The 115,519-nt window shown below is 46.1% G+C and overlaps 1 protein-coding gene across 2 annotated transcripts; it reads left to right on the top strand.

The window, feature by feature from the left end:
• Positions 1–38,856: 38,856 nt before the first annotated feature.
• On the top strand, positions 38,857–114,232 carry SPSB4 (splA/ryanodine receptor domain and SOCS box containing 4). 2 transcript variants are annotated; one of them, XM_090282973.1, is made up of 3 exons: positions 38,857–39,476; positions 52,860–53,709; positions 112,841–114,232. In XM_090282973.1, the coding sequence occupies exons 2-3, from the start codon at positions 53,016–53,018 to the stop codon at positions 112,966–112,968; spliced, it is 822 nt and encodes a 273-aa protein (XP_090139099.1). In that variant the 5' UTR covers positions 38,857–39,476; positions 52,860–53,015; the 3' UTR covers positions 112,969–114,232. The 2 variants fall into 2 exon arrangements, with proteins under 2 accessions (XP_090139099.1, XP_090139100.1); XM_090282974.1 differs by lacking the exon at positions 112,841–114,232 and adding an exon at positions 73,733–73,794.
• The last annotated feature ends 1,287 nt before the right edge of the window (positions 114,233–115,519 follow it).

Here is a 115,519-nt window from a genome sequence, read left to right as displayed (position 1 = left end):
TGTGCAAGCCTGTGACAGTTTAGGTGGGGCTTTGAAGCCAAAGGGATTGTGAAAAAATAGTTTTCAGAGCTTTCAAATTTCAGATAAGGGATTGTGCATTTGTGTTGCTTAAAATATCCAGCACTATTGTAAGGCGGGCTTTTTTTTTAACTTTCTATTTTGAAACTTTTTCTAACCCACAAAATGTTACAAGAATATTACAATTAACGTCTATATACTTTTCAAGTATTGTTAACTTATTAACATCTTTAACACATTTGCTTTCTTTTTCTTTCGCGCGCATGCATGGGTGCGTGTGTGTGTGTTAGGAAGAATAATGGCCCCAGAGAGGTTCACATCCTAATCCCTGGTGCCTATACATATAATATAGTACATGGCAAGGGGAAATGAAGGTTGCAGACAAAATTAAGTTCGCAGATCAACTGACTTTAAAGTAAAGAGATTATCCTGGATTATCCAAGGGGGTCCAATGTAATCACCAGAGTCCCTATAAATAGAAAAAATATATAGGCAAAAGAGTCAGAACCAAAGAGATGGTATTGTAACAAAGGCTCATCTGGCCATTGTGGGCTTTGAAGATGCAAAGGCACCATGAGCCAAGGAATGCAGGTGCTTCCCAAAACTGGAAAAGGCAAAAAACCATGTTCTGCCCCAAATCCTCAAGAAAGAAACAGTCCTGCAGACACCTTGATGCACAGAGAGCAACCCCAAAGTTCATCGCATGAGCATTTTTTAGGAAAATCTGGGAGATGTTCAAGGGCCTGATGAATTACAGACATTAAAACATGGACAGAAAAAAAGAATGGTTTGACACAGGGCAAATTAAATGTAATTTGAATAAATATATTCACCATTAGGTACTTGTTCTCTAAGATACTATTTGATACTATTGTATATGTGCAAATGGGGGCTGCATATTAGTAATTTTATGATTTAATGGTATAATATAACCAGAATAAAATTATGAAGTTAAAAACAGCAGTTGGGCGCTCCCAGATTTTCTACCCCACAGAGGAATAGTCTGCAAAATATTGACATTGTAGCTTTAAAACAATTTGATTCTGATTCTGATTCTAATTGCAGTTGCTGTAAATGCCCTCTTTTTTTATCTCCCTCTTGCCCCCTCTCTTTTTGGGAGATGAGATTTCATGCTCACTTGAGTAGGCATTGGAGTAAAGGGTTTGCTATGTCACACAGGAAATCAGGGATTTAAAGTAATATTGTGTTTATTGGTGGAATTTCCTCTCTGTGCCTGGAGGGTTTCACTTTAAAGCAGTTGGGATGAGGAGCAGAACCAATGAGGGCGGCAGGCCTGTACCAGCCGCTCCCTCCCTCCCCATCACTGAAAATGTCTTCTCGGTCCATGGAAGCACAGAGCAAGTGTTTATTCACTTATTAAGATCCAGCAAATGTTTACTGAATTACAGAGAACTCACGGCAGAGCTCACTGGAATTGAGAACTTCCTTCAACAGTTCTTCATTGTTCATAGTGAAAGACCTACAGAATCGCACACCCTTGTATTTGTGAGAGAAAGAACTCGAAGTAGTGAGAGCTACTTTCCAAAGGACTTTGTAGGTTGAATCTGCATTTACAATCATGGCCCTGGAGTCCAGATTTGGGGACTGAGACAGATTCCACAGGCAGGAAGTCCATACAGCTCATTGTGCCACACAAAGAATGAGGTCTGATGGGCAGTGAACACCTGGTCCTATGTGCAGTGGCGAGGAGGGCACAGTTGCTCAAACAGGTAATTATGGAAGGGTGAGATAGAATCACGATGGTTTCCTAGTTCAGACAGATCTGGGTTCAAAGCCTGACTCTGGCACCTGCTCTGGGAACTTGAGCAAGTCATCTTCTGTTATGTTTCCCATCTACAGAATGAGAATTATGATACCTACCCCAGCAGGACTACTCAGAGCATTAGATTTGATAATCACTTGTGAGGAGGCTGGTAAGTGCAGGGTCTTTAGGGGCCCTCCCTTTGCCCAGTCAGAGAACAGTAGTCAACAGCGCTTGCCCTGTAACCTTTACCTGCCTGACTTGTGCTTTGAGAAACTTCTGCCAGCCTCACTCTTTGCAGTTTCAAAAATACATCAAAAACTTGTGTTGGAAAGGGCAGAATTGGGTAAAGAAAGCATTTTTCTTTATTTTAAAGTGACAAATGCATATGAAAACAATGAGAGGGGCATGTCAGTAAGTTGCGTTCCCACCCCGTTCCTACAAAGGGAAGGAGAGAAATCACCATATAATTCACCATGTCCAAAGTTCTGCAAAGCCAAACTGGTGTCTGTAAAAGAAAACGTTGGTCAGAGTTTTTTGTTTTGTTTTGTAGAAGAAATGTTTTTTTGTTTGTTTTTTGCATATTTCGTATTGATTCCTCTCGTGTCACTGTCCTTGGAAACTCCCATAATAAGTTCCCTCTTGCCACTGAATATCTGCCAAGGGCTGCCTGCAGGACTGAGAGTCTGAAGAGAGTTCCCGCTCACTCCTGTCGTATTTGGGCTGAGTGGGTGTTAGCAGAAATGTGCCACAAAGGTGTTTTGTCTCTTTTACTACAAGCATCATCAGATTATAATTTCATATTATCCAAGGGTCAATTAGCCAACCCAAGGTAATGCACGTGTCTTCTGAGAAAAATGTGCAGCATTGGCTCGGTGTTTGCATATAAACCAGAGTTGTGTTGATTGATATTCTCCCTCATTCTTTGTCAGATCTCTTAGAGATTTGGAATTGAAGTCATTGAGGGGGTCAAGGCAAGGCTCTGTTAGCATCATTGATTTCCCAGTGTCTTCTGCTTTTTCTGGCAAATGGGGAGAAGCACACCCAAATGAGGACAAGGACACTTGACCCCAGAGTAGCCCTTGGTATCCAGAAGCATGAAGTAGAAGCACTACTCTCATTTTGGCAACTTTGCTCTCATTCTGGAACTGCACAGTTAATGTCTGCATTTCGGGTTTTTTAAAATTAATTGTTTATGGTATTACAGTTGTTCCTACTTTTTCTCCTTTTCCCCACCTCTACCCAGCCCACCCTCTGCCTTCCCTAAGTCAATGCATTTCCAGAAAGTTGCAGGCGGCTAGCAATTTTCAGTGAGGACAGCACCTCCCACTAGGGGGCGCTTGGTAGTTTCACCAGTGCTCTTGGTGCTCAGGTTGCCTGGAGAGGAGTACCGGCAGGTGTGGGGTCCAAATGTGAGACAACCTCATCCAACAAAGCCGAACTGCACCCCACGTGAATTCTCAGTGTCCGACCAGGAATGCGTGTAGATAGAAAACCTGTTTATAACTAGCTCCTCCTACAACTTTCTGTTTTATATATAAACACAAGGTGTTTTTGTGTAGTTTTAATGTCGTGTGCTCTAGAAATACATCTACTGTGTAAATAAAGGTAAGGTTATGTTTTGTTTCATTACGATTGAAACTTTACTGAGAGTTGTCTGTTTGCCATTTCAGCACGTCACGTGACTAATGACAATACCTCTCCTTTATTAGAGTACCTCATAAAACACGCCTGTTAGCCTGCATTGAAAGTTGTCACACACAGTGATTTTATGTATAGGTGTTGGCATCTGAGTACTTTATTGTGTCTGCTGGTGTAATTGTGCCCAAGCATTTATATATTGAAGTACATATTTTTACCTTTTTTTTACTTCCATTTTTCCTTTATATTAGCATTTGGATGGTGCATTGACTTGGATATATTATGTGTGAATTTGTTTCAAGATGATAAAGAGGGCCTTGCAACATATTTATCATACAAAGAGAAAGTATTATAAGGAAGACCGATAGCCTCCAGACTAGGGCATCACTGAAGATGCAGATTTCTGTACTACTTCTGCATTTGAGGTTGTTGTTTATATCTGTTTAGATTAGACTCATCTGCCCTGAACAAAATACCCAAATAAATGACTTAAACAAGTTCCTCTTTCCCATTAATAAAGTCCAAAGATAGGTGTCAAACAAACAACAACCATATTTATGACAAGTTAAAGATGGTGGTAAGAAAGGCTCTATTCGGGCAGGGGTGGGGGCTATAATGGAGTTTTGTCGCTGGGGAGAGAGATCAGGCTCCACATTGAACAAGAACAAGTGGGAATTTACAGCAAAGAATCTGGGTGGAGTAGTGGATAAAAAGTTACTAAGAGCAAACATCAGGAGTAAGGAAGGATTCTGGTTAATTGACCTAACAGGGCTCTTGCGGAGGTCCAGCTGGGGTGATCTGACATCACCTGGAGAATGGTGGAGAATGAGGCAGCCGATCCTATATCCAGGGTGATCAGATATTGAGGATGGGGGAGGGGATTCTGGCTAAATTGGCTTAGCAGGATTCTTGCTAAAATTAGAGAATGCAAAGATAAATGTGGAAACTCCAAAGTCGGGGTCTAGTTGAAGAGAGAGTTCATGGGAGTTTGGTTAAGTTTGATCAAGGAGAGAATCTTGGTCATAGGCAGTCCAGCCTGGCACAACATTCCTCCACCATCAGGTACCTAGGCTCCTTCTTTCTGTTCCCTTATCCTTAGTGCCTTCCATGTTCAAAGCTGTTTTTATAATTCAAGATGACAGTGAAGCTCCAGACATCTTGGCTACAATGTAAGTGGGAAGCTAGGAATGGAGGAGGGCAATGGGGGTACCCTGCTGCTGTCTTTCCCATTTTTAGCAGCTTGCCCAGGAGTCCCATCCAGCAACTTCTCCTTACATCTCATTGGCTGCCCCTAACTGCAAGGGAGGCTGGGAAATGAAGTTTTTCAGCCATGCTCATTGTCCTCCAGAATAAAGTCAGAATTCAGATATGAAAAGGAGAATGGATATTGGGGTGGCAACTTCAGTTGCTGCTGCTGCTAGCATTTTAGATATTGTAGAAGAATGTCTGTCCCCAGGCTTAGAGAGTTACAGTATTGGGAAGTCCAGGAGACTCAGGTCACACTGTAGCCTATCCTCTTACTTATATGATGACCTTAACCAAGTGACTTAATCTCTTTAAGCCTCGTTTTCCTTATCTGTACAATGGGGAGAGAAATGATAGTTAGCCTCTAGGTTGGTTGTGAAGTTTAAGTTGTTTGTAAAGTCCCTACCAAAAGCCCTTAGGAACATTATCTCCTACACACACACACACACACACACACACACAATTACACACTAGCAATAACACCACTGGGTCTGCAGGGAGGAAGCCCAGCACACTTTGTTTCAGATATCATCTTGGTTTGAAGAGGAAGCAGGTTTCCAGGAAACCACCACCTCACACCTGTCAGCTCTTGGCCAGTTGCTCTGCGGGAAGGATGCGAAGACAGCTGGGCTTGGTTTTTCTGGGTTTTCTCCATGGTCCTTTCTGGCAAGACCAGCCAGAGGCCAAAATCTTGAATACAGTGAGGCTGCTTTGCAGTGTCTGTTCCCCTGGCTGCACAGAAAAGATCTGACCAGTGATTGTGGGCACTGCTTGTCTGCTTCACTTCCATAGGGGAAGGGGTTGTAAGACGATCATGTTCTTTTAAGCATCATTTACCACCAAAAGGAACCAAGGCTCCTTGGAGAAATGACGATTCCAGGGCTGGGGCCGGATATGGATGAGATAAGCCTGGAACACCTTGTGTCCGAGGCAAGGAAGCTCTCAGGGTTGGGGGGTCCTGTGCAAAGGACACAGAATCCAGTAGCATGGGCTCTCAGTGGCCAAAGATGAAGAGACACTTTGAGCACCAAGAAGAAAAATGGTTAAATAATACTCTTGTAAAACTTACTGTGGGTTTTTTGATAGGAAACGTTATTATCCTGAAAACAGGTAAATAAAAGGAAATAAATAAACATTCATTCTGTCTTTACTAGATGGAGTATATTTCAGAGTTATCAGATAATTGAAGGGGAAAAGCGTATCTTTATAAAAGAATTATGGTTAATGAAAGCAAGATCATAACCATTAGAAAACCACCATTTGCAACCCCTAATGAAATAATGGATCTCAGCTACAATCATCAATGCTATTAAAACAATAAGGTGAAAGGGAGGGTGCTTTATGGTGGATAAACCAGGTTGAGACCTGAACCCTGATCAATTTTAACATCACCAAAAACGCAGACCCATATGTGATATGCCTCCAGGTGTGACGCCATAGAAAACACAGCACCATAATGAAATATTCTTGCCAAAGAAAAAGAAATCAAACCACACCTCTAGATCTTCCTCTACTTTATAGAAAATCCAAGGGATAGAGAAACATAGTAAGGACACTGTGAGGATACAATCCTCCAAGGCCAGAATGCTGGAAATTCTACTAAATAAATGACTATTTCTCCAAGAAATAAATAACGTGGGGTTAAGAATGAAAGAGGCTATTATTATAGAGAGAAATAAACATAGAAGACATTAAGGCCCATAAGCCATATACAAAAGGAATATAATTGGATTCTGATTGGAACAAACTGACTACATAAAGACATTTAAAAACAATTAGGGAAATATGGATTGGGTAGTAAATGATTTTAAGAAATTTACCCCAGTTTTGTTGGCTATGATAATGGTATTGTGGTAGTGTTTTGTTTTGTTTTGTTTTTAGTCCTTACCTGAAAGTGAAATTATAAGATGTCTAGAATTTACTTGAGCATCATCCAGGAGATAAAAAGGATCGAGTGGAGAATAAATAGAATAGTTGAAGAAGGGCGAGACCTCTTGTCACCTGACCCACAAACTACAAGAGAGTAGGGGAAGTATAGTCTCCCCATGTGCCCAGTCTCTGCCCCCGAGGCCTTCCAGTGACTAATGAGGATAGAACATGACTAAGGGAGATGATTCGCGCCCCACTGCCACCCCCATCCAGCTGTATAGGGAAGTAAAGGGAAATCAGCAGAAAAGAAACACCAATGGGTTTCATCAACACTGGGCATTGCAGACTTCCGGCCAAGATGGAGGCCTATACAGACACGCTGCATCTCCCTCCAAGGCTAAAAAGGAATACAACTAGTACCTCAAAACTAGAGACAACCAGAAGTTCCAGAAAGTTGAGCTGCATGAAGTCCAACAAACAAAGATATAAAGAAGAAATACTCATCCAGACAGGTAGGAGGGGTGGAGCTGGGCAGAGAGGATGTGGTGTGGTGGTGCCAGCAGTGGCAACAACAGCAGGCTGGTGGAAAATGCAGTCACATTTTTTAAAAAGTGGGGAGGGACATCTGGGGAGCACTCCCAGCACCAGACCAGACCGCGCAGCTCATGGTCCCAGCACTGGGGAAAATAAAGCCTCATTGCTTTTGACTGTGCAAACCAGTGCGGGTTGGGGCGGAAAAAGAAACTGCTGGTCTCTCAGCAGAGTCCACTTGTTTAGAGGGCCCGCATGGTCCTTGAACGTCCACAGACCCACCCATTCTGGGAACAACATCCAGGGCAACAGCTAGAGAGGTGCCAGTCCCATACAAAGTGGAAGAAGTACCTGGAACAGGGGCGAGTGCTGAGAAAATGTCATTGTGCCCTCTCCAACCCTCCCAAACACACAGCGCCACAACGTGGTGAAATGGGTCACCCTATATTGATGAATACCTAAGGCTCCGTGCCTTACAATGTAACAGGCACAACAGCTCTACCTAAGACACAGAGGCAAACAATCACAGGAGCCTGTCAAGATGAGGAGACAGAGAAGTATGGTCCAAAAGGGGGAACGGATCAAGGTTCCAGTGGGAGAACTAAGCGACGAGGAAATAGCCAACCTAACAGATGCAGACTTCAAAACACTGGTGATAAAGATGCTCACGGGCTTGACAGATATGCTTGAGTATGGCAAATGCATAAGGGAAGAAGTAAAGGCTATGTTAAATGAAATGAAGGAAAATCCACATGAAACCAATGGTGAAGGGAAGGAAACCAGGGTTCAAATCAACGATTTGGAACATAAGGAAGAACAAAACAGTCAATCAGTACAGAATGAGGAAACAAGAATTGAAAAAAATGAGGAGAGGTTTAGGAATCTCTGGGACAACTTTAAACAGGCCAGCATCCAAACCATAGGGGTGTCAGAAGGAGAAGAGGAAGAGCAAGAAATCGAAAACTTATGTGAGAAAATAACGAAGGAAAACTCCCCAAATTTGGTGAAGGAAATAGACATTCAACTCCAGGAAGCACAGAGAGTCCCAAACAAGCTAGACTCCAAAAGGACCACACGAAGACACATCATAATTAAAATGCCAAAGGTTCAAGATAAAGAGAGACTCTTAAAAGCAACAAGAGAAAAGCAGAGAGTTACCTACAAAGGAGTGCCTATAAGACTATCAGTTAATTTCTCAAAAGAAACTTTGCAGGCAAGAAGGGACTGGCAAGAAGTATTCAATGTAATGAAAAGCAAGGACTTACAACCAAGATTACTCTATCCAGCAATTCTATCATTTAGAATGGAAGGGCAGATAAAGTGCTTCCCAGACAAGGTAAAGCTAAAGGACTTCATCATCACCAAGCTATTGTTATACAAAATGTCAAAGGGACTTACTTAAGAAAAAGAAGATCAAAGTTATGAACATTAAAATGACAACAAACTCACAACTATCAACAACTGAATCTAAAAAATAAAAACAAAATCCAACTAAGCAAACCAGAATAGGAACAGAATCATAGGTATGGGGATCATTTGGAGGGTTATCAGCTGGGATAGGGAAGGGAGAAATGGGAAAATGGTGCAGGGACTAGGAAGCATAATTAGTTAGTACAAAATAGAGGAAAATTAAGAATAATATAGGAATGGGTGAAGCCAAAAAACTTATATGCACGACCCATGGACATGAACTAAGGGGGATAGGATTGCTGGAGGGAAGGGGTGGGTACTGGGCAGAGGGGAGCAAAGGAAAAAATTGGGATTACTATAACAACATAATCAATAAAATATACTTTTAAAAAAACTGGGCATTGCTTTGCGCACATACCTGAAAGGCTTCAAGCAATGCAGGACTCAGAGAACTCCAGGACTAAGTCACTCCTCTCCTGATCCAGATCTGTATGGTTCAGTCTTAGGGGGGCTCTTACTCCACACAAAGTCCCTAACCTCTTGAGGCCAACTACCACCTGTCTTTTCTGCCACTCCAGGGGACAGTGGGCTCCTCTCTCCCAGAAGGCCAGTTGAAGCCCCAGGATTAAATCTCTCTGGCTGACTTGAGTCACCTGCTCACTCCTGATCCCATCACTCTGTCCTAGGGATTGAAGATGGTGAGAGGACTGTCTGGGTCTCAAGCAGCCTCACCTGAACCAGAGTAGACCGTGAGTGGGGCAAGGGAAAATGCATTGCTGTTGCCAAAAGAGGAGGGACTCAACCCTTAGCAGGGAAGTCACACAGATACCCTCTTTATCAGTTCACCATCTCCAGCTTCCATTTCCTCATCTTTAAAATGGAGGTGATGCTGCCTACTTGAGGAATCAATGGGAACTGTAAAATTCTGGCCCTCAGCCATAACAAATGTAGTTGTTGTTACCTCCCCTCTCTCTAATGGTTCGTTACCTATTCTTTTTCACGGAGACAGAGCTTGTGCTCTGCATGACAGCCACCTTACGTCGCCACCCTTTCTCCTCAGGGATACCTGGGAGCCCTAGAATTGGCAAAAACCCGGGGGAGGAGTGAGACACAGCAGTTGCGTAGGCCACCTCCAGATGTTGGCCAGATGTGCTCATTGGAGCCCGCAGTCATTCAGATTGGTTGTGCTTCAGCACAGCTGTGTGTGGTCCAAAACTCTCTTTTAAAAACAATTATTTTAAACATCTGAAAGCACATTTTATTGTGATATGAATGTCTCTAGTCAAGTTATTTGGCATCTTGATTCATTTGTCCCCATTGAGAATGTCCTGGCTCTGGATAACACAGGTTGAGGAAATTTTAGTGTTTTGTCTTTCTGACCTCAGCTGGAAGTCACGTGTGAGAGGCTAAGAGCTCAATATTTATCACATAGAAAGAATCGGTGAAGTGGGTCAAGACTACAGGCTTTGGAAACAGATTGCTTGGTTTAAATTTTGACGTGTGACCTTGGATAAGCATTTCTTAGCCCCAGTTTCCTTGTCTGTAAAATGGGAGTTAGAACTTGGCTGTGACATTGAAATGAAGAAACTCGTTGGGTCCCGGCTGTCGCTGGCAAGCACGCACGGTGGCCCCCTTTCTCCGTGCCATGATGCTCTGAGGTGCGGCTTGTGTTTGAGGCAGCGGTCGGGCCCTCCGTGGGTACTGCTCTGGTGACTTTGCCGCCTTTGTGTGCCCTTTTGTTCACCATCTGTCTGGCTGGAGGGTGCCGCCTGCCATCTGAGCCCCACCTGCTCCCCTCCCCTGGCCTGGGGGCTGCCCAGGGCCTCCCTCAGAACAATGTGGGGCTGCCTTCTGGGGCTGGGGTCAGGCCTCTGCTTTGTGTCTGCCTGGCTGCCTCTCCCTCACAGCCAAGCCCAGATGCGCCCCAGCCAAGGCCCTCGCGGAGGATGTTAAATTGGGGCTTTGTGGACAGGAATGTAGGGGACCGAGGACAGGGGTCACCCCCAGACTCTCTCACTGTTCACCTCAGGCCTTGGTTCTGAACCTGTGTGGGAATGATCAGGCTTAGAGGCAGAAGTGTGTCTGAATTGAGGAGAACTTTATGCAAAGTTAGTTCTGCCTCCTGTGAAGTATTCTCCTTTCTCCTTTTTGGATATCAGCCCCACAATGTGCTTAGGTGGCATTCATTAGGAAGTTCTCATATATTTTTCTTTCAGTGACTGGATTTTTTTCTTGTTTCTTATCAAGCTTTACTGAGATATCAACCTATAACTTATGTAAATTTAAGATATACAATGTGATGACTTGATACACATAGATACTGCAAAACATTTGCCACAATCAGGTTAATTAACACCTCCATCCTCTCACATAATTACATTTTTGTATGAACTATCAGTCATACAATACAGTGTTATTAATTATAGTCGCCATGCTATATATTAGATTTCCCAGAATTTATTCATCTTATAGCTGGAATTTGTACCCTTTGACCAACATCCTCCCCATTACTCCTACAACCCCCCCCCCCAACACACACAGCCCCTGGTAACCACAATTCTACTCACTATTTCTGTGAGTTTAGCTTTTTAGGTTCCACAAATAAGGGATATCATAACGTATTTGTATTTCTCTGTTCTGACTTATTTCACTTAGCATACGTCCTCAAGGTTCATCCATGTTGTTGCAAATAGCAAGATTTCCTTCTTTCTTATGGCTGAATAATATTCACATATATATACATATATGTACCATTTTCTTTATCTATTCGTTGATGGACATTTAGGTTGTTTCCATATGTTGGCCATTGTAAATAATGCTAGAATGACCATGGCTGTGCAAATAGCTCTTTGAGATAGTGATTTCATATATTTCAGATATATTTCCAGAGGTGGAACTGCTACATCTTATGGTAGTTCTGCACCAATTTACTTTTCCTCTACTAGTGTATAAGGGTTCCCTTTTCTTCTGTAGATTTTTTCCAATTAAGACTCAAGCACTGGGAGAACTCATGGACTAAGGATATGTGATTATGTTTAGGGGGGATGAGGGAGGGAATAAAAGAAGGAAAGTAGGAAAATGGCAAGAAGGAAAAGAATAGTTTCAAATAATTGAGAGGAAATAGTTCCATTTTTATTTATATAATAACAAGCCTTCCGCTGTTTAGGTTTTAATATTTCAAAATAAAATGAGAAAGGAAGACACAAAGGAAAACCACAAATGAACAAATTTGTCTTCATTGAAAAAGAAATTAAAAGAGTTTCTTATAGAAGAATTTTATCTTCCTGTATATTTGATCACCACTGACAGCTGAGGGGCAGGTAAGTATTATCACAGCAGAGCACAGGGAATGAAAGCTCAGAGAAGGTAAATGACTTGCCTGAAGTCACACAGCTTGGCAAGTGGGAGACCAATCAGACCCGCGTTTCTCTGGTTCCAAAGCCTGCGTTCAGTTACGCACTCACCAGTCTCCTGTGAGACATTGGGCATTCTGTGAGCATGTGCTGTCCTTGCTCACTCACTTTGATGGCAGGGGGAAGCCCTGAGTCTCCTCCCTGTAAAGTAAGGACATTATTCATTCCATTGCCCAAGGCCATCCTAAGGCTTATGTGAGATACCAGGGAGGAACTTGTAAAAGCATAAAGAGCAGCTGTTCCCTGTACAGGTGCTGCTTTTTATCCAGAGCCCATGTGCCCTGTTGTTTCCTTTAATTGGCTACATTTGCAGTCCAGCATGCTTCATGGTGGCTCAGGGATCCCCCGATAGAGAAGGGGAGAAAGACCGTAGCTGTGGCCAGAGAGCAAGTGGCTGGCTGTGATGGCTCCAAAGAGGAAGGCATGAAGATGAGGAGGAGGCAGAACCAGCCACAGGCAAGGGCAGGATGGATAATGTGCATCCTAGAGGCAGAGCCAGGGAGGAGGTCGGAGGACAGAAGGGGAAAATACATACACAAACAAAAGAAAGGAAGCCACAGAAAGGAAGCCATCTTAGCATCTTTGACCTTCCAGTGACTATGAATGCCCACAGCCAAATGTACACATAAGTCACTGGGTATCTGAATCTGGCCTCTGGTCTGATGCTTTCCCAGCCCACACCCCCTAAGAGTGAGGGAAACTGCCAAGACCCCACTTAAGTATAAAATAGGGTAATTTATCCTTCTATTAACATTCTATATTTTTCTACATATACAAATTTTATTATCCATATTTTAAACTGACTTATTTGCTTTCTTATTATTGAACTGTGAGAGTTCTTTATAAATTCTGAATACAAATTCCCTATTAGATATGTGTTTTGCACTTATTTCTTCCCACTGTGGCTTGTCTTTTTATGATTTTAACAGTCTTTCAAACAAAAGAAAACTTGTCATTTGAGAGTCCAATTCACCAACTTTTCTTTTAAGGTGCATGTTTTTTGTGTCTTTCTAAGAAATCTTTGCCTAAATCTAAAGTCAGAAACATTTTACATTACCTCTATGATTCATTTTGAGTTAATTTTTTATATGTGGTACAAGTTTAAGATCAAGTTTCTTCTTTTGAAAAGACCGTTTTCTCCATTGAGTTACCTTTGCACCTTTGTTGAAAATAGTTGACTATATATGTGTGAGTCTGTTTCTGGTCTCTATTCTGTTCCATTGATCTATATGTCTACTCTATTGATTATTGACTATTATAGCTTTAAAAGTCACTAAGTCAGGTAATTTGAATCTTTTACTTTTTTCTTTTCAAATGGTTTGCTTATTATAGATCTTGTTTTTCCATATTAATTTTAGAATCAGCTTGTCAATGTCAAAAAGCCTCCTAGAATATTGATTGGGATTGTGTTGAGTCTATGCATCATTTGGGGGGAACTGACATCTTAATAATAGGTCTTGTGATTTATGAACATGGTGTACCTGTCCATTTATTTATATATAATTCCCATTTGATTTCTCTCATACAGATCTTGCACATACTTAAAAAATTATTGCTATATATTTTGGTTCTTATGATCTTATAAATGACACTGTTTTACATATTTCAATTTACAGTTGCTCATTGAAAGTATATTAAAAACACAATTGATTTTTGTATGTTGACTTTTTGTCCTCTGATATCACTAAACTCAGTGTTCTGAATAGCTTTTTTTGTTGATTCTTTAAAATCTTTTGCCTAGATGATCATATTGTTGACGAATAAAGGCAGTTTTATTTCTTTCTTTCCTATTTAAATGCCTTTCATTTCTGTTTCCTACCTCATTGTTCTTGCTAGAATCTCCAGTATGATGTTGGATAAGAATGATGAAAGAGAACATTCTTGTTTCCATTTTGGGGAGAAAACCTTCAGTCTTTCACCAGTGAGTATGAGTTCAGCTGTGGGTGTTTAGTAGATATCCTTTATCAGGTTGAGAAATTTCCCTTTATTCCCTTCTATTCCTAGTTTGCTGAAAGTTCTCATAGGTTAGAACTGAATTTTGTCGAAAGCTTTTTGTGTGTGTGTGTCTATTAACATGATCCCATAGTCTGTTGATATTGTGATTTACACTGATTGACTTTACTATGTTGAGCCAATTTTGCATTCCTGGGATAAACCCCATTTGGTCATAATGCATTACTTTCTTTACTATATTGTTAAATTAAATTTACTACATTTTTAAAGGAATATTTGCACCCATGTTCACATTGGTTTGTGATATCCTTTTCTTGCCATGCCTTCGGCTTTGGTACCAGAGTAATGCTGGCCTAATAGAACAAGTTTGGAAGTATTTCCTTCTCTTCTAGTCTCTGGAAGAGTTTGTGTAGAATTATAGTATACAGTTATAATTACAACAGCTGCCTTAAAATCCTTATATGATCATTTGAACATCTGAGTTATCTCAAGGTTGATTTGTTGATTTCTTTTTTCTTGATGATGGGACAAATTTTCCCAATCTTCACATGCCAAACAATATTAGATTGTATCTCAGCAGTATGACGATTATGTGGTGGAGATTCAAGATTCGGCTTTGTATGTTCGTTTTTCTTAGTAGGCAGTTACTTTTGTTGGATTGCAACTCTTTCTCTTGGGCAGCATCTCAAATCTCAGCTCGCTCTTTTGTTCCGAGGCTGCTCACACCCTGCCTAAGGCGTGCGTAGATGAAGGGTTACACAGAGGTTGGAGCACAGATCTTGCACAAATTTGGGACTTTCTCTGGCTTGCTCCTTTACAGGATTCCCCTTCACTTTTCAGTGGCCACAGTTGCCCTGAACTCTGTCCTTTACTTTTTCAGGTGAAAACATACAGGTTTTCTAGCACAGGTTTAGCTGCCTTTGTGGTTCTGACTTAGGTTTAGTCTAAGGCTAAAAACCATAGATTTGAGTAACTCACCTGTGTGATTCATTCTTTTCACATGCTGACTCCTGTTGGGAATCTGCCATTGTTCATTCTTCAGTGTGATTAGTCATTTGAGGATGGGGGTCAGTTTATCCAAAGTCTATATTGTTTTCTCTGGGAGAGTGAGGTCTGTCGGCCAGATTGTCAGTGGAAATTTCCTTTTACCTTTGTTTTATCTACATAGTTGCTCCTTTTAAATTTATTTTAACCCTGTTTGGCATCTGTGACAAAATACTGGTCAATATGAAATAGATATTTATTTTGTCGAGTTTTAACAACCATGACATCCACAAAAACCTAAAATTACTAACACAAAGCCCATTGACACCCTTCCACTTCTCCACAAGAAAGTGTTCATTCTTGTGTGTTCGAACAGTGCTGGGGAAGCCCTTTGCAGATTATTTTTCTGCGATGAAGGCAACATTGTTAGCTCAAGTTATAAAGCTGTTGGACGGGAAGAACTTAACCCATGCTGGAGAAACAATGCCCTGCCCTTCCATGATTGGCAACTGTTTCTCCTTTCTCTCTAGTTGATTCACTGACTCATTAAATATTCATGGAGCACCTCATATGTATTAAACCAGGTGCTGGATGTCAGGGATGTGATTATCAGCAATTTGTTAAAGGAGCCAGACATGAAACAGCAACCTACAGGTTAGAATTTTAAACTGTGATTAGTGTTATGCATAAAAGGCATAGGGCGCTATGAGAGTGCAAAACAGGGAGCTTGGCCCAGCCTGAGTGGTCAGGGGAGGCTGTCCTCAGGAGCAAGACATCATTGGAAAGAGGAGTAAAAGTTAACTAGGTGTGTGTGCTGGGGTCGGGGGGCGGGGGGGGGGTGTCGTTCCAGGCAGAAGGAACAGCATGTGCAAAGAGCCAGAGATGGGAGGAAGGACTGGAAATGTGAAGAACCAAGAGCAGATGGGTGGGCTAGAGCATTAACAGTGAGGGCAAGGAGCACAAGATAAAGCCCAAGAGGGCAGGGTCCTGATCATGCAACTTTGCAGTCCAGTTTAGGAATTTGTTTTAGCTTCTCCTTTTTTGTATCTTCCTCTTCTTACCCCTTTGTTAAATTGTTATGAAAAATAACTCATGGATCGTATTTGAAGAAAACTCAGTGCCCTCCCCCATCCCTGTCCCACTCCATAGAGATAAGCACTGTCAGAGTTTCTCATATATGCTTCCAGAACTATTTCATAAATGCACACACATGTAAGAATGTACAGCTTCTTCTAAAAAAAAAAAAAAAAGGTGTCCACAACTGTCATTGCTCTGTAACACCAGTGCCTCCTCCAGCTCGCCATACTCCAGCTGAAGGAAAAGGAGGATAAGTAATGAGGTTTCTATACCATGGCTCGTACAAAGGAGACTGCTCACAAATTGACCAGTGGTAAAGCGCCAAAACGATGTGGCCAGGAACACCCCCATAAAGACACATTTGAGCACACAAGTGAGTAGATGTGTAAGTGGAATTCCCTGGTGAAAAAATATGCACATGTGTAACTTTGAGAGACATGGCCCAAGTGTCCTCCAGAGATGTTTATCCAAGGCCCTTTCACCATGAAAATGTTCTATAGGCACAACTTAGCCCCAAGGGCCTGGGAATTGCTGGAGCACTGAACAGTATGGATTAACTTCCTGGCACAAAGGGAAACTGCTCATCTGAGATCAATACATATTTAATTAAATATCTCTACAATGTATTACTTGCAATGTCCTTATCCATAAAAAAGTTGATTATATTTGAAAAACAATTAGTAGGTTATATATTTTGCTCATTTTGCAAGAAGTCACAAGTATGTCTAATGACTGTTGAGAAATAGCCTATCATAAATTAAATAGCCTATCATAAGAATTACTTATAGCCAAGTAATTTCAAAAGCAAAAATTATAAAAACCCTATCAATACTCCAATATCAGCAAAAATTAGACTTACCATAGTATGCACATGTATTTTAATATATTTCATATGATGCATGGCTTCCAAAAGTCAGAGTACCTAAGATCTGTAATAAAATGGCCTTGATTGTACAAACCATGTAGGAGGTGGCTTGTATCCTTACACCTTCAACATGTGTAGCTTCAGGACTTTTAATCTCTGCAACCCTTTTGCTGGTTTCTTAGTTTTATTCAGTTAATTATGAGAGTAGTGAAGCATCTTTCTTTTGTGAATTTCATGTCATTTTTCTCTTTTACTATGAACTGAAATTTTGTGATTTTGCTATTGGCCGTTGATCTTTTTTTGTTGTTGTTGATTTGTTAGGTCTTTTTATATAATGAGGACTAAAACCCTTTGTTAGTTCTGTAGTTTTATAAATTTTGATTTGAAAAAAAAAAAATTTTGATTTGGCCAAAAAGTTTGTTTGGTTTTATTGAACAACATAGTCACTATTTTGTTCTCCTACCTCCTGCCATCTTTTAGGCAACTTCATAATTCCATTTTCCCAAAACTTTTTAAAGAATTGTTCCAGTTACCTTTTGAAGTCTTCCAGGGAATTGAAATTTTTTTCATTAAGAGAATTTTGTAAAGACCAAAATAAAGGGAATTCAAAGGTGCAATGTCTGGTGAATACAGCAGATGAATCAGAACTTCCCAACCAAGCTGTAACAGTTCTTGCCTGATCATCAAAGACACATGAGTCTTGGTGTTATCCTGATGGAAAATTATGTGTTTTCTGTCGACTAATTCTGAGTGTTTTTCTTTCTTTTAAAAAAAAATAATTTATTTATTTATTTGTTTATTTATTATTTTTTTTTAGAGAGAGGGGAAAGGAGAAAGAGAGGGAGAAAAACATCACTATGTGGTTGCCTCTCACTTGCGCTGCCAACTGGGGACCTGACATGCAACCTAGTCATGTGCCCTGACTGTGTTTTTCTTTGAGTGCTGCTTTCAGTTGGTCTAATTGGGAGCAGTACTTATTGGAATTAATTGTTCAGTTTTCCAGAAGGAGCTCATAATAGAGGACTTCTTTCCAATCCCACGATATACAAAACATTGCCTTCTTTTAATGAAGACCAGCCTCTGGTCTGGTTGTTGGTGGTTCATTTCACTTGCCCTACAACCTCTTCCATTCCACATTATTATAAAGTATACACTGTTCATCACCCATCACAACTTGTTCTAAAAATGGAGTGTTCACTTTAAGTTTAAGTAAAGAATGACATGCAGAAATATGGTAAAGAAGGTTTTCTTTGCTTAATTTATGTGGAATCCAAACATCAAAGCAATTAACATAACCAAACTGGTGCAAATGATTTTCAACATTGATTTGGATATTTTGAGTATGTCTGCTATCTCCTGCTGGGTAGAATGTTGATGTTCTCAGTTAATGCTGTAACTTGATCACTATCAGCTTCAACTAGTCTACCCAACCATGGAGCATTTGCCAGTGATAAATCTCCAGCATGAAACTTCACACATCACTTTTGACATGTTCAGTCAATCACTGCACCTTCTTCATACACTGCACAAATCTTTTTTGCATTTCAGTTGTGTTTTTACCTTTCTTGAAATAATAAAGCATAATACACTGAAAATGTTATTTTCTCCCATCTTCACTATTAAACTAGCTATAGAAAAATGCACCAATTCTGATAAGTTTTTTAAATGCATGCTGATACAACAGTTGTCACAATACAATCTAACAAAATTGTTTCTTTTTTTTAAGCATATTTTATTGATTATGCTGTTACTGTTGTCCAAATTTCCCCCCTATACCCCCTTATGCCTGGTACCCCCCCTTTCCCCCAGCAATCCCCTACCTTAGTTCATGTCCATGGGTCATATGTGTAAGTTAATTTGGCTTCTCCTTTTCCTATACTATTCTTAACTTCCCCCTGTCTATTTTGTTCTTACCAATTATGCTTCTTAATCCCTGCACCATTTTGTCCATTCTCTCCCTTCTCCCTCCCATTTGATGACCCTCCAAATGATTTCCATACCTATGATTCTGTTCCTGTTCTGATTGTCTGCTTAGTTTGTTTTTGTTTTTTGCATTTTAGATTCAGTTGTTGATAGTTGTGAGTTTGTTGTCAGTTTAATGTTCATAGTTTTGATATTCTTTTCCTTAAATAAGCCCCTTTAACACTTCATGTAATAATGGCTTGGTGATGATGAAGTCCTTTAGCTTTACCTTGTCTGGGAAGCACTTTATCTGCCCTGCCATTCTAAATGATAGCTTTTCTGGATAGAGTTATCTAATTTGTAGGTCCTTGCTTTTCATCACTTTGAATACTTCTTTCCAGTCCCTTCTTGCCTGCAAAGTTTCTTTTGAGAAATCAGTTGATAGTCTTATGGGAACTCCTTTGTAGGTAGCACTCTGTTTTTCTCTTGTTGCTTTTAAGATTCTCTCTTCCTCTTTAACCTTTGTCATTTTAATTCTGATGTGTCTTGGTGTGGTCCTCTTTGGGTCCTACTTGTTTGGGACTCTGTACTTTCTGGACTTGTATGTCTATTTCCTTTGCCAAATTAGGGAAGTTTTCTTTCATTATTTTTTTCACATGATTTTTCAATTTCTTGCTCTTCTTCTCTTTCTGAAACCCCTATGATTCAGATGTTGCTAGGTTTAAAGTTGTCCCAGAGATTCCTAAGCCTCTCCTTGTATTTTTGGTTTTTGTTTTGTTTTGTTTTGCATTTTGTTTCTTCTTTTTGTTCTGGTTGAATGTTTACTTCTTCCTTTTTTTCCAAATTGTTGATTTGAATTGCAGCTTCCTTCCCTTCACTATTGGTTCCCTGTATATTTTTCTTTATTTCACTTTGTATAATCTTCATTTCTTCCTTTATACTGTTTCCATACTCTCTGAGTTTTCTTATCACCAGAGTTTTGAACTCTGCATCTGACAGGTTGGCCATCTCTGTTTTACTTAGTTCTCTCTCTGGGGTTTTGTTCTGTTCTTTCATTTGGGCCATACTTCTTTGCCTCCTCAATTAGGCAACCTCTCCGTGTTTGTTTCTGTATATTAGGTAAAGCTGTTTTTACTCCATGTCTTAATAGCGTGGCCTATGTAACAAAAGTACCTGCAAATTGTGTAGGGCAGAGCCTTAAGTAATTGCCATGGCAGGGCAACCTGCTTCACGACTTTTGGGCTCTGTTTCTGATGGGGGGCTTGGAGAGGGAACAGTGTCATTGCTGAGCTTCTGGAAACTTGCCTGGCACTCGCCCCATTTCTAGTCACTTCACTCACTTCCCATATGCGATTGGCACCCTTCCGGGTGCTTCCCTGGGGTTTGCATATGTTCTAAGACCATGCAGACCCTTTAAGTAGCAAAAATCCAGCAATTTATACCACCATCCCAACCCCCGCTGCTTTTTACAACCAAAGGTAATGGGGGTTTATATTCCTGGAGCGGGAACCCTGGGCTGTGTGGTGGGGCCTGGGGCTTGGATCGCTCACTCCCAGGGTATCCCTCCCAATTTTTATCCAGCACATGTGAGTGTGGGACCTTCCACTTTGCTGCCACTTGTCCGAGCCACACCATTTCTCTGCCCCATCTCCATGACTCCACCCCTCCTACCCATCTGGATGAATGTGGCTTCTTGAAATCCTTGGTTGTCAGACTTCCATATAGCTTGATTTTTGACAGTTCTGGTTATTTATTTTTGAGATCTGGTTGTAATTCTAAGGCTGTATGAGGAAGCAAAGTATATCTACCTATGCCTCCATCTTGACTGGAACAAAACTGTTTCAAATGAAGTTAAAGACAACTAAGCACTACTGCTGTTACCAAGGAAAATGGGGTTCATTCACATGTCATTTTGGTGTAAAACCCAACAACTAGTGTTGAGGAAAACAGGTCTTTATTTACAATAGTCCAACCTGGGGAGGACAGTGAGCACTTCAGCTCAGAGCTCTGTTCTCCCATGGAACCCAGCACTTCCCTTGCTCCCCAAAAGGCTATAAACCAAAACCAAGCCCAATCGTTCCCCATCCTTACCTGTCAGATGTCTCCTTCAGGACCTGGAGTACCATGTCATCAGCCTCCATATAATAGTCCAGGGAAACATATACTGTGTTGCACTGGATCATGCATGGTTCTCTCTTTCTCCTTTCAAAGCCACATGGATCTCTCTTTCCTTCTAAAACTGCATAGTGCTCTCTCTACAAAATGGCTGCTGCCTTATTTTTAAATCCCTGCCTGTGACCTGTGATACAGTGGGTAGGGTAACCAGTCCTGACCATTCGCAGAACATTGCACAGGCCCAGTATGCTCTTTCCTCACCATTCTATAGTCAAAACCCCTCCCATCTTCTTGCGGCCTTGGAAGAACCAAAACTATTTGCAAAACTAAGACCCTAGCTATCAGCCATAGATATGCAAAGGCATCTTGAAAGCTGTCCCCTTCCCCCATCCCCCACCCACGGGCATTGGGGAATTCTGGAGACTCCATTCTGTCACACTAGAACCATTGTACAAAAAACAAGTGACCTTTTTGGCCAACCCAATATTTCCTTCCAGTTTGTTATTTTTCAGCTTGCTTTATTGTAATTTATATGTAATACTTTTTGCTTCCAAGAGTTTTATTGATTTTTCCTAGTTAAACTGAAATTTTTTCTTTATAGCTTTCTGAAAGAAGTCTAAGAACAAAAGGAATCCTTGAATGGTTTTAAGCATGGAAGTCATATGGTCTGATTTGTGTCTCAAATGGGGCTGCTGTGTGTGGAACTAGAAGCAACCCAGGGGGTGAGGGGCAAGATAAGTACAGGGAGAATGGTTAGAACGTGAGAAGCCAAAGCCTGGCTTGAAGGGAACAAACAGAAGAGCTGTCAGGAGGCCAAACCAATAGGACTGGTCATGGAGAATAAGAGAGAGAGAGAGGTGCTAAGGGTGACTCCCAGATTGCTGGCTTTGATAACGAAATGGAATGGAGCAGCCACTCTCTGACACAGCAAACACTAAAGGAGGGCTAGATTAATTATCTATTGTTTGTTCACTTGCTTTGGTGAGGGTTGGAGCTCAAGTTGGTGAGATAGGGAGTTAGCTTAGGACATGTGGAGCTGAAGTACCTCTGAGAGATCCGGGGGAGAGGAAGTAATTTAGTCCAGGGCAATGGAGCACAGAGGCCAGTCGTTCTGAGCTGTGTGTTCCCTCTTCACGTGTCTTGGCTTCTACATTGATGATTAAAGCTCAGCAAGCCCCTTCATAGTCTCAACCCACAATGTTTCACTCAACTTGTGTTCAGAGGTCGGCACAGATTGAAGGAATTGCTAAGTGGCATTCCTGGTGAGAAAAACAGCTTTTGATTTAAGCAGAAATATCCTTCTGGCCCTAAATTTATTCTTTTAACTTGAAATAATATAAACCTGTCCTGGCCGCTGTGCTCAGTTGGTTGAAACATTGTCCATAGAAGGTCACAGGTTTGATTCCCATCAGGGCACATGCCTAGGTTGCAGGTTCCATCCCCAGTGCCAGCATGTATGAGAGGCAGCCAATCAATATTTCTCTCTCATGTCAATGTTTCTCTCCCTCTCACTCTGCCTCCCTTCCACTCTCTCTAAAATCAATAAACAAATTCTTGGGTAAGAATTAAAATAAAAATAACAACAACAACAATAATAATAACGTCAACCTTACAGGAAAGTTGCAAGAACACTACAAAAAAAATGTCCTTTTTATGTATTATCTACTGCTTGTTATCTATTTTTGTATGAAAATTACCCCAATACTTAATGGCTTAAAACTACAACCATTATATTCTATATCATGGTTTTCCGTGTTGAGAATTTGGGCAGAGCTCAGTTCGGTGGTTTCTGTTCCATGTGACATTGACAGAGGTCATAGGATGGTATTCAGCTAGTGAATGGACTGATCTGGAGAATCCGAGAGCACTTTATCTCACATGTCTGGCACCTTGGTGAGGATGGCTGGAAGTGTTGACAGACAGGAGCACCTATCCAGGGTTTCTTCAGAGTCGTGGTCTCAGGGCACTGGACATCTTATAGTAGCCGAAGACCCCAGAAAAGGCTTTCCAAGAGGCTTACTCAGGTTGAAGGTGCAAACCTTCTCATGATGTAGCCTTGGAAGTCTCAGAGCATCACTCCCTGCATCCTAGAGGTCAAACAAGTCAGGAAGGCCTGCTCAGATTTAGAGATGAGAACTCATTTTTATCTCCAAATCAGAAGGGTAGCAAAATATTTGTGGCCATCTTCATAGTACCACACTTCAGCAATTGTTAACATTTTGCCACATGTGCTTTATCATTCTTCTCTCTGAACTAGTTGAGAGTAACTTGCATGCATCATGCTCCTTTACCCATAAATACTTTTTAATATTAAAAACAAAGAATTCTTTTACATATCCACAGTATGGCAGGGATTTTAACATTGACAATGAATATTATCATATTTCAATTGTCCAAATAATATCAGTTATAGCAAATTTTTTTCTGGTCCAGTATCCAATCAAAGGTCATATGTTATATTAGTTCTCAGGTCTCTTTAGTTGAGTCTTTATCTTTTCTTTTTCTTTCGTAACTTGGACATTTTAAAGAATTACAATCATGCCAATTGTTTCGTAAAATCTCCTGAATATGGGTTTGTCTGATATTTTCTCATTGTTAGCTTTAGGTTATGTACTTTTGGCCAGAATAGTACAGAAATGATGTTGTGTTCTTCTCCGTGCAAGAAGTCAGGAAACACATGATGCTGATTTGTCCCATGACTGGTAACGGTAATGTCAATCATGTTGTTAAAATAGTGCCTGTTAAGTTTCTATTTTTTCCTTTTCTAATTAATAATTATTTTTGAGGAGAGATTTATTGAGTCTGCCAATAGCCTGTTCCTCAGTAGACTTTAACCCACATGTTTGAGCACCCCTTGGTGATTCCCACCTGGCTCTCTTACTAGGATGGTAGGAAAATAGTGATCTTATAATATCATCATTTCTTCTGCATTTTTTAGTTGGCATTCTACAGTAGGGAAGAGCTGTCCTTTATGGATATATGGACTTATGGATTTCTATTATATTCAATTGATTATGATTCATTACTACCATGCGTTTGAATGTTTAGTGCCTTCAGGTGTCTCCCATGCACTTTTAATATATTGCTATTATTTCTTACCTTTTGTCACAGATGCTATTCCAGACTCCTCTTGTACTTTCCCTAAGTTCTTGAATCAGCCATTTTTTCAAGCACCCTTGGTTCTTTTTAGCAAAGAATGCTTTTTTGAAACACAGAATCATGTGCTAAAGTGTCAGTGCTCCAGGGCCCTTTCACTGGACAAAGCTAGAAATGCCAGTGTCTCTATTCCAATCCAGCTCTGGAAGGTTTTGCTTGCTTTGCCACATTTTATGGTTATATCTCCTCTCTTCCACAGTGAGAACTTTAGTTCCTGGCAACATTATTATATTCACTTATTTGTTCAAACCTAAAAACATAGAAAGTGGTTTTAGAATTCTTATGCTCATACTACTATAGAAAACCAAATCAATTAAGTCAAATACAAGACTTACTCATTTCTTCATTCAATTGTCAGGAGTGGCTGAAACTTGTCAGGATTTGTCCGCAAGGCAGGGTATATTGATTCTGGCCTAAAGTGATCATTCTGTTAACATAAAAGGGATGAGGGAGCCATTGAGGTTTTTTGGTGGGCACCAGTAGTGGTTGCTAGTCTTTCCGGGTGTTATCTGGAGGATGCTGTGGGAAGGGAATGAAGTGAGGAAGAGGAGCCTGGACAACCAAGGTCCAGGGGAGAGATGATAAAGGCCTGAACCAGGGAAGCCTGCTAGGGGTGTGTTGCCCATGAAATCATCTGAGCCCTTTTAGAATCTTGCACTCTAGTCTGCACCAGTTCCCTGGATAATGTATTTCAAATGTGCATCCTCCAGTGTCAGGAGAACACTGGCCATGTGACCTTGGATGTGTTATTAGCCTCTCTGAGCCTCACACAGGCCACTTTGGCTCTAGCAGAAAGGATATGAGCCTGTTAATGATGTAGCTCAGAGAATTTTTCCAAATATACTTCTAATCAATGGTTTGGCCAATAACATGCTTTTCTTTAACTGGCAATTACATATTCCTTTTAATGCTACAGGAATCCCAGATCTTTTTAATCGATGGCATTGTAATAGCAGTTTTTGTCTAAACCACTTTATTTTCCTAAAGAATTAGAGACTATGTCAAGGATATAATGAGATAATTCAATGAGAAAATGAAATACTTGACTACCACACAGGTAATAGCTGACAAAAAAATCCCAAGTGGCAATAGATCAGGTAATGGGAAGTGGGTAACTTCCATTTGTGTGAATGAAATATATTCCAAGTTATTAATTTCCCATGTGCTGAGGCCTGCTGTTCCCAGTGATGGCTTGGCCTGGCTGCCTCTCCACAGAGGGGTGCTACCATGTCAGTAGTGAGGTGTAGTGGGCAGAAATCAGGGCTTTGGAGTCACCCAGACATGTATTCAAACTCAACCCTGTTATTTATTGCTATATGATGCTGCACTGTTAAATAGGGGTAAGAAATCCTGACCCTGTAAGATATTATGTGACTTTCATGAGATAATGAATGAGGAAAGCCAAGTACACAGACACACAGTAAATAAAAGTTTCCTTCTCCCTCTGCAACTTCCGTGGATTTACTTCTGTGTCCTGACAAAGTGCTACTTACCTGTATATTCCCTCAGCCCTGCAGTGGCCTCAGCCTCATACACCATCAGCCAACTCTGAGGAAAAGACCACCAGAGGAATGAGAGCCAAGAGGGATAATACTTCTTCCAACACCACATCCGATATTTACTTCTTTCAGGACTCAAGGAACAATAAGTCACCTGCTTCTCTCTTTATAAAAAAAACTTAATAAATGTTTTAAAACACCTGTCCAGTGCCCGGTCTCTGTATTGGATTTTATGGATGATACAACGAAGCATAAGATGCAGTCTCTGTCCTCTGGGAACATAAAATTCCACTAAGGCCCCAAGAGAAGCACAATGCAAAGCAGACAGACCTGGGTTCAAATCCCAGCTCTGCCACTTACTAACTATGTGACCTTGAACAGCTCCTTAACCTCTCTGCGCCTCTATTTCCACATCTGTAAAACAGAGCCACCAGTAGCTATGTCATCAGGTCATTGTGAGATTTAGAATAGCCATTATATGTAAGGGACCTGGCACAGAGGAGGTGCTTGGAAAATCTGAGTTCCTTCAACCTTGAACCACATGGTAGTTAATTAATGTAACAGAAAATCTATTACACGTCAGCCTGTAATTCGTTGACAAGTGAAATATCCTGAAATAAAGGCTCTTTGAATTCAGTGGAGGGCAGAACCATTCAGGCTGAGGTAGGTAGGGTAGATTCCTGGATTAAGAAGGGAAATGACTAGCATACTCCAAGGATGGGCTGATTTTCTCAAATGCTTCATGGGAGCTTTGGCCTCAAGACCTCGTCTACTGCACAAATGGTAAAGAATAAAGACTTGAGCGCCTAAAATAGAAGTGGCTCATTGAAGACTGAACAAAGTCATTCAGTTATCCACCCAAAGCCCAGATCAGAGATACTGTGTTCACTCTAACTGCCAGTTCTCACCATCAACCTGTCTCAATGGCCTTCCAGCCCACTAGGAATGAATTGTCCTTCCTCCTGCAGTAATCAAAGTTCATGGGCAGTAACAAACCAAATGAGGACAGATATATGTCTAGGATTTTAAAAATGCTAACAGCCAGACATTTGTTTGCCTCAATAATCCTAAAGCATTGCTTTAAACAAAAATGTACAAGGAAATTTACTTGTAGAAGAGGATTGCTTTAAACAAAAATGTACAAGGAAATTTACTTGTAGAAGAGGATGTTAATAACAATTACCAGCTTTGGTAAATTATGTTATTGTTTCCAGTTATCAACTTCCTCTTCTGTAAAAGAATCATGAATTCCTCCTCTGCTGGGACTCTCTGTGGGCAGAGCATGGCAGCAGCACATTGATTCTCAGGAGGGCCATCTGACCTGCTTTGTCCAATGGAGTATGAGAGGATGTCATAGGCACCACATCAGAACAAAAACATTAAATGCATTTCAATGGTTTATTGGGCCTCATGCTCTTGTCTTCTTAGATGATGCGACTGTCAACCTAGGTCCCAGAATAAGAACGTTTGGTGCTCTAGGTAAGCCAGCCTCTGCTGAGTCATGACAGAGTTAAGCAGACCAAATAGACCAGCAGACCCATAAGCTAGAAATGTTTGTTATTGTAAGTCACCAAGATGTGGAGGGTTTTTTTTGTTGTTGCTGCAGCAAAAGCTGACTTGTACATCAGCATTAATTGAACACTTGCTCTGTGTTGGCACTGTCCTGAGCATTTACATGTGTTCTCCCATTTAATCCTCACATTAGGTATGTAAGGTAGTGTTCCAGCTAGGCTTTTCCATTATAAACATCAGAAAATTACTCTGTGTACAAAAGGAAGTGCAAAAGGAAGGCTTTGCTTCCAGCCAACACAGAACAATAAAATCTGGATGTTTCCTCCCACCTGAAAGAACTCAAATATCAGACAAAATATATGAAACAATGGTTCTCAAGACATTAGACATTAGGCAGTGAAGGACAGTGATGTCTAAGAGATGAGAAACAAACAATTGACCCAGCTTTAAGCCTAGAGAGAGTTTCCAGGAGGTGGCACAAAAAAAAGGGGGAAGCCAGACAGAGCATGGTGACCTCCTTGATTTAGGAATACAGAGCTAGGAGTGGGAGGCCAAGGTGACAAAAATTTACAGGGCCAAATACTGAAAAGAAAGCTACATAGAAAGGAGGCTGTGGAGATTTGCCGAGGGTCCCCCTGAAGTATTCAGCTGAGTCAAGATCAGGGTGTGCATAAGAGAAAAGTATCCAGGGCATGGAAAATAACTAACAAAAAGTCTAGAGGGAACCATCCTGGAGCTCACCTAGAACGAGAAACAGCGCCTGTTCTCACCAGCCGGTTGGACACCAAACAGAAAACTCAAAAGGCTATTGCTCCATGGTGGGAAAAGATTACCAGGCATGCCAAGAAGCAGGTACATGCAACCCAAAGTGAGGAGAAAAATCAATCCATTGAAACTAACCAGGAAATGACACAGATGATAGAATTAGTAGACAAGGACATTTTAAAAGTACTATGGCTGTATTCCATATATTCCAGCTACTAGAGGAAAGACTGCATATGTTAAATAAAGACATGGGAGATGTAAAAAAGTCCCCAAGTTAAATCTATAGAGACAAAAACTACAGTATCTGAGATGAAAATACACTGTATGGGATTAATTGCAGATTAGATATAGCAAAGGAAAGATTAGTAAAGTTGAAGACATAAAAATAGAGACTGTTGAAAATGAAGCACAGAGAGAAAACAGATGAAAAAAAATGAAGAGAATAGTAGTTGTAGGACAACTTCATGTGGCCTATGTATGTGTAATTGAAGTCTTTGAAGGAAATGGAAGGGGCAGAAAAAGTATTTGAAGAAATAATGGCCAAAATAATTCTCACTATGATGAAAACTGTAAACCACAGATCTAAAAAGCTCAACAAAACCCAAGCACAAAAAACATAAAGAAAACTACAGCAAGGACCATCGTAATCAAATTGATTAAAACCAATTTGGGAAGAGGGGACAAATAGTCTACAGAATAACAAAAATGAGGATGACAGTGGATTTTTGGTCAGAAACTAAGCTAAAAGGCAAGCAGCAACATCTCTAAAGTGCTGAAATAAAAAATAAATCCATCAACCTAGAATCCTTCACAAAGAGAAAAAATTTTAAAGATTTTATTTATTTATTTTTAGGGAGAGGAGAAAGGAGGGAGAGAAACATCGATCAGTTGCCTCTCACACGCCCCCAACTGGGGACCTAGCCCACAACCCAGGCATGTGCTCTGACCAGGAATAAAACCTGCAACCCTTCCATTCACAGGCTGGCGCTCAGTCCGTTGAGCCACACCAGCCAGGGCCCAAGAGAACATCTTTCAAAAGTGAAGGCAAATAACATTTTTTCACACATACAAAAGCTGAATAACTCATCATCATCAGATCTGCACTATAAGAAATGTTTCAAGGAAATCCTTCAGGCAGAAGGAATGAAAAGTATGTGAAATGGTCACTGTATGGGTAAATATAATGACTTAAATTATTATTTAAATATCTTTAAAAGATAATCAACTGTGTAGAGCAAAAATAAAAGTGTAGTAACAGGTTTATAACATATGTAAAATGTATGACAGGAGTAAAATGTATGATAGCCATACACAAAGGCCAAGAGAGAGACATGAAAAATGCTGTTAGCAAATTCTTACCCTATATGTGAAATGGTATCATACTACTTACAGGTGAACTGTGACAAGTTAAAGACGTGGCCTCTAAACCCCAAAGTAAGCACTAAAATAACAGAACAATGTTATACAGCCAAAAACCAACAAAGGAAATGAAATGAACTTAAAAAAAAATAAAAATAAAAAAGAAGACACAAAAAGAGGGAGAGAGAACAAATGGAACAAATACAAAGCAAACAGCAAAAGAGTAGGTTTAAACCCAACCATATGAATGATCACATTAAGTGTAATATAAATACCCCAATCAAAAGGCAGAGATTGCCCAATCAGATAATAGAACAAGGTCTCAACTCTATACTACCTAGATGCAACTCATTTTATTTTTTCATTTTTTGGTGAACAATTTATCTTTATTCTTTAAATTATATTTATTGATTATGCTATTACAGTTGTCCTGATTTTTCCCCCTTTGCCCCCTCCACCCAGCACCCACTATACCCTCAGGCAATCCTCACACCATTGTTCATGTCCATGGGTCATGTGTATAAGTTCTTTAGCTACTCCATTTCCTATATTGTACTTACATCCCCATGGCTATTCTGTGACTACCTATTTGTACTTCTTAATCCCCTCTCCTCTTCACCCATCCCCCACAACCTCCTCCCCTCTGGTAACCATCAAAATGCTCTCCATATCCATGATTCTGTCTCTGTTCTTGTTGTTTGCTTAGTTTGTTTTTTAGGTTCAATTGTTGATAGATTTGTATTTCTTTAATTCAGTAGCTGTCAGACTTCCATTCAACTCGATTTCTGGTGGTTCAGAGTGATGGTTGTTTATGTTTTAGTTGTAATTTTGATGTGCTTGTGCAAAGAGGTGAGCCACGCCTGCCTACATCACCATCTTGACCAGAAGAAAACCCATTTTAAATAAAAAGACACATATTGGTTACAAACAAAATGATAGGGAAAGATACATAATGGTAACAGATTTTAAAACAAAGCTAGAATGAATATAATAATAGCAAACAAAAGAGATTTCAGAGAGGTGAGTATTAGCAGGAACACAGAAGGTCATTTCATAAAGGGACTTAGCAACTCAACAGTGAATGTACCTAAAGCATGTGGAACAAATACTAATAGAACTGCAAGGAACAGCAGCAAATTCACAAGAAGAGTAATAGATTTCAACATTCTTCTCTTAATAATTGACGGAACAGGTAAACAGAAAATCCGTAAGACTATGGAAGACTTGACTAACATAACCAATTTGACCTCATTGCTGTTTCCAGAACACTCCATCCAACAACAAGAGAATACACATTCTTTATAAGTCGTCGGCAGTCGTCCGTCTCGAGAGACGATGGTGTAGCTTCTTAAGAGTCTATCTGCACCGCCGAGAATGGCTGTGCAGTCCGACTCGGGAGTGACACGGTATCTGTCTCCTCCCGTGTTGAATCGACATCTTGCGATGATGCTGGAGTGTCCTCTCCAGTGAAGCTGAAGCTACAGAGCCTGGGCAGGGTGATATGGAGGGTCTGCTGTTGCCCATGCAGCAGACCCCCCCTCTCTTCGCAGCTGAAGGATCCAAGGGAAAGACAGAGTCAATACAGCTTGGCTTCAGGTGCGCCGCAGGAGTTGCCGGTGTTGACTACAACGTCAAACCGCCTTAGGGACTCCGGCTCCGGATTTTCTGTCGGGGTTTACTCCCTTAGCCTTTCCCCTGAAGAGGTCTGCCGCAAGGCAGCGGAGGTTTTTTGGAATCAGAGTTTTCCTTCTCTGATGTGCCCTGACTGGAAGATCGAACCAGCGACACTTAGCTCGCAGGCCGACGCTCAATCCACTGAGCCAAACCAGCCAGGGCAATTCTTTATAAGTACACTGAAAACAATTACAAAGATCAACTATATTCTGAGCAATAAACTAAATTTCAGTAAATTTAAAACTTTACATCATACAAAGAATATTCTCTGACCACCATAGAATTAAATTAGAAATCAATACCAGAATGATATCTGAAAAATCTCCAAATATTATTTAGAAAAAAAAAACACAATTCTAAGTAACCTATGAGTCAAAGAAGAATTTTAAGTCACAAAGTATTTTGAAGTGAATGAAAATGAAATGCAACATAGCAAAATTTGTGGGATGCAGCTAAAACAGTCCTTAGAAAGAAATTTATAGCACTAAATGCCTATGTTAGACAAGAAAAATAGTCTCAAATCAATAATCTCAGCTTTCACCTTAAGAAACTAGGAAAGGAAGAGCAAATGTCTGCCTAAGTAAGCAGGAAAAGAGCAGTAAAGATCAGAGCAAATCTCAATAAAATAGAAAGGAAAAAACAAAAAGCTTATTCTTTGAGATCAATAAAACTGATAAACTGCTCACCAGCTGAACAGGCAGAGAGAGAGACCCAAATTACCAATATTAGAAATCAGAGAGAAGACTTCACTACAGATTCTACATATTGTAAAATGATAACAAGGAAATATTATGGACAACCTAATGCTAACATATCCAATAATTAAATGAAATGGATAAGTTTCTTAAAAGATAAAAGTTAACCCAAGCTCACTAAGAAACAGATGACCAGAATAGCTCTGTATCTATTAAGGAAATTGAATTTCTATTAAAAAATTTCCCACAAAGAAAATTCCAGACCCAGATTACTCCACTGGTGAACTCTGTGAAACATTTAAGGAGGAAATAATACTGATTCCACACAAACTCTTCCAGAAAATAGAAAAAGAAAAGATACACTTCTTAATTCATTCTTGAAGACCAGCATTAGCTTGTTGCTAAACCCTGGCAAAGCTATTACAAGAAGAGTACAGACCAGTAACCCTTATGAACATAGATGCATATGGAATCCAACAACGTATGAAAAGAATACATCAAGACCAATTAAAACTTATCCCAGAAATGCAAAGCTAGCTCCACATTGAAAACTCAATCAGTGTAATTCATAGTATGAACAAAAAGAAAGGAAATTGGGAAGTCACAGAATGACTGGGGAGGCTGGAGAACTAGATCCAGAAAAAAGGAGGCAGCAACAACAGAATCAACAACAAATTCAGTGCTGCAGAACCACAGCTGGAATCACGCCCAAACCCAATCTGTGGAGGACACCCACGCCCCTCCCAGCTGAGCACTGGACATGGGGGTGGGCACCACTGCTAATGCTGTCCCTGGGGTCTGGAGGTTGCTGTGGCCAACCCAGCTTCCATCAGAATAAATTCATGATCCTTGCTTTTTTGAATGCCTGCTTCTAGCTTTGAAGATGCAAGAGGGGGTTTCTGATTGGTCAGGAAGACTAGTAAAGGGACCAGGACAGAAAGGATGCCTAGTTGCCAACAACAGATCCACTCCATCTCCTTCATGCATGTGAGGACACAGTAAAACATTAAATAACTCACAGAATCATTGGGATTGCAGGAAACTAGGCTCTGGACTGAGTTTTCAGAAACATATCTGTAACTACACTGCAGAGCTAGCCTGGGCAGGAAGCTTCTGCCACAATTGAGATCAGAAAGCTGCCACTCTTGTCCCAATTACAGAAAAGAGCTGCTGCCTCTGTTGCCCCAGAAGTACCAGCCAGAATGGACTGCCTAGGCCCAGGGCATTTCCCCACGGAGCTCCCTTCTGAATCAGACTGGTGTGTCTGTTTGGCAGAATCCAGATCACATCCACATCCAGAGGCAAGGGAAGCTGGGAAATGAAGGGGGGTTGTTTGTTTGATTTTACCCAAAACAAAATGTGAAGACGGTTTGCAAGCAAGTTGAGAGCCAGGACCAAGCGCTGGGCTTTTTGCCCATCAGCGGGAAGTGACTCTGCTTCCTACCCAGAGTTCTTCACGCTTAGGAAGGCAGTTCAGCTGCTCGAAATCCAAAAGTGACAAATCCACCAGAGAAGGCACTTTGTTAATTCCCTTTCACAGACTGGAAGCTCAGCTCCCAGACACTTGATAACTTGTGCAAGATCACAACTTGAGGAACCAGCCTTTACAGACATCACCTCCTTTAATCCTCACAACTCCATGTGGTAGATATTATCATCCCATTTTATATAAGAGAAAAATGAGGATTATAGAAATTAATTAAAATCTAAAAATCCTGTGGTGTGGCTCCACCATGATCTGCCCCTCCCATCTCACCACTTCATCACCATGTGCCAAGGCATTTTATGAAAATATAACTCTTCAGACCTCTGGATATAGGTATACATGTTTATGTGCATGGGTGTGCAGGTACATGTGCATGTGTGTGTGTGTCCTTAATATCTTGTCCTGCACCAAGTTCAGTATTCACTAGATGAATTTGAGAGTCCTTGTCACTGACTCTCGCCTGTCTTCTTTCTTGCAGACTAACTTAGGTGTATTTCAGAGATTCCTGGGCCCTATTGACTCTATATAGTTTAAGATGTAAAGAGCAGTAGGATGGGGAATGTTTAGAGTGATTTCATTGCCCTAAAAATCTTGTTTCCTATTCATCCCTCCCTGCCCTCAACCTTGGGGAAACCCCTGATCTTTCTACTGTCTCCATAGTTTTGCCTTTTCCAGAATGTCATATAGTTGTGCTAATACAGTATGTAGCCTTTTCAGATTAGCTTTTTCTCTTAGTAATATACATTTAGGTTCCTCTGTGTCTTTTTATAACTTGATAGTTCATTTCTTTTTAGTGCTGAATAATATTCCATTGTCGGGATAGGCCATAGTTCATTTATCCATTTGTCTGTTAAAGGGCATTTTGGTTGCTTCCAGTTTTAACAATTATGAATAAAGCTGCCATAAACACCCAGATGCAGGTTTTTGTGTAGACATCAGTTTTCAGCTCCTCTGGATAAACACCAAGGAGTATTGATTGCTGAATCATATGGTAAGAGTATTTTAGTTTTGTAAGACACCACCAAACTGTCTTCCCAAGTAGCTGTGCTATTTTGCAAACCCACCAGCAATGAGTGAGAGTTCCTGTTGCTTCACATATTTGCCATTATGTGATGCTGCCAGTGTTCTGGATTGCAGCTGTCCTAACAGGTATGTGTGGTTTCTCATAGTTGTTTTAATTTGCATTTCCTTGATGACATAGAATGTGGAGGAGTGAAGCAATTTTTAGCATTTCATTTTGATGGGCTGACCCATGCTAGACAGGGAACCAACAATTCCACTCCAAAGAACAGACTTAAGAAAACATTAGCACAGATACACTCAGGGACCTGTTCAAGAGTGTTCATAGCAGCTCTGTCTACAACAGTCCCAAGCTAGAACCAATCCAAATGCCCCTTGAGAGGAGCATGGAAAATAAATTACTGATGAAGACTCTCTCTTTTGACCAAATTTTAATCAGCCTCCTGTTTTGACCAGACCTGACTTTGAACTTCCCTCTGTCCTTGCAGAATCCAGTTTGAACAAGAAACCTGCTAAGTCAGTTTAGTGAAAATTTGCCACCCTTTGGTATTGGACCACCCTCAATAGCTAATCAAATTCCTCATCTGTGACCCTAGCCTTCCTTTAGCAAGAACCCTGTTAGGTCAGTAGCCAGAATCCTCCCTTTTCCCTGATGTTTGCTCTTAGTAATTTTCTATCAACTGACCCTCACCCTGCTCCTTGGCTAGAAATCCACACTTGTCCTTATTGTGTTCAACGTGGAGCCTGAGCTCTCTCTCAGCTACAAAACCCCATTGTAGTAGCCCCCTTGAATAGAGCCTTCCTATTGTTTCTAACAGAGTCATAAATAAGTTATTAACATTGTTTGTCACCTAATGAACTACTATTATAGGCCATGACAACGAATAGGCTACAGTTACATACATCAACATGGATGAGTCTTGTTAATCCAAAAAAGCAAGTCCCAGAAAATATGTAGTGTAGCATGTTTTAATAAAGTTAAAAAAATAAGTACAAGTAAATAAAATAATTTTTAGGCATATATACATATACATATATGTGTCTAATTTATATATATATATTTTAAACAATCCAAGGAAGTGGTAAACCTTAACAGCCAGGATAGTGGTTTTATGTGAGGGGAAGGCAAAAAAAAATGGGCTAGGTAAGGAGCACATATGGGGATGTAGGAGCCTTGGGTTGGATGGTGGGTTCATGGGTGTTTATTATATTATGAATAAATATTAAAATAAATAAGGGGCATGCGTGGGCTAATGATGACAGTGTGTAATGAACCCAGGACTATGACTAATCCAATTATCAGCATTCAATGTATTAAATTAGAAGGAGAAAAGGAAGGAAGGAAGGAAGGAAGGAAAGGTCTTTTCTTCCTTCTGTTCATCTTCAATCATTTATTACATAAACATTTATTAGATGTCTACTGTGTACCTGGCCCTGGGTTAGGTGCCATCCCAGAGCACTGGGACGAATCACACACAGTCCTGTTCTAAAAGAGTCACTGTCTGCTGCAGGAGTCTGACAATTCCCAAAGGCTTTGCGAAGTGTCATGATGGAGGTGAGGCAACAAAGTTCTGTAGTTTCAGCAAAGGAGCCCCTAACCCACCCAGGGCTACTTGGGAGGACTGTAGAGCTTTGTATTTTTGAGAAATTATTAAGATGAAAATGTAAGTGGGAGTGCAAAGGCTATAAAGATGAAAAAAGACAGCTCTGCCCTAGAAATGCTTACATCTTGGGGGCAAGGGGGTGGCCGGGAAAGAGGCAAGAGCAACAGTGGGACTGGACCCCTGAGGGAGGGAAACACACTGAGCCAGGGTGTCAGGGGGCATGCAGACCACAAGCGTACAGGCAGAGAGCTGACAGGTGGCTCAGAGTTCCCTGGGGAGTCTGTACCAGGCAGAAAGTTTACTGTGTGCAAATGCCTGTTTCAGGGAGAAAGAGCTTGGCTCATTGGGGTTGCTTAGAGGATCTCAGCGTGGCCTGGCCCAGAGCACAGATGTGGGGAATGTGACTAGTAACAGAAGCCAGATTCAACTAAGAAGTGGGAAGACCATCCCGTGGGCCATGGTGTACCTCTGAAGGAAGTGTCAGGGGAGATTTTACTTTATGAAGACAGCTATGGCAGTAGGGCAGAGGTGAGGGGACTGTGCAGCTGTGGACCTGGTGGTGTCTGAGCTGTTGAGAGGAACAAGATCAGGGAGATGAGCACCTTAAGGGCAACACCACACTATAGGTTGGGCTCCAAAGGAAAAAAGGAGGGAAGGGGCACGCAGACCTCACACACCACTGTTCTCCATGGCATGCACATCCTCAGAGCAGCTTCAAGCTCAAAAATTTCTCAGAACTGAGGATTTTTCCCTTGATTTCTGTTAAGCTGCAGTTGATCCTTGTGGAAGACAGAGGAGACCGAGGAAACCGAGGTTGCAATATCTAAAACCTGGTACGTAGATTTTAAACTATGCCCTGTTGGGAGAAGAAGCAAGAAGTGGCAGGGTTCACAGCTTTGCATTAGAAATAGCAGTTCTCCACCATCCGCATGGCCCCAATGAACCTCCTGAAGTCATGCCTTTAGGCATGACTTTGCCTCAGCTCAAGAATTTCAAGAGTGCTGCAGATCTTCCTGAGAAGTAGAAGAACATTTATTGAACACACTACAATGACTCACCAAACTCAGGAATGCTCAAACAGAAGCCACAGTTTTTTAATAACTTAATCTTGGGAAGGACATCCCATCACTTGTTGACTTCAAGTCAACAAGGCCAGCCCACACCTTAGGGGAGTGTTGCACCAGGGTGTGAAACCAGGTGTCGGGATCCCTGGGAGCCCTTTCAGAGGCTACACACCTTAATCAATCTGAAGAGTTTTCGCAGGATATCCTGGCTTCTCCCCAAATGGCAAGTTCTTTCCCCTGATAGCCAGGGGCTGGTGTACTTGGGGGCCTACAGGGACACCTGAGGTGCTGTTGTCAACACTCCTTCGTGCCTGAGTCACAGTTACAGTTGCAGGGGCCAGTGTGGTGAGCCCACCTACAGCCCCCAAGAGAGACAGAAGGTAGCTTCTCCAATTGTGGCCATTGCTCCCACCCCATCTTGTGCTTGAAGCTGCTGTCATGTTTTCTGGGGAGGAGTGGAAGCGTGGGCACACCCTCATCAACCACGTCAGCCAGGTTGGGTTGGGTCCGGGTGGAGAAACTATTAGCTTTAAAGTCCTCTTTAAACTCCTCTTTGCTTCTCTTCTTCCTTCAGTTTCTTTCCTTGCTCCCCAGCCATGTCTATTGCCCCCACAGTAGCTAGCCACGTGGGTGCTCCAGGAGCTTCCTGACAGGGGTGGGGAAAGACTGCTGTGGAGATCCCTGGCAATACAGTAAGTGTGAGGGAGGTCTGACCTGCCACTCAGGTCAGTTCAACTACATTTACTCAACATGTGTTCTCGACTGGGTACAGGGGATCCAGAGATGTATAAAATACAGATGCTTGCCCTCCTGGGGGTTCACAGTATTAGGAGGGAGACAGATGTGCAAATGCAACAACAAAACAGTAAAATAATTGCAATAATTACTTGATCAGAACATCCTTTTGTCACCCCCACCACAACTGCCCTGATTCATGAAGCATCATCTTTGCTTGGGCTATTTCAGTAGCTTTCAAGCTAGTTTCCTCTGTCCATCCACTCTGATGCTGAGAGATCTTTCTAGGATGGAAATCTGACAATGTCACTACCCTGGTTAAAGGCTTCCCCAAATGATCTTGGGAAAAGGCTAAACTCTTGGGACAGCCCCCAAGACCCTAGCCACTATCTATATCCCTCCAGCTTCATACTCCAGTATCATACTCCACCTTCTACTCCAGTCATACCATAAGCTCTGTGCTGTGGTAGTTGACCCAAGTGACCATCCTGTTCGCCTGTCTCAGGAGCTAATTTCTGTAGCCACTTCCACTAGGAAGCATTCCCAGATTGCCCTTCCCAGTCTGGGAAAGGAGCCCCACAGCCTCCGTCAAAGTATTTCCCTCACGGAGTTGTATTGTCTTGACTTGTCTGTGTCCCGGATGAAATGGGAGCTCTATAGCTAGACTTTTTGGTGCTTGGCCCAGAGAAGGCTGGCCGTTGTGGTGGTGGGGCAGGGGATCAGACCAACCAACTGTGGAATGGAACTGAAGTAAAGTCTGGGAACAAAGAGGAGGGCCTCCAGAATAGAAACTTTCGATTTACCCAAGGAAGCACAGATGCTAGAAGCACCCTTTTGGCCTCCACTCTGGCCACGCCCTCTCCCTTATCACTCAGCTCAAACTCACCAAGCAGTGCACCATCAGCGCTGGTAACCGGCAAGGAAGAGACCCATTTCCCTTCACCTCGGGTGGGCTAGAAGGCCCTGTGAAGCAAGTGCCGTATGAAATTGGACTTCGAAAGATTATTTGGAGCTTGATCATTAAAAATAAAGTGCGGACCTGTGTCTGAGTAAGAGGATACTAAACCAACCTCTCTTCCTGGCTTCTATTTCCCACGTGCTTTTTGGGTAAAGACACCAAAGCTTCGGAATGACTGTGGGTGTCTCCTCCCCCGTCAGGGGTACCCACCGTGGTGCTCCAGGCGCACTTGAATGAATGGGGGAGGACTCGCGCTCATGAATGAGTGCGTGAGTGAGGGAGTGAGCAGGCGAGCGTGAGGGTGAATGGCGACCGTGCCACCGACTCTGCACAGGGGAGCAGGCGCGGGCTCCACTTCCCTCTCTCGCCAGCTGGTGGCCTCGGGAAGGTGGCGGCGCCAGCAACGGCCGGAGCTGGGACGGGCCGGGGCGCGGGATGGTGGGGGAAGGGGCGTTCCCGGCGGCCGCGCCTTCCTCGGCTATTGGATTAGTGGCCTTCAGGGATGAGCTCAGCCGGATCGGCTTTCAGCTGCAGCCTCCGGGCTGCCCGGGAAGGCGGGGAGCAGGCGGCGGCAGAGGAGGGGGAGGCGGCAGCTGCAGCATCCAGTGCTGGCCGCGACGGCCAGCGCGCCCCGCGCACAAAGGCTCCCAGCCCCTGGGGAGGGCGATGAGTGCACCGCAGCCCGGGCCCGGGCCCCAGCTCCCGCCACTGCTGCCTGCGCCCATGGCACGGGAGAAGACGCAGGGCGTGCCAGGGGTCAGCGGCCGAGGTGCGGCCCATGAGCCCTGAGCTCGGGACTAGCTGCCCTCCGTGTAGGGCGCAGAGCTTCGGAGCGGCTACAGTGAGGGCCTCGCCGGGTCCCTGGGATCCGCGCAGAAGGGGGCTTCCCCACTCCTACCAGACCTCTCGCACCTTCCCGCGGCTCCCAAGCGCCAACTTCCCCAAGAACGCTCCAACTCCAGGCCTCCCCACAGGGCAGAGGGGGTGCTGCTGCTGGGCACCAGCCGTGAGGACGAACCCCCTGGCCCCGGGCAGCTAGCCGGCATCTTCAGGGAAGCTCGGGCGCCCCTGAGTGGGCGGAGGCGGCAGACGCCTCTCCCGGGAGTCCAGGACCTGCCAGTACTGGCGATTCCTCCCGGGCAGGCGCTCGCCCTTTCTTTTATGGTGAGTATTCTCCAGCTTCTGGTGAGGGGCGCCCTGAGGCGCGCGGGAGCATTGACCTGAGAGCCGAGAGCCGGCCGTGTGGACAGCGTGCAGGCCAGCACTCGCGACAGACAGGCGGTCCTGGCTTGGGTCGCGTCCGGGTCCCCGGGTATTCCTCTCTGGTGGCTGTAGCAGTCGCGGCTGGGTGATTTGCGCGCAGCTTTGGGGACGTTTGGGGCCGGCCCCTGGAACCGCAGGTTCGAAGCCTGCTACTTCTCTTAGTAATGGAAACATTAAAAAATTGCTCTTCCCCAACCCCCTACCCCCGCTCCCCTCCAATCACCCTACCTTAGTTTGGGTCCAAGATCAGTCGTTATCAGTCATTCACTGGCTGGGTGACCTTGGGCGAGTCGCCAAACCTCGATTTTCTCATCGTAGAATGGGAATGATAATGGTACGGGTTTTTAGGAGTATTGGCAGGATGTATGCTTGTAACATGTGTAGACCTGTGCCTGGCACATAAGAAGAGCTCAGTCAAATGTTAACTAGCATTATTATCAGTGGTGTGAGCCCAAGCGTGCCACCCAACTTTCTGGAGCTTCAGCATCTTTCTCATCTATGTAAATGGGGACCGTAAGTTCTGGGGGCCTGTTCGTCAGGGTTGGGGGGTTCGGAGCGATGGAAGTCAAGTGCCTGTACGCACGCAGCAGGCGCTGATGAAATGGTAGCTGTCATTTACCCCCTTTTTCCTTGACGCTGGGGTGGTGGGATAGTGTGCCTGGTTGCCCGGCCAGAGCGCTGTTCCTGGCCAGTTCCTGGCCTTGCTTGGAGACCAACTTGGCGGTGCTCAGGAAGGGAGGGGGTCGCTGGCTCCTGGAGTCAAGGGCAGGGTGTTGGGGTCTGGGAAGAAGGGAGGAGGCCAGAGACCGGAGGGCGGCAAATCTGTCAGTCTGGGTAACTCAGGACACGCCACGGGCTCCAAGCCAGAAGGGGGCCTAGAACCTGTCCCTAGCGGGAGAACCCCGGCCAGGGCTTGGGGGTGGAGGGAAAGTGGCTGCCCCCCGCCTGGGGGCTGTCGGAGCTTGGAGCTTGTGCTGTTGCAGCCTGGGAGAGGAGAGCACTGTGTACTGCCTGCATTAGAAGGTGGAGTGCTCCCAGCTCTGGAGTCCGGCTTGAGTTCAAATTCCACCTCTACCACCCACACGCGCGCGGTGTGACCTTGGGCAAGTACTCTGATCGCTCCCAGCTTAGTTTCCTCGTTTTTCCCATCTTCCTCCTGGGGGAGGGTGGGAGAGGGGTGAAAGTAGGAGTTCTCCCCTCTTTAGGATTCTTTGCCCCCATCCTCCCAACACCGCCCTGCCCCCCATCTAATTAGCCTGAATCGGGAAGACTTGAAATGTCTTGCATGAACCTGGAATAAACGCTGCTAAAAGGAGAATGCAGTATCTGCCCAACCTCTTCCCTGCTAGTCACTGCACCCTGCTCCCTTGGAAGAGGAGACCAAGGCACTCAGTTTTCCCACCTGGAGCCTCTACCCTCTAACCAAATCCTGCAGTTTCTGTCACTCAGGCTGCTGGAGAATCCCTCTTCATCCCCCAAACCCTTCATTTATTTTAAGTCCCGCTGATTAATGGAGTTCTTAGAAGGACAAAGCATCAGTAGTATGGTATGAACATGCTTTACGCAAGGGCATAGCCCTCTGATTGATTCCACTCTTCTAAAAAATTTCCTTAAAAAATGGTAGTAAATGAAATTTAAGCTACCTTTGGCAAACAACAAACAAAATTCAACTTGCTGGCCTTTCCAGTCAAATATCTCTCCAGTTTGTGTTTCTCTTTTATTTCAAAGACAGATGCAGGAGGATGGAAGGCTGCCATGGAGGCTGCTGGGCCTGCTTGGGTGTGGGATAGGGATTAATGAGCATCAGCCAGACGTGGATTGGGGTGGGGGAGGGGTGTGAAGGATCCCAGGACACCAAGGTATGTGGTGCCCAGGGGACTCTGCAGTGGGCTATGCTGGGAGATTTGGTGCAGGAGAAAGAAATAAGCCAGAGCTGGTTTGCAGGATTCGTGTGTGCTAAGCTAACGGGTGCAACTTCTCCCTGGAGAAACCACCTAGAGCGCTGAAAGAGAAGGTAGGTGGGCAGATTGGTCAGATTTACCCCTTGGAAGAGGGGCAGGTGGGTTAGGAGGCATAGACTGGGGTCCCAGAGTCCCATAAAAAGACCATTGTAGTAATCCAAGCAAGGGAAGTTGAAGGCATTGAGTGAGAGAGCTGAGAGATGGGGGATCCATGGCAGAAAGAGGGGTGTGCAGAGAGGAACCTGTGGGTGCCTGCACGTCTGACATGGGGGGGGGGTGCTTACAGGGGGAGGCTCGTAGTGGGAAGAAGCCAGCTGGCTTTACAAGGTCGTTTGAAGGAGTCCTAGTCTGGGGTGGCCAGAGGCTTCTAGGTAGGTGGGTTTGGTGCTGAAGAGAGAAGACAGGGCTAGATACCCAGTTTGGGAGAATCTGCAAGGACTGGAAATGCCAGTCATAAGAGAAGACACATGGAGAGGGAGAGGAACAGACACTGAAAATGTGACCTAAGGGGCATCCCATTTATGGGACAGGCAAGGTGGACCCTGGAGCCAGGAGGTAGCAGGAAACTGCTGTGAGCCTACACTTTCATGTGCTGCTATGTTCAGAGGAAGAGGCTCAGAGCTGCTCCAAAGTGACCCACCTGGCTCTGCTTTCTCCAGGAAAAAGTGACGCTTAATCCAGTTAGTGGGGCTATAGAGACATCTCACCTGTCAGCCACAAACTGTGAGATATGCAAGTCACACAGGTTCCTGGGGCCGAGTGGCTCCCTCCCACCTGGTGCTGCCTCTCTCGTCTGTCTCTGGGTCTCCTGTCTCCTGCTTCCTCACCAACCTCTCTTCCTCTCTCATTTCCCCGCTAGTGTCTCAAAAATGACCCCAGAGACGCCTCAGGCTTAATAGAGGGACCTTTACAAATGCCAGCACGTTCCTATTATGATACCCTAGATCACGTCTGAGGCATGAATAGGTTCGCTTTTCTTTCAGCATCCCGAGTTTTCAGACAACCAGTTATACCTACTGGACAGAGTTCAGCTTGGGAGAGAAATTGTTTTCTTCATAGGAGTCTTCCCAAGAGGGTCCCATTATGCAACACACACACACCCATCCCCTTTCCTCCAGGTTTGCTCCAGCACAAGCCATGCTGGGCTTCACAGAGGCCAGTTGTCCTGCACATGTGCCTGGGGCAACCCTCTGGGCATAGGGGCAGCTGCAGTGTTGACCAGGCCTGCCAGGAAGGTGTGTCTCTTTCAAATGACCTTGCAGAGCATGCTGGCCTGCAAACCTCCTTCATCCCATCCCCTGCTCTTGGCTGACAGCCTGAGCTTCTGCCTTGGGGGCTCCCTGCTCAGTCACGCGTGGGAGGATTCCCATGGAAACCTCACAAGAAGGAGGGGCTGGGGAAGCCTCATTGATTCATGCTCCAGGAAGACAGGCGTGAGACGGTTTCACCTGAAACTGGACAGATGGCTCCCTTTGTAAGCTCTTGGGAAGAAAGGGCTTGCCCAGCCAGTTGTAGTGTGAGCTCTTTGCCTGTGTATAAAGGGGAAAAACTAATGGATGCCTATGAATAAAACCTGGGGGGTTCTTTAGTTCATTCATCATTTGACAGGTTCATTCTGAATGAGCATCTTTTAATAAAACAACCCCTCGACTTAACATTTGTACTAAGAAAATCTTTACAAATCCCTGTCAAGCCAGTCCACGTGGGTAACAGTGTCTGTACAAATGTACAGGGATGAAAACTGAGGAATGAGGACCCAGCTCACGATGGAGTGCTTTCTAAGGCAGCAGCTTGCTTTTATTCATTTGCTCATGTTTGTACAGTGTGTAGACATTCGCCCACCACTTTCCCTGAACCAGAGCCATGCGGAGTCCTGGGGACTCCAGTGAGGAGACCCAATCCTGCTCTTGTCCCGCAGCTGGTGGGAGGGAGACAGCTAAGAAGACATCATGGCCCCTTGAGATGTCTGTGGTAGAGACAGGTACGGGGGCTCTGAGAGCAGGGGAAGGGGTGGGGAGTCCCCAGAGGCGTTTGATACTCCAGGTGAATGAATTATCCAGGTGTGTGCATGTGGGGGTTTGCAGGGAGAGAGAAGGGGCGATATAGCAGCAACGTGTCAGGACATGGATGTGGGAGCCTACGTGTGCCTGTGGGGAAATTCAGGCAGGTCGGTGGAAAGACAGTGAAGGGGTTCACAGAGGAAGGTGGGTCGCGGAAGCATGGTGGAGCATTTTGAGAGGGTTTAAGGTTAGGAGTCTGTACTTGATCCTGAAGGCTGTGGAAAGACTGGAGAAGCTTAAGCAGGGAGCATGATTAGATCCGCTTTGTGTTTCACAAGTGCTGTACTATGCAGTCTATTAAAGGAATTCAAGTGATTTCAAATTGCACTGCTTTTTAGTCCCTGTCATTATTCAGACCTGTAAGTGGGTCTGACCTCTTTGATATCAGCTCTCCCTAGAGGGAAATGATAGGGTCTTAGCCTTCAATGAAGCCTCAGATCCCAGTGAGGCATCATTTTGTTGCTTAAAAGAAAGAATGACCCTGGCCGGGTAGCACAGTTGGTTAGAACGTCTTTCCAATATGCCAAGGTTGCAGGTTCGGTCCCTGGCCTGGCTTGTGCACTCTCCCTCCCTAACCCCCTGCTTCTTCTTTCTCTCAAATCAATAAATACATTTTTTTAAAAAAAAAGAATGAATCAAATTCACACCCACCCACTACCCCAGCAAGTCTGAAGACAAATGCCACACTGACGGGAGGGCATTTCATTCTATCTTTACCACTTGTGCCAGCAGTCACGTTGCCCGCCAAACCCCCTGCCTGGGTTAGCCCAGTCAGGCAGGCCTCCAAGAATGGGATTTTGAGTCCTGGGCCCGTGAATACTGAGTGTCACGTTTTGCAAACCACTGAGGCTCCTTAAGCAGTATGACCTCAACGCTTCATGGTTCCTCATTTCCCCGTTGAATTGCAACTCTTGCCAGGGTCCTGGGAAGGGGCAATTGGGAATCTGAGTTTTTGTTTTCTTAATCTGCTGTTATTGAAGTCCAGGCATGACCTCAGACATTGAGTTTGGTTGGGGGGATGTGGTGGAGGCGCCCTTAGGCATTGCTCAGTATGCCCTGTCCTTACTGGGCTGAGAAATCATGTTATTGCTATAAGGAGGTTAACTCTTGTACCTGCCATGTGCCTGGCCTGGTGCTATGGGCTGTGGGGGAGACAAAAAGAGAAATGTTTCTACTCCCCTTAGCTGGAGAGAGAATGAGGACTGAGTCTGACTTGGCCACTACTGGGTCCCTAGTTCTTCGCAGTACCGAGCCTGGTACATGGCAGGCTTTCACTAAGTGTTGAACAAACAAATGAGGACTGGAAGCTGGAAGGATGCAGAGCAGTTTCTAACAAAGGGGCAGCCTGGGTACAGCTGAGAGTCAGCTGCTCAGAGGCTGTGACCACGTTAGTGGCAGAACTGAGCCCTGTGTCCCCACCTCCTGACTCCAGGCCTGGCCCTTTTCCTGCCGCATCCTTTAAGGAGAGCAGAAAATGAGACTCCCTGAAAGCCCAGCATCTCCTCTCCACACCCGTATGTGTTCTCTGCCCCGTCCTTAAAGCACAGTGCTTGTGTCTGTGAGTGAGGGGAGCGAGGAAGCCAGGTGAAAGCTTCCTGTCCTCAAAGGAATACCCCTCAATGTAGAAAAATGCAGGTGAGCAGGAACAGAAAGTCCTGTCTGGCTCAGGGCTGACAGAGGTGTGGGGCAGGCACCTAGAGGCCCAGGGAACAGGGCAGGCTTCCTGAAAAAGGAAGAGTTCTCAGACAGGATAAAGGGGGTGAAGAAGGATGGACACAGGGCCCCATCCACCTAGACAAAGACATGAAGACTGACCTGTGACCCCAGTTTAGGAGTTGGGACTCTGCATTTGTAAATTCCTATCTTCCAGCTCTGGCCTTGACCGTCTTCAGCTGGTCATTCAGTTGCTTGATTCTGATCCTGACTGTTGCCCTTGAGAGGTTCTTCTGTAGCTGAATCCTAGTGCACACCCATGGCTGATTTTTTAGGATGCATTCGGATGGAGAAATGGCAATGTTGGAGTATACACACAATTTAAAGTGGCACTTAACATTCCCTGGGTGCCTCTTGGGTGCCCTGTATCATTCCAGACTTTACAGATGTCTACTCTGATCCTTGCCAAGGCAGGCAAGGTTAGCACATGGTTAGCAGCAATTTTCAGATGAGTCTCAGAGAGGTTAAATCCTTGCCCAGGGCCCAATGGACAGGCAGGACTTCAAACCCTGCCCTTCCTTATATTGTGATGTCACTAGTTTTCCTTAGTGAATGGTCATCCGTGAACATTCTATTCTGGTCCCTGTCTTGGGGGGTGGGGTGGGGGGAACAGCAAAGGGGTTGTCTGTTATATATCACCTTGCCATGTCCTCAGTGTGGGCAGCCTTCAGGATCCCTGCCTGACACTGATGGTGGCAGAGACTCTGAGGCCCTGAGACTGCAGCCAAGGAGGGAGAGTGCCTTGCCCTCCATGACCCAGCATGGGTCTCCTCTGAAGCTGCCGCTTGCCTATTGCTTTCAAACGCATTCAAGTTGTCTCTTCAACAACAACAACAAAGGTAGCATGGCTGTGGCCATTTCCCTTAGAGGTGTCCTGCATGGGCGTCATGGAAAGGCTCTGTTCTAAAAAGTTTGGAGGAAGATGATAAAGCATGGGCTTGTCCTACTGCGGCCCTGGAGTCCATCCCGGCCCTGCTAATTACTGGGAATCTCTCCCTGGGAGCCTCTCTTTTCTTTTGAATAAAAGGGCGCATGCCTCCTTATGTGTTCCTGTGAAACACATATCATGCAGCCTGGCACAGAGTGGGTGCATCTGTTGAAAGTTAGTGATGGAGAAAGCACAGGGGAGTGGAGGCAGTTGGGACTTTGGGTTCAGGCTACTCAGGGTGGGATCAGCCCTGCTGGCGTTCAAATAGGTGGTTTTGGTCAGGATGCTTCCTCCGGGAGCCTAGTTTCCTGTCCTGTTAGAATGAGAGCATAGGGGCCTTTACGTGAATTACAGAAATGGCAGGTTCTATTCCCCTGACCTCCAAGTCAGATGCCCATGGGCAGTCTGTGCAAATTTCCAGAGAGGACCCTGGGCAAGTGCATTGGTTCTACTGATTGAATCCCCACTACTCACCCTGCACCTCTCGCATGTTATCTTGCTTATTTCTCATAACCTGGTTGAAGCTCAAGGGCTGGATGAAGCCCTTTGGGTTAAATACTCTACCTCCTCCCATTCTCTTCTCCCTCTTCCTTCCCCCTTCCTCTCCCTTCACAGTAATGGCAGCACATTGAACACAGCACCTTGTTCGTTTGACTTCATCTATCTGTTGGATCTTCCATATCGGTACATTCTTTTCTCCAGCTGCATAGTTTCCTATTATATGGATTTATCATAATTTATAGTCTTATAATTTGCAGTCTTTAATGCAATAAAAGCATAACTTCTTGCAAAAAAATTATTCTGTCTTCATTTGGACTCTTTCCCAATATTTTGTTATTATAAATAATGCTGCATATTTATATATGTAATACATATGATAATTTATATATATATGTATTACATATTATACATTTGAGAGCATAGCTGAATAAATACTGGAGGTGGACTTGCTAGGTGAAAGGATATGTGCCTTTGTAATTCTGAGAGGTGATGCTAATTTGCGATTCACTGAGGTTATACCATTTAACTTTCCATTTAGCATTGTAGGAACATATCTGCTTCTCCAAGAAGAGTTATCCAACTTTTTGAACTTCACTAACCTGATATACCAAAATGGCGTTACATTGTAGTTCTAACTAGTTTCTCTTTTATTGAGTTGGTCAAAAAGTCCATTATGTTTTTTTTCCATACAATGTCTCTAGTAGAGTGCTTAGTTGTCTTGAACTTCATCTGAAACAATTTTGTTAGACTGTATTATGACAGCTATCATATCAGCGTGCATTAAGAAAAAAACTTATCAAAACTGATGAGTTTTTGTGCAGCCATTTTAATATTGAAGATGGAATAAAATATGCATCATTTTTGGTGTATTATGCTTTATTATTTAAAGAGAAGTAAAAATGCAATTGAAACACACAAAAAAGAAGGTGTCATGGCTGCATGTGTCAAAGTGGTTTGCAAAGTTTCTTGGTACTACTGTCATTTTGGTAAAATAATTATTTGTTGTGGGGCTATCTTATGCATTGGAGATGTTTAGCAGCACCCCTGGCCTCTGCCCACTAGAAGCCAATAGTGGGAGATAGCCGGCATACTCAGAATATCCAAATCAATATAGTTATTGGTGAAAATGGAAAAAATGTAGCAGATTTTTTTGCCAACCCAATATTATGCATTTGGTAGATAGATCATCTTTTCAAAGCTGTTCTTTTTTGTGTGAGCTGTTTGTTGTATTCTGTCATATTTTGTATTTGAGTTGGTCTTTCTCATTTGTAGGAGTTTGTCATATTTACGATTTGTGTTGCATATACCTCCTTATTTTAAAACACCAAACAAACCTAACTTCTTTTATGAGTGTTTTTTGCTGTTCCACTTGGTTATTTCTCATTTTCATTTCATATTTTCCACATTTGTGTCTTCTGCTCCTCTTTTTTAAATGATCAGATTAAGTGTTTTATTATTTTTTTAGTGATGAAGTCATGCTTCTAAAGTTATATTTAGTAACATATGAAAATGTTAATTATTAAAGTTTAGGTGAGATAACCTGAATAAAGGCCCATGGCCAATTTTTAAAAAGAAAATTCATTAATATTTTATAGACAAAAAAGAATAAAATGAAATACATCCAAATACTAACAATGTTTATATCTGATTAATGAGATAGAAGGTGATTTTAAGCTTTTGTACATTTTTTGTATTATCTAAAATTTAGAAATTAATTTAATGTTTTAAATTAAGACTTTATTTTTTAGAATAGTTTCCAATTTATAGAAAAACTAAGCAGACAGTACAGAGAGTTCCATATGCTCACACCCAGTTTCCCTTATTATGGTACGTTTATCACAACTAATGAACAAATATTAATTATTGTTATGAACTAAAAACCATCCTTCCTTCAGATTTCCTTAGTTTTTACCTCATGTCCTTCTTTTTGTTCCAGGACCTTATCCAGGACACCACATTACATTTAGTAGTTAAGTCTCCTTAGGCTCCTTTTGGCTGTGACAGTTTCTCAGACTTGTCTTTAATGGCCTTGACAGTGTGGAGGAGTACAGGTCAGGTATTTTGACAGAAATTGTCCCATGTTTTTCTTCTGACTAGACTTAGGGTTTTGGAGGAGGATGACCATAGAGGTAATGTGTTATTTCATTATATCATATCAAGGGTACATACTATCAACACGATAGATTAATATAATAGATAATAATGTAATAATAACAATGTGATAATATAATATAGACTAAATTATTGGATTAAATGGTTTATATGCTTTATTGGTTTGGTTTTTGAGGTATTTTTTCCTCCAAAGAACCAGTGCTTAGATTATTTTATTATTAGTTCTATTATTTTTCTATTTTATTATGCTTAATTCATGTATTTCCATTCTTTTTTATTTACTAGGATAAGTAAAACAGTTATGATTTCCTTTGAGCACTATTTTAGTGGGGTCCCACAGATTCTAATACATGGAATATTTCTTCTTATTCTTATTTTCTGGGTATTATACAATTTATAGATATATCTCTTCTTAAATCTGGGTTGTTTAAAAGAGAGTTTACTTTTTATTTATTTTTAGTTATCTTACTGTTTATACATAGTCACATTTAAATTGGAAAAATTGCTCCATGACAGACAGGACAGAGACCCGTCATGCAAAGAAAAATAAGTGAAGGTTTGCATAAAGCTGGAGGAGAGAAGTGCCACAGTAACACAAGGCTGGCTGGCTGCAGCAATCTGACCACAGCACTGAGGTGTGCGAGTGGTTGGGAATAAAGTGCACTCCAGCAGGTTGGCCTACTTATGTTGGCCCAAGACTGCTGCTGTTTCCTAAGGGGCATTTCCTATCATGCTTGGTAAGACAATCACTTGTAACACGGATGTAAATAGAGTGGGGTGACTAAAAGAGTTTTTAAAAAGGTTCAAGTGGTAAGGTTTTGTGACTCAAAATTTTATGATTAGAATTCTATGTTATTAGTTTTTGTATTATTTCAGCTTTTTTTGGTGAGGTTTTATTTGTGGCCTAATATATGGGAAATTTTTTGAAATATATGTCAATTAAAATTGTCTTATTCATTATGCAATTTTGGTTTTTCTGTCTTTACCTAAGTTGGTCCCTTGATCTGTCATGAACTGAAAGAGGTGAGTTAAAAATCACCTGCCTCTACTGTGCGTCTCTCTCCTTTCTGTGTTTCTTGTAGCTTTTGCTCTGAATTTTGGTGCTGTTATTTAATGTCTTAGATCTTCAATCATGGGTCATATTGTTTATTATTATAAAGTGTTCTTCTTTGTCTCATTTAAAACCATTTACCCTGAATTCACCCTTACTTGACTATATTAAGGTGATAGTGCCTGTTTAATTTGAAGTAGCACTTACCTGGTTATATATTTGCCCTTTATTTTCATTTTGTCGAATCGCTTTGCTTTGGGGATGTCTCTTGTAGGAAGCACACGGTTGGGGGTTTTGTCCTATTCTCCAGTCTTAAAAATCCTTTCTTTTTAGTAGTTTTTCTGTAGTCATTCATCAACACTGCTGGTATTTCGGTCTTAGTTTTCCTATCATACTTTATGTTTTTGTTTGCTTCTGTTGCTTCTTAAAACAAAATCTTTCATGGTACAGTCTGTTTTGTGTTGTGTTCCCTCTGACAACTGGAAAATTTGTATATTTCTCCTGGAGGTAGCCTTTAGAACTATGTAAAATGCATTAATTTTTTTTTTTTAAGACTCTACTAGCTGTCTCTCTTCTGAAGGATCATAAAATTAGTTTACAAATTTGGTCAATATTTTTATCTGCTTTGTGACAGCTTTTTTTTCTGGTAAGTTTTCTTGGTTTGTCAATTTTTTTCTGGTCTTTTCCTTCTTTATTTCTCCTCTAGTATCTTTGACTACACTGTGTGCTGGTGACTCTTTGAAAGAGGCCAACCTTCTCAGATCAGCATTTGGCAGGGGGTGCATGTAGGGGAGGTTCACAGAAGTATTCTAGGAGAGCAGGATCGCTCCTAGGCTCATGGTAATTTTGTTCACAGGGCTGTGGCAGTGATTTCTTTTAGCTTCTACCCAGACAGCAGAGACCTGCAGCTACAGCCTTCTCCCAGTTCAGGTCCTTCTCCTGCTCTGCCTCACCAACACACTGCTCCCGATGAAGATGGCTGGCCTGTGGTTTTCTTTGTTAGCCTTGTCCTCCTCTTTCATCCCCTGCCTCCCATTCACCTTCCCATGGAGACCACACCCCACCCTCAGATAGTTACCTTATGTTCATGTCCATGTCCCTGGGTGATCTGGGTGTCACAGGCAGCTCCCACTGCCAGACCACATACCCTGTTCCCATCGTTCCTGATTAGGAATCATGGTTTTATTTCCTTCAGGAAGTGCCAGCTGATAGACATCTCCCAGCTTTATCAGAGCTTTGGGACCACAGGTGTCTTCTGTAGGTGCGTTCTCACACCCCGCTTTATCTTCACTGCTTTTGGCAGCCTTTCCTTATAAGTTGTGGTTCAGGTTACAAATGTGTTCTAGTTTTGCTGAAGATAGAATGTCTCCTTTATTTTGGGTGATTTGGGATCTGAGAAGGCATAATTTTATTCTGCTATCTTAGAACTGTCTAGTGTTGTGAATTTTCCTTTTAATATGTTCTGATATTCCTCCAGGTTAAACATTAGCCAGAGCTCTCTGGATGGAATTGGCATGAGCTAAAGCTGGAGTCTAACCATAGAAAGGAAAGAAAATGAGAATTGAGAATAAAATAGGAGGGTTAAAAAAGGAAATCACCACAACCCCGCCTATGCTGTGTGGCAGCGGGGTTCTTTCCCTCTCCACCTGCACTCTGGCTGGGAGCCTGCCACTGTTTAAGTGGGAGGTCATGGCCAGGCTGAGCAGGGGGTGAAAGACGCCTGTCTCCTGATCTGCCTTGGGAAGTTGTTCTGAGGCCAGCACCACTCAGGCCAGCAGGGAAGGGCACATGCCTCTGTTCTGGATAGAGCAGGACTCAGCACTCCATCTCAACCCGCACCAGGGCCATCCAAGCACCCTGGGCTCTGGCTGGTCTCCTGGTGCTGGTGGCCAAGTCCTCCTCCCTGAAAACTAGGATCCTGCCTCAGAGGAGGATTCCAGAGTTACTGCTACTAACAGTGTTCTATGTGCCCATAGGAAGAGCTTACCCCTCCAAAGGGAAAGATTTCACTTGGGATGCTTGGAGGATAGAGCCAGAGGGGAAAACCAGCCCACAGAGTCTCAGGCCAGCCCTTTATATTGTCTCAGATTCCCACACCACCTAGAGGGAGCGTTTTATCTCCATTTTACAAATGAGGAAACTGGAGTCTCGGAAAGGCTGAGACCAAGAGACCTTCCTGTGGACACACAGCTAAGAGATGCAGAGAGGGGTTTGGATATAGTTCTGTTTGGTTCCAAAGCCTGGATACCAGCTCCCTTATCTCTTTGCTTCCAACTCTTCCTCCCATGGAGACCCCACCCCATCCTTAGATGGTTGTCTATGTCCAAGTTCACGTCCCTGGCTGATCTTGCTGGATCCTCCCTCTGTGTCTTGCTTCTTAACCTTCGCTGTACTTTAGGTGCTGTTTAAGCTCCCCAGGGCAGCCAGGGAAAGGAGACAATGGGCCATATCCTACATGTTTTAGACAACTGTGTCCTCTGAGCCTTGGCACAGGGCTTGTCCTCTGGAATCAAATGCATCTGGCTTTCTCTCCAGCCTCTGGGATCTCAGACAAGTCATTTCACTTCTCTGAGTTCAGTCCATATTTCTAAACTAAAATTACCTATGGTTGCTCCTAGTACAGAACACGGATGCCGAAACCAGATGGGCTCAGTTTGAATCTTGGCTCAGGCCCTTATTAGCTGTAAGACTTCGATTAATTACTTACCCTCTCTTTTTTAGTTTTCTCATCTATAAAATGGGAATAATGTGTATGTCTTATAGGGAGGTTTAAGGATGGAATGAATTAATAAATAAATCATTTAGAACAGTGTCTGGCATATGGCAAGTTCTAGGTAAGTGCCAGATATTATTATGTCAATTAGTTATTATCAATGCATGGTAAGAGCTCAGCCAAAGCATGGGCATAAATGACCCTTGATGCTGCTGTTATAACCTGTGCCCTTTGCTTCCTTCCAGGAGCTTGGGCCCCTGCCCCAGCCCAGTAGAGGCTGTGGAGGTATACTGTCCAAAAGCCTGGTTCCCAGGCCCCTGGCCCATCCCCGGCTGCGGGGAGTGACACTTCCCACAAGGTAGCAGTGGCCTGCAGCGGTGGCCCCCTCCTGGCAGTGAGCCATGGGCCAGAAACTCTCGGGAAGCCTCAAGTCCGTGGAGGTTCGAGAGCCGGCGCTACGGCCGGCCAAGAGGGAGCTGCGGAGCGCAGAGCCAGGGCAGCCAGCGCGGCTGGACCAGCTCCTGGACATGCCCGCGGCGGGGCTGGCTGTGCAGCTGCGGCACGCGTGGAACCCTGAGGACCGTTCGCTCAATGTCTTCGTCAAAGATGATGACCGGCTCACCTTCCACCGGCACCCAGTGGCCCAGAGCACTGACGGCATCCGCGGCAAGGTGGGCCACGCCCGCGGCCTGCATGCCTGGCAGATCCACTGGCCAGCTCGGCAGCGGGGAACCCACGCAGTAGTGGGCGTGGCCACGGCTCGGGCACCCCTGCACTCGGTAGGCTACACGGCGCTGGTGGGCAGTGACGCCGAGTCGTGGGGCTGGGACCTGGGCCGCAGTCGCCTCTACCATGATGGCAAGAACTGGCCCGGAGTGGCCTACCCGGCTTTCCTGGGGCCCGATGAGGCCTTCGCACTGCCGGACTCGCTGCTTGTGGTGCTGGACATGGATGAGGGCACGCTCAGCTTCGTTGTGGATGGCCAGTACCTAGGTGTGGCCTTTCGTGGTCTCAAGGGCAAGAAGTTGTACCCGGTGGTGAGTGCTGTGTGGGGCCACTGTGAAGTGACTATGCGCTACATCAACGGCCTTGACCGTAAGTGCACCCGCTGGGTGGGGAGTGGGGGAGTTCCAGAGTCTGCCTGTCCCTAGGGTTGTTGGGGAGGGAGGCCAGAGACAGGTGAGGCCCCGCCCTCACTCTGCACTTGGGATAACCCCGCCATGTGTAGAGCGTAATTAGAACGTGGACTCTGGGGCCAGGCTCTTGATTTTGATTCTTAACTCTCCTTTGCTGGCTTAGTGATCTTGGACCATGCATGCCTCAATTTCCTTACCTGAAAATGTGACACAATGTAATTTTGGTAAGGGTCGTGTTGGATCGAATAAGATAACAATGTATGTGAAGTGATTAGAACAGTGACTGGCACCCAGGAAGGGCTCCGAGTGTTGACGCTAATTTTGAATCTTTCAGTCTGTATAAGAGTTATGCAAAATGATGTTTCCTGTGTGTGCCCAACCCCTTGCTCACAACAGTAGAAGGCACAGTCCCTGTCTTGAATGCCACACACTCAAGTTACTGATAAATAATAAGTAATGATAACAACAGCTATCATTTATTGACCATCTACTGTATGCAGAGCTGAACGCCCAAATTCCAGCTCTTCCTGGTGAACTGTCTATTAAAGGGGCAGCTGCCTCTCTTCTCTAGGGGAATGAGAGCTGCAAGTTGTGCAATCTTTTGGTTTTTCCAAGAGGACCCAGAAATCTAGGTCCAGTGTGAACTATCCCAGTTTTAAACTTGGCCGCTATGGAAAACGCCATGTAGGCCAACAAAATACCTGTGCAGGCTGCAGGCAAGCCCATAGGCTGCTGGGCTTGACCCCTAACAATTATAAGGTCTCGTCTCATTTAATATAAACAATCATCCTGTGAGGCAGCAATAACAGAAGTGGCTATTAGTTTTAGGATGGGGTCACTCCGAGGGGCAGAGTGGCCTCTAGAGAGAGGATAGGCACATGGATGCCTATCCCACAACAATGGGCGGAACCTTGTGGGCTCGCACACTCCTAGTCCAAACAGATGTCCTGCCACACCCCTGACGAAGCTCACAGAGGAGGGCACTAAAAGCCAGAATTTCTGTTTATTCATTTTAAGTGAGATATATAATCACTCCCACTTCAGAGGTGAGAAAGCTGAAGAGTGGGGCCACAGAGAGCCAGTACCAGGCCTCCCCAGATCTGTCAGCCTCTGAAGCCCATGCTCTTTTCATGCTTTGCCTTTAAGTTGAGGGACTGAGAATAACACTCAAGAAAAAGAAGTCAAGAACAAGATTTACTCAAGTAAGATTTACAGTTATTCAAGCGCAGGGTGGGTTAACTTTTCAAGGGTGTTAGGTCAACTTTTCAAGGGTGCCAGTATGCTCAATTCTCTGCTATAATTGGTGACATACTTGCTCATGTTGGTTGTTGGACTAAGATTGCCATTGAATGGCACAGTGTTGTTCTGTTTACTCTAATTAACTGGTTGAATCTAGGGGCAGATGAGCATGTCCTGAGAAGGCTAGTTTAGTCCTCCCAGTGCCTGTGGAGAATGTCTGGCTTCCTCATAGACATGGTGACCAGGCCAACTTCAGTGCTGGCAAAACCAACACCAACAACACTCTCTTAAAACAGAATTGGAAACTTTACTTGCTGGAATTGATCACTGGATTCGACAGGTAGACTTGGTGTACAGCTCTCAAATCTGATACTCCTGATTTTCAGCTACATCCCTAACGCTCAGTGGTTTTGTGTCTTTGGTGAATCAGTCACTCTAATGCCTTATGACTCATTTTACTTATCTGTAAATTGGAACAGTATCAGATCCCTTTTATAGCTACTTGTAAGATCTTGTGTGGTGGCACAAATAATATGGGAGCTGGGATTAAAGGCTAATGTTGATACCCTGTGGGGGCTACCTGAGCCAACAGTTGGGCCTCCAAGGTGGGATTCTTCTTGGGTATTGATTCACACTTGGGTATTATCTGTTGCTTAATTTTTAGGTACAAAGCTCAGGTGCTAACAAGGTTGCAGCCAGTGGCTTTTCCATATATAATAGGATTAGAAGCAATCAAGCCTGGTGTCCTCCTTGGTGTGCTGCTAAGGGTGGGGGTCTGGGCAGAAAAGGACAGTTGTGTTTGGGGCATTTTGAGCTCTTCAGTCCTTTAGATGGCTACAGACTAGATGAGACTGAAACTTGGAGTGTTCCATGTTCCCCACTGGTGGTGATTTTTTTCAGGTTGGCTGAAGCTGGATTGCCCATTCAGGACTCAAGGGGAGTCCAGGATGTTATGTGATACAAGCCTATGGCATCTTCCATTCGGTGACAGGATTGACTTGTCTGCTGTGACACTGGCCCGTTCCCCAGATAGGAATAATATTCTTTATTTTGGGCAGGGTACGCTTTCAGAAAGGGGGAGCTCAGCTTCTCTGGGCTTCCAAAGGCCCATGATCAGTGGGACAAGCCCTGACAATAGAGTGGGCCATAGCACAGGCTGCAGTGGAGTCTGACAGGGGTTGGTTTGGGAAGGGACTCTGTGACGCCTATACCTGGTGACCTGGGCTAAAGTCCACCAGTGGATCCCTGGGCACTGTGAAAGATTGGCCCTAAGGAGTCTGTCTGGGCAGGGGAGGTGACCCATGGTGGTGTTCTGTGCATGAGAAGAACTCTGAGCCACACTGATTGTGGAATGAGCACAGGTCCCCAAACTCAGACCCTACTGAGATGTGGCCTCAGTTAGACACAGGTTCAAGAGCAGAAAGGTGGGGCTGCCCTCTGGGGTTGCTTCCCCACAAGATCATGGGGGCAGATCTCTGCCCAGGGCCCCTCACAGACCCTAGCGCTCTCCAGGAGGCCATGGATGATGATGACTTCCTCGCACTGAACCTCACAGTTCTCCTTTATAATATGGGCATGATAAAGCCTGCCAGCACAGAGCAGACACACAGAAAATGGTGTTCACTTCTTTGATTAACTAGGTGAGCTGGGTCGGGTCCTGGGGTTCACCTATGGATTAAAACAAAAATGGCCTTAATAGAGGCTTCTCTTCTAATGTGATTAAAGTAAGTTAATGGATACCATATTCTCAATTTTTTAATTTTTATGACTGTGAAAGTAAAACTTAGAAAGTGCTAACCACATTTAACTCTGAAACATGTGTTTGTTGAGGGCAAGAGCTCCTGGAAGTGCTCTTTCCTTTGCAAATGCATTTCTTCAGCTATGCCATGAAGTGAAACAGCTCAGTATCCTGAGTTCACTGTAAAGAGCTGCAAGACACCCAGGGGCTCTGCCTCCAGGGTGAGCTGAGGAACATGGAACTGAGGCCAGACAAATGGGCAAGCTGTCTCCAGATGACAGGATCCAGGGCCCAAATAATAACAACAGTAATAACTAACATAATAACAGCAGAAACTAATAGAGTGCTTAGTTTGTGCTGGGCTCTGTTCTAAGCACTTTACAAATTCTAACTCAATCCTTGTAACAACTCTTTGAGCTAATACCTCTATTATTAGCTTTATTTTACGATGAAGAATTGAGGCACAGAGAGCTTGAGTAAGTTACTCAAGGTCACACAGCTAGTAGCTGGGGAAACTAGGATTCACATTAGCATACTGGTCCAATGAGCCCCTTGTGGAGATGTCTGCAGACAAGGGAGGAAGAGAATGGACAGGTGAGGCTGCTTTACCTGGCCAGGTACAGCAAGGGGCGGGACCCTTCAGCCATGAGTTTGTGTGAGGCCCTGAGATGCTGTCCCTGTTTCTCCTCCTCCCATCAGTTTCATCTCTGGCCCTCAAAGCTATTGACTCAGCACAGAACTCCTCAGGGTGTTCCAGGAAGCTAGTTGCATAAAGGCAGTCCCAGCAGTGGCTGTGAATCAGGCATGTTTTGATTGCTAACGGAATAATGTCACTGAAAATGTCCCAACTGCTGTGAGGTTTGGGCCTCTGGCGTGGGCCAGGCCTTTTGAATCAGTTCTGGGCTGGTTTCAGGAGTCGCTCCTGGGCTCAAGCTCCTGGCTCCTCCTCCATGCTGGCTGCCAGGAGAGCTGACAGACTGATTTTGTCTCCTGTCTTGGAGTTCTTGGGTGGTGAGTGGAATGTGAGTGACACAGGAAGTGGAAAGGAGCCACAGCCTGAGAAAAGCAGGCGTGGAGTCCGGAGCAGCTTTGATTTGGGGCTCATAATAATCATACTTTTTTAAAGATACCACCCATGTTTTGTGCCTTGGGCCAAGTGTTGTACTCATTTTATTCTTTTTTTGTTGTTGTTCACACAATAAACCTTGAGGCACTATGACTATTATTGTCCCTATTTTATAAAAGAGGAAACTAATTCTTAGAAGGTGAAGAATTTGCCCAAAGCCACACAGCTAGGAGGTAGCAGAGCTGTACTTAAATCCAGGTCAGAACTACTCTGTGCCCTGCCTGCATTCTGCCCACCGAGCAGGACCTGATTCTACAGAGCAGGCGTTGGTGTCCTGGGCTGACTTTCTGGGGGGTGGAGAGTGGGAACCATAGGATCTCAGGCCAAACTGGCAGAGAGGGCTTGTCTGCCTTCATCAAGTCGGGGAAATTGTATTTCCAGACGTAGTTCCTAGATGGTTTAATTGATCTGCCAACAACTATTTATTGGCGTAATGGCTCAGCAGAAGAGGTTGGGGGCCAGCCAAGTTTTCTGGTATTGATGAAGACCAAAGGGAGTTTTCTACCAGGATGACTGCAAAGACACATCCCCTTGCCAGAGCTGTCCTCCTAGTCTGCACTGAACTCACGACCTTCCTGCTCAACTCCTGGGTGGCGTGATCCCCACAGCTTTGCTGACATTTGGACTCAGCTCCTCTTCCCTCCTGACCAAGTCCAGGCCTGGTCTCCCCTTCACCCCCCTATCATTCTGCCCTCACTCTGGCTCCCCACCGCCACCCCCACCCCAACTCTTAGCCCAGGGCTCTGTCCCTTGCATCCTTGATTCAGCACTGAGTTCTCCCCCTGTCCATCCCACTCACTCACTTCCTACGTGGGTCTGCCTCCTTTCCCCAGATGGATATGAAGTTCCTCGGGGCACAGAGGTGACTCAGAAGACAAACATGGGAAGTGGACAAGAGGGATTTAAAAGTAGAATGCATTTACTTCTCAAAGGTAAACTGTGCACATGGGCAGCAAATTTAAACACTACCAAAGGGTGTCCAGTGAAATACCTCACCCAGAGCTCCCCAGCTTCTCCCAGCTAACAGCCACCCTTAGCAGTCAGGCTCTCATTGTGTTCTTCCAGAATTTCATGACAGACGTTTTACACAAATGTGATCACACTGCAAACATTGCTCTGCATCTCAACCCCCCACCTTACTCTGTCTTCTGTGATTGTTTAATATGATTAACAAAGAGCTGCCTCTGTCTTTATTAGCAGCTACATGGGTTTCCATGGCATGACTGTATTATAATAGTAATAGAAATTTACTTGGCCACAAGGCATCCAGTTTATGGATAATATATACAAAGTGACTGGGCTAGTGCCTGATACATAATAGATACTAAAGAAGGTAGGTTTAAAATGGCCAGTTATGACTTTTTAAAAATTTCTATTTTATTTTATTTTTAAAGTATATTTTATTGACTATGCTCTTATAGTAGTCCCAATTTCTTTTGCCTGTGCTCTCCTCCACTCAGGACCCTGCTTCCCTCCAGCAATCCCACCCCCCTTAGTTCATGTCCATGGGTCATGCATATAAGTTCTTAGGCTTCACCCTTTCCTATATTATTCTTAGTTTCCTTCTGTCTATTTTGTACAAACCAATTATGCTTCTTAATCCCTGCACCATTGCCCCATTTCTCCCTCTTCCCCCTCCCAGCTGACAACCCTCCAAATGATCCCCATACCTGTGATTTTGTTCCTATTCTGGTTGTTTGCTTAGTTAGTTAGTTTGTTTTTAGGTTCTATTGTTGATAGATGTGAGTTTGTTGTCATTTTGATGTTTATAGTTTTGATATTATTCTTTTTTTTTTTTTTTAGAAAAGCCCCTTTAACATTTTATATAATAAGGGCTTGGTGATGATGAACTCCTTTAGCTTTACCTTCTCTGGGAAGCACTTTATCTGCCCTTCATTCTAAATGATAGCTTTTCCGGATAGAGTAATCTTGGTTGTAGGCCCTTGCCTTTCATCACTTTGAATACTTCTTGCCAGTCTCGTCTTGCCTGCAAAGTTTCTTTTGAGAAATCAGCTGAGAGTCTTACAGACACCCCATTTGTAGGTAACTCTCTTCTTTCCTCTTGCTACTTTTAAGATTCTCTCTTTATCTTTAACCTTTGTCATTTTAATTATGATGTGTCTTGATGTGGTCCTCTTTGGGTCTAGCTTGTTTGGGTTGGACTTATATGTCTATTTCCTTCACCAAATCTGGGAAGCTTTCCTTCATTATTTTTTCATGTAAGTTTTTAATTTCTTTTTTTTTAAATAATTTATTTACTTATTCGTTTGCTTGCTTATTTATTTATTTATTTATTTATTTATTTATTTATTTTTAGAGAGAGGGGAAAGGAGAAAGAGAGGGAGAGAAACATCACTGTGTGGTTGCCTCTCACTCACACCCCCACCTGAGGACCTGACATGCAACCTAGTCATGTGCTCTGACTGGGAATTGAACCAGCGACATTTGGCTCGCAGGCCGACGCTCAATCCACTGAGCCACAGCAGCCAGGTTTAGTTTTTAATTTCTTGCTTTTCCTCTTCTTCTTCTGGTACCCTTATTATTTGGATGTTAGCACATTTAAAGTTTTCCCAGAGGTTCCTAAGCCTCTCCTCATTTTTTTTCAAGTCTTCTTTCTTCATTCTGTACTGGTTGACTATTTATTTCTTCCCTATGTTCCAAATCATTGAGTTGAACCCTGGTTTCTTTCCCTTCACCATTGGTTTTGTGTGAATTTTCCTTCATTTCACTTAGCATATCCTTCACTTCTTCTCTTATGCATTTGCCTTACTTAAGCATATCTGTCAAGTCTGTGAGCATCTTTATCACCAGTGTTTTGAACTCTGCATCTGTTAGGTTGTCTATCCCTTCATCACTTAGTTCTCCCACTGGAACCTTGATCTGTTCCCTCTTTTGGGCCATACTTCTCTGTCTACGCAACTTGACAGGCTCCTGTGTTTGCCTCTATCTTAGAGCTGTCACACCTGTTATGTTGTAAGAGGCAGAGCCTTATGTATTTGTCAGTACTGGGTGACCCGTATCACCAAGTTGTGGCACTGTGTGTGGGGGAGGGGTCTGAGAGGGAACAGTGCTGCTTGTTCAGCACTCACCCCTTTTCCAGGCACTTCTCCTGCTTCCCATATGGGACTGGCACCTGTCTAGCTGTTGCCCTGGCCGTGGTTCCCAGAGTGGGTGGGTCTGCACATGTTCTAGGACCGTGGGGACCCCTCTAAACAAGTGGACTCTGCTGAGAGACTGGCAGTTTCTTCCTCCGCCCCTACCCCCACTGGTTTGCACAGTCAGAAGCAATGAGGCTTTATATTTCCCGGCACTGGAACCATGAGCCATGCGGTCTGGTCTGGGACAGGGGGTGCTCCCCAGGTGTCCCTCTCTACTTTTTAAAATGTGTGACTGCACTTTCTGCCAGTCTCCCACTCCCCTGTCACCACTGCTGCTGCCACCACACCATGTCCTCTCCGCGTTGCCTCTGCCTCTCCTACTTGTCTGGATGAGTATTTCTTCTTTATATCTTTGTTTGCTGGACTTCTAGGCAGCTCGATTTTCTGGAACTTCTGGTTGTCTCCAGTTTTGAGGTAATTATATTCCTTCTTAGTTGTGGAGGGTGATGCAGCGTATCTACCTATGCCTCCATCTGGGCTGGAAGTCCCAGCTGTGGCTTTTACAGCCCCCATAGATTGGTCCAATTATTTATTGTTGTTAAATGTGGAAATAATTATTGTTACCTAATTTGGGTCCACATTGTGAAATCTGAGGGACTTCACACCATGGAATATGTTGCTTTGGGAGGTTTTTTAGTTTCTTCTCTTTAATATACATGATGGAAATGTCATTTGAAGTTCAAAGGCCACTGTGAGTTTGTTACAAATGAACTGACAGTGTTTAACCTTCACTATGAGAAGTTTTAAAGGTTTCCAGCTAAATGTCTGGTTCAAGTGTTTTGTAGCTCCCAGTGGTGAGTTGCCTGGTGAGCATGTCAGCAATGATGTCCAAACAGGCAGTGTACCCACCAGCTGTGCCCATGTGGGCATTAGTGAGAGGAGCTGCTGTTGTGGTAGGCATGAGGTCAGCATCTGCCTCTGAACAGATGTCACTGGGCCTTTGGAGGAAAGGGAAATGGAAAGTGGTGGCTGAGCCCCGCTTTTCAGGGTCTGACAGGAGGGTGAGGGCAGCCCCAGGCATTGGGGCTGGAACAGATGTCATTTGACAGCTGGTGCAAGACGTCCTTTTACAGGCGGGAGCTGAATGGACCAGGGAGTTGGGAGGACTTGTCCAAAGTCGCCTGCTAATGAAAACCCAGGTCTCGGATCCCCCTTGAAAACACACCTTGCCGGAAATGAGAGAGTGAGAATTCAATGCAATTTATGGGTCTGTCTTAAAGAACCCTGACACAGATGATGGAAGGCATGGAGTTCAGGAGGAGAATCATGGGTGGGGTGGGGGGACCTGAAGGGCTTCCCAGGCATTGGTTTGGAGCTTGGGCAGAATTCAGATAGGTACTTCCCCAGTTCCACATAAACACATGAAGACCGTCCTTGGCTTCTCCCCACAAGCCCAAGACCAATGGTCTCAGCACATCAGAGACCAGAGAGAACTGATCCCTCCACTTACTACCTGGATAACCTGGACCTAAGTTTCCTGACTTCCCGTACCTATAAAGTGAGTGGGACTTAACCCTGTAGACCTGTTGTCACCAATGCGTCTCAAACCTTAATGTGCCTTCAATTAGCTGGGGGTCTTGTTAAATGCAGATTCTGACTTCATAGAGCTGGGCGGGGCCCCAGATTGTGCAGTTCTGACAAGCTCCTGGGTGATGCTCGTGATACTGCCCATTGAACGTGTGGCAGAGGACAAGGCCCGGGGTGTCCCCTAGCCCCCACCGTCCACCTGCCTAACGCCACTCTGATCCTGCAGCCACATTAATCTGCTTATGCCTCCAGGCCTTGGTCTGTGCTGACCTCTTTATTGGAATTGGCCCACTTCCCCCATTCCAGCAAGGCCCAGTGTTGCCTAGCCTGGCTCTACCCCCACTCTCTGGGCTGGCTTTGAGGGTGGTTCCTATGCCGTCTGCATCCCCTCCCTTTCCTGTCCAGCCCACTGCCCTGCTGTTCCCATCCTCCCCTCCCACCATGTGACTCAGTTTATGTGTCCTGGAACCCAAGTTCTCGCAGTTGCCAGCAAGGTCAAGACAAGTAAATTCATACTATTATCCATGATTTACCCGAGAGGGCCACTTTGTTTGGGAAGGGATTACCACAAATAGAAATAGCTCTTGGTTAAATAGTCATTGATTGAGCGCTTACAAAAGGTCAGACACTGCTCACCCTGCTCGTGCCTCATCTTATTGAAACCTCCACAGCCTGGTGCGAATGCTAGGAAGCGCCCTGTGCACACTGGCTCATTTAACCCCTATGGATGAGGAACTGCCCCCCTCCGCCCCCCACTTCACAGGCAAGGAGACAGAGTCTAAGGGGGGTGGAGAGGCCACTCACAGCCCATGCTGGGGAGGCAGCCCCAGTGCCTACATCTGTAACCCCACGCCACACATAGTGCTGTGAGTGTTTACCAAAGCTGGCATTGTCAGGCCCAACTTAAACACCCTAAAATACAGTACAGCCAAGCTACATGCTTTCTCACCCCAGCCGATTGGAACTGGTGCTGATGCTGAGCAGGTGCTACTTGGGTAAACCATGGCTACAGTCAGCAGCTCTTCAGAAGGGTGTTTTAAACGCCTGGAAGGACAAATGACCTGTGAGGCCTGCAGCAGAATTTGTTTGCCTAAGGCCAGGAAGCAATGATCCCCCTAGTCTTGTTCCTTGGTTGAAGTGAGGGGGTGGTTAGCGTGAGTTACGGCCTAGCCCAGACACTAATAAGGCTGCTTGTCTGCGGCCTTCCATAATTCAAGTTAAGGCTGTGCCATTTAATAGCCCTTCTTCATCAGACCTTCCAGGACTCAGTGCCTCCTTAATGATTTATTTGCTTGGGATGAAATTAAGCCGAGACAGCGTGAGCTTGGAAAATAATGCCGTGCTGGCTTCCCACTTTTTTATCTTTGCTGGAGCCCGCTTCTATAAATAGAGGTGCCAGCCCCACTTTGTGACTTGACTGCTGGGAGCTCCGAGGGGCACAAGCTTCCCCTCATTGGCCGCTGGGCCCCCTTTTGATGGGGCACCCACTGACTGTCCCTCATGTCTCACCCCCAAGGTCACTGACCACATCGGGGTGCAACAAGGGACCAGAGCTGCCAACAAAGACGTTGTCACCGGGGCTCAGAATTATTTAAGTGGAAGCGTTTTACTTGATCCACTTGTAACCACAGCCATGTTCCAGATCATGTCTTATTTATTGATGTTTCTTCCCCAAAATCCATTTCATGAAGACGTCCCAGGGTGAGAGCCGGTGAGGTTCTGGTGTTTAGGTAGGTGGGTGACGGCTCTCTGCCTGCTGTTTGAGTCTCACTAGGATGTACATGTGGGATCCTGTTCTTCTCCTTAAGGGGGGGGCTGCCTCTGAAGTGAGGGGCCAGAGTCACAGCTGAGGGCCACTCACAGCACTCAGCCAGAGACCAAGTGCCAAGAACTGGGTTGGGGTGCTTAACTGGGGCTCCCCTGGAAGTCCAGAACCCAGAAGACTCAAGTTGCCTCGGGAAAGGGGGTGAGCGTTAGGCTGCATGAGGACGGGGGTCCAGGCAGCACATTGCTGCCTCAGCTGCATGGCTGTTCCAGAGACATCCCGCCCAAGTGTTCCTGACATCGCCCATGTTTTTCTGTTCCCTCATAATTTGGGCACCACTTGGCATAAGCTCACTGTGGCCTTGACCCCACCCTTGCACTCTGAAAGCCTCCACCTCACTGTTAACTGGCATGTTATTGTCCCAGGTCTTGTTATTGGGCCCAGTGCTTCTCGGGGCAGGCAGAGGTTCCCATTGGTCCTCTGATGGGCAGCCTCTGGGTTGGGTCCTACCTGCTGGTTCCCTTAGCTGTAGGGAGTCCTGGAGCTGGCCACTCAGCACACCTGTCTGGATATCAGAGTCCCTCAGGGAGAGTGAAGAACACAGATTTTTGCTGTGTCTCACCTGTTAAATCACTGGGCCTTGGTGTGCATGCATGCATGGATGTGTGTGTTACAAGCTTCCCAGTTGATCACGTCATCAGCCCAACACTGGCCGGAAGTCAGCTGTTTGGCATGCCTGAAGGAGGCTGCTGGGGTGGGTGGAGAAGGGATGCAGGTGCATGAGCAGTGATGTCCCAGATTCACAGGAACTGCTTGTGGGGAAGTGCAGCCAGGACCGGGCTCCCAGTCTTTACTGGGTCAGGCCTGGGGGACCTGATGACCGTGCTTACAGCTCCAGTACCAAGGAAATAGATGTTTGGTCCATGTGGCCCCAGTAGCAGAGTTGGGTGCTGAGTTTGGAAAGACTACCTTAACCCCTCGTGTTCTCCTGGGGAATCCCAAGGGGCCTCACAGTTGACTTGTGAGTGTCAAAGCAATGCCCAAAGTCTGTGCCTCAGCCAGGCTTCTGGGAGATGTATGTTCCCGTGTGTCCACCTCTGCGCCCTCAGACGAGATGGGGTAGGTAGGTTGTCAGGAGTCCTAAGTGGCTGCGTTTCTCTCCACCAGCGCGGGCCAGGCTGTGCCCTTTGCCCTTGTGTCCCAGCACCTGCACGTGGCGAGTTCTCAGCCAGCGTCTATTGTGACTGATGGATGGACAACTCGAGCCCACACAGCATGATGACAGAGCACTGCATGTTTGGGTGGAGGCAAGGCCCGACGTAGAGCACCCTCTTCCCACAGCCTCAGCACAGTTAGCATGCACGGTTAGCTAGGAATAGTACCTTGAAATGAGTCGCATCCCTGCCCACAGCCTCTAATTGGACCTGCGTGTAAAGAAGCCACTGCTCCTTCCATGGCCACACACGCTCTTGTGTAGGCCAGTCTGCCCACTGGTGTGAGAAGGGACAGTGACATGGGCCATGTATCCTTTCACTCGGTATTTGTGAAGGGCCTGCCCCATGCATGCCTGGGCCAGGAGCTGGACGGCAATGGTGAGCCAGACAGGCCTGCTTTCCACTCCCTGGGCCCACAGTCTGCTGGGGAGCCATGGTCACAATAGGCGAGGCTTTTTATCAGTCAGCCAATCACTTGGTGGCTATTTTTTGAACATCTCCTATGTGCCAGGCACTGGGGATACTGTGATGACAATTCAGGCAGAGACAGACGGAAACAGAAAGAGCCTAAGCAAATGCTGTGGTAAATTTAGATACAGTTCAATGTGATTTAAGAAAACAGAACTAGAGGAAATGATGGGGGGCAGTGTCTTCAAGCTGTTGCCTTGGCCCCCTTTTTAGGGAGGGGACATGTGAGTGAGACCTACATGACGAGGCGAGGCAGCCATGGAACAACCTGGGGTAAGAGTGAGTCAGTGGGGACAAGCCTGGGCGTCTGTGGCCAACAGGGCCGCCAGCAGGTTGGGTGTGATGCAGGGGGAGTCACAGCATGGGGCTCAGGGGTCAGCAGGGGTGCACGTGGGGTCTGCGGGCCGCCGCACTGCCTTCCATCCATCAAACTCAGCCATTTCACTGTTTCATAAATGACCTTATTTTAAAGAAGCAATATTTGAAGTTTCTTTTCCACTGGGACATGCTCCTGGTTTTACAAAATGACATGTTATTGGGACTTTGGTGAAGGTGGCCTGTAATGGAGATAGATATTGCCATTTCCATTTTGCAGATGGACTTGACTGAGGCCCAGAAAGTCTGGAAGCCTTACCCAGGTCACACTGTGAGTGGGAGAGCTGATCTGAACCCCATCTGTGGTCTTCACACCTTGTCACTCTCTGGAAGCAGAATTCTAGGTGTGCGTCTGTTTAAGCATAGAGTTCCGCAGGTCTACCAAGCCCCACCTGGCAGCCCAGCCTAGAGCCGGGGTCTCTACAGAGCGGGAGCCCCATATGGCCTTGGTGGGTCCCCATCCCGCGCTGTTCTTCTGTGTTTTCAGGCTGCTGAACTGGGTGGGAGGCGCATGGTGGCTGGGGTCTCATGGCTCACACTCTCCCCTAGCTGGGTGATGGGCAGGTGAACCAGGGCTTGGAGCACATGCCACACCTATAGCAGAGGCCAGGGCCACCCACTGTCCACTCTGCTGTGGTGTCTCCATGTTCTGGCTGTCCCCTGGGAAGGCAACACCAGAGCTGTTTCTGCTGAGGGGGGCGCTGCCTTCCCCGCTATTCCCTGACCTGGCAGAGCCCTAATGCTTTGACAGGTCTCTGCTGGCCTGGATGCTGGCCACCTCCAAGCTGGGTAAGCCACCCAGGAGGAACATGGTGGGTTGAGGGCTTTTGTTTCCTTTTTGACTGGCATGGGCAGCCTTCCTTGGCTTTTAAAGGTGTTTTGCCAAAATGGGTTTTCAGATATGTGAGAGTTAAAAGAGTGTTCTTTACCTTGAACTAAGTTGATTTACCCAGAGTCTGATTTGGGGTGGGAAAAAGAAAGGAGAAGGGATGAGTTCTAGGAAGAACACTGGTCTGGGAGCCAGAAACCCTGGCTAAGCCCAGTCCTGCTTGGCCACCACCTACATGACCTTGGATAAGTCACTTTTCCTCTCTGTGCCTCTGTTTCTCCATTGAAAGAAGGAGGGAACTGGACAAGATGCCCTTGAAGGGTCTTCATTATGCATTGGTACCAAATATTGATAAAACTGCACCTCTAATTTTTTGGAATGATAACTTCTTTAGACAGCTGCGTTGTCCAATACTTAGCCACTAGCCACATGTGGCTACTTACATTTAAGTTTAAATTAATTAAAATTAAGTTAAAATTTTCAGTTTTTCAGTTGCACTAGACACATTCAAGTGCACCATAGCCACAGGTCCCCAGCTTGAGAAGGGTGGGTGCAAGAAGAAGATTCAGTGCAGATATCCAGGAAACTCAGAGAATGTCAAAGTTCCTGGGTGGGGAGAGCCAGAAGGAGGACAATGACAAGAGGTATGCCAGGAATTCAGAGGAGGAGGACCTGGGGGACAGCAGGGGTCAGGAGCTCTGCTCTGGGGAGAGGCAGCCTCAGTGGTGGAGACAACAGCCCAGAACACCCCAGTTCAAGACGGGGAGCAGCAACACTCTGCTAGGTCCTTGGGCGAGGCCCTGAGCCCACTGGACCTCCATCCACTCCGGTGAGAGGGAGGAAGAAGAAAGAAGACGGGGATGGGGATGGAATAAAACCAGACCCTTGCAAACCGTTTGTATGTGGCCGACTCTGGACCATAGCACTGTGGCTTATTCATTTTGACTTGCCATCATAGGCTGTCCTCTGTGTGATCTGAAGGTACTGGGGTTCCCTCCCTTCTCTCCAAGTGGGCAGTAGGGTCTTTGGGGAAGGAGACGAGCGTGTTCTCGCTCTGTCGCCCACAGCCCTGAGCATGCGGGCTGCTTTCCGTCCATGCTGCCCGAACGCAGTGGAACAGGACCGCACGGAGGCCGCCTGCGGGGCCTGCTGGCTCCTCTCTCCTCCTGGCCTGGCTGCCTTTCATCAGCAGGTCGTCCTGCTCCCAGATTGATAAATACTTTCCTTGTCCCTGACACATATGTGCATCTGGCTGGGTCTGGTTGTCATTTTCTGAACCCATGGCCCATCTCAGGCTCTGACCCCAGCCCCGCTATGTATAAATAAATCAAGGGCAGAGGTCAAAGGCCAGAGCTGGGTTTTGCCAGCATCTCACATGGGTGTGCACTTGGCAGGAAGTATCCTGGAGTCCAGTTTCATGATGCTGGTCCCTCTCCGGGCTGAAATCAGCTTTCATCTGCATTCCTAGGTGACATTTTGGGCTGACTTGATGATGGATGGCCAGCTGCACACCAGCCTTGGATGGGTTCATTGCTTAGGTCTGGCTCTGGTTTTCCATGAAGTCCCCTCCATGGACATGCAGAACACAGAGAGGGAGTTTGAATCCCTCCAGAGCCATCTTTTCTGCCACAAAATTGGTGTGCTTCCCAGCAAAACTGTTGGTGAAGATAAGTCGGAGTAAGCATCTGATGAACATCTCCATGCCCCACGCTAAGTGCTATATGTATATATGTAACTCCACTGAATCCTTTTGAGTGGTTCGTGTTAACATCCCCATTTCATGGATGAAGGAATTGAGGCTCTGAGAAGCTAAAAAGTTGCAGGGCCAAAACTGTAACTGGGACCTAAGTCTGTTTGATCCCCAGGTTCAAAGGCTCCCTTCCAGGATGTCCGAAAGGCCTCCTTTCTCACCCCTGGTATCTTCCCTCTGATCATGATGAGCTGCAACAAGGTTTTAGGCACCTGAAATGCAATGTGGTGTCCCTGCTTTCCTTGCTTGGTCTCAGCAGGATGATCTGAACTTCTCTAGATGTGGGCTTTAAGGCCAGGTTTTGCTGAGCTGTGTGACCTGGGCCAGCCACAGAACCCCCTTGAGGCCCAGGAAACTTCGATAGACAGTAAGGCCACCTTAAATATCCAAGGGGCTTGGTGGAATGCCAGGTACAGGGTAGCATCCCTCAGCTTCCTTGGAGGGCCCATGGGAACTGTGTTCTGTGGTTTCTCAGAGGAGACGCTGCTGTCCCCATGCTACCATCCCTCCCCCTCCCAGTAGAACCCTCCCCTGTCCCAGGTCACGTACAGCGGAAGACACAAGAAAGGCATCAGCCCTACCTGAGGCCCACATTCTCAGCCTTCTGCCAGGAGAAATGCCGCCGCTGGCTCTGCCCCGGGGTGTAGGGTCTTGGCTGCACCCCTTCCTCTAGGCAGACCCAGGGAGACGTGCCCCATGTGTGTCCTCCCTCCCTGGACCCAGCTCCTCAGAGCTTCTGTCACAAGAGTACAGCCCCCAGGCCCCAGGCCCCAGGCCCCAGGCCAGCAGCTGCATCTCAGCAGGCAGCTCTCACTGCCACTCTTTTGCTTGTGCTGTGCCCCCTGCCTGATGCCAGACCCACTTCCATCTGCCTGAAGCTGTCCTTCCTCAAGGCTCAGAGAGATGCCAGCTTTGTTTTAAAAGCCCTCTTTGACCATATCGGTCCATATTGACAACTCCATCCTGAGCATTTGGGTGGATGGAGGGGGTCGTAGGGTTTATAACCCAGCAAAGAGGAAGGCGTGGCCACCTTCTTAGTGACCAGTCCCTGGACGCTTTCTCTGTGGCTCCTCCTCGTTGGACTCTGTCCCCTACTTACCTCTCCCTCCTCTGAACTCCAGAACTTTCTGGAGGCCCTGCAGAGGGGAAGGGCTCTGACATTAGGCAGAAAGCCAGGGTTTGAATCCTAGCTCTGTCGTTCAAGGCTGTGGGACTGGGCTTTCGCTTTGGTGTCATCATCTATAAAACATGGCTCATAATGGCCATGCTGGAGGGTGACAGAGACAGGCCAGTGAGCCGGTCAGGGTGAAAAGGCCAGCACACACCTGGGGCAGCGCCTCCCTGGAGGGGGCTCACATGGGCCTGTGCCGTCTTCCAGATAATAACAGCCTGTGATACAGCGCCGGCTACAGTGGGTACACCATGGAGATTTATTTCTTGGCCTTTTCAGTACTTTCTTTTGCGATATTTCTCTATTAAAAGCAACCAGAGATGTTCGAGGCTGAGAGCAGAAGAATGGTGCTTGCTCAGCTTCTGAGGGGGCCCCTCTGGCCCTCTCTCCTCCTCCCCACATCCCTGCCCTGGCCTCTCTGTGCCCTCCCCCATGCTGCCTGGGCGGCTACACCAGCCTATAAATCAAACCTGTCCCTGGAGACCTCTGACCCAAACCAGATGGCTGTACAATGCCAGTGGAGTAAGCTCAGTTTCCAACAATGCTTGACCCCTCCCCTGCCCCGACCCAGAGCCTTGGAGCTCCTTTAGGCAGCTGCCCTGTCAATCACTATCAATTGGTGATCCAGGCACTGGCAGCAGCTGGGGGCCATGACCTCTCAGAGAATCTTAGGGACTGTCTAGGAGACATTCCATTAAGCCATATCAAGATTTCTTGAGGGTTTGTGGTGTCTGTTTTCAGTGCCACAAGCAGTAGCCTGGCCCAAAGCTCAAGTTAGTATGCTCTGTGCTCCTGTCTACTCTGTCTTCCTCCAGGAAGTCTTCCCTGACTATAGCAGCTGCCAGAGCTTTTATTATAGCCTAGAATGTCTGATCTTTCCAGACACTCATTTGTATATTGTTCATTCTTTCTATAGACATTCACTGTGCATCCTCTGTCTGGGTCCATGGGGAAGCTTGGCCACTGCCCTTGCTACCAGGAGCTTCCCAAGATAGCTTTGATTATAGATTATTACAGGAGAGGGTGATGGGGGCTACCGTTGAGCAGCAGACCCAGAGCACCATGAAACCTCGGAAGATAGATGCACTATTACCTTGGAATCCAGGACATCTTCCCAGAGAGGAGCACTTGAGCTGAGTCTTAAAGGATGAGTTGGTGTTTGCCAACTAGAGAAGGGGAATACGTTTCAGACAGAGAAGCAGCCTGTGGCAGGTACAGGCTCGGCATGGGAAGCAGCTTGATAGATTCAGGGGCCTGCAAATTGGAAAACATGCTGGAAGCATGTTGAGTGAAAAGGGGTTAGAAGTATGTTAGTATGAATTTGGTCTGACTTTTTGCAACCAAAAATCCCTAATAACATAGGCTTAGACAATAATATTCATTTCTCATTTAAGAGAAGTTTAGAGGCAAGCAGTTCAAGAATTTTGTAGGACTCCATGAGTTGATTAGTGTCCCCAGGCTTCTTCTGCCTGCAGCTCTACCTTCCCTACTTGTGACTTCCATTCCCAAAGGCACCTCACAATCCAGCATGGCTGCCAGAGCTCCAGACTTTGCACCCGCATTCCAGGCAGTATGATAGAAGAAGACCTGAAGGAAGGCACACTACCTCCCTTTAAAAAGATATCTCAGAAATGCCATACTATGCTTCTGCTTATAGCTCAATGGCCAAAAAGTCATCACATACCACTCTTAGCTGTAAGGAAGCTGAGAAATGTAGTTCTAACCAATAGATGCTGCCCTGGAATATTGTTCTGCAAAGGATTCTGAGGCTTCACCTTGCATCTGTGGAAAGAATACTGTGCTCAATTAATGATGCCTTCCTTCTTTGTGGGCATGGAGCCAGCAGCATGCACTCCAGTGTTTTTCGTGCTGGTCTACAGCCAGAAGGTCCTCTCTCCAGGGATTCCCAAGGTGTTTGACGTAGTTCCTGCAAACAGTGTCAGGCACATGGCCAGCTGCTTTCCAAAGCCCCAGCCCTGAGCAGAATTGTAGGTGAAGGATTTCTTGGTTTTTTTGCAGTCTGGTTTTGTTTCTGATCTATGGCCTCCTTAATGTGTCCTTGCCCTTCCACAAATCTGATGTCTGCAGAACAGTCTGTGTGGTTACAGCATGGACTAGGAGGACAAGAAGGAAATACAATGTCACTAAGATAGCTGCAGCCACATCTCCCAATGAGAGGTTTTCCAGATGTAATAATGCAGAAAGAATTTGAAGAAAGTTCTGAGCCATTTTACTTTCACAGCTGGAAATGCATTGTCTCGTGGTTTAATTTCTGCTGTGTGTCAGAGCTCCAGTTTCCTTAGGTGTGAAACAGGACTAATACTATCTGCCTTGAGGGGTTGTTGAGAGGATCACATGAAATAAGAGAAGGCAAAGTATGGATGGACAGAGAGGGGAGCAGTTAGAAGCACAGGCTCTGGCCTCAACTGCCTGGATTCAATCCTGGCTGTATTGCTGATTGCTGTGTGACCTTACGTATGTTACTGAACCTCTCTGTTCCTTTGCTTCCTTTTCTGTGAAATGGGATGATTAATAATAGTACCTACCTTGCAGGGCTATTGCAAGGCCCACACACATGATAATATACATAAAGGACCTAGCATCGGATATGTGCAAGTAAGAGGTATTGGCTCTGAAGAGCACAGTCTTCAGGATCAGGCAGGCCTAAGCTATGATTCTAGGTAAACTACTCCTCTGGGGCCTGGTTACCTCATTTGTAAAACAAGAATAATATGCCCTGCCTTGAAGAGTGAGAATTAGTGACAGAATAACTATGAAGTGATATATAGGATGCACTCCATACGTACATCAGAACTATGGTGAAGATTAGAATAATGATATTGTGCCCCAGGCTCCATTCTTAGATCCTTTACCTTATAAAAACACTATGGGGCAACTGAAGCATGGAGACTTGCCTGAAGTCAGACAGCTGGTAAAAACAGAGCTGAGAGCTGCCCTCCTGGGTCAGCTGACCCAGATGTGCTGTCCTGCTTGGGGATGTTGATCCTGAAGCTGAGCAGACCCTGGGGGTAAGAGGGGAAGGACTGGGGGTGGAGGCGGCCCAGAGCTTTAGGGATAGCTGCCCCTGAGGTGACACGCAGCACAGAGGACCAGGACTTCCAGCTCCTCTAGTCAAATTTGCACACAGGACCCTGACCTTCACTCGGAGAGGGAGCTCTCTGGACCTGTCTCGAAGGAGGACTCCCCATGGGGCTCATGTGGCAGGCAGTGTGGTCAGGGGTGTGCCTGTGGGAGGGTGACAGACGCAGAAGCTGATGGGGCAGGGGAGAGGCAGGCATGGAGCCCACAGCTACAGGTTTTAGACTGCAGCCTGCCTGTAGGCTGTGGGAGCCACGGGAGGGGCTGGCAGAGTGTGATAAGAGCCATGTTTTCAGAGGACTCCGGTTAGTGTGGAGGGGTGGGCGGCACCCTGGACTTGGTGCAGACAAGACTAGAGAAGAGTGTGAGACAGGCGGGTTACACAGGGAGGTGACCCTGGAGGAGGGGCCCAGCAGGAGGCAAAAAGTTCAGGGTGTGCTGGTGAAGTCCCCAGCTTGGGAGTCCCAACAATGTCAGGTACTGGCAGCTGCTTTCCACATCCATGATCTTGTTTCGTCCTCAGATTGTCCTGGGAAGTGAGTGTGATGGCCCTGTTTTTCGGATGAGGAAGCAGAGGCTCCAGAGGTGGGTCCAGAGCTGAGTTCCAAGCCTCAGAGCCCTGCACTCCCCACTTACCCACGAAGGCTGACCTGGGTTGGGAGGAAGGCAAGGGAAGGGGAAGTGGTGAATGTCTGAGGAGTCGCTGCCCTCTGTGCTTACAACTTAAAAGGACAGACTTTAGGAAGCAAAATTCGGTTGTGCTCAGTGAGCAGGAAAATGGAAGTGACCCTGGAGCAAAGATTTAAGGCCCCAGCGGCCATTTAGGCAGCCCCATGTATAACAGCCAGGCCCCTGGCATCAGTGATAAATGCTCTGTGCACTGTGGGGGGGCGAGGGGGGGACCAGCCCACTGGGGCCTCCCTGCTCGCGGAGTTCCAGCTGGACCCGAAACTCCTTCCAAGTCTGTCTTGGACACGATCCCAGTGGCTGCCCACCCACTTCCCCTGCACTGCAGAGGCTGCTGGCACCAACTTCCAGGGAAGGCGTCACCAGTGTTATGTGGAGACACACAAAAAGGGCGCAAAGTCACATCTGCTACACAGATCCACACAACAAAACAATTCTGCTACGAAGCTCTACTCCAAGCAGGTGATGGAAGGTTATTTCTGGGTGGCAGGAGAAGTGAATTTCAGGCTTCCCTGTGCTTAATGTCCTTCCCAAAACAACCCACACAAAAGGGTATCATTGTGAAAAGTCTAAGACTCTTCAGCCATCCCTATTTCCTAGCAGCTTCTTGGGTGCCCACACCTCATCCCCTTGGCTCTCCTGCTTTCAGAGCTGCTGCCGTGGACAGCTGCCAAACTGTGGTGGCATCTACTGCTCTGCAGGTGGCCACTCAGCCAGATGCAGGTATGACCTGAACATTCCTTCTGGGCTACCCCTTAACCACCCAGGGCACAGGGCTCAGTGGGGAAATGTACATCCTATGCGGCTGGTCAGAGGGCCCCGCACAAATGAGCCCGTTACTCCCAGAGTGTCAGCTCACAGCACGCCCTTTCTTGTCTCCCTCCCTTCCCTGTTTCACTCTCCCCTTGCCCTCATTTTTATTTCCTGAGATCACCTCCCCCAAAACTACCTGCATTCAAAGCCTTGTCTCAGGAGAACCTCAGTCACCAGTTTCTTGCAGAGCTCCTCAGACACGTTATGGGCATACACAGGCACATCCGAATCCATATCTAAATACTGATTTCTAGACTCATAGCTTGTTCCCTTTATCCTTGTCTTATTCCATCCACACAGTAAATTTACTAAGTAAAAAATCCACCAACGGGACCACACTATTCTTACCGTTCTGAAGCTTGCATCCTTCCTGACTAAATTTCAGGCACCAGTCAGTGCACCTAGGAGCCCTTCCTGGCAGCCTCCATCCTGCCACATCCCCCAAGGACGGGGCTAACAACCCCAGCTAGAGGGTACTAGTCCTCAAGGGAGGGGAGTGTGTGAGGCATCCATGCCCTTGTCCAGCAGGTCAGCATTTAACTGTCCAAACACTGGCTGAGCCTTCTCCACCTCCCGCAGCAGGCCAGACCCGGGCTGGGCTTTGTGGCTGCAAAGGGGGGCTGACATGGTCCAGCTCATACATCCATCAGGAACAGAGTAATCCAGTAAGGGCCCCAGGGCCCCATGGGCCTCAGAAGGGGGACACAGATATCGTGTAAAGGAGGGCTCTACAGAGGAAGGGACCCTCTGCCAAGTAGGTAGAGCCTGAAGGAGCAAGGCAGGCCCTGAGGACAGCTTGAGCCAGGATTGGAGGTGTGCAAGAGGGATCAGGGGAGGGGAGGACCTGAGCAGATGCGGTGTTTCTACCCGCTCAGCCTGTCATTTTCCTCGAATGCAAAGACTTTTTTATCACAGACTTTCACACACTTGTGTCTGCCGGCAACCTCAGGGTCAACAACCAGATGAGATGATGAATGCATTTGAACAGAAGCCAGTTATCTGTGAGAAGCCAATTTTCAGGGATTTCACAGAAATCTTTCCAGAATTTGTGGGTGTTGACAGCTCTGTCTCTAATAAGCTGGTGACCTTGGGAAAGTCACTTTAGAGCCTCCCTTGATTTTTTTTTTCCCCTCCCTTAAAGCAGCTGGTCAAATCTAGATATGTGTGCTTGTGAGGACTGGGAATAGCCTTGGATGATGCTGGCCACCTACCCCTTTCTTCTGCTCCTGCCCCCCTTCTAGACTGCTTATAAATGTAGGGAAGTACTAGCAGAATAGTTCTCATTCATGCCCTCCCTCCCTCCCCTCTTCCCTCCTCTCCTTCCCTCCCTCCCCCACCCCCTGCTTCCCAGATTGGAAATATACATTAGGATCAGCACAGAATTTAAACCCCAACTCTATACCATATCAACCTGGGCAAATAATTTGTTTTAATTGATTTATTCTGAAGATATTAATTGAGAACCTACTACATGCCAAGCACTATTGCATACAGTGGGGTTACACAACAGGGACAAAAACAAAAATCCCAGTCCTTATGAAGCTTAGGTTTTATTTGCTGCAGGTAGAAAGTAAAATGTTAGCTAATGATAAGTGCTCTGGAGAAAAATAAAGCACTAAAGGCTACAGTCGTCGGCAGCCGTCCGTCTCGAGAGACGATGGTGTAGCTTCTTAAGTGTCTATCTGCACCGCCGAGAATGGTTGTGCAGTCCGACTCGGGAGTGACACGGTATCTGTCTCCTCCTGTGTTGAATCGACATCTTGCGATGACGCTGGAGTGTCCTCTCCAGTGAAGCTGAAGCTACAGAGCCTGGGCAGGGTGATATGGAGGGTCTGCTGTTGCCCATGCAGCAGACCCAAAGGCTACAGTGGGTTAGAGGAAACTGGAATATGCAGTCGTAAATAACGTTGGTTGAGGAAGGCCTTGTTGAGAAATTGACATTTGAGCAAAGAACTTGAAAGAGGAGAGGGAATAGGCCATATAGGTATATCTGGAAAGTGCTATCTATGCACAAGTAACAGCAAGTGCAAAGGCCCTGAGGCACATGTGCTGGCACCAACGGGCGAAAGGAAGAGGAGCAGGGGATGAAGACACAGAGGAACTGGTCAAGGGGGTGGGCAGATCAAGTATGGCGTTTGACTTTCTCTCTGAGTGAGATGGAGAATCACTACAGACTTCTGGGAAGAGGAGTGACATGACTTGCTTTAGCAGGATCACTTTAACTGCAGTCTTGGGAATAAACTATAGAGGGGCCTGGGTAGAAGCAGGGAGACCAGTTAGGAGGTGATTTAATACTGGTGGCTTGGATCAGGATGGTAGCAGTCAAGGTGATAAGAAGCAGCTGGAGGCTGGATATATTCCAAAAGTGGGGCCAACAGGATTTTGTGGGGGGAGGGGGCACGGGTGAGAATAAGAGAGGAGCCAATGAGTCAAGGATGAGCTCCTAGTTTGGGGCCGAGCAACTGGGAGGATGGAGGTGCCATTAACCAAGGCGGACAAGGCTGATGGTGATGGAAACTTGACTTTGGACATGTGAAGGATGACATCACCATTGGGCATTCAAGGGGAGGTGCTGACTAGGCCGTTGGAGGTGGGCTGCGGAGGAGAGGTCCGACATACAGAGGGTCTTTGAAATCCCTGGGAGAATGAACGTAGTTACTAAAGAGAAGTGGTCCCAGGACTAGCCCTTGGGCACTGTAATACTTAGAAGACAAGCCTCAGTTTCTCCTTCTAAGATGGGAATTAAATCCCCACTACCCCCGGAGGGCTGTTGTGGAGTTTACGTGAGATAGTACCTGTAAAAGCCTTCATTAACAAATGGCAGAGTGAGATACCACAAACACAAGTTGTTCCTCGTGATGGGAATTATTGTCTCAACAGCATAATGCCTCCTCCAAGTGCTTTTCAACATTCAGATCCACTTTCCATTATTTTTGACCATCAAAAGTGTCCTGAGCTCTAAGATGAGCATAATGATCCTCATCTGGCAACTGAGAAGCCTGGGTTCAGAGAGGTTAAAAGGGGTGCCAGCTCTCCACCACATGCCAGTGACAGAGCTGGGGCTCACGTGGAGACCCCAGACTCCTGCTCCTCTGATCTTCCTGCCAGAGCCTCTTACTGCTGACAGATGACTTGATTAAGCAGAGCGGGAACATGGACACAGCTTTGCTCAGGACAGGCCCCCATGGCTTTGCTCACTGCAGGTGGCACCAGGGACCCAGGTTCACGCTAAACGGTGAGGAACACAGGCAGAAGTCTACAGAGATGGTGACAGGGCAGGGGGACCTCCTTTTGTCCGACAAGTTCCTTTTTTAAAGCAGATGAGAAGAGAGAGTTCTTTCGCGTATCAGCTCTATCCAGCAAAACCTGCCTCAACCAAGGCTGGCTCTGCCCCGGCTGCCACTTTTCTTAGCATAACATGCAACACAGCAGCAGACAACCTCTGGAAGAAGCTGTGAGCCGAAGGTTCCAGGCCTGGGGTTGGGAAGCCCTGGTTGGCTTAGCTGAGCTGGGTTCAGTATCAGTTTTCTTTATGTGCGGCTGGGTCACCTGGTGCAGGTTATCTCACCTCTTTGAGCTTCATCTTCCTCTTCTGAAAGCTGGGAGGGGAATCCTTCCTTGGTTCACAGCATTGTTCATGGACTAGAAACAGCACATGGGGAGTGAGTGGCATGAAACAGAATTTGATAAATAGATGATATTATTAGCATCATTAGCAAACAAAAGGATGACTTCCAGGGTGAAATCAACTTAGCTGCAACCAAAGCCCTTTCTCCTTCAGTCACCACCTATATCACTCTCAACCCTCAATAGTCCTGAAGTATTGATTACAACTTGCTACATTTAAGGCCTTCCTCATTGATACAACTTGTAGCTCTGTGTGCCCTTGTGCACTGGGAGTGAGGTTTGAGACTGGGATGCAGCCAGACTCTGCCCGAGCAACTCAGGGCAGCCGGGCCCTGCCCAGGTCCTATCCCACGAGCCCTCTTCGGGGGAATGGCTGGCATGGGGACTCGGTCTCCTGCTGGGGGCACTACAGGGTCTCCCAGGGCCTCCTAGGCATGCTGATGGTAGCTGAAGCCTTCAGCTCTCAGCATGCTGGAACACGGTGAGCAAGAGGCTCTCCTGCTGGGTGAGCCTGGGTGCGCAGCCTGGCACTACCCCACAGCTGGCAGAGAAAGGGGGCAATACCTCCCTCCACTGGAAGGAGCCCCTTCTGCTCATCAGTGTGCACCCTCTGTTGTATTGACTCCTTCACCCATGCTCCACTGCAGAGAGGGGCTATGCTCCCCATTAAGAGGCTCAGAGAGGTAAAAACAATCTGCTCCAAATCACACAGCTGTTTCCAGGCCAGTCTGATTGATGCTTGGGCTCAGGCTTTTTCTCCTCCGCCTTCCTCCCTCGGCCTTGAAGGGCAGGCTTCGGTGATGGGCTCTGGATGGGAATGGGGGTAGGGCCGAGCCTCACCAGCAGGGAGATGAAAGGTGCCAGGACCCCCACTCAGGGAGGGAAAAAGGAGGCAGAAAGTGGGGAAGCCTTGGTGATGTGGGAATGTTCGCAGAGGTCACTCAGGGAGATGAAGCTCTTCCCTTTCATAATAGTGTATAGAAAGAAATCAAGGTTCTCGGAAGCTGAACCTAAAAATGCCCGGTGGACGTAACGGTAACAACAATGATGAAGTACATAGTGAGGCCGAATGTCATGGTAGGCACTTTACATATTGTAAATCTTCCAGCAGATCCTCCTCTTCTGCTTTGTGGATGAGATCACTGCGGCTCTGAGAGGTCACTTCCCTTGCCCAAGATCACCCTGCTAACAATCAGCAGTCAGGATCCAAACCCGAGTATGTCTCATTCCAGAAACATGAGTATTCTGCTAAACTCACTGAGGTGTAATTTAATTCATCAGAACATTTGATCTTAGGTGACAAAGGGGAGGCCCAGGGAGGTGAAGCTGGGCTCGAGGCCTGCAGTGGATTAGTCACAGCTGGAGAAACTTCCAGATCTCCAGAGCCACCTTAGCACCAGGCCCTGCTGGAGAAGGGCGGATGCCCACTGCCAGCACCTGGCTGAGCCCTCCCATGACTCCCTCTCCCACATGCATATTTATTTCATATATATATGATTATTCAACCTCTGCAAGAGGCTCGGCCTGGAAGCCCAGGGCCATCCTCACCAGCTGGGTGTGAGGAGCCAGGTGCTCCTCCCTGGGCCTCCCAGAGCCCGAGCCATGCCTTCCTGAACTCTTAGCAAATGGCCCCCTCCCCCGATACCACATAAACCCCCTGTGTGACCTTGGACAAGTCTCTGCCATGTTCAGGGCCTCAGTTTCCTCTTCTGAGAAGTGGGTACTATTGGTACCTCCCCCATGGGATGGCCAGGCGGCTCTAGTGTGATGGTGTCTATAAAGAAAACCCTCCAGATGCCCAGCACATAGCCCACGTTTAACAAATGCCACCCTGGCCTGGCCTGGCTCCCTTTCATTAGTGGTAGCTGGGCATGCTCACTCTATTCTAGAAGAATATCTGCGGCAGCCTTGCTTTGGGGGCCAGTTAGGGCACAGCTTATGCCCATCCTCTCCTCTGGCTCCCATGACAGCCCTCTCATGCTGACCAGCATTGCCTACCCCTCCTCCTTCCCTCTGGAGTCTGGTTGGTCCTGCACCTCCAGCCCCCAGCAACACGGGGAGAAGGGAGGCAGAAGAAGCGGGGCACAGGGGCCTTGGCACAGAAATGTGCGTGGTGCCAGGTGTGAGGGTGATGTCGCAGCCCTCACAGCGCCCCTAGACACGATTGCTTCTGCAGTCTTTGGAGTCTGCAGAGGGCATGTTCAGAAAGGGATTTCCGGGCTACTCTGAGGCGGAAAATTTGAGACTGTAAGCTCCTCAACAGCTGTGTCCTCTGTATTGTTTGGGCCTCTGCCTGGAGCGCCATGGCTACGGGATGAATACAAATGCATAATGGAAGAGGCTGTCCTGGAGCTCAAAACAGACTTATTCATCCCTCGCTCCCCCACCTGCTCCTTTCCCTGCTCCCCTAGGACTTCACTGGGACTTGATGTTGTCAAAACCCATATAAATCCTCGTGTCCCCTCCCTCTGTTGTCTGCAAGGCCCCAGACTCACTCTGTGAGTGAGAGGAGTGGGTGGGGAGGGCCGTGCCTACCCAAACATTCTGGGAAGCAGTTGGGACCTGGAATGCAGGGACAACTTGGGACCCTTTGTGCTTTGTCCCCTGGAACATTTTAGGTAATCTGCCCCAGTGCTTTCTGCTTAAGAGCCTGGGCCTCTTCTAAATCCCTCAGGTTCTTTGAAACGGAAAGTGCACTGCAGAGAAATACATAGGATTGGGGACAAGGGGGCTGACCAAGGTGGGACTGGCACTGCCGGCAGAGGGACTCTACCCAAATCAAAATGGACCAGAACCAGATGTGGCCTTATTAGAGATCCTGGGTCCAAACTGGTGGGCAGCCAAGAGACCTCTTCAAGCAAGTCTGGCTGAGTCCGGACCTGGAATTAGGAAGCCGGAAGAAGACCATAGAGGGGATAGAAATAACAGCCAAGACAGAAGAACTAAGGGCACCTTCCGCCTCAGCCAGCAGCTTCTTAGAAGCTTCCCTCTGGAAGGGGAGCCAAACCTGGGGTGTGTGACTACCCAAGGCCATAGGAGGAAGCAGTTAAATGGACTAATAGACAGCAGGTGATGTTGTGACCAAGAGAGGTCAATTGGATGATGGACAGCCAGGGCCTCTCTTAACACAGGTTGTAGGGGGACCTCACGCCCTTTCATCTGGCCCTCATACTTGTTTTGATGCGGTCTCTGTTAGTTTTAGCCAGCTGAGCAGCCAGCTCACAAAGTCCTGTCTCCAGGAGCTTGTGACTCTGCTTCACTGAATCTGCTGCCAGGCCTGCTCTCTCTGTGCTGCCAGCTGGATTTGTTTCCAAGGCCTTAAAAGAGGACGTTAGCCTGGCCGGGTGGCTCAGTTGGTTGGAACATCGTCTTGTGTACCAAAAAGTTTGTGGGTTGGATCCCTAGTCATGGCACATACCGGGAGACAACCAATCAGTGTTTCTGTCTCACATCGATCCTTCTCTCTCTCTCTCCCCTTCCTCTCTCTCTAAAATCAATAATAATAATAATAATAATAATAATAATAATAATAATAAAAAAATATCCTCAGGTGAGAATTTAAAAAAAAATTTTTTTAAGAGGACTTTATAGGAATTCCTGACAGTTTCATCTTTTTGCACTATGCCAAATTTCCTAGAGTATGGAGACTGTTTGGGTTTCTAATTCCAGGCTTCGTATTATCTCTTTTCTAGCTTTTGCTGCTTACACAAACATGTTAAAATATACAGCATCCTACATTAACTATAATGAAGTTTTAACTGTCCATTGATTTGTGTTAAGTTGCCATTGACTTCTTAACATAATGCTCTTTTATTTTTAGTAGATAATTCATTAAACATGTATTAATCTTGCAACTTTTTTTCAGTAGTTTTTGAACCAATAAATTCACCTCAGGTCTCTAACATTTTTTAAGGCTTTTAAAAAATTTGCAGTCCAGAGCCTTGTGCATGGGGTACCCCAGGGTTGAAGCTGGCCCATCATCTTCTGCACTCATTCCTGGTCAGCTACATCAGCGTCCTGGGTGACCTTACTGTCTCTGGGTCCCCTGTCCTCAACCTGGTGTCTTTGGTACGTGGCTTTCAGATTCGTCACCCTGAAACACCATTTCTTTCTGCTCCATCCTTTCTTGGCCACCTGTGTTAGTGGCTGGAACCAGGCCAGACCACTTGGCCTGTGGGGGTGTAGGGCTCTCTATCACCAGCGCCCCAAGCCCATGTGGGCTAATGTCTCTCTGCCCTAACATAGGCCATCCCTGAAGTCAGGCCAGGCCTTTGCTGGCCTTGGACCCACCATGCTTATATATTTCTTCATTGTCACCATCATCCCTGATCTGACCCACCCTAAGAATGGGAAGAGCCTCAGTGATTCTTTCCCAGGCTTTGGAACAATAGAGACTGTGTTACTGAGGTTGCCCACATTTCTCTCCAAAGATACACATTTCCCCCCCATTTTGATCTTTTCTTGGGAATAGCTCCTAAGGCCTCTTCACTTGGACTTTCTGCTTGTCTCCCATGGAGACTGGCCTCCCCTCTGTTAAATGAGGATGGGTGGGCTCAGAAATATGTAGGTAGTTATATTTTAGAGAAGGGACCACATAGAATGCTGGGATGCAGCTGGTGCCCCCAGACAGAAGGCCAGTGGGCCTCTGATTGGGTGGCAGTGTAGTAATAATCAATAGTTAAAATCATTTTAAAACAAAAAGTAATAACATTGCCCTGGCTGGTGTGGCTCAATTGGTTGGAGCATTGTACTGTGAACCAAAGGAGGTCACAGGTTTCATTCCCCATCAGGGCACATGCCTGGGTTTCAGGTTTGGTCCTGATCAGGGCACCTGTGTGAGGCAACTGATCGATATTTCTCTCTCACATCAGTATTTGTCTCCCTCCTTCTCCTCTCTCTAAAATCAATCAGCATGTCTTCAGTTTAGGTTAAAAATAATAATAATAATAACATTATTGATAATAATAATCACCTTCTAATGAGTATCCACTATATTTGAGACCATATACTGAGCACTTACATACATTACCTTATTTAATTCTCACAAGAGTCACATGAAATAAAAACAGGCTCAAAGCAGATACCACGGTGTCTAGGGTCACATAGGCTGGGAAGTGAGCCCAGGTCCATCTGGTTCTCAAATCTCTGCCCTTTCTTCTCTACCAGACCATTTCCTTATCAAGTAGCAGGCATTCTCTGATTCTTAAGGAAATGCAGTGTTCCTTTGATCCACCTGTCTCGACCTTCACCAGGACCAAATGGTTTTAAGTACTCTTGTGCTATGATTAAAAATCTGTTCTAATAGCCAGTAGGACTCTTCCTGCCTCATTACTCTTTATTTTTAGTATTTTTTTCATTTCTTCTTTTGTGTTTACTTCTCCAGGTAAACTTTAGTTAATCATCTGGGTAAGGTGCCCTAAAACCCTGTTGGTACTTTAATTGAGATCATACTGCATTTATAGATTATTTTAGGGGATAATTGTTGACACTTTTGAGTTGAGTATTCCAATCCAAGCACAAAATATGTCTTTCCATTATTCCAGTTGTCTGTTATATCTTTTAGTATAATTTAAATGTTTACTCTTATGAGACTTATGCATATTTTATCGTGTTTATTCCTAGGTATTTCATCTTTGTTGTTGTTGTTGTTATGGGAGGAATTCTATCTTCCATTATATTTCCTAAGTTGTCATATGTCTAGAGGGAAGCTGCTGATTTTTGTTTACCAGTAATTTTCTGCCTCAGTGCATTTTTATTTCTCTGGTAGTTTCTCTTTGGATTCTCTTGGGCGTCCTCAGTATGCAAGCATATCGTCTGCAGAAAATGACCATTTTGCCAGTGTTCTCTTATCTGATTGTTTGGCCAGCACTTCCAGAACAGTGATAAGTAGTGGTGGTGTTGGTGACATAATATAATTTTTAATAACTAAGTAATATGTGACCATTTGGTTATGCCATATCTAATTAACTGTCCTCTATTTTGTACATTTAAGCTTTTCCAGTTTTTCCCTTTTATAAATAAAATTGCAGTGAATGCTTTTGCTTATACCTGCTGTTCTTTTCTCTCTCTTATTTTTTTTTTAAAGATTTTATTTATTTTTAGAGAGAGGGAAAAGGAGGAAGAAAGAGAGGGAGAGAAACATGCTTTTCAAAAGAAACAGTGATCGGTTGCCTCTCTCACACCCCCAGCTGGGGACCTGGCCTGCAACCCAGGCATATGCCCTGACTGGAAATCAAGCCAGCAACCTTTCAGTCCACAGGCCTGTGCTCAATCCACTGAGCAATACCAGGCAGAGTTGTCCTTTTTTCTTACCTCTGCATTTTAGATTATTAGGAGTAAAATAATGGGTCAGGGAATATGAACTGTTTTTGAGATTGCTGATACCAAAGGCCAACTGATTTTCCAGAAATGGTTTCTCTAATTAACTAAGGTAACATGTATATGTTAAAGTTTGGGGCTCTGGAAGCAGGGACCAAAGCTTTGGCTAATGCCTTGCAGAATCTCAGGATTGGGGGACCCTTCCTTAGAGGGGATTTGAGTAAGCTTGGTTGTTAGTCTTGTTGGGAAAGTATTTTATTGTGAACTCAGATTTAATTAAGAACAAGAGACTGTGGCATCAGAATGGGCTGGTGCTGAGGTTGAGTCTGGACTCTTGGGGTCGCCTTAGCTGAGGTTCTGCATAGCCTATGTTTATCTTCTTCTGTGAATCACCTCTCTTAGGGACAATGGTCAACTACACAATCATCAGACGTATGCCCAGTATTGTTTTGACTGGTCCTGCCCAGGCCCGAGGAGCCACAATTCTGTGGCAATGGTTGCTGTCAGCCACACAGCAGTTGTGAGGTCTCCTTCTGTGGCTTTCATGGTTCTGCCTCACTTGTCTTCTGCACACATGTCTTCCCCTTTATTTCATGGCTCTCCAGAGGTGTCTTTGGGGGCCTTGTCAACCCAGCTACACAGCATTCACATGCTGGGCTGCATCTGTTCTTCCCTGGTAGCCCTCGTCTTTCCTTGCATAAAGTAAACAGTATCATGCATTGAATTGTATCCCCCAAAATTTATACATTGAAGTTCTAACCTCTAGTGCCTCAGTATATAACCATATTTAGAAATAAGATGCAATAAAATGTATTAAGTTAAGATGAGGTCATTAACATGGCCTTTAATCTACTATGACTGGCATCCTTTAAAAAGGGGGGGATTTGGATGCAGAGACACAGACCCTGGGAGAATGCCACATGGAGGCAGAGATCAGGGAGATGTGTCTACAAGCCAAGGACTGCCAGAGATTGCCAACAAACCAACCTGAGCTGGGGGAGAACACAGAACAGATTCTCTGTCACATTCTCAGAAGGAACCAACCAAGCCGACACCTTGATCTTCGACTTTCAGTCCCCAGAACTGTGAGACAATATATTTCTGTTGCTTAGGCCACACAGTCTGTGGCACTTAAAAATGGCAACTCTCAGATCTTCTAGAGGGTAAAGGCTCATCTGCTCAATAATGGAAAGCAAAGACCTCCGTGTGCTCAGAATAGCATATCAAGATGGCTTGAAAAGGTGAGGCCAGGCGTGAGAAGAGACACGAGGGAAGCAGAGCCTACAGAGTGGGCAGTCTGGGTCCCAGGATTTGGCAGTCCTGGGCCTGGAGTCCTGACAGAGAAGGCGAGGGGACCCTGTGTATCTGGAGAGCTTGCTTGCTGCATAGACCCATCAAGGAGCCCTGGGAAGTGGTCAGAGGCCTCCTCTGGTGGTGGAGATCCATAGTATCCACACAAGGAATGTCACTTCAGGGAGATAGAGGACTGGTTTCTTGTGACACCTGCAACTCTGCAGGTGCAGAAGGGCAGGTATGAATTGTCACAGGTGAATGGTACCGGCCCAAAAACATGCCATCCAGACCTTCCAAGGCTGGCAGTGTAGGAAGTCCCATGGCTGTCCCTTGGAGACTGCCACACCCTCAGCAAACTGATCCTGCATGCTGTAGTGGCCTGGCCTGAGTGGCCTGAGGGGACACCCTCCCGACCCTCCCCTTCCTCCCTCACCACTGCAGACACCCAGGCTGGGAGCTGGGAAGGCCTGACAGGACCAGAGGCTGGAAACTTGTTTCCATGGCAGCATTTCATCTTGAGCTTGGAGGACCCCTTCCCAGTACCTCAGTCTGCAGCTGGGGCAGAGCCTTTGGAGTCCAGCTGCCAAGGGTAAAGCCCAGCTGTGCCACAGCTACTTCTGTAACCTTGGCCAAGTTAGTCACACTCTCTGAGCCTCTGTCTTCTCATCTGTAAAATGGGGGTAACTTCCACCTGTCAAAGTCCTCCTGAGGATTAAATAATAGAATACCTATAAACTGCCCAGCATGGTGGTGGCACATAGGAGTGATCTCTGCCAGACAGCTCTTATTATTCCCAAAATGATGGACACCTAAGTTCCTTCCACCTAATGAATATTTTCCCTTCCCTTAAGCTGAACGACAGACAGCACAGTCAATACGAGATGTGCTAAGGACGCATGCCCATCTTAAATTAATCGTAATAGGTTCTGCACTATTCATTTCCGCTCACCAGCCCTCACTCACCAGAGACCTTTTAGGATTTCTGAAAGCATTTTAGAGGGAGGCTTGTGAATTCATTGAGCTTGTTCCAGGCAGTGGCCCCATCAAGGTCTTCTCCTCTGCAGATGCTTCTCTGGCCACACATTCAGTGCCTTCCCAGTGTGCAGTGCAGGGCCTCCTGATTCTTACATAAATTATCTGAAATTCTAATGGTTTGTTTGTTTGAATGTTGCATTCATTCCTTCATCAAAGAGCAGGAAGTAACTAGGCAAGAAAGATGCATCCAGATAGAAAAAGCAAGAAATCAGAGTGATGAGAGGGCTTGGGGTCTAGTGGCAGCTTGACATGGCGAGAGTTGGAGTAGAAAGTATAGTGAGTGATACATTGAGTAAATACTTACTGACCAGGTACTATGTGCCAGGCCCTGTGCTAGGTGCTGATGATAAGGCAGTGACCAAAGTAGCCAGGGATCCTGCCCCCATGGAACTTACCACTTAGCAGGGAGATGTGTTACAACCACTTACAGAAATTATTCCATGGTCACTATAGTGCTGGGTGGCACACCAGGGAGGCAGAGGGTGCTGGGAGAGTGCGCGAAGGAGTCTGATCTTCTTAGGAGTCAGAGAAGGCGAATCTACAGAACCTCTAAGCTTAGAGGAGGATTTAACTAGCAAAGTGTCTGTTGTGGGGCAGGAGTGAATAAAAAGGCATTCCAGGCAGCAGGAACAGCACGTGCAAAGGCCCTGAGGTGAGAAGGAGTCTGGTATAATTTAGGAACTAAAATAGCAGGTGACACACATGCAGCATGGCAGGAAACAAGACTGGGGAAACAGATAAGGTCTCACAAAGGTTAAAGGAAGCCAGCAGGATGTAAGGCTTTGTGCCTTTAAGAATTTTGAGTAAGGATAGTTCAGAGTAAGGGTGAGATTGCAAACGCATTAACAGTGCCCAAGGCTGGTGCCAAGTGGCACCTTTGAGATGTCTCATAGTCCAAGTGGCTGCCTGGGGAAAGCATCACAAGGGAGGAGGACACAGCTTGGCAGGACTCATCAGCCTCAGGGCCGCCAGTCTACCCCTACTGCCTCTGCTTCCTACCTGGACTCCGGGGGCCTCCCGGACCCTTTCTTCCCACTGCCCCTGGATCCCGACTGGCTGTGCAGTCACCATGTCCAGTCCACTCTTGGTTCAGCTCCTCTATTCCCAGGCTTTATAAGAGGATTTACTGCAGCCCACACCAGCTATGGTAACTTACAAGAAAAGAAGTGAGCCCTACGTAGCCATGCCTATTCTGTATGCTAAATAAAGTTGTTGAACATCTCTTATTTCCCAAGAATCAGAGATCAGACTATTTGCAATGAGGCTTTAGAAATCCCCACCCATCCCAAAGTCACATCCTCTGGAAACAGCAGCTTCCAGCAACCTGGAGCCACATCCCCTCCGAGCTGTGATGAGGCTGAACCAGCTCTGTTTGCAGGCCCAGAAGGCCCTCCTTGCAGGGCACAATTAATCCTAAAAGGAGAGCTGATAACGGTGCCCTAGGGTGAGCCATGTCCCGGTCATGCATTGCCCAAAGCAAGTCATCTGGCTCTGATTGCTGAGCCAGGCTGGGTCGGACTCAGTGTGGACACAGCAGAGCCTACTCATCACTCCCCTGACACATCAACACAGGAACAGCGCACTGGCTTGGCACTCTCCGCCCCTCACCGCCCCAACCCTAGTGCCGTGAAAGGAACCCAAGTTCTGTTTTGAAGGTTAGAAAAGACCTCAGATGCGATTTGCTGTTCCTCTACACCTACACGAGTTTATGTGGGTTTGGTCTTCTTGCCACTGCTTTCGCCGCATAGGAACAACAAACTGGAGTGGAGGGTAGATGAGGCCAGTGGCATTTTCTGTAATTCCAAATCCTCGAAAATAGATTCCATTATGTTTAGGGTGATTGGTTTAAGATGAGGGCATAATATCATTTACAATATATGCGTATAGCAATCACTGTGGTACACCTTATATTTACATGGTTTTATATGCCAATTATATAGCAATAGCCCTGGCTGGTTTAGCTCAGTGGATTGAGCGTCGGCCTGCGAGCTAAGTGTCGCTGGTTCGATCTTCCAGTCAGGGTACATCAGAGAAGGAAAACTCTGACTCCAAAAAACCTCCGCTGCCTTGCGGCATACCTCTTCAGGGGAAAGGCTAAGGGAGTAAACCCCGACAGAAAATCCGGAGCCGGAGTCCCTAAGGCGGTTTGACGTTGTAGTCAACACCGGCAACTCCTGCGGCGCACCTGAAGCCAAGCTGTATTGACTCCGTCTTTCCCTTGGACCCTTCAGCTGCGAAGAGAGGGGGGGTCTGCTGCATGGGCAACAGCAGACCCTCCATATCACCCTGCCCAGGCTCTGTAGCTTCAGCGTCATCGCAAGATGTCGATTCAACACGGGAGGAGACAGATACCGTGTCACTCCCGAGTCGGACTGCACAGCCATTTTCGGCGGTGCAGATGGACTCTTAAGAAGCTACACCATCGTCTCTCGAGACGGACGGCTGCCGACGATATAGCAATAAAACTGGAAAAAAATAAGTTAAAAAAAAAAATGAAGGCATAATGCGTTTTAGAAAAATTTCCACCCAAGGAGATCAAACTAAAAGTAGGTTGATACTTAAAACGATAATTTATGAGACAAATTCACTGATGTCAAAAAAAAAAACTCTTTCCCGAAGTTTCAGATAAATGAGGTGTCAGTGAAATATGTAATCCCAGCATTAAATTAAAAAGGCACCCTAATGAGGGACACAGGCAGTGAGTGCTGTCAGCTCATGGAAAGGTGTGATCCCTGTGGATGCATAGTTATGGAGGGACTGGACCAAGGAGAACTTTGTGCAGGGTTGGGAAGGGATAAGAATGGGCTTGGTGGAGAAGACGGAGTGCAGTGTTCCAGGCAGGGGGAATAGCAGGAGCAAAGGCAGAGAGGCTAGAAAGTGCTTGAGTCTGGCAAGGAGGAAGTTTGTGAGTGGGTTCCTTGAGGAGAGCATGCTGGGACCAGACTGTGACCCAGATATGCTACAGACATCTCCTGGTTGACTGTAGCTGACCAGTCCACAGAAGCTTCTTTGGGGGCCTCCCAGGCATGCCTTGAAGGATCCCCTCTGCAGGGCAGATGATTGGGGTTGTTTTTGGCAGCTCAGGTTCTGGAGGTGTGGGGGAGGAGATGGCCTGCTAGGACTGAGAGGCTTCCAGGCCTCGTGGGCTGCGCACAGCTGGCCCGTGTCAGGCGGGCATTGGTGTCTGCAGACCTTGCTGCCCAGATATGGGCAGGGCCGCCATCACAAGCGAGTCTTTGTGGCCCCAGCATACGAAATCAGCCAAATATTTTCCCTGTCACTTTATGAGGTGCTAGCTCTGCCCATTCAAGCTGGGGAAAATAAAGCGTCACATAATTTGTTCCATTCGAGTTGATGAGGTTTGAAGTTAAGGGAATTTGGTGCCCCTGGGAAGGCCTGTCAGCCTGGGGGGGAAGGGTGTTCCAGGATCCCACCTCTGGAGGGGATGTGGGCACCGTCTAAGCCAGGGGCAGGTTTTACAGATGAGAGGATGAGACCCTGAGCCTGGAAGGTCAGCCCATGAAACAGTTTCAGTGAGGAGCCCCAGCTCCCTGACATCTTCAGCGCAGTGCTTTCATGGACCGTTTAGCCCCCAGTCCCAGGTGAGGCCAGGGAGCTCACAGAGAAAGGGGAAAGCGACCTCTCCTGCAGGACTCACAGGCAGAGAGGATTAGGATTCTAAAGGGTTTCAGAACCCGGGTGCATGCATGATGGGGCTAGGGGGATGTTGGATGCTGAGGTTGAAAAGCGTCAACCTCATGCAATCAGCAAGTGGGCAGCCACAAACGCACTGAGATTTCTGGCCTCCCAGTGAGTTTATATAGCCCCTCCAGAACCCCTGTTCTTACTTCCCATGGCCTGTCATTTCAGTGCTAGACCTACTCCCCTTTGGCCTCCAGTAATAGGTGTCAGTTACTGCATTCTGGCTACACGATGCCAAGCATTTCATTAGGTACCACATGCATTTCTTGAGATGCTCTGACCACCTGAGGATGCAACCATGACATTCTCCTTCACAACAGCCCTATACAGAGTTACAGTGAACTTCTTGGTACAGGTGCGTAAGTTGAGCTCATACAGACATGACTTGCCAAAGACATCGGCTAATCATGGCAGGGCTGCATTTCAAGGGCAGGCTGGCCAGTCCAACTTGAAAGCCTGGCTTCTCTCCATTCCCTCATAGACAAGGTTAGGAAGAGGCAAATAATTAGCAGACAGGGTATATAACCCCAATTATAATTCTTTGGTTTATCTTTGAAGTTATATTTAAATTAATCATAGTTTTATATATTAATTACCTTTTGAGATAGATACATTTTCTTTTTATTTCTTTTTCTTTTTTCTTTCTTTTTTCTTTTTTTGCATCTACACTCACAGCTATTTACTGATAACATATAATTCCAGAGACCAAAGTAGATAAAACCAATTTTTCCATTTTTAGAATAGACAAGGGCACATGGTTAGATTTTTTTTTTAACTCATTTAAAATTTTTAACTATGGCAAAATACACATAGCATACACTTTTACCATCTTAACCTTTATAAGTGTACAGTTAAGTGGTGTTAAGTACATTTGCATTATTGTATAACCATCACCAACATTCATTCCAGAACCCCTTTTATCTTGCAAAATTGAAACTTCATAACTATTAAACAGTAACTCCCCATTCTCCCTCCCACTCCTCCAGCACCTGGGAACCATCATTCTGTTAAAGTTGATTGTTCTAGTGTCCTTATATAAGTGGAATCATATATTATTTGTCTTTTTGTGACTGCCTTATTTTACTTGACATAATGTCCTTAAGGTTCACATATGTTGTAGCACGTGTCAAAATTTTTTTTCTTTTTAAGGTTGAGTGATATTCCAATGTATATATACACTGGGTTTTATTTATCTACTCATCTGTCATTGGACACTTAGTTGTTTCCACCGTTTAGCTGTCATAAATAATATTGCCATAAACATGAAGAGTACAAATATGTCTTCAAAACCTGTTTTCAATTCTTTTGGTTATGTGCTCATGAGAAGAATTACTAGATCATATGGTAATTCAATTTTTAATTTTTTGAGCAACCTCCATACCATTTTCCAGAGAAGGTGCACTATTTGACATTCCTACCAACAATGTGCAAGGGTCCCAATTTCTTCACATCTTTGCCAATACATTATTTACTGTTTTTTTGATAGTAGCTATTCTAACGGGTATGACGTGGAATCTCATTGTGGTTATTTAAAATTATATTTTATTGGTTATGCTATTATAGTTGTCCCAATTTTTCCCCCCTTTGCCCGCCTCCACCCAGCACCCCTCACTCCCTCAGGCAATCCCCACACCATTGTTCATGTCCATGGGTCATGCGTGTAAGTTCTTGGCTACTTTATTTCCTATACCGAACTTTACACCCCCAAGGCCGTTCTATAACTACCTATTTGTACTTCTTAATCCCGTCACCTCTTCACTCGTTTCCCCACATGCCCCTCCCATCTGACAACCATCAAAACGTTCTCTGTATCCATGATTCTGTCTCTGTTCTTCTTGTTTGCTTAGTTTGCTTTTTAGATTCAATTGTTGAGAGATATATATTTAATGCCATTTTATTGTTCATAGTTTTGATCTTCTTTTTCTTAAATCCATTTAACATTTCATATAATAATGGTTTAATTGTGATAAACTCCTTTAGTTTTTTTTTCTTGTCTGGGAAACTCTTTATCTGCCCTTCAATTCTAAATGATATCTTTGCTACATAGAGCAATCTTGGCTATAGGTTCCTGATTTTCATGATTTTTTTTTCATGATTTTTAATATGATACATTTTCTTAAAAACGAATCCACCTGGCCACTTAACCTCAATCCCACACCACATGCGGTGGCTCCACATTGCCACCTGGTGGCAGAACTTCTGCATAGCAAGGGAGAGAGGTTTGAAAGACAAACGCTAAGGGATTCCACGTTGAAAATGAGAATCCAGGGGCGCTAGTCTGTTCCTTGTCCTGGGCCAGCCGTGTTGCCATTGAGTTAGGCACTTCAGCTCTCTGATTGAGTGGCACATCTTTCCTTGTGCAGCACCTGCATGGACTGGAATTTCTGGAGATCCCTTCTGACCTGAACATTCCCTGACTCTTTGTTGTCACTCTTAGGTTGCATTGAACTCCCACACACCAGAGTGTCTCCATCAGAAATTGCTTCTGACCATTCAAATTCAAATTCAGGGTCTAGAGACGTCCCAGCACAGTAGGGATGGTTTATTAGTTGTATTCTCTTGTAAGAAAAAAGAAATCTTACCCAAACTGTTCAAGTTATTAAAGGGAATGTACGGGCTTTTATCACTAACTAGTCATGGGGTAAATCTGGCTTCCACTTCACCTATATCCAGGGTTCAAATACTATTGCCAGCATCTGGTCTCTCTCTCTCTACATTTCTCAGCTTTTCCTTCCTTTGTGTCTAGTGGTGCCTAAGGGGTATCTTATTGGGCTTTAGGTTCCCATACTATCAACCTACATGAAATGACAAATCTAAATAAAGACTGATTTCACACTGATCCCTAGATCTCCCATCCCACAGAGCATTACACATAAGGCCTTCTGACACACACATTCTCGATGGGGACCCCTGGGGTCTTCTTTCTCAGGTTCCAATATGACTGTCAGGAGCCCTGGGCTACCCCTCCCCTCCTTATCTGGCAGGAGACAGCATGCTTGTACCAGCCTCATCTGGCACAAGTTCTAGAATGCATTCTGATTGGCCCCGCTTAGGTCACATACCCAACCCTGAACCAATCACTCTAGCCACTGGATTGGAATGTACTGATTGGCTCAGCCCCAGTCACAGGCCCCACCCCTGAAACTGAGATGGGCAAACTCTCTAGAACAAACATGCTCCGCAAGGAAATTGGAAGATGTTTTTACTAAAGGAGGCAAAGGATACTGGAAGCAAAACTATCAGAAAGCCATTAGTAACTAACATAAGGGTTAACAGAATGAAAATTGATAAATGATTGACCTTTTGGATAAATCAAGGTGATAACCAAAGATATCTTTATAATAGTATCACTTCATTCACTCAGGAAAGTTCATTCAGCAGCAGAGAGAAGGGCTTGGGCATAATCTGTGTCCTGTCTTTCCCACACAGGGCAATCTGGCTGAAGACACATTTCAGTTAGTGACTTCAAGTCAGAGACCTGGAATGTGTCTTACATGTAAATATCATCCTGTACTAAGACCTCCTCACATTCCCTCCTCTGGGCTCTGATCTTCACTTGGGATTTTATTTACCTAGAGTGGACTTCTCTCACTGTGCTGCCCTGCTTGGGCTGATATTTAAAATTCCAGATAGATTATCCAAATGGGTAGGGCCTTAGAGACCCTGATCCAAGTCCCTTATGCTGTGGATGGGGACCAGCAAGGGTCAGGGTCTTGCTGAGGTCACATAGCTGGTTAAATTGCAGAGCTGAGACCCTCTGTGCCTCATTACCATGGGATTCCTGAGCTGGCAGGCAGGAAGGCAGCCAAGGTGAAGGCCCAGCTGATACCTTTGTGCTAAATAATCCACAGAATCAGTTATCCACAATTAGGCAGTGCAATAGGGCAGGGCCCCTCACTGTGTGCATTGCTGGGCACAGTGTTATAGTACTTAGTGGTCGAGGGCACAGAGGCAATTCCAGCAGACAGAATGGGACAGTCGGAGGGCTGCTGCACGCTCAGGCAAGTCAGCACTGAGCAGAGCAAGCACCTTCCTTTTATTGAAATCTGAAGGTGGCAATTACAGGATACACATCCTATGGCTTAAGGAGAAAACAGAATACCCGGGTTCAAACATTAACTACTTAGGTACAAAACAGAACTGTAAGTCCTTAAGGCTAAGTTCCAAACAAGATGATAGGACAAGGGAGTAATGGAGTACTCAGCAAAGTCTCTTTGTTCTCAGGATACCATAGCTCAGCGGCCTGAAACAGCTTGCAGCTACCGACGTTAGCAAGTCCAGCTCGCTTAATTGAGTCACAGGACACCTGGACAGGGGGGCATAAGGAAATGCTCCTACCCAGAGACTTGATTTCCACCAACAGCACAGCCCTTCCTAATAGTATTTAGCTCAGGCTAAAGTTAAAAATTAATTTTCCTAGCATATTAAAATGAGAGCAGAGACTTGATTTTTCAGCACATAAACCACAAAGGAGTCATCTAGAACGGATGCTGTGTGTATGTGTGAGACCCCTCAGGGATTCAGAGCATTCTGAGCAGCACTGTGTGCTAGGACCTGGAAGACACCCTAGAGTGACACCTGGGCCCTGCCCCCAGTTGCTCCTAGTTTATTGGGGGTGAGATAAGCATTAATAAAGGGCCTAGGAAGTGAGGTAGGAGTACAGTGGAGGGAGTACCAGGTGTTTGGGGCAGCTATAGCATCAGGAAAGTGTTCCCAGAAGGAGGGATATTGGAGTTGAGATTTCAAGATGCTACTAGATGGAAAAGGCTGAGAATGGCATTTCAGGGGTGGGAACAGCACATGCAAAGGCACGGAGGCTTTAAAATGCACAGCCAAGCCGAGGAGATGGCAAGAAGTTCAAGGAGCTCATAAGGCAGAGTCCTCTGAAAAGAGAACAGTTCATGGAGGGCCCCTGGTCTAACGGGTCACTTATTGATGCATTAAAACCTGGGCCTTTTGAAGTCCAGTATTTTTTAAATTTAGATTACATTGACAATAAATACATTCATAAGGCTTCATTAAAACAGGATAGTGACAAGTCTCCTGCCCACCCATTTCCAGGCACCCTCCCCAAAGACAACAGATGCTGTCACATTCTTGTTTCTTCTCAGATTTTCCACAAACACCACCGGCAGCATTCCCCACACACCCTGATGCACACCTTGCTCTCCTCACTCTGTGCCTTGGAGGTGACTCAGCATGTGGAGGCTTTTCCATTCTTCTTAACAGTGGGGGGAGTTCAGCTGTAGAGCCCCAGCGGTGCATCCACAGCTTAGAGACTTTCCCATTCATTCAGCCCCCATTTTTACAGTGGAAAAGACCAGAGGCCCAGAGAAGGTGGGGAGCCCACCAAGGCCACCTAACTGTTCAGGGGCTGAGTCAGGACTCAAACTCAAGTCTTCTGCCTCTCATATCTACCCAAGGCCAACCAGGCCCACTTCCTTGCCTTGGTGGCCCTTATTGGTCAGTCATTGGTTGGAAAAGGAGGTGGGTGAGTTTGCCATTTTTGCAGCAATTATAGGCTGCACTCTGCTAACCTGTCCACCAGCCTCTTGATGTGATTCCAGACTTCCATGGTAACCTTTATCAGTAATCCCTCCTTTTCCCCTTTCTCTCTCCTCCTCCTCAGCTTCCTCCAACCCACCCTTGACCCATGTCCAGCCTCAGCTCATCCCTAGCCCAACAACTGGTCACTATGACAACGAGGGCCTTCATCACAAAGTGGCCTTCCAGGTATTTTATTTGGAGCCACAATTCAGCAGAGAAGGCTATAGGCTGGGAGCAGCAGTGCAACGAAGTGTGTTTTATGGCCTGTGAGAGTCCAGGTGCTATTTATAGCTCCCTAATCAGTGTTGCTAAATGAGGTCTTCATGTGTGTGAGTTCTGTGGCAACTGAACATTTTCATCTCCGGGAATCTCCTCCCCGAAGCCTCACTCTCTCCACCTGTCCGCCTGCACAGCCCCCGCCTGGCACCCCCTCTGCGGAAACGGTGCCTCCTCTGTGCTCAGCAGCTGCTGGCAGGTTGTCTGGCTCTCCCGATCTCTTCCTGGCACAGTGGGCCCTTTGCAACCCCACCTTTGGGGATATTTGGTCCACACTGTCACTTCCATCAGAGACCTGGAGTCCTCAGGTTTGGGGTTCGGTCCCCAGCCTCCCACCACCTCTCCCCAGCCTCATCACCAAAACGAGAGTGAGATGAGGTATGTGAATAACTGAATGCATGAGTAAGCATTCACATTTCTGTGGATGTTTGGAAAACACTTTTCAATAATACCACATGGGTCAACGAGCAGTTTTACTCATTGAAACAGAACGACATAACTATTAGCCCCATTCTTTATAGCCGGGAAATTCTGGCTGAGAATGAGAGAGGGAATTAGCTAATGTCTGTAGCCAGGCACTGTCTTTGAGCTTTGCATGTGTCACCTCATTCAGCCTTCACACGACTTGTTTTTACAGAGAAAGAGCCTGTATCAGTCAGGATAGGTCAGGCCTTGCTGCAGTAACAGCCCCAAATGGCACTGACTTCAAACAAACCAAGGCTTGTTTTTGTCCTTGCTGTGTGCCTACTGCCAGTCAGCTAAAGACTCTCATGTTCAAGGTTTGTGTCCTCATTTCAGGTCCAGGGCAGAAGGAGCAGTTCCTAATGGTCACTAATGGAAAAGAAAAGGCAATAATGCACACACTGAAACTTCTGGTTGAAATGACACATGGCACTCCACTCACATTTTACTAGTCAAATCAAGTCTCTTGGCCACACCTAACTTGAAATGAGTGGGCTACGGGTCTTGGGGGAGTGCTAAGGACTTGCTCAGATCTCACAGCACCTAAGTGGCAGAGCAGGGATTAGAACATTCAGCTGTTTCCCCCAGAAACCAGTGCTCTTTCCCTGTGTAACAAAGTGGTTATAAACATGAGCTCTAATGACAGGCTTCTGGCTGGAATCCCATCTTCCATGTTACCCAAGCTAAGCAAGTCACTTAACCTGTCAGAGCCTCGTTGATGTGTAAAATGAAGACTCTAGGGTAGGACTGTGTTCTGAAAACCAGAACTTTATTCCTAAGTTTGAGCCAAACTCATCTGGCAGCCAGACTCAACCTGAACAGGTTGGAGGCTATTTATAGTCATTCCTTCTTTCACTCAGTGTGCATATTCATAGGTTTCACTGTAGAAATATTAATGTGTTTCGTTGCACGCGCTGCCCCGGACCACTGGGATGTTGTGCAATATAATGGCATATGCAACCTAATTATTACACTCTGGAACTCTGAATTCCGAAACTGTCTGGCCCCAGGGTTTTTGGATAAAGGATCATGGCTTTGTAGCACCTCTCTTAGAGGGTTGTAGTGAGAATTAAGGCAGATGATGTGTCAAAAATTCTGAGCACAGGGCTCAGCATGTAGTGAATGGTTATTTGAGGCCCCTAGATTGAACTGAGAGGCAGGAAAGGGGCGTGGGCTTGTGAGAGTTGCTGCAAGAGCTGACTCAGATGCGTAAGAAAGTGGAGCACTCCAGGCTGCCCATCATTGAAATCAGCGGCTCTCTGAGTTTCCTGACTATTCTATCCTAGTAAGAAGAGGTTCTTTGTGGCCTCATACATTCTCAAGTGTGTTTTTAGAATGATTCTCTCACTGCAAATAGGATGTTAGTGAAGGTCCTCAGAAAAGACAACATGCTTTGTAAGTCTAAGTTGTTGTTCTCACATGAAGTTTAAAAGCAAGAGAGTGTGAGATCTTCCCAATCTGGATGCTCAGAATCCATACCAAGAGCCCTCAGAGAGATAAAGTGGGTTTTCATGAAGTTCTGTTTTGTACACATAGTTATGGATATTATAGTAGGGTCTTCCATGGCGTGGAAGAACGGTGAGCAGATGCCTGGATCTAGTGGACTTGTGTCTTTCTGGTTGAATCAGAACTGCTGGCAGTTTCTGAGGATGAGCTGGCCCCAGGCCGGGTGGCAGGTGCCAACTTGCTATAAAGGTGATGGATGAGCTTCACTCCTCAATAGAGGTGAAAATGTTAGCCCGAGGCTGTGTCTAGGCCTAGAAATATTTTGTTTGGCCATACTAAATTAAAATAACCCAAACATCACCTAAAATGTTGATTCCTAGTCTTTTTTTGAAAGAGCAGGATATCTGTAACACTGGGCCTACATTCCTGCTTGGAGCTGAGGCTGGAGCTGACTGATGACCCCCTTCTATGTGTCCCATGGTATCCAAAGGCCCCACTTTCTCCCCTGGCCCACTGCTTACACCTGCTCCTTGCCAGTCACCAGGTTACCTGCCCGGCCCCCAGGCATTGAAGTTTGCAGCCCTTGGTCTAAAATCCAAACATATTTGTGATTACTAAAGTGATTTTCATTTATGCACTGATCATTAACTTGTTTAAAAGTTTCCTAAAACAAGAAATCATTGGCCTTGAAACTAGAAGTGGAAATAGAGCAGTAGTTTCCAAATTTGCTATTACTCTGCATTGTGGCTCTTTCCACACTGAAAATAAGTATTTGCAGAACACATCATTTACCACTTCTTAGTAGGCACACTTTTCCTCTTTCAGAGCTATCCTGTAAACATGGGGCTCCTCTTGAGCCTAGCTGGATCTTTTTGACTAAAAGGAGAAAACCAGGCAGACTCCATCCAAGAATTCAGTTTACTCATCAGTTTTGCTTCGCTTAAGAAAAACAAGCTTCCACCATCCTCCTCTGGGCCTGTTTCTGAGCTCACACTTGGAAAGGTCAAATAAACACAATAAATCCATTAGAAAGCCTTCATATTAAACCCCAGGGGCTTTTGCTGTTTAGAAAGAAGCTAAAGTGGTGCCGTTTCCCAAGTGGAAGGAAGTGTGCTTGACCTTGGCTATTTGCTAGAAAACAGGAGTCAGCTGTGCCAGTCGGCCCTGATGGGTACGAAGAGCACAGCCCAGCGCCGCTTCAGCAACAGGGCCTGACAGCCATGGGTGTGGCAGCTGGGCCTGCAGGGGAAGAAGACCCCTCACACAGTCCACACTGGCTTCCTTCTCCTCTCCAGATTCTTCAGGCCAAGTCCCAGACCAGACCAGGTGGAGTGGACAGCCAGTAGTAACTGTCCCCCATTAGGCAAGTCCTTCATCTGGGCCACCTCACAGCTCACCTGAGAGCCCACGGCAGGGCTTTGTTAAGTCAGGGGCCTGCCTCCAACACATTCACAGACCTGAAGTGCACCAAGATGAGGTGGGACCAGCACATGGGGCAGGGCAGAGGAGCAGGGGCAGGGGGCCACTAAGACTGAGTGACAGAATAAGTAGGGCCGGGAAAGGTTTTCTTGGCAGTGACTGTCACCTCACCTCCCCAGGAGAGTTTGGCAATGGAGAATGCGTCCTAAACCATACTGCCCGGGTTCTAATTTCATTTTTACCTCTTCACTTCAGCTGTAATTGGATTACTTAACTTCTCTGTGCCCCAGTTCCCTCAGTCTGTAAATGGGCATTTATATTAGCAGCCTCCTCGCTGGATCGTAGTGAGAAGTACAATAAGACATATGAAGTGCTTGGAAAATCTCATGACATTGGATGTGCTATGTAAGTCCTCGTTGTGACTATTCACATTATAACTTGTTATTGCCAAAAATTCAACCAAAGAGCCCAGTGAGAACACCCAGGTAGATTTTGAAACTGTATCAACACTTACAGATTTTCTCATGCTCCTGGGTCCTGATGAAAAGATTGGAAGGGACATCCTGAAAAGTAGCAGAGGTTGATGGACAGGGCTGGAGCTGGGGCCCCACAGCACTGGATTCGGACCCCGGCTCCCTGATGCACCAGCTGCTCTGCCCTGCCTAGACCTCCGGTCAGTTACCTGTGGTTATCGACACAGAGGCTTCCTACATGGGGTGTTATGTCCTCGGCTCTACACCAGCTGCCTCTGTTTCCACTTTGTTCTAAAGGACTAAGTGCTCAAAAGCAGTAACAGTTGTCATATATTGATCACCCACCTGTGCCCAGGCCCCAGCTTGTGACCTGGCCTCCTGCCCCTCACCTCATCCTCACCCATCCCTCCATAAGGCAGGTGTTGTCCCATGGATGCAGCCTACTGGGTAAGGTAAGACCAGAACACAACTGCAGGTCTCCTCACTTCAGGCCCAGCTGCTTCTCCTGCCCTGCGATGCTTTCCACTGAGCAATGCTATGCTGTAGGGCAAGAGTGACTCCATTCTCTATTCCAGCCAAGATCGAGCATAGACACACTGCATCTCCCTCTACAACTAAGAAGGAATACAACTCCCTCAAAACTAGAAACAACCAGAAGTTCCAGAAAATCAAACTGCATGGAAGTCCAACAAACAAGGATATAAAGAAGAAATACTCATCCAGACAGGTAGGAGGGGTGGAGCCGGGGCGTAGAGGACTTGGTATGATGGCAGCAGCGGCGGTGGCAGCAGCAGCAGCAGGCCAGCAGGAAGCAGTCACATGTTTTAAAGTCAGGAGGGACACCTGGGAAGCGTTCCCAGCTTCTCACCGGACCTAGCAGCTCACTGTCCCAGCACCGGGGAAAATCAAGCCTCATTGCTTCTGCCTGTGCAGACCAGTGGGGGTTGGGGTGGAGACAAAAACTGCCGGTCTCAGCAGAGTCTGCTTGTTTAAAGGGCCCCCATGGTCCTAGAACATCCACAGACCCACCCACTCTAGGAAAAACAGCCAGGGCAGCAGCTAGAGGGGCGCCAGTCTGGTGTGGAAGTGGGAGAGGTGCCTGGAAAAGGGGCGAGTGCTGGGCAGGTGTCATTGTTCCCTCTAGGACCCTTCCCCCACATACAGCGCCACAACGTGGTGAAATAGGTCGCCCTGTACTGACGAATCCCTAAGGCTCCGCCCCTTACAACATAACAGGAGCGATAGCTCTAGCTGGGATGTGGAGGCAAATAAACACAGGAGCCTGTCAGAATGAGGAGACAAAAAACTATGGCCCAAAAAGGGAAATGGATCAAGGTTCCAGTGGGAGAACTAAGCGACAAGGAGATATGGAGATAGCCAACCTAACAGATGCTGAGTTCAAAACACTGGTGATAAAGATGCTCACAGGCTTGACAGATATGCTTGAGTACGGCAAACACATAAGAGAAGAAGTGAAGACTATGCTAAGTGATACAAAAGAAAGTCTACACAAAACCAATGGTGAAGGGAAGGAAACCAGGGTTGAAATCAGTGATTTGAAACATAAGGAAGAAAACCAATGCAGAATGAGGAAGGAAGAATTGAAAAAAATGAGGAAAACTTCCCAAATTTTGTGAAGGAGATAGGCATACAGGTTCGGGAAGCACAGAGGGTCCCGGGCGAACTGGACCCAGAGGGGACCACACCAGGACACATCATGACTAAGATGTCAAAGGCGAAAGATACAGATAGAGTCCTGGGGTCAGCAAGAGAAAGGTGGAAAGTTGCCTACAGGGGGGTACCTATAGGAATATCAGCTGATTTCTCAGAGGACACTTTGCAGGCAGGAAGGGACTGGCAAGCAGTATTCAATGTGATGAAAAGCAACCTACAACCAGGATTACTCTATCCAGCAAAGCTATCATTTGGAATGGAAGGGCAGGTGAAGTGCTTCTCAGACAAGGTGAAGCTGAAGGAGTTCATCATCACCAAGCCATTATTATATGAAATGTCAAAAAGACTTAAGAAAAAGAAGATAAAAATTATGAACATTAAGTTGGAACAAACTCACAACTATCAACAACTGAATCTAAAAAATAAAAACAAAATCCAACTAAGCAAACCAGAACAGAAACAGAATCATACGTATGGGGATTATTTGGAGGGTTATCAGCTGGGAGGGGGAAGGGGGAGAAATGGGGAAATGGTGCAGGGATTAAGAAGCATAATTGGTTGGTACAAAATAGACAGGGGGAAGTTAAAAATAATATAGGAAAGGGTGAAGCCAAAGAACTTATATGCATGACCCATGGACATGAACTAAGGGGGATGGCATTGCTGGAGGGAAGGGAGGTGCTGGGCAGAGGGGAGCAAAGGGAAAAAAAATTGGAACTACTGTAACAACATAATAAAATATACTTTTTAAAAAAGTGACTTCATTACTATTTATTGAGAATTTAACTCTAATTCATCATCTGGCCAAGCGTTTGTTTGAGCCAGATTGAGACCAGCTCATAACTTTTCTCATCCACTTTTGCTCTCTTTCTGTCTCTTTTTTTTTCCGTCTTTTTTTAAACTGAACCTCTGATACACAGAATTGGACTAAACATAACCCTTAGTTGTAATATACTCTCAACATTGGTCCCACGCGTAGCCTCTTTCATTCTAACTTGCTTATTTATATATTTCCTTTTTATAATTTAATGCCACCACAATGCCATCACCCAACCCAAGGACCAGACAGACAATCAGGTACCTCGACGCCCCTCCCTTGTTCATCCCAGCCAACCCTCACCCCTGCCTAAAAACAACCACTCCTCTGAATTTTGTGTTTACTTTCCCTTTGCTTTTTCCTTAAAGATTTTCCACAGATAGATGTGTGTCTAAACAATGCCTTGTTTAGTTCTAGTTGTTCTAGAATTTTGTGGTTTTCCCCATTCTTGTGCCAGTACCACACTGTACTCATTGCTGAGGCTTTAAGTAAGTCTTGCTATCTTGTAGGCAAGTCCCGCCGCCCCTCACTCCTTATTCTTCTTCTTTAGAAGAGGACACACCACAAGGAATGGGGGTCCCATCCCTGAGGGCCTGACCCTGCCCTGGGTGGGATGAGTATCCACAATCTTTGAAGGACTGTTCTGCTCCCCAACCCTGTCTCCCCATGTCCGATGTGCTTCCTTCAGTATCTGTACGGGTAGCTAGGTTGTTCCCACAGCTGCAGTGGCAGAGACAACTTCTAGGGACATTGGGAAGATCCATGGTGTAGGGTATGTGCCCACTAGAGGGCCCCTCCCCAAGGTTCTCCAGTGTGACCAAGGGCCGCCCTTATCTAGCCCAGGGGACCTAGCCCCCATGCAGCTCACCAGGCTGGAATCCAAACTGAGAACAGTCAGGTTTCCTGGGAAATTTTTCAACTGAGTCAGGAGCATCCTTCCACCAGACGGAGGAAATGGTGCAGTGTGTTTCTAATTCTGTCTGACTGCTGGGACCTTGCTGGAGGGTTCTTTAGCTGCAGGTGCCTCTGTAGAGATGAAGGCTCACCAAGGCTGCCTCCCCTCTCCCCAACCCTGGCCTGCCCGTTCCCAATGACTGGGCACCCATGTCTAAAGCAGAGCCATAAGGGCTGGCCAGCAAGAACAAAAGCCAGTCCCTGCCTGTGGGAGCCTGAAGTCTACAGAGACAAGGACACCACCACCGACTGGGAAGAATGGCACAGCCCCCAGGGCGGTCAGGGATCTGTCGCAGGCAGGGGGCAGGGAGACCCCATTTCCTGAACTGAAAATTAGACGATGATGTCTGACGACATGACAGGATATTTGCAGTTGGGGGTGTTCCACAGCCTCCTGCATTGCCATAATGATGAGAACCACTGAAAGGCCTGAGGGCAAGCGCGGGAGGAGGCTCCCCTGGCAGAGGGTATGAGTTGTGCCAGTTGTAGGGGGGTGAAGGCAGGGAGACCCTCCTGAGGCTGCTTTCCCTGAACCTGACTCAGCACCTCCTCCCCCAGGAAGCCCCCCGGGCCTGAGCCACAAACTTGGGATCCCACAGCCCCAGGTCTCCAAGGCTCACCTAACATTAAACTCTCAGGTATCATTGGCCTTGCCATTTACTTTTTCATGGGCATTTTAACCCAATCTGATTGGGTCCAGTCAGAGTCCTTCCCCTGCCAGGATTGAATGTGACTTCTGTTCTGCCAAGCGTCAGTTGGTAGAAAGGACCTGAGCCTTCTTGCCAAGCCATTTGCCACACTTACAGACTCTGAGGCCCTGAGAAGGAAGGGAGGCTACTCTGCCAGCTGGTGACTGAGGCTGGCCGGAACCCAGGGCTCCTCTCAGCCACTTTCTGCTCAGCTGTGTGGTAGGTTCAGGAAGAGGAGGCCCTGAAATGGAACTGAACAGAGATAACCTGAACTTTAGATCCTGCTGTTCCCACTTCACTGCCCAGTCCCCAACCCTGTGCCCCCAGCCACTCACTGGCCACTCCGTCATACCTGTCTACCTGCCCCCTGCCCTTTGTCTCTGGAAATAGTGAATTGTTCAGCTGGGTGAAGAGGGGAGGTGAAGAAGAGGAAGGCTGATGGACTGAGCAAAAAGGGAGGGCTCTGAAGTCTAGAGGTTTCTGTGAGGGGAAATATGGTCACAGCGGGGCCAGCTGATGATGCAGTGGTCAGAGACTAAGGTTACAGAATGGGCACTTTGGAGGTGCTGTTGACATCTGTGGTGTGGCCCAGGGACAAGTCCCTTGGTGGAGGAGAGTGCCCCTGAGGAAGAGACAGTCTACACCCAGAAGCCTGAGTGATGAGAGGGTCTGTCAGCCTGTAGGGGATTCTGTCATGGGGATAGAGGCGGGGCAGGTGTGGGTAGAGAGGGGACCTGGGAAGCCAGGCTGGAGCCCTGACAAACCAGGGGCCAGAGGTCAGTGGACAACAGCAGCCAGGAGAGGCTGAGGACTAGGCTGAGTTCTGTGAGCCATGGAAGAGCTGGCATTTCTCACAAGCAGATGGAGGTGCTTTGTATGTGGCAAAAGGGAGTGAGGAGTCCTGCCCCGCCTCCCCCAGGAAGCCTGCCTGGCATGTGCCACAAGCTTGGGAGCCACAGCCCTGGGAGCACAAACAGCCCCAGGGAAGGTCAAAGTGGAGTGGTGTCCTGGGAGAAAATGTGCAGTTCAGTTAAGGCAGGAGGTGGAGGGAGCTCTCAGAGAAGTTGAGGTGCAGTTTTCTGTGTGTGGAGCAGCCATTCCCGTGGGTACAATGGGAGATTTGAGCGTTGGGGAAGCTGAGGGCTGGGGTCAGACATAGAGGCACAGTGCGTTGTGGGGGAGGGGATGGTACTTTAGAGAAACAAAGGTCTCTGCAAGGTGGCTCTTTCAACAATTGAGACCTAATGGATCTTCCTATCATTTTTTCCTACCTTCCTTCATTACTGAGTTCCATTTACTCTCCCCTTTTCTGGATTCCTTTTTCATTTGCTGGAGTACCTCCTTGAGTAACTTTCAGACTGGGTGCATCTAGAAGCTCTTCCCTCAGAGCCACCGAACACATCTGAGAATGTAGCTGCTCTGTGATCTGCAGCAGCGTAACTCCCCTTTTTCTGGGAACACCATGAAGTCTTTGGGTGAGAATATTTTGCTAGGACACGCTTTTCTGAGTCAAGAAACTGGCAGGCAGCCAGACCCTCTGGCAGTTCAGTGTCTTCCCATTCCCAGTATCTACTGTGGCCACCTCTGTGGTGGTGGAGGGCTCATTCACACTGCATTCAGCTTCTCCATTGGACCTCAGCACTGACCAGGGGCCTCCCAAGGCTGCCCATCTCATTCAGAGGGCAGCAGTTGCCCCCAGTGCGGGCATTACAGTTCTTTCAGGGATTACTCTGATGTTTGCTCTGTGCCCAGTCTGCCCTTTGATGCTGGCTCTTGGGGCTTCTCCGGGACCCCTTTGGTAAGAGCTGTGTTCACCTCTGACATGTAGGGCTGCCTCTTCTCTGCTTTTGATATCTCCACCCTCCTATTCCACCTGCTTTTAGTTTGTCTGGAATTTATCCTCATGTCTAGCTTGCTGACAGCTTTTCTTGCTTTGCAGCACTATTCTCAGGTCTTTCAAGCACACATGCACATGCATGCATGTGTACATGTCTTCTGTCATTTCAGGGAGACACTAGGTGGGAGGGTACAGCCCACAGTGTTGCTAGGGAAGATGATGCATTGTTTAGGACTGTTTTGCTGTGCAGCTCTCCTGAGCACGTGAAGTGACTTGTCACGCTCTATCTCAGGAAAACGAGGGCCCCATCTGGGCTCCAGGGATCATCTGTGGCAGTGACGTTTGTTGGCACAGAGTTCATCTGAAGGTGCTGCTTCTGTCCGAGCTGTCATCACCACCCTTTTTGCTGGGGAAGTGGTGACGCTTGCTGAGAGAAAACTCTAGATTCCAAATGCTTTCTGGATTTGAGCCGAGGTCTCTGTTGGCCGTGACAGGGCCAACAGGTACAGGGATGCTGTATTTTAGATACATTCGTCCATTTGTAGAATTAACTAAATGGATTGACACCTGCAGGTGCAGACCCAGGTGGTGGAGGTAACACTTGATTTGGGTCCAGAAAGAGGAGGCCGGCCCCTGGCAGGCAGTCCAGGGAAGGGGGTTCTGGCCAAAGGAGCCGCGTGAGGAGAGGCCTAGAGGCGGGCAGGCAGTTCTGTCTTCAGACACCAAAGTCACAGGCTATGGATAAATGACAAGTGCTGGCTGTGTCTTATACACAGCGTGTGTCCTTGCCCACATGTGTGTCTTCTCGTTCCTTTTCCTGAAAACGAGCCAATGGTGCCTGGGTCTCCTTAAGTTCAGATTTCAGGGCTGTCACTCAAACCTTCTGCCATCCACTGACCATTGTCTAAAACTATTGCAGAAGAATTTCGCCTCCTGACCTTAAAATGTTGATCTTTTTTCAAAATATAAATGCAGGGATGGAGGTAGGGTGACTCATGTCTTAACATCTCCCCAGAGGAGACTTCGAGGGGCCTGGGGAAGCAGCTGAAGCTACCAGTCCCCATGCCAAGACCTCTATCCGTTTCCATCACAGATATGGACCATCGCAACCAGATAGCTAACTCCCCCGTTTTACTGACAGCAAAACAGAGTTCTGGGAAGGTCTGTGGGTTGCCCAGGGTCGTGCAGGGGACCAGTGATGGAGAATAATGGAAAATGCAGGTCACTGGAGAACTTTGGAAATGACTGCTTTGTGATATTCTTAGCACAGAACCAGACATCCAGCCCTGGCTCCAATAAATCTTCATCCAGAGCATAGCATTGTTGACAATTAGGGTGATGTACTGAAGCATTTTTAGAACCATGATAAGTAAATTATAACTATTTTTAAAGGTGCCTCTTGGGCTGATGGCCTGAAATAAGAGAACACCTTTAAGGAAAGGGGTATGCTGTGCTGTACTACCATCACAATGCATGACGGAGGTGTTGCTATTCCCACCTCACAGATGAAGGTGAGCTAGCTTTCTGGCCCAAGGTGGTGGGAGCAAGAGCTGGGATTCTAAACCAGCCCCCCCACACACACACACTTTGCCCCCACTGGCTAATTTTTTTATGTAAGTTTGTTTTTGATATATAAGCAGAAAGTGAACAGATCTTAGGTGAGTATGCTTGATGATTTTTACAAACTGAACTCACTGGTATAGGCAGAAATCAAATCAAGGAGCGAGACAATACCAGCCCCCCAGGAGCTCCCTCATGCCCCCTTCCAGTCACGGCTCCTCGAGCGTCACCGCCGCCCTCACTTCATCCCCCCGTGGGATACAGATGCAGCCACACGAAATATAGTTTCCTTTCATTCAAAATTATGTTTGAGTGATTTGTCCGTGTTTTTGCATGTAATTGTGGTTTCTTCATTTTCATGGCGGATTAGTATTTGACTCTGTGAAGATACACAATTTATTAGATGTCCCACTGTTGGCGGACAGTAAAGTTGTTGTTTGTAGTTGGGTGCCTCCATGAGCCATTGTGTACATGCATTTCGGTAAGCATGAGTACACCGAGGAGTAAAACTGCTGGCCGCCAGTTTTCCCAAGTGGGCGTGCCAGTTTACCCACCCGTCCGCAACATCATGAGAGTTCCAGATGCTCCACATCCTCACCAGCTCTTGCTGTTGTCTCGTTTTCATTTTAGTATAATGTGACTGTGCAAGATGCCATTTTGGCATCTTGTAGAATCACATTATACTGTTAATTTATACATCCCTGATGATTCAGGAAGTTGAGCGTATTTTTATATATTTATTGGCCTTTTGTATACAGTAGTCCCTCGCTATATCACGGTTCACTTATCGCAGCCTCACTGTATCGCAGGATTTTTAAAATTATATTTAATTATTTATCGCAGATTTTTCACTATCTCGCGGGATTTTGTGGTACTGTATACATATGTTGTTAAAGTTGTGTAGGTTTAAGAGTGTAGAATAAATGTAAGGTTCCTACTTCGTGGGGAGGTCTAGATCATAATACCCGTGATAAGTGAGGGAATACTGTATTCACTTTTGCAAACAATGATTCCTTTTTAATTTTATCTTTAATCAAAAAACATTTCTGAGAATGGCTCCTGTGCTGGAAAATTTTCTTTTCCCACCTGGGTGATCATTTCTAAACCCTGACATTTGACAGTTCTAAGAAGTTCCAAAGCCAAAGGAGATGAGAAGGAGGGGCAGGAGGGATGGCCTCAGCCAACACTGAGCATCCAAGAAGTTCCACAGCTGCACCAAAGGCTTTCTCTGTGCACTGTGGGATTGCCCCACAGTCATCAGAAGTTGGAAGAGATAATTGATATTTCACATTGAGATCTAAAGATGTGCTCTTTTCGCTCTTCCTTTGGATTTTGGGCTCTGGATTGTTTTCAGTGACTACAGAGGAATGAAGATAAATGGCCCTCTTTCCTTGTGTTCAGCTCCTAATTAGGCAGGGAACACACAGGGATCTGGGTTTCTGACAAATCTGTGCATTTGGGGCATTGAGGACCTAGTATGTGCCTAGAGCATTAAAGTGATTGAGAAAGCTCTTAAGCGTTGACAATGATTATCAAACTTTAGTAGCTCAAAATTTTCCCACTATAACATGCAAGCCCATCTCCCATCAGAGAAGGAACTGTTTGTCTCCCAGTCACAGCCTATATTTTTAACAGTCCTTCCAAGCCCTTCTTCACCAGGGGTGACCCAACAAATGCCTGGATATGAAGGAGACAGCTAGAAGTGGTGTTTATTGAACACCTACTATATGCCGGGCACCATACTAAGCAGTTAACTTTCTAACTCGTGCCTTGTTCTCATGGAATTGACACTAGAGGAAAGTGGGGAGCTAGGACAGAACTGCTGCCCAGTAAAAACAATTTATTTCAGTAACTTCCAACAGCTATCGAAGAGATGCCCCAAAGCAGCAAGCCAGGTCATTCATTTAATACACGATTGCTAGGTCATCACCCAGTAATAAGCTCAGGCTGGAGGCTGTGGATCCTAAGACAGATGAGTCAGGGTCATGTCCTTTAGGAAGTTCAGAGTCCCCTTGTAACTAATTCATTGTTAAATGAATGAAATTGAAAGGCCTTGCTGTGTTTATGTGAATGGAGAAAGGGCACTTCTGGTGTGTTTGTCTGGATGGGGAGAGAGGGCACTTCCGGTCGGGGTGGGGTCAGTGCAGTGTGCTCAGGCTACAGTGTGCCCACATGTCCACCAACACACCTGGAGCAAGGACCAACATTTCCTGAGCTCCCACAGTGCCCCGGACAAGGTACTGTGCACCTGTCTTTTCTTTTATCCACTCTGCAAACCTGCAAATTGTTGTTCCACCTTACAGATGGAGAAACGAAGGCTCAGAGTAACCTTCACAAACGCACAAACTTACAGGAGGCAGAGGTGGAGCTGAAAATCAGGTGCTCCCAAATCCTGGAGATCCCAACCCTCTGGGCCAGAGGAGGTGGGGTCTGACACAGCCCCAAAGAACATGAGTATGGGATTGTGGCTGGTGGGCAGCCACGTTGGAATGAGTGGGCTTCCTGGTTTGGGGGCTGTCCATTTAGGTGGGTGCAGACCTCACGGGAGAAGAGGGGCGGCAGTGATTTGAGGAGTAGTTGGAGCCAGAGTGAGAGCCTGTGTGTGGACTGTGAGCCTGGAAGACAGGTGACCCTCTCCTTCACTTCTCACCTTAAAGCAAACTTCTATGATTGCATGTTTTTTCAGGCAGGCAGCAGGCAGCTCCAAATACAGGCTTTGGGGCTGTGTGATTCTGAACACACCTCTCACTTCTCTGAGCTTCAATTTCCTTTTCTCTAAAGTAGTCACGGGCACATCTAAATGAGGTAAGCCTCACAGAACCAAGGGGACAGAACAGATGCTCAGTAAATGTGTTTAAGACATAAGACAATTGCCTGGGGCTTTGCCCCTTACCAGCTGTTTGTCCTTGGGCAAGTGATTTACTCTCTCTGTGTTTGTTTCCTCCTCCTTAAAATGGGGATAATAATAATAATTCTTAACCCAAGAGGGTGTTGTGATAGGAACTTGATATATGCATTCACATGAGTTGATACAAATAGAGCTTAGCCAGTTCCTGGCCACATAATAAACCTTCAGTAAAGAGTAGCTACAATTATATTTTATCCTTCACATTGCCTGGGCGGTAGGTAACATTTGCTCATTAAATAAGGACTACTGGTTTTCTTTCTCCCCAATGTCCAGTGGTACCGTGGCAAACATTGGTGCCATGGGAACTAAAAGGAGGTCATGGAAACTTGCAGTGGGGAGGTCAGCTTCCAGCAAGATGTCACAGATGGGAAGATCTGGGTTGGGCAGGGGAAGGCAAGGAGTTCGCAGAGGCATGATTGGGAGGGAGAGCAAAGGTTGGCTCAGAGTCACGTAGAGGTCAGATAGCAGGGTAGCTGAGTGTTGCTAGGGGAGAGATGGGGGTGCCTTGAGGAGGGTGTCAAGTGCTGGTTTAGGCACGGCAACGATATGACCGGGAGTGAGTGATCTGCCTTCTGGGCCTGAAAAGGGGGGGTGCCGGGCTTCCCTGGCCAACTGTGAGGATTTGTATGAGGACCAAAAGAGGACACATAGGTGAAAGTATTTAAAACCGCTACCACTCCATGCAGATACACCACCATGTGGTTTCGCTGCAAGTTAAGGGGGGCTGGGTACACTCTTATGCACCAGCCAAGTACCGCTTTCGTTATAATATCTCTCCTTATTTACCTTCACAGCTCTAGTAAATGAAAATTCCTATAAAACACATTCTTGACCACCTTCCCATCCCCTGTGATATTATTCCTATTATAACTCATGTTAGTACTTTCCACTTACATTTTTATTGTATCTTAGCACGTTATAGACAGCTTTTAAAATATCACTTGTTCTGTTACCCAGAAAAAGTGTTGAGATGCAGCTTTAGGCCTCCAGTATGTTCCTGTAGGCTTGAGGAAGCCAGGCCCGTATAAGCTCTATGAGACCGCAAGTGACACCATCATCTTCACTCCTGATCCAGCTGAGCGGCAACGCTCCTCTCCCTCCAGACCTCGCGGTCTGTCCTGCTTTATGCCTCTGTGCCTATGCCTCTTCTCTCTTCCTAGGATACCTTTCCCAACTGACATCACATAAAACTCCTATTCACCCTTCAAAACCCCATTCATGTACCCTCTCTTTGAGGCTTTCAAATGGCCCTTCCATGCAGGAACTGCTGGGTATCTGTCCCTGTACAGTTAGGAATTATTTTATATGCATGTTATTCTCTAGTCCAATTACCTGTTTAAACTCCCAGACCACTTGTCTTTCTCCATTTCCAGGGTTGCCTCTGGCCTTGGCTTAGTTATCTGTGTATCCTGGGTCCAATCAGAGAGAATAAGAACTTAATAAGTGTGTCTGCAGTGAGCTTCATTAGGCTCGGTCCTGTGTCCAAAGGTTCCATGGATTTTAATTTATGAATGTTTCCAGAACTGAATATTAGAAGAAAATGCATCCCTCTGCTGACCGTCAAAGGAGGTTATAGAGGGTTCAAAGACTTTTAAAACAGCCTCCCAGCCTAAACTGTTTCTAAGAGGAGACCCCCTTTAGGTCCCCCTAGGTCAGCCATTTTCATTTCTATCAAGACCTATAGTGAGAAAGCAGTATTTTTCCCATGGAGACACACTAGCCACCTACATCAGAGACAAAAATTTAATGGGATAATATTTACCCTTGCTCTCCATTTTTTCTTTTCTTTCTTTCTGTCTTTCTTTCTTTCTTTCATTTTTTTTTTTAATTGCTGGTCATCCACTGCATTGATTTCACCATTTTTCAGTCTAATCAGTTGCATCCTACAGTTTGGAGAAAAAAGAAAAAAAAACCTACTCTAAGCCTTCAGCTAATATAACCCAGGAAGGCTTCCCAGAGGAGGAGCCCTGGCCCCGGAAAGTCAGCCCAGAGGAGCAGGTGGGCCAGCCGTGTGCAGTGGGTGAATGGGTGGGGAAACGGTATGAGGAAGGCACTAACAAGACTCTAACCTAACTCGCTTCTATCTCGTTGCAGCCGAGCCCCTGCCGCTGATGGACCTGTGCAGGAGATCCATCCGCTTGGCCCTGGGCCGCCAGCGCCTGCGGGACATCGGCTCCCTGCCTCTGCCGCAGTCTCTGAAAAACTATCTGCAGTACCAGTGACCCCGGTTAGGGGGCGCTGATGGGCAGCAGTAGGCAACGCCGTGGGCCTGGCCTTTCATTTCAAGGTCATAGAGAACTTTCAGGAAGGGGTCTTCCTCCTCACCCCGGTTCCCCGGAACTTTCACTTCTTTGGAAGGCCAGGATGGATTCCCAACTTCAAAAATGAATGTCTGTTGCCAACAGGATTTGCTGCCTTAGAAGCAGCCCTCCCAAGTCCCCTCACCTCCTTGGAAGCCACAAAGAACCCCAGGGCCTCTGCCTGCAGACGGAGGCTCCACAGCCACCAGTATTGATCAGAGAGCCTGTTTCCACAGTCAAGAGAATGAATAAAACATTGGGGCAGGAGACTTTCTGGTGTGTGCCTGCTGCAGACAGGGCCAGGGGAGCGTGGGCGAGCAGGGGGAGAAAATGGCTTCTGAATAATGAATGATGAAAACAGCTTACCGCGTCCCCTCTGGTACCCACCCCTTGTCAGGGCAGCCAGAATGTCGGGATACTTTCGGACTTTGCCCCTCTGAACTGGCAAGTGGACAGAGCAGTGTTTAGATGCCAGCTTACCTCTTTGAAAGTCGTTTACTTAATCCTTGTCACATGTCTTCCTTCCCCACCCTGACCCGCTGTGTACCCCAGACACCTTATTCAGGGAAGCTGAGTCTCACTAATTCAGCCCAGGGACAGAGTGTTTCTTTTATTATTAGTTTAAGTAGCAGCTGCAGTTTGAAAGAGGAGTGTGGTGAGTGAGGGCAGTACTTAGTCTAAAGGTGCTAATGGGGAATTCGGGGGCCTTGTGACACCCTAGTGGCTGATGCCTGAGGAGCCCTCCTGGGTGTCAGGGTCTCTCGGCAGCCATCCGTATAGGGTGCGGCCTGGTTGCCACAGAGCTTTATTGGACGGAATTATTTTTTCACTTTAGGAGACTTGTACTAGTTTGTTTCTGTTTGAAATATGTGTGTGATGTGCTGTTTATTTATCAGCTTGGGGTCCATGGGGGCAGGCTTGTGACTGGGAGGGTGGATGTGGGAGACACCTTCCCCACCTTCTCTGAGCCTGGTCCTCTCTTGGGAACGATGCTGCTGCCGCCACCACCCCCTCCGCTGAGCACCTCTCGTGTGTTCCAGCGCTCTGCCCAGACTCATCTTTAACTGGAAATTGTCACAGCAGTGGAATCCCAGAGCCCCAGACGGCACTGCCTCCCCCAACTTTAATGTGAACTTGACTGATGAATGAGGAGCGTTTCTAATAAAGTTTGTCGTTCAGTCCTTCAGCTGCTTATTAAATGTTCTTTGTGGAAGGGCCAAGAGGGCTTTTTCCGTCTACCTGGCTGGTCTGTCCCCAGACCCTCAGAAGGCAGGAATGAATGATTCCCTCCTCAAACACTTCTCATCTCTTCTGTCTTCTTGTCCCCACTAGAGCCTAAGTTCTACATTTTACAAAGGCCTGCTGTGGAAGAGCAAACGTGCCTGGGTCCTGGACCTGTGCCGAGCTGGCTGTGATGGTGGAAAAACAGGTCAAACTCCTTACGCCAGGGCTCTGATGTCCAAAGGGCAGCTCTGCAGGGGACACAAGGTCAAGCAGGGTAAACCTTACAGGACAGTCATTTCAAAGTAGACCAAATGGTGGAGCTGGACATGACTTTGGAAGTGCACATCGTCACCAAGGAGCAGTGCAAATTGCTGAAGCGTTCGTGTGTGGCTTAGCCAGGCTCAGGGCTGGAAGCAGTTAGGAGCCAGTCATGCTAGGGGATGGGCCAGGACAGGCACTACATTCACTCAGCGATACGGGCCACCAACATGTACTGTGCCAACCTCCAAGGACCCACTGTTCATGCAGATATATCACATCCCCAGGGGTGACATAGTCCAGCCTAATAAAATGAGAGGGAGCTCATCAAGGGCCGGAAGAGGAGACTTCCTGGAGGAAGAGGCACTCTCCACACCTGCTTCTCTAGGGAGAACCACCTTGGTGAGGGCAGACCCATGACTAGGCTCAGCCTCTGGCAGGTCTTCCCCAGTTAGGTTGTGGGAAGCAGCTTCCTGCAAAGGCATGGCCTCAGGCTTAGGGGGCAAAGCCATGGGTGAGAGTCCCAGCTTTATCACTCACACGCTGTGACTTTGGGTAAGTCACTTCCTTCTGTGCACACTGTGGGGACTGACCAGATGGCCAGTGACTGAGGACCCTTCCCCTCCTGCCTCCTGTGGGTCCCAGGTTCAGCACCAGCATTCCAGGTTGGATGCATCCCTCTGAGCTTGGCTTCCATGCCTCACATATGCAATTTCTTTCACCCTAGCAATGCCCATCTTGTCCTCACTTCACCCTCTCCGGCATCGGCTTAGATCAACCCTCCTCCAGGGAGCCCTTCTTAATCACCTACCAACTTCTGCCTGCTCTGAGAGTCAGCTCCTCACCTCCCAGCCTGAGGGTTTCTCTCCTGGCACCTTAGGACCCTCACCCAAACACTTGAGCTGGAGCCCCTCTGTCCTGTGGCCTTATCTGCCCAGCAGACTGTGAGCCTTGGAAGGTAGGGCCTGGGCCTGCTTCTTCCCACGCAGCC

Source organism: Furipterus horrens, unplaced genomic scaffold (assembly GCF_987537825.1).
Source record: "Furipterus horrens unplaced genomic scaffold, mFurHor1.1.pri manual_scaffold_7, whole genome shotgun sequence".
Lineage (NCBI taxonomy): Eukaryota > Metazoa > Chordata > Mammalia > Chiroptera > Furipteridae > Furipterus > Furipterus horrens.
This window is presented reverse-complemented; position numbering and strand designations above follow the sequence as displayed.

What these genes read in the sequence shown, in the direction of transcription:
- SPSB4 (XM_090282973.1), top strand. Translation starts at nt 53,016, where the DNA reads ATGGGCCAGAAACTCTCGGGAAGCCTCAAGTCCGTGGAGGTTCGAGAG. An exon ending in CTACATCAACGGCCTTGACC is followed by an intron (nt 53,710 to 112,840) that starts GTAAGTGCACCC and finishes ATCTCGTTGCAG; the next exon opens with CCGAGCCCCTGCCGCTGATG.